A 118,210-nucleotide genomic window follows, 5' to 3' on the forward strand; every position below is an offset into this window, starting at 1 on the left:
TAGAGATCGCTTAAATAAATAACCGTAAAAGATTTTTAAGAGTAGGGGCACCTGTGGCTCAGTGATTGAGCATCTGCCTTTGGTTCAGGTCGTGATTCCGGGGTCCTGGTATTGAGTCCTGCAACAGGCTCCCTGCAGGGAGCCTGCTTCTCCCTCTGCCTATGTCTCTGTCACTGTCTCTGTCTCTCTCTATCTCTCTCGCTCATGAATAAATAAATAAAATCTTTAAAAATTTTTAAGAGTGCTATAACTCCTGGGCAGTCCCTGTGGCCCAGCAGTTTGGTGCCGCCTTCAGCCCGGGGTGTGATCCTGGAGTCCCGGGATCAAGTCCTGCGTTGGGCTCCCTGCATGGAGCCTGCTTCTCTCCCTCTACCTCTCTCTCTCTGTGTCCTGAATAAATAAATAAAATCTTAAAAAAAGAGTAATATAACTCCCCCCACTTATGATTGCCTCAGGAATGAGCATATATTAGGTTTTGCTTAACTAATCACTCCAAACTCAATGGCCTAAGACAACAAACATTTATTAGTTTTTCATAATTCTGCCGGTCTACTAGGTAGTTTTCCAGTCTATAGCTTTCTTGGTCTCTGCTTAGAGATGAAACCACTACTCAGAAGAGGGCAGAGCAAGGAATTCAAAGTGAAACAGAGCCCAGCTGCTTGCCTGACCTAACTTTGAATATCACCCCACTTTTGGTTATTCCATAACCTGAGCCAAAACATTTCCTTATTGATTAAGTCATTTGGAGTTGGACTTTCCATTTCTCAAAACTGAAAATATTCTTGAAACTATCCATTTGCAATAGCATTTGCCTAGGAGATATTAATGTAACACTGTGTTTCCCTGTGGCTGAAGCCAATAAACAACCATGACCTTTGATCATTCTCATAGTCAAAGCTGTGAATGTCTAGGAACTTTGAATGACTGCGGTACACCAACCCAGATATTCACCCACCTCAGTGAAGATCTTTCCTGACTAATGAATAATGGGAATTGGTTTTTAACTAATCATGTACAGATTTGTGGACTCACCCAGTCCTATCTAGGTGCAAGCTTAATTAGCATAACCAGCACAAATCCCTACCATTCCTAACACAGAAAACCCACATTCATAGAACAGTTCCCTCTCCAGCTCACTTGGCTGGAGGCATTCAAGAGAACAAGATGTTCTCTTGCTGTGTCTCTACTTTTGGGGGCTCAGAGACTTTTCTTTCACTGTAGACATTGGCTCAGCCCTGATCCCTGAAGCTGCTGGACATTTGTCAGGAGGTATCCTAAGGTAACTCAGGAAAGCCTAGGATGGCCCAGTGCAGGCCAGGCCACAACAGGTTCCTGAAATGATGGGAGAGTCTGATTTGAGCTCTAGACCCTGATCTTGTTGGTGGTTCATGCTGATGTGGTTGGCTAAATGTCCCTCCTTGTCCATCCAGTATAAAAAGGAATCAATCCCTGGTACCAGTCTTCCAGGATAGAAACACCTCCTACATCATCACTTTCCTGTGCACATACCAAGCTTTCACCACCCCAACAGGTCCCAGACTAGCAGTTCAATAGGTGAGTGCCTACCCCTTGCACAGCACCATGGTGAGTCTCCCTCCTACTGATTGTATATCTCGGGAATATCACTGAACCTCTCTGAGGTTCACTTTGCTCTTCTGAAAAAGGGGGTGCTAGGACCATAAACCCCATAGATTGTTGTTGTAGGAAATCATGGGATACGCCATGGCAGGTGCTTACCTGGTACCTGGCTCTGTAGAAAGAGCTCCTAGGGGATCCCTGGGTAGCTAAGGGGTTTAGCACCTGCCTTTGGCTGAGGGCGTGATCCTGGAGTCCTGGGATCGAGTCCCACATCAGGCTCCGTGCATGGAGCCTGCTTGTGCCTCTGCCTCTCTCTCTCTCTCTCTCTCTCTCTCTGTGTGTGTGTGTGTGTGTCTCATGAATAAATTTTAAAAATCTTAGAAAGAAAGAAAGAAAGAAAGAAAGAAAGAAAGAAAGAAAGAAAGAAAGAGCTCCTAGACATGTTGTGTGTCTTCATGCTTAGTATTCCTCTCTCCCCAATGTAGAAGCTCTTTAACTTATCCTTCACTGGCTGTGGACTTTCTGAGTTTTGAAAAGCATGTGGAAATCAAACTGCTTTCCCTTTTGCAAAGTACTTTTGAGATTCCAGATAGCTGGTGTTTGTCCTTGGTATGCCAGATTAGGGATCTCTGGGGTCAGGCAGGGGAGCCCAAGGCCCACTCAGATACCTGGTTGGGGTACATTCATTTAACAATATATATTAAGCACCTAATAAATGAAGACACTTTTTCTAGATACTAAGATAATTCAATGGATGAAGCAGACACAATCCTTGGGACTCAGTTCCAGTCTGAGTCAGACAATTTTTCTAAACATTATAAGTAGTCATATCCACAATACATTAGATGTGACACCCTTGAGGCCTCCTTAGATATAGGTAAATCCTCTCATATTCTGACCATGATGATAGACCACAGGACCAACTAAAACAGGAGGAGACCTCCTGCCTCCACAGAGCAGGGTGGTAGAGTATAGGGCCTATAGCTGGGGAGGGACTAGCAGAGCCCTGGATCTCATGGGTCTTTTGACTTCCATGGGACGGCTGAGGTCTGAGGCCTTTCCCTGCATAAGGAAATGAATAAAAGAGGGACATCTCGGTAGCTCAGCAGTTGAGCACCTGCCTTTAGCCCAGGATGTGATCCTGGAGTCCCAGGATTGAGTCCCACATCGGGCTCCCTGCATGAAGCCTGCTTCTCCCTCTGCCTGTGTCTCTGCCTCTCTCTCAGTGTCTCTCATGAACAAATAAATAAAATATTTTTAAAAAGGAAATGAATAAAAGAGAGCTATGAATGTGGTTCCACCCCACCTCCACCACCCAGGAGGCAGAGTGCAGGCTGGGCTGAGTCAGTTCCTGAAAGACCCATCTCTTCTATAGTCCCATCTTGCGCTGACTGCCCCTCTTCATATCCACATCTCCTAACCTCCACAACTGGGGCCCAGAACAGAAAATGTGAGCTGTCTGCTCACAAATCTACCTCAAACCTCAGTCTTGATGTCTATGTGCATGGAGGTTGGGGTAGGTTCTCCCATGACCATGGGGAGAAGAATGTCACTGGGAAGACCAGATGTCCACAGGTTCTCTGTCAGGCCTGTTGAATGACCAAACCTTCCACTGCAAGGACAGCCTTGGAGGAGTTGGAAGTGGGCTGACTCTATCCTCTGGGACCCACACTGATAAAAGGGTGCTGTGGGAGCCTAGTGGGGAGTGACAGGCCAGGCCTCTAACTCTGCCCCACACATGACTCTCCTCAGTGCCCTCCCTCTCATCTTGGGTACCTGGCCTGACCAGAATTTGCAGGATACCTAGCAGTCCCTGCACCATCCATGTTTCAAGCTAAAGTTGACCCCTGTGCATGTCAATTTGCAGAACTAAGACCTGAAGAACCATGCACCACTTATCGAACCTCTAGAGCCCACTGAGACAGAAATCGCAGGGCAAAGGGGTTTGTGATCTGGAGAGACTACATGGGGTGGGGGTTCATGGGCTGGGTATTCCTTTCAAGGCAGTAGGATCATTCCTGTTTGGGGAAGGGCACATGGAAAGTCAGTTAGGTAGGTAAACCTTTCTCTTCATTCTGTTCCAGCACCAGCTCCAGGGCTCCTTCTAGATGTAGAACCAGAAAAGGGGCCTACTGTGGAGCTAGAGGCAGCTTGAGATCTGTTTCTACCACAACTCTCAAATGTCAGAGCCGGTGTCACCTAAATCAGCAAGTGCTAACATCTTCTTCAGCATATGTGTAAGGTCCTGAGATGGAGTCAGTTCAAATATCAGCTATAATGGGAATTTTATCTCTAGCTCCAAAAATAGAGACAGAGTCAGCTGCAGTCCCAGAGCTTTCCTACCCTTGGCATGTGATCAGAAAGAACCAGCTAAAGGGGAAGCCTGACCTCACGGACTTCCCTCCCAAGCTGATGACAGAGCAGCTGACTCTGATGGATGCAGTGAGCAGCTGGGCTCTCAGGGAGGGGCTGAAACAAGATTTCCTTCTGCCATAAGCTGCCCCAGACCTGGCTTTCCTTGATTTAGACTCTTATGTCTTGGGTCCAAATCTCAGCTCCATCACTTACCAACCTTGTGACCTGGGCATTATTCTTAACTCCGAAGCCTTTACTGTCCACCTGCAGACAGGAGAGATGGACATTAATAGGACATACTGTACAGAGTGGCTGTGAAGATTAAATGAGACAGAACAGATAGAAAGCTGTGGGGGGTAGGGAAATTCACTGTGTGCAGCCAGGTCCATAGGTCACCCACTCATCTGCCCACCCAGCAGTGTCAGCACTTATTAGGTATCTGAGGTGTACCTAACTATAAGGAAGACAAACAAACGAACCCATGATTGTAGCTGCCACAGTGGAATATGCATCTGAATGGCGGGTAGGACCAAAGAGGTGATCAGGATTGGTGGAGGATGCCCTTTTGGGAGGAACTGACTTGAGCCACCTTCTGGAGCTTGGAGTTTGTGGGGAAGGTCAGGTAACAAATGACTTTCTCCCTTCCGTGCCAATAATGGGTCCTGGATCATCCTGTAGTGGGTGCCTTCAGGGACTACAACAAGGCTCAGGCTACATCCTCAGCTTCCTGAGCTCCAGCTCTGACTTGTGACCCCTGCCTGGGACACTACACTGGGGTATCGCAGAGCTGAGTGACAGTCCTTCCCCCCCGTGCCCAGGATCTGCTTGAGATGGTACCACATCAGTGCCTGGTCTCAAAAGAATAAGCCTAGTGATGAACACCTGGAACCCATAGTCCATGTCACCATAACTCGGGTCATCAGTGTGGCTAACTTCCTGGGCAACCTAAGCATGATGCCCCAAGACAGAGCTGTGGTTATAGAGCACTGATAAAGGTGGCCAGGCTATGCTATGGGAGACCTCGCTGAATTGCTTACCCTTTGGGTCCTGAATAGGACCTTTTGGGGCTCTCTGGGCATCCAGGAGAGATCATTTAAACTGAGGAGGACTAAAGCTAAGGCAAATAAGACTCCAGCTCCCCACCATACAACTCATTCTCTTCCCACACCCAGGAGTGCCAAATCCTCAAGAACTTCTCCCTCATTCTCCCTGGTTCTTCTACAGAGAGAGGCCTACTCACCTGGGAGCTTTTTCCCTGTCTTCTTTGGACAGTGAATTAAGGCACTGTGTAGAGCAGAGCGTGGCCTGAGGGCTTCTCCAGGGAGGTGAAGCCTTTGACATGGCCTCAGTTCCAGCCTGGGGGCCAGAGACTCCAGTGGGGATGGAGTAGGCAAGTGCCACTCAACCAGGCCACCAAGACACCCCATCTCACTCCATCCACAACTTGGCCCAGGGCATACATAAAGAACTCAATGGACAGGAATCTTATCAGTCATAGGGCTGGAGGTAAGGTGAAGCACCTAGGGTGTGGACTCTGGCAGGGAAGGGCAAGTTTCTCTCCACCGTGGGCCCCTGAAGACCGCCCCTCTTTGAGCCTCTGTCTCCTTATCTAGAAAATAGAGGAATAATGCCTATGAAGCAGACCTCACAGAGTGGAGATAAGGCTGAAGGCAGAGGGATCCCTGGGTGGCGCAGCGGTTTAGCACCTGCCTTTGGCCCAGGGCACGATCCTGGCGACCTGGGATCGAATCCCACATCGGGCTCCCGATGCATGGAGCCTGCTTCTCCCTCTGCCTGTGTCTCTGCCTCTCTCTCTCTCGCTGTGACTATCATAAATAAATAAATTAATTAATTAAAAAAAAAGGCTGAAGGCAGAAAAGAAATGTGTTGAGTTTTTGGCTCTGCTCTACCTGGACAGGTGAGGGCAATAACAATGATGATAGTAGTATGACACTGGGTCCTCAGAGACTTTGAAAGATTAGTGGAGCTTTCACATTTTCCAGATGAAGAAACAGGCTGACAGAGGCCAGGCTTCAAGCCCAAGGTCACACACAGATGAGTATGGGCTGGGGATCCCTGGGTGGCTCAGCAGTTTGGCGCCTGCCTTCGGCCCAGGGTGTGATCCTCGAGTCCCAGGATTGAGTCCCACATCAGGGTCCTTGCATTGGGCCTGCTTCTCCCTCTGCCAGTGTCCCTGCCTCTCACTCTGTCTCTCATGAAAAAATGAATGAAATCTTAAAAAAAAAAAAAAAAGAATGAGTATGGGATTTGTGATTATCCTAGAATCAGAAAATTCTGGAGTACAGAGAAGCATTCGTAACTGTGGAGCTCTTATCTCTTGGTTCAGCTATTATTTCTAGGCCCTGACCCCCAAGTATTTATCTCCAGCCCTGATTTCTTCTGCCCTCACACCTGGGCTCTGTAGCATGGTCACATGAATGATTATCATGGATAAAACCACATTTCTCTCCCTCTCCTCCTCCACTAGCTACTTCACACTCCGCTGTGGATGCCCTCTCCTGAGTACCAAGGTCAATGGTTCAGAATCATCCATGATCCATTTTTCTAGATTCAAGGAGTTATCTGGCCATGTTGACTCTAGCCCCAAATGGGTTGAGGAATGACAGGCAGAGGGAAATGTAGAGATAGCAAGCATAGACCCAGTGAGTCTGTGATGGGCATGAGAACAAAGCCAGTAGCTGAGAAGAAGGGAAGATTATGGAGGATTTCTGAGGGTAGAGGAGATTGGCCATTGTTTCTAAACACAGATGGGTGAAAGATCTGATAGAGGAGATGTTGATGTTTAAGAGAAAAAGGATTGTTGCTAAAAGCCTTAGAAGGATTCAGCAACACACTATTGTACTGGTATCATCAAACGCTCTTTGGTTAGAAAGTTAGAAATACTTCAAGTTAGAAATCTTTTAGAACAGGAGATCCCGGGACGCCTGGGTGGCTCAGCGGTTGAGCGTCTGCCTTCAGCTCGGGGCGTGATCCTGGAGTCCCAGGATCGAGTCCCACATCAGGCTCCTTGCAGGGAGCCTGCTTCTCCCTCTGCCTCTGTCTCTGCCTCTCTCTGTGTTTCTCATGAATAAATAAATAAAATCTTTATTTTTTATTTTTATTTTATTTTATTTTATTTTATTTTAAAATCTTAAAAAAAAAAAAAAAAGAACAGGGGATCCCTGGGTGGCTCAGCAGTCTAGCACCTGCCTTTGGCCCAGGGTGTGATCCTGGAGTCCTGGGATCGAGTCCTGCATTGGGCTCCCTACATGGAGCCTGCTTCTCCCTCTGCCTGTGTCTCTGCCTCTCTCTCTCTCTCTCTCTCTGTGTGTGTGACTATCATAAATAAATAAAAATTTTAAAAAATGAAATATTCTGCAGAACTCTAATATTTAAAACCTACCATGATTTTTCTATAGAATATTGCTATTTTCTTAAGTGATACTTAGGTGCACAAAAATGATGTTCGGGGGGAGAGTGCCTGGGTGGCTCAGCGGTTGAGCGTCTGCCTTCGGCTCAGGGAGTGATCCCAGGATCCAGGATCCAGTCCCACATCGGCCTCTCTGCGGGGAGCCTGCTTTGCCCCCTGCCTGTGTCTCTCCCTCTCTCTCTCTGGGTCTCTCAGGAATAAATAAATAAATCTTAAAAAAAAAAAAGAAGGAAAATTCTCTTTTGGAAAAAAAGATCTGGGGGAACAGAACAAGAAAAGCAAGCAGTTTGTTTTTAATAAGTATATTTGAGCTCTGCTTTTTTCCTAATGTACAAGTATTTGGCAATAGGATTTTTTCATCAACAAAGATATTTTTGCCATTTAAGATAAAAATGTGGGCAGCCTGGGTAGCTCAACAGTTTGGCACCGCCATCAGCCCAGGGCCTGACCCTGGAGACCCAGGATTGAGTCCCACGTCGGGCTCCCTACATGGAGCCTGCTTCTCCCTCTGCCTGTCTCTCTCTTTCATGAATAATAATTTTTTTAAAAAGATAAAAATGTTACATCTTAAGCCCAAACAAGGAAAAAATGGGAGCCCTGCAATTTGAACCATTAGCATTGCCCCTAAAATATCACATTAGAGGGGATCCCTGGGTGGCGCAGCAGTTTAGTGCCTGCCTTTGGCCCAGGGCACGATCCTGGAGACCCGGGATCGAATCCCACGTCGGGCTCCCGGTGCATGAAGCCTGCTTCTCCCTCTGCCTGTGTCTCTGCCTCTCTCTCTCTCTCTCTCTCTCTCTCTCTCTATCTATCTTTATCTCTATCTCTCTGACTATCATAAGTACATAAAAATTAAAAAAGTAAAATAAAATATCACATTAGAACAGACAAACAAGATATAAAAGGCAAGAGGTCTCACCAGCTGTTCCAATAGGAAATATGTCTTCTCTGTATGAAGTATGAAGCCAGTGATTATACACAAATTGTTTTTTTTTCCACCACTGTCCTTAGTTGAGAACAACCATGGGTTCATATGAAATTATTAGGCTCATTATGTCTGTCACACACAGGCACGCTTAAACAAAGGAAAGAAAATACACTTATACTATCACATGATCACTTTCAAACTATTAAACTATTATTAAAAACAAGAACCTGGGGCAGCCCCAGTGGCTTAGCGGTTTAGTGCTGCCTTCAGCCCAGGGTGTGATCCTGGAGACCTGGGATGGAGTCCCGCGTTGGGATCCGTGTGTGGAGCCTGCTTCTCCTTCTGCCTGTGTCTCTGCCTCTGTGTGTGTGTGTGTGTGTGTGTGTGTCTCATGAATGAGTAAATAAAATCTTAAGAAAACAATACAAGAAGCCATCCAGAGCCCTACAAGATCCAGGTGCTCACATATACACAGGCCAGTTTTACGAAGACAGTGCCCAGCCAGTGGAGGAGCTGCCAGCACTGCAGGGCACCTCTCACCTTCCCAGAGCTCACTGCTCAGCAGCACCAGGCACTGTAGATCTCTCCACCTGCTCAGTAGTAAGTTAGCTGGTATTTCTGTACTTGATAATTGGCAAAGTTTAACATCATCATCATTTATTTTCAATATCATCATCGATTCTTCACTTAAAACACCATGAAAGCCATGCAAATGTTGTTTAAAAAAAGAAAAGTTTTGTGAATCCCTGAAACTACCCAATGCATTTTTGAGAGTTACATGAATCTGGGTGGTTGAAGTAAGATAGAAAGAAGTTGTACAAAGGTATATTCAAATTAAAATCATTTGCTTTCAGCACCTTGTGCCAAAATTCTGTAAACACTCATCTTCTTTCACAGAGTGTATACACCTGAGAGACAGAGTTCCACGTTAAGATTGAAAATGTGCCAAGAGATCGTGTGAAGTTTAGGAAGCTACTCAACCCTTCTTAGCCTCAGTTTCCTCACCTGTAAAATGGGGACCACAGGCCTCCTTCACAGAGATGTTAGATATGTAAAAATGCCAGCCAGTGTCCATGTTATCAGCAGAATATATTTCAAAATAGATGAAAAAAATAATATCAGGGGATCCCTGGGTGGCGCAGAGGTTTGGCACCTGCCTTTGGCCCAGGGCGCGATCCTGGAGACCCGGGATCGAGTCCCACGTCGGGCTCCCGGTGCATGGAGCCTGCTTCTCCCTCTGCCTGTGTCTCTGCCTCTCTCTCTCTCTCTCTCTCTGTGACTATCATAAATAAATAAAAATTTTTAAAAAAATAAATTAATAGGAAAAAAAAAGAAAAAAATAATATCAATGAGACCAAAGAAGAGATGCTCAGCTTTGTAAGTGACTGCATGAGAATGAGGAGCTACAAGTAACTAGGATTCTTCACAGCTCCATTGGAGAGGACAAACGTGAGAGATACAAGTAGGTAGCTATTCTATTTATTGCACATATTGATTTATGTAATGAGGGTGGAATCCCTAAAAACACTGCAAGATACAGAAACAACCAAATGGCTCCTAGGAAACAACAACAAAGCAATCAGTGCAGCAGATAGGAATGGGAATGGGATAGGCAAAGTGTCAGAGCCACAAAATCTAAACAGAAGATGCTGAACCACGGTGAGCACCCAGCGCCCAGCACATCCTTGGAGTTGTAGTCCTGCCGCCCTGTAAGCCCCAGGCTGGGAACGACTAAGAGACTACAGTTCCCAGCATGCCCGGGAGATAGTCCCCGCCCCTAACCCCGCCCCCGAGCTCCCGGGGCGGAGCGCCGACGTCCTCCGAGCCCCGCTCCCAGAAACACGGCCCGGCCCGCCCCTGACATCCTGGCTGGCGCTGTAATCGTAAGAGTGCATCTTCACGAATTGCCCATGGCGCGACTTGTGGCCAAAGCCGGGTTTCTAGTCGAGCAAGTGCCGCAGCGCACATCTGACAGCCTGCGGCGAGCGGGCCTTGTGGATACAGCCGGGCCTCGGGGCTCAGCACGCCCCGCCCTTCCCACCGCCTCGCTCCCCGCCTCTTCTCGCCAAGGCCTCCGAGCCACGCCCCCTCGGACATGCGCAGTGCCGCCGGGCCGCGCAGGTTGAGGCCACCTGGCTTGGGGGTGGAACTAGCGGCCCGCGCGGACCTGGCGGTTGGTGTGGCCGCTTGGAATCCGCGCGGAAGCTCCTAAGCCGTTATTTGAAACGTAAACTCACCGGCTGCAATGGAAATACTGGTACCTGGGAACCTGGAGCTTGCCTTTTCAAAGCCACCTTTCCCGCCGTCACTTCTGTCCTTGGGGGCTGCCCAAATCATCCCCATGGGCTGTTGGCGGTGTGGCCGCAGAGCAACTCTTGCACCCCTGGGCTGGCTGAACAGTCCACACTTCATCAGGCCTCTTAGAGGGACTGCACAGTGCGGTGTTGTGCAAAGGAGAAACATGACAGTGGAGAGGCCCCAAGCTGCATGGTACAGATGGGAAACTCAGGCGGGCAGGTCAGTGACCTCCTAATCCCCTTGGGGGACCACACCCAAGCTATGACTCTAACTCCCCCCCGCAGGGGCTGGTTGACAGGGCTCCTTATAGTGGCCCTCTTGGCCTCGCTCACACAGGCCGGCAGGACTACAAGTTCCCTTTGGTCCTTCCCAAAACGTCAGGGAAGTTTATGGAGGAAGATAGCATAACATTTTCTACCCTACAGTCTGGCTCCTTTGGAACCCCTTTACATATCCCTTTTTAAATATTCCTTCAGAACCACAGAATAATTAAACAATTTGTTGCCTTCGGGGGTGATAGTGATATTTTTCCTAAGTCATTTTGTCCATTTATTTTTTCTGATTAGATAGCTCTCAGTTACTAAGTCCCTACACACAGTCTTGAACTCACTTATGCACAGTTCCAATTCTGTGCAGGGAGGATGCAAAAGAGCAAAATATCCATGGTCCTACTTTCTGGAGCAGCAATTCTACAAGAATTGGAAGAAATGAAGTTAAGTAATTTCCAAGGTAGGTAATCAAAAACTTAAAACTAAGACAAAGCTGGAAAGTTATATGCCACTGGTGATTGTTAGATTGATAGTATATGCCTGAAATGTCAAGACTTTCTCTTAGAAGAAACTCTAAGGAGACCTTAGTTCCCACTATTTATTTATTTTATTTTATTTTTTTAAGATTTCATTTATTCATGAGAGACACAGAGAGAGAGAGGCAGAGACACAGGCAGGAGAAGCAGGCTCCATGCACGGAGCCTAATGCAGGACTCCATCCACGTACACCAGGATCACGGCCTGAGCCAGAAGGCAAACGCTCAACCGCTGAGCCACCCAGGCATCCCTATTTATTGATTTTTAATTTATTTTATTTGAGAGAGGGAGAGCACAAAGGGAGAGTCAGAGGGAGAAACAGACTCCCCGCTAAGTCAGACATGGGACTTGATCCCAGGACCCCAGATCACATGACCCAAGCTGAAGGCAGACGCTTAACCAACTGAGCCACCCAGGTGCCCTCCTATTATTTTAAATAGAAAAAAAAATTGTAAGGTATAGCAAGTCCATCAAAAAATCCTAACAATTTTTCAGTGTCTGCTGGCTCAGTCACTATAGCTTGCAATTCTTGAGGGTCGTGAGTTCAAGCCCCATGTTGGGAATAGAATTTACTTGATGTGAAAATGTTGGGGTTCAGAGTGAACGGTCAAGAAAGAATTCTTGAGGCATCTTTGATTCAAAAAGAGTGGCTTTATTGGGATCCCTGGGTGGCTCAGTGGTTAAGCGTCTGCCTTTGGCTCAGGATGTGATCCTGGAGTACTGGGATCGCGTCCCACATCGGGCTCCTTGCATGGAACCTGCTTCTCCCTCTGCCTATATCTCTGCCTCTCTCTCTCTCTCTCTCTCTCTCTCTCTCTCTCTCTCTCTGTCTCTCATGAATAAATAAATGAAATCTTTTTTTAAAAAAAGGGGGTGACTTTATTAAAGCACAGGGGACAGAGCCCTTGAGCAGAACTGCACTGGGATGGTGAGGAGTGGCCGATTATATACTTGTAAGTTGGGAGGGGGTTATGGGGTAGCTTGAGTCTCTAAGGTATTTGGAAGTCAGGTTTCCAGGACCTTGAGGGGTTAGCTGTTATTAGGAAAAGGGCATTTACTACTGTCTAGTAAACTTTTGTCATGAGACTCATCAGATATATATCAGTGGGCCATATGCTTGGAGGATGATTGCTGACATATATCTTGGTGGGAGTGAGGGCAAAGATGAAGTTTCCAAAGGAATTTTTTTAAAAGATTTTATTTATTCATGAGAGACACAGAGAGAGAGAGAGGTGAGACACAGGCAGAAGGAGCAGGCTCCATGCAGGGAGTCCGACATAGGACTCAATCCTGGGTCTCCAGGATCAGGCCCCAGGCTGAAGGCAGCACTAAACCGCTGAGCCACGTGGGCTGTCTCCAAAGGAATTTTTATGTGTTAAGAAGACTTAGAAGATCCTGGAGATTGGGCTAATGTTAAGCTAAGATTATGTATTGCTTCTAGCCAAGTATTGAACTGAGTTCTTAGAGGAAGGTCACTCTGGCTATCTCAAAGGCTTGTCAATGGGCTGCAAGTTGTGAGGAGATTTAATTTTTTTCTAGATTTCTTTTGCCTTTGTTCTCCACATCATACTTTAAAAATTAAATTAAAAAATAATGGAGCCATTAGCATATAATTGCTTTTTGTGCAGTGGCAGTGGCCTCTTGTAGACCAGCAGCATCAGATATTATACATCTTGCCAACACATTTGCAGAGTGACTAGTGTGATTGATGGTCTGCTGATTGTATTTGAAAGCAACAAGAAACTTTTCCTCGTTTCTTTAAAATTATCTATTTATTCATGAGAGACACAGAGAGAGGCAGAGACATAGGCAGAGGGAGAAGCAGGCTCCCCATAGGGAGCCCAATGCAGGGACTCTGTCCCAATTCCCCGGGATCATGTCCTGAGCTGAAGGCAGACGCTCAACCACTGAGCCACCCAGGCATCCCTTTTCCTCGTTTAAAATGTATTTTTTGAAGACTCAAACTCCCTCTCTCTCTCTCTCTCTCTCTCTCTCTCTCTCTCTCTATATATATATATATATATATATATATATATATATATATAATCAGCTAAAAATGTTGAGAGAGAAATAACTGCTATGCAATTTGGGTATTTTTTTAAGATTTATTTGAGACAACACAGGGAGGAGGGGCAGAGGGAGAGGTAGAAGCAGACTCCTTGCTGAGCAGGGAGCCCAATCCCAGGACCCTTGGATCATGACCTGAGCCGAAGGCAGATGCTCAACCGACTGAGCCACCCAGGCGCTCCAATCTGGGTATTAAAAATTAAATCCTGGCAGCCCCTGTGGCCCAGTGGTTTAGCGCTGCCTTCAGTCCAGGGCCTGATCCTGGAGACCCAGGATCGAGTCCCACGTCACGCTCCCTGCATGGAGCCTGCTTCTCCTTCTGCCTGTGTCTCTGCCTCCCTCTCTCTCTCTGCATGGAAGGAAAAATCTTCAGAGAGAATGAAAGGCCCCAATGATTTAAAACACACAAATATACAAAACAATGAAAATATAACTGACCTTTATGTATCTACCCAAAAGAATATATTAACAAATAACAAAGTGAATTTTTTTAGAAACCAAGACAATTTACAAAGAAATAGAAATACCTTCGGATTATACTTTGGAAACAGAAGTATATATTTAGTAAATATAAAAAGGACAAACATTTAATACATTACATTTTTGGGCCATAATGCAATAAAATTAGAAATATCAGGAATACAGGGGCTTGCAAAGCTATCATACCCAGGTATATGCAGTGATGATCAGAGAGCTCTCTGACCCAGCAGCTCCTGTCGTGACTGGGTTATGTTCATTGTCCTGGCTCTGCCCTGGAGTCCTTTTTTTTTTTTAAAAAAAAAAGATTTTATTTTTTATTCATGAGAGACACAGAGAGGCAGAGACACAGGCAGGGGGAGCAACAGGCTCCATGCAGGGAGCTCGATGTGGAACTCGATCCCAGGTCTCCAGGATTATGCCTTGGGCCAAAGGCAGGTGCTAAACCACTGAGCCACCCAGGGATCCTCAGTCTTGGAGTCTTTTTTTTTTTTTTTTCCTTGGAGTCCTTTAACATCATCTCATTACAAGTGGGAGCAACAGTGAAGGCAGTTCTAGGAACTGTAACTCTTATGGGTGCCTGACAAGCAGGACTCCCCCCTGCTGAGTCTGACCTTGACTTCCAGATCCTTTCCAGCCAGGGCTCCAGGCGACTACCACCAATGGATCTGTGTTGTGTACAAGCTGAGGCCCTCCCAACAGCAGACAGCTTGGAAACTGACACAGCAGCTGCAGTAGGGGAAAAAATGGCAGTCCTCAGAAGAATATGTGACCCATCTCACACGAGGACTCAGCGTCCCAGCAGTTCTGGTGGGCCTCAGCTCCAAATCTGCCTTGTCCGCAAAACATTCCTGACCCTCGCATCAGTTATACCTAGTTGTCTGTCTCTGTCTTCCAAAATTTCCCTGCAATTCTTTCCTTGTAACTCCCTTCCAGTAAAGAGGAAAAGCACTATTTGTGGAGCACTGGTATGTCCCAGGCACTCTGATAGTCACAAAGGCCCATGCCAGAGGATTGTACCTTGACCTAGAGGATGTGCCAAAAAAAGAATTGCCATCAAATTTTCAATCAAGGACCCTTCCAAAGCTCTTCAGTGGCCTCACCACTGTGACTCTGGAAGCAGAGTGACTCTGGAAAAGGCTCAAATCTGACCATAAATGAGAAGTCTGTTCCCTGTGCCTGAGAGGACAGAGGCCCAGAACACACTGTGGCAGATCCCCCAGGGCAGAGATGTGACCCAGCAGTTCTGGGGTGAGTGAGCAGTTCAGACAAGTTCTAATTAATTTGTACACGAATAAAAAGGATTGGGATAGGAAAAGGGGCTCTTGACTCTAGTAAGTGAATTTTAAATACACAAGAGTTTGGGGCACCTGGATGGCTCAGTTGATTAAGCATCTGCCTTCAGGTCAGGTTATGATCCCAAGGTGTTGGGATCCAGCCTGGCATTGGGCCCCTTGCTCAAAGGAGAACCTGATTCTCCTTCTCCTTCTCCTGTTCCCTTTGCCCCTCCCCTCAACTGGCTCGCACATGCATTCTCTCTCTCTCTCTCTCTCTCTCTCTCTCTCTCTCTCTCTCTTATGTAAATAAAATCTTTAAAAATAAATACATGAGAGTTCATCTGAAAGCCATCACTCTTCATCTGCTCTCTAGCTCCTAAGATTTCAACATGAGGTAGAAGAGAGTTAAGGCCACCCTGCTGGGCACCACCCTAGATCCGTTTAGATCTGGATCAGGCTCTAACATGGGGTGGGGTGGGGGGGCACTTCATTGCTAAAGGACCTATAAGGCATTGTCCCTCAAGATCTAGAAACCTTAGTGTTTCCAGCACTCTAAGCAGCTTCATCTTTCTTCCTTACATTTTTGAGGTAGAGTGTATACTCAGAACTGTGTCCTACTTATGCAAAGAAGGATTTAGGGGACTGCAGACAGGTTAATTCACCCAGAGCTCTGAAGATTACTACCCAAGTGGTTGGTTGTCTCATTTCTTATATTACTGAATTATCCATTAATTCAGAGACACAGTGTAACAACCTTGAAAGGGTGTCAAAACCAGGACTACAGAGGCCCCAGACTGGAGCCACGGGAGGCCACAGAGCTGGGGCTCAAAGCACAAGCTCCTGACACAAGCTTTGCCACTCACCTGCTCCGTGATTGTACAAAGCACTTAACCCCACTCAACATTCATTTACTAGTCTGTTAAATAGGCAGTTGTACCTAAAAGGAATTGAAATGGTCTAGAGCGTCTGTGGCCACTAGTAAATGCTACTGTTATTTGTTGATGTTAATATCACTATTATCAAACCTGCTCAAGGGAATGACAACCCTGTGTTCTGTAAGACAAACATCAATGAGAACCAGTCAAATCAATAATCACCTCCCACAATCCAGCTTTAAAAGTGACTCAGCGGAGACACCTGGGTGGCTCAGTGGTTGAGCATCTACCTTCATCTCAGGGCGTGATCACGGAGTCCTGGGATTGAATCCTGCATAGGGCTTCCTGAGGAGCCTGCTTCTCCCTCTGCGTATATCTCTGCGTCTCCTCTCTCTCTCTCTCTCTCTCTCTCTCTCTCTCTCTCTCTCTCTCTCTCATAAATAAATGAATAAATACGATCTTTGAAGAAAATTAAAAGTGACTCAGAAATTAGATGTTAAATGCTTCCTCATTAAATGTGGTTTTTTGTGTTTATTTCTGCAGCAGTATCTCCCCTCCCTGATAAACATGGAGGAAGAGAGAGAAGAGCAGGAGAGGAGAAGTACCCCAGGACAACAGTCCAGCCTCTGAAGATTCATCCAGGTTGGGACAAAGGGCCAGCCTCTCCTTTTATCTCCTTGGTGGCTCCCAGCCATCCTTTAAGCTCACCAGCATTTTGGATTCAATGCTTTTGAAAGCTGTAGAAGTGCAGGTACTCCCTTGATTTGAATCCCATGCAGAGCACCTTGGCAGTCTGCACTTGCTATCCTCCCCTGCACGCAGTCCTCATTTTAGGTGTCCCTGCACATGTGCTGTAAGCTCCTTGCACCACTCCCACCCCTGCAGCTGTCGCCTCAGCCCTGTCCTGGCTCCCACACCTGTCCCTGGGCTCTGTGGAACTCAGGATCTTCTTGCTCTTTTAGTATATGCGAGCACATTGCTCCCTCTTTTAAAAGCAGTCTTTGGTTTTAGCCTGCCTTGGCTATCAACCATGAGCTTTCATTGGCTTCACTGTGGGTTTTTTTTTAAGATTTTATTTATTAATGAGAGATAAACAGAGAGGCAGAGACATGGGCAGAGGGAGAAGCAGGCTCTGTGCAGGGAGTCCAACATGGGACTCGATCCCAGGTCTCCAGAATCACACCCTGGGCTGAAGGCAGCGCTAAACTGCTGAGCCACCCAGGCTGCCCTCAATGTGTTTTAGGGGCCCCACAAGTTCTTTCTAGGCAGCCTGAAACATGGGTGTCTGTCTGAGTAGGAAGTTGAAGAAGCTCCCAACAGCCGCCATGTCAGCCCTGGCTCTTGCCAAAAGGAAAGGCTGGGCTCCCATCACCAGGTCATCCAGCACAGAGGGAGTTTCCAGTGTAGGATAAACCCAGGGTAGGGAGCAGCTGGTTCCATATGGGCCTCTACCACTGCTACTGAGGCTTTGGGTGGCAGGGCAGCCCCAGGCCCACATGAGGGCCTGTGCTGGGGAATGGGCTGGTCCTTGTCTCCAGGCATGGTGGGAGACTGGCAGGCCCTTTGGCTGGGCTGCTGGCCTTTGACTGATTCCCAGTCCTCCCCAAGCTGCTGACTTTCTGAGTTACGAGACACAACAAGGCGAGGGGGGGGGGGGATGACAGGCTCAACAAAACTGCATTTCTTTGCATTGGCAGAGACCCTAGGCTGAAGCATATAGGATGGGGAAGGACAACAGCTGTTGGTAGGATCAGCTGAAGGCAGGAGCGTCACAGCAGTGGTTTACCCCTTCTCCTTGGGGCTCTTGCAGCCTAGGATCAGGTAGTTGGCCATCACTTCATAATTCCAGCTCATCAACAGGTTCTGGATCTTGTCCCACCCGTGGCCCATGGGTAATGTCACCTCAGTTCTGCCGGGGGTCCTTGTAGTCAGGAAGTGGCTCAATGTAAGGCTTTAGTTCCTCTTCATGGACCATGTTCATCCGTGGGTCCTTTCATGGTTCCTTCAAAGCGCTTCTCTCCCTGGGATTGAGGGTCAGGAATTTCTCTAGTAGGTTTTCACACTCCACAGACATATAAAGGGGAATGTGGTATATTCTGCTCAGTACCCACTGCTACATCTCTCTGAAGTCCTATAAAGGCCAGGGACCTGCTGCTCACTGGACAGTCATTGTATAGAGGATGGTTCCAGGCTCCACACATCCACTGCGAGACTGTTGTACGTAGGCATGAGGGGGGGCTACCACAGAAGGTGTTCAGCTTATGGCCGACAGTGAACTCATTGCTAAAGGCAAAGTCTGCAACCTTGATGTTCAGGTCAGCCTCCAAAAGCAGGTTCTCTGGCTTTAGGTCCCTGTGGACGATACCCTATGGTGATGGTACTACACAGTGGACACCATCTGACAGAATCTGCCTGGGGGCTCCTCCTTTCACACACGTGTGGTCCAGTGGGTAAGCAAGTGCCTATAGTGTACTCTGTGACCAGGTGGAGCATTTCCATGGTGTCCATCACCTCATGTAGTTTCATGACTCGAGGGTGGTGATTCAGGGCCTTCACGCTCTGGACTTCAAGGAATAGTCTATGGAGGCTGGAGGAGCTCTGCTGACTCTTGTTAATGACCTTTATGGACGCCTCTGACCCACTCAGACTGTGCCAGACCAACCTCACCTTGGCAAAGGTGCCCCTGGCTGGTAGTCTCGAGGGGCTGGTAGTTGTCAACGTGAGTCTCCTGGTTGCCGGGATGGCTGCTAGGTCCTGCAGCTCAGTGATTTACTGCTAGCAATACTAACTACAATTGCCCCCTAACAGTACTAACAAACTACATAAAGATGAGAGGAAAGAAACAAATAAGAGAACAAAGAGGGAAAAAGCTAATTGTGGTCAAAAGTCCCTCGGCTCACCAAACACCAGGTCTCTGGCATAAAAGAACCAAAAAGATGTAGGGCTTATGCAGAGAGGTGCTTAGGATTCTCTCCTGATGGCTCTTGAAGTCAGTATAAGAAATAGACCTGTTAACATTAAGGATAATTCACAATGGTTTTCTCACTTGGGTCTCAGGAACCCTTTACTCTCTCACTCTCTCTTTTTTTTTCTAAGATTATTTATTTACTCAGAGAGAGAGAGAGAGAGAGAGGCAGAGACACAAGGCAGAGGGAGAAGCAGGCTCCATGCAGGGAGCCCGACATGGGACTCGATCCCAGGTCTCCAGGATCACGCCCTGGACTGAAGGCAGTGCTAAACCACTCAGCCACCAGGGCTGCCCAGGAACCCTTTACTCTTAATAAAGGGGGCGGGGACACCCCCAAAGGCCTTTATGTTTATGTGGCTTATAGTGGTTGATATTTACCTTACTAAAAGTTAAAACCTGAAGGATGCTTTGGTGACCTTTTCATGTCTAGTTTGGAAATCTGTACTAATTTTTGGTGTTTAAAGAAAGCCAGGATGTCGAGCCTTAAAATAATTCAATTCCTTTTTCTTGAAACTGTGGATGATCAGTGTCAAAATGATATCACAATTTAACTGTCTTTACAATAGCTATTGGTAATGACTCTCCTTGATTAACTTTAGTCATTCTCTAGGCCTGGACCCTGCAGTGTGTTCTTGTCTGTCTGTACCACGCAATTGTAGCAAGAATCTTGCCAAGTCAGTTTAGAGATAACTCTTCACCCTCAATATCTGATAATATTCTTCATCTCTCCTGCTTTGGTATCTGTGAGAAAATAGAATATATGTATCGGTTGCTGCCCCCAGTTTCTGACATAGGCTCCTGAAACCCTTGTAATTTCTGAAGGGTTCAGAGCCCTAGGAGCAACTCTTGTTCTAATATTTGGTCTTTAACTTGAGCTCCTGACACAGGGCCCCTAAATCCCCTGGAATTTCCTGGGAGGTAGGAATGTCTTGTTCTTTTTTTTTTTTTTTTTTTTTTTGTTTTGTTTTTTTTGGAATGTCTTGTTCTAATGAGGGAACTCTGGATGACTCCTGGATGGAGACTGTCATCAGAAAGACCAAGCCATGATTAGAGCTTGGAATATTCAGCTACACACACACACACACACACACACACACACACCAATCCTCCAGAGAGGGGAAAGGGGCTGGAAGTGGTGTTAATGATCTGTCATGCTTACATGAGGAAGCCTCTATAAAAATCCCAATAGTATGGAGTTTTAGAGAGTTTCCACATGGATGAACACATCCACCCTGGGAGGGTGATGCACCCCAACTCCATGGGGACAAACTCCTGTGCTCAGTACCCTCCCAGACCTCACCCAGTGTATCTCTTCATCTAACTATTCAGGTATTCTTTATCACATCCTTTAATGAAGTGGTAAAAATGCAAGTGTTTCCTGAGCTCTGTGAGCCACTCTAGCAGATAAATTGAACCTAAGGAGGGGGTTGTTGGAACTTCCACTCTAGAGCTGATCAGTCAGAAGCAGAGGTGGTAACCTGGACCTAGATTGCCGTCTGAAAAGGGAGGATGGGAGGGTGCTGCTTTGTGGCACTGAGCCCTTGACCTGTGGAACCTGATGCTAGCTCTAGAAAGATAATGTTAGAATTGAATTGAATTGTAGTATCATATCCATCTGGTGTCATAGAGAATTGCTTCATGTAGGGAAAAAACCCACACATTGGGTGACCGGAATTGAAGTGTTTTGTGTGAGTAGTAAGGGAGACAGAGTCACAGGAGAAAGACTCCTGAGTGGAAAGACTGGGTTTTCCCTTGCACAGCATCTGACTACCCTGGCCTGCCTTCTGCCAAGAATCCTGTCAGGTCTGTTTAACTAGAATCTTTCTATTTCTGAGGTTTTCTCAGTAATTTTCCATCCCTTGACCATGACCCTGCTCTTTGGCTATAAATCCCCATTTTGTACTGTCCTGGGGATGGGGTCCTGTTCTCTATGGAGGCTTCTTTCTTCCCTACTGCAATAGTTTCTGAATAAAACCTATTCTAACTACTTTAACTACTACTGTCCAGATCCGGTTCTTTTTTTTTTCCTTCCAAATTGGTTTTTCTTTAACACTGTAGGGAAATATTGTGTGGCATTAGACACAATAAGGTACATTATAAACCTCCATAAAGCTGAGGGGGATATTGCTTTCATCATATTTTTACTTCTTATTTACAAATTTTGCCCAGAGTCTTTGGAGTAGATTTCTCCCTTCTATGAGTCAGAGAACTTGCTATGTCCATTGCAGTATCTTTAAATGTGGAGGTTGCAGCTGTGGGTCACGAAAGCAAGTCTTCTTTCTTTTTTTAAGCCAACAGAGCCATCATGCTCCATGTCAATATCATTCAGCATGGGCCCTGGGGATCCAGGTATGTGCTTGGCACCAAAATGTGAATTGAGAAGTCCATTTTTTCCTTATCTAATGCTCTTCCTTTCTTCATGTGTATCTTAGTTTCTTACCTATATCAATTTCCTTTCTCCTGAAAAACTTTTAACATTTCTTGACAGGCAGATATACTGGTGACATCACCCCTCAGTTTTTGTTTGTCCAGGTTTTCCTTCCTTCCTTCCTTCCTTCCTTCCTTCCTTCCTTCCTTCCTTCCTTCCTTCCTTCCAAGTATATTCTGCTGGACACAACTCTAGTTGGTAGGTTTTTGCAGAGAAGTCTCATGAAAACCTTACCTTCGTTTTAGATAAATAAGGTGTATTCCCCCACCTGGCTTCTTTCAATTCAAGATTTTCTGTGTCTTTGATTTTTCTGCAGTTTGGATATGATATGCCTAAGCGTAGATTTTCCTGGCATTTGTCTGCTTACTATTATTTGAGCTTCCTGGTTGTGGTTTGGTGTCATTTAATTTTGGAAAATTCTCAGCCATTATTACTCCATATATTCCTTCTTTCTTGTCCTTTTGTATCCCCATTACAAGTATGATTACAGTTTTACAATTGTTCTACAGTTCTTAGATACTCTGTTCTGTTTCATTCTTATTTCTCTTTGCTTTTCAGTTTGGGGGATTTCTAGTGACATATCTTCAAGCTCACAGATCAGATTCTTTTCTCAACTGTGTCCAATCTACTGATGAGCCCATCAAAGGCATTATTTATTTCTTTAATGTTTTTTATTTCTAGTCACTTTCTTGGGATACTTAGAGTTTCCATCTCTCTGTTACATTATCCATCCATTCTTGCGGGTGGGTAATGTACGAGTTGTCCACTTTTTCCATTAGAGCCGTTGGCATGGTGATCATAGTTATTTATATATTATAGTTATTATAGTTATTTTATAGTTTCCTTAACTGCAGATCATAAAAATAATTTATTAAGGTTTACTTTTTACCATTCATATTTAAATGTACATTTCTATTGCAATTTATTTTTGTGAATGGTGAATAGTTTTAAAATTTAAAACTATTTTGTGAATAGTTTCAAGATTTAACTTTTGGGGCACCTGAGTGGCTCAGTCAGTTAAATGTCTGATTCTTGATTTCAGTTCAGGTCATGATCTCATGATCATGAGATCAAGCCCATGTCAGGGTCTGCTCTAGGCATGGAGCCTGCTTAGAATTATCTCTCCCTCTGCTCCCCCTGGCCCCACTTACATTCTCTCTCTTAAAAAAAATGCCTTTTTATATGACTATCCAATTAACCTAGCAGCATTAATTTTTAATGCATTTTTATCAGTGATCTGAAATACTTTTGTCATAGCTCACATATCCCCATATGTGTTGGTTTGTTTTGGGGCTGTGATCTTTTCCATTGTTCTAATTTCTAGTCTTGTTTCAGTATCACTGCCTTAATTTTTATAGCTTTTATTAAATTTTTAATTTATAGAGTTGTCTCTCTTATTTCTTCTTTAACAATGTCTTGGCTCTTCTTGGCCCTTTATATCTCATATACATTTTATTTTATTTTATTTTATTTTATTTTATTTTATTTTATTTTATTTTATTTTATTTTTAAGATTTTATTTATTCATGAGAGACAGAGGGGGTGGGGAGAGGCAGAGATACAGGCAGAGGGAGAAGTAGGCTCCAGCAGGGAGCCTGATGTGGGACTCGATCCCAGTACTCCAGGATCAATCACATCCTGAGCTGAAGGCAGATGCTTAACCACTGAGCCACCCAGGTGTCCCTCTTTCTCTGATTTTTATTATGGTGAGGTTTTGTATATGATTATGGTAGTATTGCTAACAAATTAGGAACAATATTTCACGTAATCTTTTAAATGTTTAACATCTCTTGCAAGAAGCCACCCACCTGGATGGCTCAGTGGTTGGCTGAGTGCCTGCCTTCAGCCCAGGGCGTGATCCTGGAGTCCCGGAATCGAGTCCCACATCACACTTCCTGCATGGAGCCTGCTTCTCCCTCTGCCTGCATCTCTGTCTCTTTCTCTCTCAGTGTCTCTAATGAGTAAATAAATAAAATCTTTTAAAAAATAATAATAAAGCACATTTGTTAGTATAACCAGTCAAGATTGATTAGTCAATTTGGCATTTGTGGCATTTGATGGAAATCTCCATGTCCACAGAGGGGGACAGATGGGGTCATTGACTATTTATGCAGAAATAAACTATGGCAAATTTTAAAAAACTCCCAGGGATCTATAGATACCTTCTCATTGATCCTAGATTTATCAAAAATATTTTTAAATGCTTTATTTTGGGGGATAATCTACAAAAAAAAAAAAGAGAGAGAGAGAGAGAAGCTTACTCTGCAGTTCCCCTTGCTTATTTTTGCTTTTCTTGCCTGTGCTTTTCATGTCAGATCCAAAAAGTATATTGCCAAGACCAATGTCAGGAACTTTCTCCCTATGCCATCTTCTAGGAATTTTATAGTTTCATATCTTACACAAGTCTAATCAATCTCAAGTTAACTTTTGTATGGTGTAAGATAAGGATATCTAGTTTTTAACAGTCTACTAAAGACTATCCTTTATTGTATATTATTGGTGCCCTTGTCAAAAGTTAGTTGACCATATATGCATGGGTTATTTCTTAGATTTCCATTAGGTTCTATTCTGCATTCTCTACATGACACTTATTTTTATAACCAAGTCATGTTATTTCTTTTTTTTTAATTTTTATTTATTTATGATAGTCACAGAGAGAGAAAGAGAGAGAGGCAGAGACATAGGCAGAGGGAGAAGCAGGCTCCATGCACCGGGAGCCCGATGTGGGATTAGATCCCGGGTCTCCAGAATCGCGCCCTGGGCCAAAGGCAGGCGCCAAACCGCTGCGCCACCCAGGGATCCCAGTCATGTTATTTCTATGCCCAAAATCACAATAAGGAAATCCAGATATATAAATTTCTTTTTTTAAAGATTTTATTTATTTATTCATGAAATAAACACATATGGGGATATGTGAGCTATGACAAAAGTATTTCAGATCACACACACACACACACACACACAGAGAGAGAGAGAGAGAGAGGGAGGCAGAGACACAGGCAGAGGGAGAAGCAGGCTCCATGCAGGGAGCCCGACGTGGGACTCGATCCCGGATCTCCAGATTCACACCCTGGGCAGAAGGCAGGCGCTAAACCACTGAGCCACCCAGGGATCCCCATATATATAAATTTCTTGATGTCTCCTTATCAGCAGTCTCAGATTTATCAGAAACCAGAAACCTCAGAAATCCCCAGATATATAAATTTCTTGATGTCTCCTTATCAGCAGTCTCAGATTCACCAGAAAGCCTGATTTCACTTGGTTGATGTAAAATAACTACTGGATGATAGTTTTAAGTTGTCCAGTGTTTTATGTATCGGTAAACTATAGAGTCACCTACCAGACTTGAACAACAATTGACATTATTATGTTTAAGTAAGAAGATAGATGACCACAATAAAAGTGAATGTACCTTTAGGAAAATCTGTTCCTATCTTACAAATTTACTAGTATGACTACTTTCATTTCATTTCATTATAAGTATATTATTCTGAGACTAAATACTACAACCATTCTAACCAAACAGGTGTGAAGCAGCCCAGACACTCACTTTACCAATCAGTGTCCAAGGTTGAACTATCCATGAAGCATCTGAACAGAAGGGTAGCTTCTAGGCACATCCGAGTGCTGGTTCATTCCTAGAGGGACAGGGGGTCAGAATCATCTTTCTCACAACAAATTGCCCTGTGGCCCAATATGCTAGGGTGCTCATTTTCACTATTGGGGATTACAGTACTCTCTAAATTGAGAGTTAAGGTGGGAGTGAACTGCTGTCAGAAAGTCTTACCAGGGCTATCTGTGAATGACTTTACTTTTAGGCCCTACATAGTGTGATTAGAGCCCTTGCTGTTCTTTTCTTTCCTGTCTCTTCCTCTGTCTCCTTAACTAACCTGGAATAATTTAATTAACACATTAAGATGTCTTATACTCTAATACTCTAGAATTATACTGAACACAGTAAACACTCATTAATTCACACTGCTTGTCCCACATTTCTAATTATTCCACTTGGACTAAATTGAAGTTTATTTTGCTCAGGAAAATTTTGTTATGGATAGCTCAAAGTGAAAGGTGGGGGGCAGGGGCACCAGGCTGGCTCAGTCAGTGGAGTATGTAACTCTTGATCTCAGGGATGTAGGTTTGAGCCCCACATGGTGTGTAGAGATTACTTAAAAAATAAGTAAAATCTTTTTTAAAAAGAGATAGCAAAGGAATGATTGACATATTGATGTGAACAAGCTGTTAATTTAATGTTTGTTTAAAAGTATTTATTTAAAAATCACCCAAGGAACTTCTGTTACATTGGATGAATAAATATTGTTAATTGTTAATCTTTATGTTTTTTTTTCAACAAATATTAATTGATCACAGAAGCATGGAATCAAATATGACACGGTACTGTGTATTAACTTAAAAAATAAAGTATAACCTAAGAAATGCTTGGAGTGTTGTTTTGCCACCCACTAAAGTATATGTACATATACACAGGCCAACATCCCTGATGAATATAGATGTGAAAATCTTTTTTTTAAGATTTTATTTATGTATTCATAGAGACACACAGAGAGGCAGAGACACAGGCAGAGGGAGAAGCAGGCTCCATGCAGAGAGCCTGACGCGGGACTCGATCCATGGTCTCCAGGATCACGCCCTGGGCTGCAGGAGGCACCAAACCGCTGCACCACCGGGGTTGCCTTAGATGTGAAAATCTTAACCAAGTATTAGCAAACCAAATTGAACAGCACATTAAAAGGATCATACACATACACATCAAATGAGATTTTTTTTTCTGGAATGCACGGATAGTTCAATACACACAAATCAATAAATATCATACACCACATTAATAGGAGGAAAGACAAAAATCATGTGATTATCTCAACAGATGCAGAAAAGCATTTGACAAAATTCAACATTTTTGCATGATAGAAAACATGGAAACAACCTAAGTGTCCATCAACGAATGGATAATGTGATATATACAACTAAAACTAATATATATAAAAATTGTATTGAAATTGCAATATATATGGGACACCTGGGTGGCTCAGTGGTTGAGCATCTGCCTTTGGTTCAGGGTGTGATCCCAGGTCTGGGGATCAAGTCCTGCATCAGGCTCCCTGCGAGGAGCCTGCTCTTCCCTCTGCCTATGTCTCTGCCTCTCTCTCTGTCTCTCATGAATAAATGAATGAAATCCTTTTTAAAAATTGCTAGTATGTATGTACATATATACATAAATATACATAAATATACACATACACATATATGTATATACTAGTCATAAGAAGGAAATCCTCCCTTTTGTGGCAACATGGATGGACCTTTGAACCTTGAGGGCATTATACTAAGTGAAATAAGTCAGATAAAGACAAATACTGTATGATCTCACTTATGTGTGGAACCTAAAAACATGAACTGGAGCGAGTAGAATAGAGATTGCCAGGGGCTGAGTGGTAGAAGAAATGGAGAGATGTTGATCAGAGTACAAACTTTCAGTTACAAGATGAAGTTCTGGGTATCTAATGTATAGCGTAGTGACTATAATTAACAATATTGTATACTTGAAAAATAATATTGTATATTTGAAAGTTGCTATGAGAGTAGAGATTTAATGTTCTCACCATAAATACAACAAAACATGGTGAGGTAAAGGACTGTTAACTAACTATATTGTAGGGCAGCCCAGGTGGCTCAGTGGTTTAGCACTGCCTTCAGCCCAGGGCTGAAGGCCCTGGATTCTGGAGACCTGGGATCGAGTCCCACATCAGGCTCCCTGCGTGGAGCCTGCTTCTCCCTCTGCCTGTGTCTCTGCCTCTCTCTCTCTCTCTCTGTCTCTCATGAATAAATACAAAATATTAAAAAAAACTATATTGTGGTAAACAAGTTGCAATATATACATATATCAAATAATCACATTGTACATCTTAAATTTACACAATGATACACAGCAATTATTTCTCAATAAACATGAAAATTGGAAATCACCATGTAGTCATTAATAAACAACCTGTACAGAGATGTTTATAGCAGCTTTATTTATAACTCAAAACTTGGAAGAACCAAGATGTACATGGATGGGTAAACTGATGTAATCCTGATAATGGAATATTATGCAGCATTAAAAAACGAGATACAGAGCCATAAAAGGAAATGTAGGAACTATAAATTCATATTACTAAGTTATGCCAATCTGAAGAGGGTACATATAATATGATTCTATGATATTCTGGAAAAGGCAAAACTATGGAGACTCTAAAAAGATGAGTGGTTCCCAGGAGTTGGGAGGAGGGATGAATAGGCAGATCACAGTGGACTTGCAAGGCAGTAAAACTACTCTGTAGGATAGTATAATGATGTATACATTCATTCTGTATTTGTCCAAATTCATAAAATGTACAATACCAAGAGTGAACCCTAATGTGAACTATAGGCATTGGGTTTATTGGGAACAATATACCACTCTGGTGAGAGATGTTGATAATCAGGGTGCTATATACTATGGTGGCAGGGGATGTATAGGAAATCACTATACCCTTCTCTCAATTTTACTTGAACCTAAAACTAATAAAGGTGTGTGTGTGGGGGGGGTTTTAATTGGCCTGCCACAAAATCAGTTTCAAAGAGTGACAAAAGTCTCCTAATTTGGAAATGCACTGAAGATTAGAATGGAGAAAACAATTATAGTAAAGCAGAAATTTACATGCTGTTTCTCCAAAGTACTTTAATGATTTTTGAAGAGGCCATGGGAGCCCAAACAGGGACGAAGCAACTGCCCCTAAACATTCATAAAGGGGAGAAAAATGACTCATTTTTAAAATTTAGAATTCAAAACATCATCAGAAATGGGCAGTCAGGGCACCTGGGTAGCTCAGTGGTTGAGCATTGGCCTTCGGCTCAGGTCATGACCCTGGCGTCCTGGGATCCAGTGCCCACACTGGGCTCCCAGTAGGGAGCCTGTCTCTCCCTCTGCCTATCTATGTCTCTGCCTCTCTCTCTTTATTCTTTCAGGAATAAATAACATCTTAAAAAGGGGGGGGGGCAGTCAAATTAGACAAGATATTCTCAGTTTCTTTCCAAGTGAACTATTTCCAATCTAGCTTTGATTTCATAATTTCAAATTATCTATGTGCTTAAAAATAATTGTCCTTGAGAAAGGGAGGTTTGACTTATGATGACATCCAATGTGCTCTAGAGTGTTCAAAAATAATGTTTTGGACATAGCATATAATGAGTTTACATACACAAAGACCTGATTGACAAATAAGCTGGTCTACCAAAAAGCAAACAAACAAAAATAAACCCTGCTGTTTTGGAGAGCTAGAAACTCATCCATACAAGTCAAAAATCCTAATAAGCAAAATCCATGCTGAAAGGCTTTAGTTGAGACCATATTTAGCTTGATGTTATCACATTGGAATGACACCAAGAATCAGAGTAATTGTGGGCTTGATAGCAGGGAAACAAATCAGTGATATCACCTTGGACTGAGTTTTATCACTATATAATCTTTAATGCTAAAGATTGCAGTCCACTCAAGTATTATTGGAAAAGAAAACTTAGAGTAAAAATATCCCGCGTACTGGGACAGAAAGAGGTTATCGTTACTTTTATTAAATATAGAATATTTGAAAAATAAATATAGAATATTAACCAAGTCTTATTGGATTTATTATGTTCTTTTTTTAACTTTTTAAAAAATATTTATTTATGATAGTCACACAGAGAGAGAGAGAGAGAGGCAGAGATACAGGCTGAGGGAGAAGCAGGCTCCATGCACCAGGAGCCGGATATGGGATTCGATCCTGGGTCTCCAGGATCGCGCCCTGGGCGAAAGGCAGGCGCTAAACCGCTGCGCCATCCAGGGATTCCTATTATGTTCTTTTTTAAAAAACACATTTTATTTATTCATGAGAGAGAGAGGCAGAGACACACAGGCAGAGGGAGAAGCAGGCTCCATGTAGGGAGCCCGACGCGGGACTCGATCCTGGGTCTCCAGGATCACGCCCTGGCACGAAGGCAAGCGCTGAACCGCTGAGCCCCCCGGGCTGCCATATTCTAGTCTTTTACAAAGTCTTACAGTTATGTATTAAGAATATGCAACAATTAACCTACAAAATATAAACATCCAATAGGGTTTATTTTTTTTATTTATGATAGTCACACACAACACACAGAGAGGCAGAGACACAGGCTGGGGGAGAAGCAGGCTCCATGCACCAGGAGCCGGATGTGGGATTCGATCCTGAGTCTCCAGGATCACGCCCTGGACCAAAGGCAGGCGCCAAACCGCTGCGCCACCCAGGGATCCCCCAATTGGGTTTAAAAAGTAGTTCAAATTGCTCTATCAGAGGACAAAGAAACAAAGTGTTATACATTTTCTCAATATTTTCTACTAGTACTACTGAACACTATTGCCACTGTTAACGATTCCTATTGTGGTTTTGTTCAAACAATAGCATTTATGTAACAGGAAAGTAAATGTTACAGAATGGATGTAATTTCAAATAAACACCCACTTTTCATATTTTTATGTTGAAATAGTAACCCTGTGTGTGTATAATCCTAACGTGCGGGGATCCCTGGGTGGCGCAGCGGTTTGGCGCCAGCCTTTGGCTCAGGGCGCGATCCTGGAGACCCGGGATCGAGTCCCACGTCGTGCTCCCGGTGCATGGAGCCTGCTTCTCCCTCTGCCTGTGTCTCTGCCTCTCTCTCTCTCTCTCTGACTATCATAAATAAATAAAAATTTAAAAAAAAATCCTAACGTGCGCGCTGCGTCCTGTGACGGCTCTGGAAGCCTGTCCGCGCCAGCCCTGCCCAGGACCCCAGACAGGGAGACAAGGGCCCCTCCCGCGGGGAAACCAACCCAGCACCCTGCCCCTAGCAAGTCCCGCCTTCATGACAAACCCCGCCCCTCGGGCCTGTGTAGGCCTCGCCCCCAGAACCCCGGCGTTTCTGTAATTGGCCCGCCTCCGCAGTGTCCAGGCTCCGCCCCTGACGATCCAAACTGGCCACTGCCTGGGTAGTTCTGGACAAGAGCTCCCCTCTTCCGGTTCAGGCGTCAAGGTGGCGCCCAACCCGCCTAGCTTAGTCTTTTCCGGTCTCTGTCCGGCGTGGCAGGGCGGGCAGGCAGCCTTAGCCCTTTCAAGACTCTGTCATGGCCGCGCCCTGCCTCTCCTTCCGGCTTCAGCTGTCATGGCGGCGCCCTGAGTAACCACTTCCGAACCCAACTCCTCCATTGTCCGGCTCTTTCTACCCTCCGGCTACTATGGCGGCGCCCAGGGATCAACGGAAGTTAAACATCGGAAGTGAGGCGGTGCCTCTGCCCGGAAGCGAGCGCGGCGCTGGGAAAGATGGCGGCGGCGGCGGCGGCGGCTGCTGCGGTGGGCAACGCGGTTCCCTGCGGGGCCCGGCCTTGCGGAGCCCGGCCCGGCGGGCAGCCCAAGCCCAGGCCGCAGCCGCGCACCCTCCTCGCTGCCGGCCCGGCGCTCATAGCGAGCGGCGATGAGCTGGTCGCAGCCGTATGGCCGTACCGGCGACTGGCGCTGCTGCGGCGCCTCACGGTGCTGCCGTTCGCGGGACTGTTCTACCCGGCCTGGGTGGGCGCCGCGGCCGCCGGCTGCTGGGGCTGGGGCAGCAGCTGGGTGCAGATACCTGAAGCCGCGCTGCTTGTGCTGGCCACCATCTGCCTCGCGCACGCGCTCACCGTCCTCTCGGGGCATTGGTCCGTGCACGCGCACTGCGCGCTCACCTGCACCCCGGTAAGTGCGCGGGCACGAGCCCGACCCTCGGCTCGGTCGTGCCTTGCGGCGGGTTACAGTCACGACGTTCGTGTCGATCCCCACCCCATCCCGGGCCTCCTGTTTCCAGGGCCTGAGTCCCCAGCGGTGTCCTCTGGGTGGCCCAATCCTGGCCCCGCTACTGACTTGTACGACCCTGGCGCAGGTTACTTCCCTTACTTGGAATCCTTCCCTGGTGTGGTCATTTAGATTCGATAGGGTAATGCCTATAAAAAGCTCTGTGTAGGCTCCAGCATATGTCGCTCTTTGATTTGGCTTGTTAATGCTAGCTACCATAGTAGCGAGTACTAGGTACTTTCTCCTGGAAACGGTCATGTTCTCCTTCTATCTCCTATCTTGGTTTTCAAAATGTGAGGCTAGGCCTTCGAGGTGTGTTCCTGTATCTGTGAAGCTTGTTTTGAGAACTCAGTTGTCCAGTGCTTAAAGGTCCTTGCATACTAGGACCAAAATTAGGTTGAAATGTTCTTTGATCGTAGCATTTAAGAGGAGCAGGAGCAATTTGTGGGCAAGTGACTTAACTGTTTGGGAGTCTCTTTAGACCTGTGTCCAAGATGAGGGTGGCGACATTGAGGGCTTCTGTTGGAATATAGCAGCACGGTAGCACTTCTGACCCTTAACCCCCAGGATCTGGATAGGGAGAGCAGCTGGATCAGCAGTTACTGCTGGTGACTGCACTGCTGTTCTCTGGGCCTGCCTCAGATGACAGTGGCATGTTTGGAGCCATGGGCACTGAGGTCCAGCCAGCCTCCCCTTTGATCCCAGGCATGTGTTTCTGGAAGAAGAGGGAAATGGAAGAGCATGAATGGCTGCAGAAAAAGACAGAAGCTCCCTCTATTTAAATCCAAATGTGGACTGAGTCCTCTCTTTCTTCTGAGGGAATGAAGTCTCGGTTGTCCCAATAAGCGTTATCCCAGGGGAGGGGCTCAAACTTACGGGCTTGGTGACTTCAGGTCAATACAATGAAAGACTCCAGTGAGGGACAAAGAAATACAGGGAAGTTGGAGGGAGTGTGAACACCCGCCCCATCCTCAACTTCCAGCTGCCTTTTGGCCTGCAGCTAGAAAGCACTCGTGTTAACTTTCCAGCGGTGGAAGAAAAAGGAGCTAAGCGACCATGGGGTGAGGACAAGCAGATCTGGGTTTCCATCAGAGATCTCGGGTTCTTTTCTCTGGGTTTCACTTGCCCTTTGTGTAAAATGAGAACCGTAACACCCACCGCATGCCATTAGGAGAAGAAACTGAAAAACTGCAAAGTGCCTGGCCTGGCAGTGGCCTGGCAGTAGCCCCGAGTAGCTCTTCACACTTTTTTCCCACGGTGTTTTTGTAGTTAAGTCTTTGTTATTTTTTGCCTGCTCCAAGGCTGGTGATCTCCCCAAGGGGCAGGCAGGGCCTTTCTTCTGAGGGTCATCCTTTGGCACCTGCCCTCACACACACACACACACACACACACACACACACATACACACCATAGGGGCTGATGAGCCAGCACCGCAGCAGTGAGATGGGTACAGCTCAGGCTTCAGGCCTCACAGATTCATCCATTGCCTCTGCATTTTAAGCACTGAGGAAACGGCAGTGAACAAAACAGACAGAAGCTCTTGCCTTCATAGTATTGGCGGGAGAGGTAGAGCTTGTGCTCAGCCACCAGTGCTACAGAGAGGAAAACCCTGGCCAAGGAGAGGAACATTGTAAGGACCCCTTATGTGGAGCCTCCTCTGGGGGAGGTCTTTTGAGAAGGGGACATTTGTACAAAGCCTTGAAGCTGATTGTGGGACCACATGTTCGAGGCAGAGAAATCAGCTTGTGCCGAGCCCCTTGGCTGAAGCAAGGACAGGCCTCCTTGTCCCCCGTCACTTCAGGACACGAAATAGTTAAGAGACGGGACACAGAGCAGCAGCTGGCCAGTGGGCTGTGACAAGACTTGGCCCACGTGGTTTATGGGTGCAGGTCATGCAGGGGACATTCTTCCTGTTTGAGTTCAGCAGAAGCCCAAGCATTGGGTGCTGTCTGTGACTCCAATTTTTATGATACGAGACCAGAGGTGTGGTGAGGTGGTATCTTTGTCTCAGTGACAGACTGGAGAGTGGACAGGCCAGTGCTCTGAGCCTAGAGCCGCTGTGCTTGCAACCTCACCAGGAGGGCTTTGGAGCTGGGGGTTGAGAAGGCCTTGGCAACGCCGCTTTGCCCCTCGCAGGAGTACGACCCCAGGAAAGCAACCTTCGTGAAGGTGGTGCCGACCCCCAACAATGGTTCCACTGAGCTCGTGGCCCTGCACCGGGATGAGGTAGGGACGGACCAGCTGTTGGGCTGCTCAGCCCAGGACTTGGGTGGGACTCCCAGGCCTGACAGACACCCCCAGGTGTGGGCCTTCTGCCATAGACACGCCTGCTCCTACAGGGTGAAGATGGACAGGAGGTGCTGTCCTTCGAATTCCAGAAGATCAAGTATTCCTACGACACCCTGGAGAAGAAGCGCTTCCTCCCTGTGGCCTTTCCCGTGAGAAATGCCTTCTCATACTACCAGAGCAACAGAGGGTTCCAGGAGGATTCAGAGATCCGCGCAGCCGAGAAGAAATTTGGGAGCAATAAGTGAGTCCTGATGTGCCCATGTGTTGTGACAGGGCTGGGGCTCTGCCTGTGGTCACAGCATGGACATTTGGCTGAGCCACTGGCTCCTTTTCCTGTTACTGCCCTGTCAAGTCCTGGTGCCTAGGAAATGGGAGAGGAGCCCGCCCCTTCAACGGTACATCCAAGGTGAAGAAGGCAGTCACCTTTTGAGAAATGTGTTCTAGTCTTACCTCCCCTGGACTCACCAGCTGACAGGGACTCTGGGGGTGCTCTCCAACAGGAGCCCGTGCAACTCTTCGTGGCAGCCTGGGCCAACGCCCCAGAGAGTTGACTGCTGATGCTTGTTTTGTAATTATTGTAGGATTTCTCTTTGTTTTTAAGCTTTTAAGTGTGTGTTATCACCATGCTTCTCATACTCATCTCAGCACTTTAGGAAGAGTGATAAAGGAGTTGCCAGTGATCACAATAGTTCTCCTTTCTACTGGGCATGATGGCAGACACCTTGTACATACTTCCTCCCTTTAATCCGCAAAACCACCAGTGCTGACATGGAACTAGGTGGGGGCAGAGCAGGGCTTTAGAGCTCATTGTTCATTTTCAGAGCCCCTGGTCCTGCCTCCATGATAATTGTCCTCAATCTGAAAACCCTCAGAACCTTTAGAGAATTCTTTTCTTATTCAGTTGCTTTTAAAAAACTACTGAGGTTTAAAAAAAACAAAAAACAAAACTGAGGTACTGTCACAAGTAGCAATCTAATAAGATTCACAAGAAATTTTTACCTTTACCTTCTGCTTGGGGTCAGCCTTGGTGGTGGCCTGGGATGTCCCTTCTCACATCTCCTGGCTCATGCAAAGTTACCTGATATAATACAGAATGGGGTCTGGTTGTTGTTGTTATCACAGTGGTTTCTTTTTCTTATACCCCATATCTAGGACACATCTCCAAGGGCAGGGTAAGGGTGGCCCTACTTGACCTGGCTGGTCCCCTGGCCAGACTGGGCCACCACACAGTGGCACAGAACACACCCTTAGGCCTTACTCTTCAATTTATGGGGCTTATTTAAAGGAGGTTTTAGAAAATTTCAGCTCCAGACCTCCCCTCTCCAATTCGGAGTGGAGCTCAGGCCCCAGAAGATTCCACAGTGCCCAGCTGCCAGGCCTTTTCTGCGCAGCAGCAGGGCTCCCATCCCACAGTCAGGGAGCTCCTTCTCTGCCCGCCTTCTTACTCAACCTGATGATAAGTTCTGTCTCCCACTAGCCCTGCTTGGGTGGGTGGCTGCCTGCCTGAACAGCCTGTCGCTGGTTCAGAAGCTTTACCTGGGTTCTGCGGAGGAGACGGCTGGCAGCAGTTAGCTCGCCTGCCCCAGTGCCTTGGGGACAAGGAGAGCCGTAGTAGAGTGGAGTGTCCTTTCTGGCTCATTTCCTGGGGAGGCCTGCAATGCCCTGAGTGAAGGTGTCAGGGTGGGGCCTCTGAGGTCTCATACTATGAACAGGATGTGGGGTCTGGTCTCTTGCAGGGCTGAGATGGTGGTGCCTGACTTCTCGGAGTTGTTCAAGGAGAGAGCCACAGCACCTTTCTTTGTGTTCCAGGTAGAGCAGCAGCTTGAGCCCTTCCCCCCATCCCACCTTCCCTCATCCCTTGGGGCTTTCCACAGCAATCTCCATTTCCAGACCTGAAATCCTCTTTGTGTCCTCATGGATCTGAGCCCATGGGCAGAATGACCTTTGGTGTCCCTTCCCAGCCTCCACAGGGGTCTTCGTGTGCCCCCATGGATGGCCGGGCAGGGGTGTGGACACACAGGCTGTGTCCTACAGGTGTTTTGCGTGGGGCTCTGGTGTCTGGATGAGTACTGGTACTACAGCGTCTTCACACTCTCCATGCTGGTGGCCTTCGAGGCCTCCTTGGTGCAGCAGCAGATGCGGAACATGTCTGAGATCCGGAAGATGGGCAACAAGCCCCACATGATCCAGGTGTGGCCAACAGGGAGATTGGCCGGGGCAGGGTGGGGGGCTGCCAGTCCCAGTGTTTGTGTGCAGTGGGAACAGGGTGAGATCAGCTCCAGGGATGCGCCTGCATCGTGCGCGCTGTAGGATCCAGAGCTGACTGCACCTTGCCTCTACCCAGGTCTACCGTAGCCGAAAGTGGAGGCCTATTGCCAGTGATGAGATTGTTCCTGGAGACATCGTCTCCATCGGTGAGGCACATTTCTGATCTGTCCTGGTGGGAGCCCTTTCTCTTGGCTCCTCTCTAACCCTCCTGCCCCTTCCTGTAGGCCGCTCCCCGCAGGAAAACCTAGTGCCATGTGATGTGCTGCTGCTGCGAGGCCGCTGCATTGTGGACGAGGCCATGCTCACAGGGGAGTCGGTGCCACAGATGAAGGTGCTGGGTGGGGAGCGGGGGTCGTACTCAGGTGTGTCACTGTCCCATTCGTGGAGGAGGGAGAGGGTTGGTAGCTGGGCCATCATCCTGCCCGGCATGGATGGAGGAGGAATGGAACCCTGGCCTAAGAGACTAGAAGAGGCAGAGTAGGTGCAGTGCCTAGTTGGAGCTTCCAGATTTCCTGGTCTTGCCCTCGGACAAAGGGGAGCTGGGTAATAATGAGAGGGAAGGAAATCAGAGAGGCCAAGATCGTCAGGAGTTGTCCAGGCCAGGGACCAGGGACGTCGGACTGAGGTGGGCTGAGGGGAAACCAAGAGAGCACAAAGCCTCAAGCCAATCGTGAGATCACGAGGAGTCAACGTGGAGTTGACGTGAGTCAATGTGAGTGCACCTGCAGGTGGAGAGGAGGCAGGGCAGGCTGCTGTTCCCGGTCAGCTGCACTGTGTTAGGCTAGGAGCCCTGCAGGGGTCAGAGTGGCTCATCCCAGCCCCAGGAGCCTACTCTCGCCAGACTGGGGACAGAGGAGGAGGCTGAGATGAGACCGCCCTCACCATGCTTTCCTTCCTGCTCAGGAGCCCATTGAAGACCTTAACCCTGACCGGGTGCTGGACCTCCAGACTGACTCTCGGCTCCATGTCATCTTTGGGGGCACCAAGGTGGTGCAGCACATCCCCCCGCAGAAGGCCACCACGGGCCTGAAGCGTAGGTGCCTTGGGGGGTCTGAAGTGTCCTGGCCCCACCATCCCCACCCCCTCCACATCTGCTTGACTGTGAGGGAGTTGGGATGAACAGACACAAATGATGCTGGTCCTGTTTGTCTCTGCAGCGGTTGACAACGGGTGTGTGGCCTATGTTCTTAGGACTGGATTCAATACATCGCAGGTATGGCCCCTTGTCTGGCTCTGGGGAGGGTAGGCCTTAGGGCGGGTGGCAGACAGTCGACAGTGGCTCTTTCAGACCCAGAACATCCTCGCCAAAGACTTATTCAGACAGCAGGTATCAGCTTGTGGCCAGGGCACAGACGTGAGCCCTACACCAGGCCTGCTGTCTTCAGCTGAGGTTCTGGTGGGGAGCACAGAAAGGAAACTGGCCAAACACACTGGGGTCACGAACAGAATCACACCCGTAAACTTGACTAAAGTGAGCGCTGCCTTGTAGAGGTAATTGGCAGCACCTCCTTCTGAAAGACTCAGTCCCCCCATCTCAGCCACTTCTTTCCCTGACCCCCAGTTTTTGACCACTGGTCTTTATAGCCCTTAGCCAAGTTGCAGCCCCCTACATAGTTGTGTGGACCCCGTGTCATGGGTGCAAGAGTCACGGGTGGGCTCAGGGCAGGCACTCCCCATCCACAGACAGAGAATGTGGCCTGGTGCTCTCGGGTGTGGGAGGCCACCTCCCTGGCAGAGAAGGCCTCTAAGCTTCTGACCTTCTAGGGCAAGCTGCTGCGCACCATCCTCTTTGGAGTCAAGAGGGTAACTGCAAACAACCTGGAGACCTTCATTTTCATCCTCTTCCTCCTGGTGTTTGCCATCGCAGCAGCTGCCTATGTGTGGATTGAAGGTATATGCGGGGGCCCCTCCCCTGCCTGCTGGCCCCCTCCCTCCCTCCGGCCCCTAGGCTGGCAGGCCCTGTCTCTGCAGGCACCAAGGACCCTAGCCGGAACCGTTACAAGCTCTTTCTGGAATGCACACTGATCCTCACATCAGTCGTGCCCCCGGAACTGCCTATTGAGTTGTCTCTGGCTGTCAATACCTCCCTCATCGCCCTGGCCAAGCTGTGTGAGTGCCTGGGTCAGGGCTGGTGCGCTGAGTGGGCCAGGGCCTGACAGAACCCCTGACCCTGACTCCCCACTTGCCAGACATGTACTGCACGGAGCCCTTCCGGATCCCATTCGCCGGCAAGGTGGAGGTGTGCTGCTTTGACAAGACAGGGACCTTGACTAGCGACAGCCTGGTCGTTCGTGGCGTGGCTGGGCTCAGGTGAGCACGAGCGGCCTGGGCTCTTGCCCAGCAGATGGCTTTGCAGGAACTCAAAGGACAGATAGCACCCACCCCTAGGTCCCATGGTGTACCCCAAAAGTCTGATCGGGAGCGGGGAGGCTCCTTTTGTTCCTCAATGTGGCAGCGATGGGGGCCCGGCTCCACCCCAAGCAGCCATTTGACCTTTAGGGACATCCACAAGATGGGCACAGATGTCCCGAGGACCAAGACAGTGCATTCCTCTGGGCCCCTGCAATGCGAGCCCAGAGTGGGAGCCCATCCCTCATCCTGGCTAGTGACTCCCAGGGGTTCTTCCACTCTATCAGCAGCTGTTTCCTATCTTTGCAGAGATGGGAAGGAGGTCACTCCTGTGTCCAACATCCCTGTAGAAACGCACCGTGCCCTGGCCTCATGCCACTCCCTCATGCAGCTGGATGATGGCACCCTTGTGGGTGACCCACTTGAGAAGGCTATGCTGACAGCTGTGGACTGGACACTGACCAAAGGTGAGGGGCTGGAGCTTTGGGCCCAGCTGGGCTGAACTGTCAGCTCTTGCACCCCTGGGCGGGTGGGCTACATCCCTCAGAGACAGTGTGTCCAGTTCAGGGGCAGGCAAGCCCACAGCTCTGGTGGTCCCCTAGGTGGGTGGGCACAGGCTTACCTCTGACCTGAGATAGTCCACCCCTTGGAAGTAGAACCTGCCCCACCCTGCTAGAAGCCACGGGCAGCGTCCTCTGAGTACAGATCTCCCAATCTGATCCCTCCTAGAGCGAGGAGCCCCTCTTCCCCCTTCCCTACCCTGCAGGGTCTGGGTCTGAGGGTGGGGGGAACAGAGGGGTGGAAAGGGGAGGCGGGGGCTTGGCTGCCTCTTTGGAGCGAAGGCCCTCAGGATTCGTACTTATTTGTTTCCAGATGAGAAAGTATTCCCCCGAAGTATTAAAACTCAGGGGCTGAAAATTCACCAGCGCTTTCATTTTGCCAGTGCCCTAAAGCGAATGTCCGTGCTCGCCTCCTATGAGAAGCTAGGCTCCACTGATCTCTGCTACATCGCGGCGGTGAAGGGGGCCCCTGAAACCCTGCACTCCATGGTGAGCCAGCCCCGGCCCCGGGGGAAGTGGGGCGCGGGGCGGTTGGTGACATCCCCTGCGTTCCCTGCAGTTCGCCCAGTGCCCACCTGACTACCACCACATCCATACGGAGATTTCCCGGGAAGGAGCCCGAGTCCTGGCGCTGGGGTACAAGGAACTGGGGCACCTCACCCACCAGCAGGTAAGGGTTCAGGCCCCCCATCTGCTGGCCCTGTATCCATACCACCGTCTGTTCCCTGCAGCATCACCATGAGCAGGCACAGTTTCCTTCTCTTCCCTGGCGTCTACCTTGGGAGGCCTTGAGTGGCCCTCAGTCCTTGGTCCCTTCTCTACTGTGTACCTGCTCCTTATGGAACCCCATCCCACCCTGGCTTCTGAGGCCACTTCCTGCAGAGTAACCAAGGCTCCATGCAGCCTCTTATCCCACACCCTTGAGTCCTCACACCCCCCAGGGATCACCAGGAGACACTTTGGATTCCTGTCTCCAGCCCAGTTCTACCCCTACCCTGCTTGACCACCCAATCACCACGTGGTGTTGGGGCACCCCCAGTTCTCTGTCATACTGTTTATCCTGCCAATTATCAGCTCCTCCCGTTTCCACCATCAGTACTGCTCTTTTATCTGGTTCCCCCTTGGTTCTCATCCAGTCCACTTACACCTAATGGCTGAGAAATCCTTCTAGAACCTATATACCAGGTTGTGTCCCTGTGTTCAGACCCCAGGTCACAGCTTACTCTCCTGCCCCCAGGACCACCCTGCTTGGTGCCTCTCCCTGAGCCTATCTGCCCCATTCCCCTGCATTCGTCTTTTATGGCAGTTAGTCTTCTGATTTCTGTGACTTTCTTTATTACACATCTCTTCCAGTAGAAGGCAAGCTCTGTGAGGGCGAGAGTTTGCGGTTTCTGGTATGAGGTATAGGGTGAACATGCACTTAATGGATAACAAAGGAGTATCTGACTTTGCCATCTTGGAAGTGGAGTCACAGAGGCTTATGCCCTGCTGTTGCTCACACCAGGGAGTAAAGCCCCGTGGTGGGGAAACCGGGTCCTGTGGGTCCAGGGTACTTGCTGCCCTCCCTACTTCTTACCTGAGCCTCAAGTGTTCCTCCTGTAAGGATGGGCCCTTCCCTGACCCCCACTCCACTGCTTGAAAATGGAGGAGGGATGGGTCATGACGGTAACCCTGTATCCCTTTACAGGCCCGGGAGGTCAAACGGGAGGCCCTGGAGTGCAACCTCAAGTTCGTTGGCTTCATCGTGGTCTCCTGCCCACTCAAAGCTGACTCTAAGTCCGTAATCCGGGAGATCCAGAATGCATCCCACCGGGTACAGCTGCTGGACCCCTCCCCACTGGGCCCCAAGGGTGGGTGGGTCTTGGTTCCTTCTTCCAGAGAGAGCAATGTGACAACGGAGGGCAGTTCTCCCCTCAGTGGGGCAGGTGTGGGTGGGTATCCACGTCTCAGTCTCAAGGATGTCTTTCTTGGATTTTGGCCAAGCTCCATCACAGCTCTGGTGCTCATGCTGTCCCAAGCCTGAGGATGCTTTGGGACCTGATCTGTGCACACCCTTCTCAAGTTACTTCTTTTGCCCCCGGCATCCCTGGGAGGCGAGGGCAATTTCCCCACTCTACCCCATCATAGAGACGAGGAGTTGGACTGCAGATGTGGAGGCAACTCCTAGACAAACTACATCTATCTGTCCTGTGGTTTCTATTTTTTAGTTTGGGACTCGGGATGTAGTTTAGGATGTGGGAGGATAGTGAGCAGTCTCAGAGTTGGTGACGTGAATACCCCACCTGGCCCTCAGCGGTCAAACCCCTCTTCCCATCACCAGGCTCTGAGAAGACTGGAGCATCTGCTCCCTCTACCTAGGGCAGCTACCAAGTCAAGAGGGTTCACACCAATGGTTGGTTCTTAGTCTGTATTACAAATAAAGGCTGTGAGTGTTCTTAGACACACATACATGTATCGTTGGCATAAAACACCACCAGGTTGGGATGGATTGTGGTCCTTGGAAGCCCATTCTGCATCAGGGGGCCAAGACTACCTTCTGTGGCCTTGTTTAGAGGGGCCTCAGCCACCAGATCTGGAGTTCTGACCTGCGGGGCCCTGCCCCACTGCCTCTATGTTCTCCTCAGGTCGTCATGATCACAGGTGACAACCCGCTCACTGCCTGCCACGTGGCTCAGGAACTGCACTTCATTGAAAAGGCACAAACACTGATCCTGCAGCCTCCCACGGAGAAAGGTGAGGTATCATGGGTCCGAGGCTGGGGGAACCCTGAGTCCAAGAACAGCTCTGATCTGGTGGCCCACCTGCATTTCAGGCCTGAGAGAACACCCTCAATGTCATCCAGTATCTGTGACCCAGACCTGTGGAACATAGCCATGTCTTATCAGCATGCTCGGGCCCTCTGGCCAAGGAGCCCCACACCTATGTGTCCAGCAGTAGGCAGGCAATAACTGGTCTGGGGTCAGTGACGACTTAGAACCAGAGTGGTTGATTGTCGTCACACCAGGCCATGTTTCCTATCCTCACACCTGTCTTGGGCCTGGCAGGCTGCTTGTACACAGTGAGGGCTCCTCTCCTCTAAGCACACGGATGCTAGTGCTCATCCTCAGCATGGCCAGACCCTAGGCAGAAGGTCTGGTTTGTGTTACCATGTTGGCCCCTCTGCCCTACATGGGAGGCCTCATCATCCCACACCCTATAGGAGGAAAGTGAACAGGTATGCTGTTGACACTCCCACCTTAGAGATAAGGAAACAGAAGTAAACTCACCCACCTTAGTGACACTGTGACTAAGGATTTGAACCCAGATGTTCTGACTCCAGAGTTCATGGCCTCTGGTCACTCCTGAGTAATCAAATTGGCTGCAAGTGGTGCCCCAGAGTAGAACCAGTTGAGGGGCAGTCCAGCCCCAGCACCTCCAACTGGTAGAATATGGGTTCTGTCAGATGCCAGGGGATGGTGCCTGCCTGGGGAGCTACATGCACGGGGTTGGTTGCCAGGCTGCAGGTCAGAGAAGGGTACTGGCTTCTGGAACTCTGCTGGATTCTAGAATTTCGCAGTCCTTCTAGTCTGCACCATTGGTCCCACATGTCTGTCATCTCTGTCCCGGCCCCAGGGATTAGAGGCAGGTGGCCCAGAGATGGTAATCAGGACTATTGATTGGCAAGTAAAGTTGCTCTAGCAAAAAAGCCATCGTAAAAGTCAGATGGAGGTTGTTTTCCCTTCCAGCCCAGACAACCCAGGATGAGCCATGCAGAGCCATGCAGTGAAGGCCTCCTTCAACCATCCTTGTTTCTCAGTGTCCATGCCCGGGCCAGCCATCTAGAAAGATGAAGTGGTTGGCAAGCAGTATCTGGCCCAAGAAAGTGACTCGGTGGCCTGGCCCTGGAAGAGCAGAGTTTCAGACAGGTCCCAGGGTCAGTGGTGTCTTGCTCCTGAGGTCAGGCTGTCTAGATTTAAATCTGTGGTCTCAGGCCAGTGGCCTAGGCTCTGGGTTCTTGAATCCTTTATATGAGAGGGTTCTGTGAACAACATCTGTGGGGTTGCTGAGGTCTAGGGTGCAGGTGTAGATGGGGGTTGGTAGAGATAAAGAGAGGTGGGGGCCAAGAAGTTGCTTCAGAGAGATGAGACTGGGACAGCATATGTGGGCTCCACCTGAGGGGGAGTTGCTGAGTGGCTGGACCCCCTCCCTGACCCTGGGCTCTGGCCCTGCAGGTCGACCCTGTGAGTGGCGCTCCATCGATGGCAGTGTCACGCTGCCCCTGGCCAGGGGCTCCCCGAAGGCACTGGCCCTGGAGCATGCGCTGTGCCTCACGGGCGATGGCCTGGCCCACTTACAGGCTGAGGACCCCCAGCAGCTGCTTCACCTCATCCCCCATGTGCAGGTGTTTGCCCGTGTGGCCCCCAAACAGAAGGTGTGTACAGAGGAGGTTGGGGGGCAGGCAGAGCCCTGGGGGCAGCACACAGCCTTCACTCAGTCCATCTCTGCACCCATAGGAGTTTGTCATCACCAGCCTGAAGGAGCTGGGCTACGTGACCCTCATGTGTGGCGACGGCACCAATGATGTGGGTGCCCTGAAGCATGCTGACGTGGGTGAGTCCTGCAACTGAGGGACTATTCCTTCCGTTACTGTCCTGCAGCGCAGGACATATCTCTGATGAGATATGTCACTGAGTGAGTTCTCTGAGGAGGCAGGGAATGGAGCAGGTGCCAGTGGGATTGGGGATCTGAGGAGTGCAGGTCTTTGGAAGGGACATAGGTGTCAGAGGAACAAGGTGGGGCAGGCAGACACCGGGGCCTCTGGGAGTATAGGAAGACAGGTGGACTCCAGGTGGCAGACACAGCTTGGTTTGTTCAGGCCTCCTGGTACTGTGAGGACCATGTGGGCAGTGAGTGCTGAGGCTGGAGGCAGGGGAAGATGGGATAAGTAGGGATGCACAAACTGAAGCTGAGGCGTTTGCCAGCTGTTCACAGCCTTGGATTTATGTCAACAGAATGCAGTTGTCAGGTTAAGGTTTCAAGACCAATCTGATGGGGCACTTGGGTGGCTCAGTTAAGCATCCAACTCTTGATTTTGGCTAAGGTTATGATTTCAGGATTTGTGAGAGCAAGCCCCATGTTGGCTCTGGACTTGAGTGTAGCCTGCTTGAGATTCTCTCTCTCTCTCTCTCTCTCTCTCTCTCTCTCTCTCTCTCTTTTTCTCTTTCTCTCTCCTTCCTCCTCCCCAGCCCCCCACCCCTGTTTAAATGCACTTTTTTTTTTATACAATTTTATTTATTCATTCATGAGAGGGAGCCAGAGACGTAGGCAGAGGGAGAAGCAGGGTTCCCACAGGGAGCCTGATGCAGGACTCGATCCCAGGACCCCAGTATCACGATCTGAGCCAAAGGCGGAAGCTCAGTCACTGAGCCACTCGGGTGCCCCCACATGTGCACTCTCTCTAAAAATAAAGGAAAAGGGATCCCTGGGTGGCGCAGCAGTTTGGCACCTGCCTTTGGCCCAGGCGCGATCCTGGGGACCTGGGATTGAATCCCATGTCGGGCTCCCAGTGTATGGAGCCTGCTTCTCCCTCTGCCTATGTCTCTGCCTCTCTTTCTCACTGTGTGCCTATCATAAATAAAAAATAAATAAAAATAAATTTAAAAATTTTAAAAATAAATAAAAATAAAAAAATAAAAAATAAAAATAAAGGAAAAAACCAACCTGATGTACCTAAAGTACTTTTCAGATTCTTAACTACTTTATTGTTATTCCCTAGAATTGTGATCCTTGGCAGTATATTTTGGAAATTAGTTGTTTTTGTTTTTTTTTTTAAGATTTTTATAAATTATTTGAGAGAGCAGAAGTAGCAGGAGAAGGACATAGGGAAAAGGAGAAGCAGACTTCCTGCTGAACAGGGCACAGACTTGGGGCTTGATCCCAGGACCCTGAAATCATGATCTGACCCAAAGGCAGACACTTAACCCACTGAGCCACCTAGGTATTGCCGGAAATCAGTTTTGACTCCTCAGGTTTTCTGTGTATTTGGGTTTTGCTTTCCAAATGTAGAAAGTAGTATAGATGCTCTTTGAGGCACTCCTTGGGGAGATGGGGAGATCGGAGATGGGGAGGTTTGGCTCTTGTGAATAGACACGGCACTCCGTTCTGCATGGGGCCTCACTTGGCACAGGGCCAGCACGCTGGGGTGACTGGATCCCTCTCGCTCCAGACACACACATATCTCCCCGCAGGTGTGGCACTCCTGGCCAATGCCCCCGAGCGAGTTGTGGAACGGCGCCGACGGCCGCGAGACAGCCCTGTTCTGAGCAGCAGTGGAGTCCGGGCCACCTCCAGGGCAGCCAAGCAGAAGTCAGGGCTCCCACCCCCCGAGGAACAACTGGTCTCCCAGCGGGTGAGTCACAGGATGTGGGGGGCAGTGGCACCCTTTGGTGGCCAAGTCTCACCCCTGCTGCCTGCCCCACAGGACCGCCTGAGCCAGGTGCTGCGGGAACTAGAGGATGAGAGCATGCCCATTGTGAAGCTGGGGGATGCCAGCATCGCTGCCCCCTTCACCTCCAAACTCTCCTCCATCCAGTGCAGTGAGTCCCACCCCAGTCCTTCTCCCTGTGCCCATCCCCAGGCCCATCCTGATTGGCCCCATGCCCACATCTTCCTCTCCTCCCCTGCCCCCCCTACAGTCTGCCACGTGATCAAGCAGGGCCGCTGTACACTGGTGACCACGCTGCAGATGTTCAAGATCCTGGCACTCAATGCCCTCATCCTGGCCTATAGTCAGAGTGTTCTCTACTTGGAGGGCGTCAAGTTCAGTGACTTCCAGGCCACACTGCAGGGGTTGCTGCTGGCCGGCTGCTTCCTCTTCATCTCCCGTTCCAAGGTGGGCTGAGACACACAGGCAAAAGCAGGGGCTCCCTCCCATCTCAGGAATACCCTTTACCTCTTTGGGCCAGCTAGGGTGGACTGTTAAAGTCACCACTACTACATGTCATCCATTTGTCTTCACAGCAGCCCTCAGGGTGGGAACTGTCATCCCCATGTTATAGATGGGGACCCCTTGGGCAGGGCAGGTGCATGCTGAGGCTCCTCAGAGGGGCACAACTTGGGCCCCAGCACTGTCTACCAGCTGGGGTCTCAGGTGGCCTACACAGAACCTACAGGCAAGGAGAGGACAATGGGGAAATGATTATCAAGACCACTCAGAAAGCATGCAGTATCATGAAAAATACAGAGGGGGTCATAAGCTACAGGGGACAGCCTTAGGTTGTTCAGGGGAGCCTGTGTGATGCATAAAGAACAAGGGAACCTTCCAGGAAGTAGGAAGAAAGGCCATAGATGGGCATCTGCTAATGCCAGGAGCACCTGGTAGCCAGAGGAGGGGGTCGGTGAGTTGTGTCAATCATGCACATCTGGTGGGTCCCAGGGAGGGCTTTGGTTTGTTCCAGAACAAGGGGAGGGGGGTGGGTTTGGCTGCTCTGTGGAGCATAGGCCTTGAGTGAGGGTGTGGTGGCATCTGCACTAAGGCCTGGGTAATGAGGAGGGCTCTGGGGACTGGTGCTGACTCATAACCTCCAGGATTTGGTGACTGCTCTCTGCACGAATCCTGCCAGGAGGCAGGGTGGACTGGTGCAGGGGGGCCTGGACCCTGACATGTCCCTCCACCCTGCTACTACAGCCCCTCAAGACTCTCTCCCGAGAGCGGCCCCTGCCCAACATCTTCAACCTGTACACCGTCCTTACGGTCGTGCTCCAATTCTGTGTCCACTTCCTGAGTCTCGTCTACCTATACAGTGAGGCCCAGGCCCGGAGCCCCAAGAAGTGAGTGCTGCCCCAGCATGGGAGTTGGGGAGGGGCAGGGCACTCATAGGCAGTGGGCAGTGTCCCTGAAGCGGAGGCTACAGGAGGATGTGCAGCCAGGCATTACTCCTGTGGGGTAACCAGGGTCTAGCCAGTGGGGTCAGCCAGGCAGAGAGCCCTGGCTCTGTGCAGGGATGATGGGGGTCAGAGACGGCCCTGTCCCCTGTGTGTTGCTGCAGGCAGGAGCAGTTCGTGGACCTGTACAAGGAGTTTGAGCCAAGCCTGGTCAACAGCACCGTGTACATCATGGCAATGGCCATGCAGATGGCCACCTTTGCCATCAACTACAAAGTGAGGCCCAGGCCTTTCCTGAGTTCACCCTGCTCACTTTCCTGGCCTCCACAGCACATGACTCTTCATCTTTCTGTTCCCACAGGGCCCACCATTCATGGAAAGCTTGCCAGAGAACAAACCCCTCGTGTGGAGCCTGGCTGTGTCACTCCTGGCCATCGTGGGCCTGCTCCTTGGCTCCTCGCCTGACTTCAACAGTCAGTTTGGCCTCGTGGACATCCCTGTGGAGGTGAGTGGCCCTGTGGATGTGGCCCCAGGACTTAGCCTGGGCCCATCCACAGGCACCCGGCTCACCAGTGTTCCTTGCCCCACAGTTCAAGCTGGTCATCGCCCAGGTCCTGCTCCTGGACTTCTGCCTGGCGCTCCTGGCCGACCGTGTCCTGCAGTTCTTCCTGGGGACCCCGAAGCTGAAAGTGCCTTCCTGAGATGGCAGTGCCGGCACTTGCTGCCCATGTTGGTGCCACCGGGCGGGAGCCCCAAGAGGGAACACTGCCCCCGTGGTGAGGCAGGTCCGGCCTTGCCACCAGGACTGAACTGAGCTGGGACCACCCCGCAGCCACTTGAGGGCCTGGCTGGCAGAACCAGCCTAGGGCCAGCACCTTTGGTAAATAAAGCCGCATCCATGATTTTAAGAAGCCTTGCCTCCACATTTGTCTGTACCACTGGAGGGGTCATGGTGGGGCTGTGCAGTCACCGAGCAGGGAGGGTCCTGGCACCTCCCCAGGAGCCATGAAGTTGTTAAAAAGCCTGTGGATCCAGCTATTCAGTGCCAGGCTCCAATCTCAGAGAGTTGTACATATTTCCTAATTTGATAAGCACTTCTCTATTTCTTTGGTCTCAGCTTCATATTCTGTTCTCTTAGGCACTGGTCAGTGAAGAGTTAGGGATAATGGCATTTTCTCCTCTTTAGGGATATGTGAAGTATTGCATTCCTTCCTCTCACAGTGTGATTTGATTCCAAATCATTGCAGATACTAACTCGGGTCACACCCGCAGGGGCCCTGTGCTATGTGGGGTGTCATTTATCATCTGTCAGAGGGTGCGCACTCCTTACAACTCCGGAATTGTGGAGTAGGTAGCATGAGAGCAGAGTCATGGCCGTGGGAGATTTCCTGCCTTCTCAACAGCTAAGAACTTCAGAAAGCAAAGTTATAAACCTGTTTTTCTTTCTCTTATTTTTAAGATAAGTAGGGGGTGGGGGTGGAGGGGTAGCAGAAGGAGATACAGCCTCCATGCTCAGCATGGGATTGTGACCCGAGCCAAAGGCAAATGCTTGACTGACTGATTTCACCCAGGTGCCTCATAAGTATAACTTTGACAAGCTGGATGTGAGAATCCCAGGCCCAGGCTTCAAGACAAACTCTCTCCCTGCTGATTATCTGTGAGGGGCTCACCACCCCTTGATCATTCTCAGCAGTCTGTCCCTTGTCCAGCTTGCTATCAGGAGGAGTGTGGTCCACAGTCCAAGGAAAGCCTTGGGATCCAAAACGGAATGGTCAGGGACCATCTGTGAATGCCTGTGAGCCTCACACGGGCCCTTGGCACAGACCAAAGTGTATGTAGGTTTAGGGGTGCCAGAACCCACTGGACAGATGGGCTGTTATGATCACTTGGAATCCCTGAAACAATTTGAGGCAACTCAGAGAAGAGAGCTCTAGATTTGGAATTTGTTTGCTGGGAATGATTCTTGAGGTGCTCAGGTGGGGATCTGTGACCTCTGGGACCTGAGAGGTGCTAGGGGCACTTCTAGCCGTGCTCTAATCAGGGCTTCAAGAGTCATTCAGCTTCCAAGGTCACTAGAGGTGCCCCAGAGCAGGGGTCTGCAGCCCTAGAGCATTGGGGGATTTAAGATCCCGCTGGAATAAAGCCTGACATCAGGCCTTTCCACTGGGCAGCTCCATGGACCCAGTGGAGCCTGGATGGGTTCAGGGGTCCAAGAGGCACCTGGGCAGAGAAATCAATGGGTGGTGGAGTGTGGAAGATTCAGGGAACAGGCGCTCCGGACCAGGGAGTGTGCTGGGGCTTTGGGGCCCACGCAGAGAGATCTGGCAAGGAGAACCCTGGCAGGCATGGAGCCAGGGGGTGGTCGCACTAGAAGCCCTGGCCCCACAGCATCTCCCGCGTGTTTGGGCTCTTTGGGCTCTTTGGGCTCGGGGAGCGGTACCGGCTTCCGGGCCTCAGGGGCGTGGCCGACCCGCCGAGGTGAAGCCGGGGGCGGGGCTTCTGCGGAGCAGGGGCGTGTTCGATGGCGGGGCGTAGCCTCTGCCGGGCGGGGCTACGCGGAACCCGGGCGGCGGCGGAGGCGGCAGCGGCCGCGGCAGGAAATAGGGGCTGGGCCCCGCCGGCGCGAGATCCCATCCCAGCCCCGGTCCCCGCCGAGCGATCCTCGGGCCGGGCGATGGACGCAGCAGAGCCGGGTAGGCGGTCCGGGATACGGGATCCGAGAGGGACCTCCCCCAGCTGTACCCCACTTCCTAAATTGAGTGGTCTCGGCTATCCCTTTCTGTCCAGAGAGTGGTGAAGGAGTCCCAAACGGGAGGGACACGGGCATCCTCCACCTGAGTACCCCCAAACCGAGGGGGCCCAGGACATCATTCTCTGACCCCCTCCCCCTTTGGAGTCTTCACCCCGGATGCCTGGGGGAGGGGGCCCAGGAAGGGGAAGTGGCTGCTTCTGCTTCTGATATTTGTGATGGGGGCAGGGTGTCGCGACTGCTGATGGAGAGGGCGACGCGGCAGGATCCCCACTCGGCTCCTCCATAGTCCAGGGAGTGGGCACTGCTGATCTGGGCTCCCTAGAAGGGGGGCTGTGGCAGAAATGTGGCCAGGTCTGACTTGTATTTCTGGCTGTCTTTGTGTCTCTGCTGTGCATGTTGAGTGTCATTTGGTCTTTATGTTCTTCTGGTTTTGGTCTGTTTGTGCCACAGGCTCTGTGCCGGTCTCTCCCACGTGTATTTCCATCTGTCTGGCCTGAGGTCCATGTGGTTCCATTGTCAAGCTGGCTCTCTCCCCAGGGACAGTGTGGCTGCATCTGGGGCATCTGTTTTGTTGCTTTGCTTCTGGGCCCATGTGTGTGTGGGTGTCTCCGTTCCTCTGAGCAGCTGTCTCTGTGTTGGGTTGTGCCTGAGTCCATCTGCCTGCCCTGAGTTGGCTTCACCCCAGGCCACACTGCCTCAATCCTGACTCTGACACCCACCCCACACTCTCTACAGGTCCAGAACACTGACTCTCTCTCCCTCCCCTCCAAACAACTGGCTAAGGGCCTAGGTGCTGCTGTGGGTGGAGGGAAGCTTCAATTGGTCCATGTATGACACTCCCCTCCCCCAGGGCTACCCCTGGCTCCCGAGAGCAGGAAGAGGTACAGTGACATCTTCCGGAGCCTGGACAACCTTGAGATCTCACTGGGGAACGTGTGAGTCTAAACCTGGGCCACCCCAAATCCCTAACCATTTAGGTACCTCATTAGGAACCTATAACATCTGGATCCACTTACCAAATAACCTGAGAAGTCCAAGATAGGTCCCTCCAAAACATGAAAAATCCCAAAATTCAGCCCTCTACCCCAACCTACTGGAAATCCCCCAAATGGTCCTAGGACCCCCATATATTCTTCTTGTGATCCCTTAAAACATTTCAGATCCTTATAATTCTACTCTATGAACTCCAGATTCACCTGGGACCTTTTAACTCCCTCAAGTCCCATTAAAAAAACTCATCTGGTTCCCCGCAAAACCACTCAGGCCTCCCAGATACAAGAGATGTCACAGAGGTGATATGTCCAGGACTACCACTCAGATTGCCCTGGGGACTCCCAACACCCCTAACCAAGACAGACTGGGTGGAGGGTGGTATCCTGACACCCTTACCTCCCAGGACCCTTGAGATGCCGCCTGGAGACCCCGTGCTTTCAGGAGACCCAGAATCTGACAAGACCCCTACAGCCACTGAGGTGAAGGGTGGAACCAAGGAGGCAGGGAGGAGGGGGTCCTCCAGGAGGAGGGGCTCTAGGGGTTGAGGCCTCTGCTCTGCTTGCTCCTGAATGCTGCCTCCTTCCCCTTCAGACCAATGAAACCAGCCTTTGGAGTGGCCCTTCCCTGGAGGGTTCTGCACCCCTAACAGGTAGGGGACTTTGGGGCCGAGGGAATGAGGGCAGAGAGGAGTCCCTCCTTCAACTAGTCATCACCCACTGCCTGTTCTGTATGCCAGGGACACAGCAGTAAACAGGACAGAGCTGAGCTCCTCCCCTTAGGGAGCCCCCGTCTGAGTGGAGAATCAGTATAAAATTGCAACCTGGACAAGATCATAAACGGGTGTTTGGGGCAGCCATAGGGTCTCTGGTTTGGCCGATCTTGGGGTTCAGGGAAAGCTAACACAGAAGGTCAGAGTTCAGAGGTCTGAGGTTCACTTTTCTGCCCCAGGGGAGGAACTGGACTTGCGGCTCATACGGACCAAGGGGGGCGTGGATGCAGCTCTGGACTATGCCAAGACCTGGAGCCGCTACGCCAAGGAGCTACTGGCCTGGACCGAGAAGAGAGCCAGCCTTGGTGAGGGCCCCTCTGCCTTGCCCCATGCTCCAGGGCCCAGGCAGTGCCTACACCGTGCTCAACTCAGACCCCTGCTGTCTTCCCCCAGAGCTAGAGTTTGCCAAAAGCATCATGAAAATCGCCGAGGCTGGCAAGGTGTCAATCCACCAGCAGGTAGCCATGAGCAGACCCCCCCTCCCCCCAGGGCCCAAGCCCTCCAGAACCGCAGCCCTGACCCCCTAGATCCTCAGCATCTTCTAACACCAGCCTTCCCACCCCAGAGCCACATGCCACTGCAGTACATCTACACCCTGTTTCTGGAACATGACCTAAGCCTGGGAGCCCTGGCCATGGAAACAGTGGCCCAGCAGAAAAGAGATTATTACCAGGTGAGGGGGCCCTGCTGCATGCATTATTCATTCCAGTCCCCTCTCCCTAGGAGGAAGGCACTACCATCAGTGCCATTTTGCTCATGAGGAAGCTGAGGCCCAGGGATGCTGAGGAACTTGCCCAAGGTTACCCAGCAGAGATTCAAACCAAGCTTCCTGTGCAATTGCAAAACTGTGCTTTTGTTTGTTTGCAGGGCTTGGCATGGGGTTAGGGGTTGCTGAGTGATCCCAGGCAGAGAGCTTTGGCACATGTGGGTCCAGGCTTTAGAAAGGATCAGGTGAAGGGCCAGTGGGTGGGGGAGAGAGTGCAGACCCAAAAGAGGACACGTGGTAGCAAGGAGCAGAAAGACTGGGGCGGCCCTGAAGCAGCCCCCCATCTGTCCTCCTTGCCAGCCCCTAGCAGCCAAACGAACTGAAATCGAGAAATGGCGGAAGGAGTTTAAGGAGCAGTGGCTGAAAGAGCAGAAGCGGATGGTGAGAAGCCTGGCTGGGTGAGTGCGTTGGCTGGAGGTGGAGGAGAGGAAGAGGCTCTGATCTGTCCCCTTCTGTCCCTACCACCCCCCCCCCACGGTCCCAGAATGAGGCAGTGCAGGCACTGCGGAGGGCCCAGCTCCAGTATGTGCAGCGCAGCGAGGACCTGTGGGTTCGCTCCCAGGCATCCCCTGAGGACCCGGCACCTCAGGCCTCACCTGGGCCCAGCAAACAGCAGGAGCGGCGGCGGCGATCTCGAGAGGAGGCCCAGGCCAAGGTGGGGACCTGGTGCCATGCTCCCCAGCACTTTGGTGCACCCAGCCCCATACTTTGTCCCACATGTGTCCTGGCCCTGGTTTCCCTAGGTTCAGGAGGCCGTGGCGCTATATCAGGCCTCTGTCCGTGAAGCCAACGCACGGCAACAAGACCTGGAGGCTGCCAAGCAGCGGATCGTGTCGCATGTGCGCAAGCTGGTGCTGCAGGGAGACGAAGTGCTGAGGCGGGTGAGACCCCTTCCCACTGCTGCCTCACACTCTCCTTTGGCCCCAGCCGGCTGCCTGCCCCTAACCCATCCCCAGGGCCTAGGACTCCTTCTCCCCAGACAGCCAGTTTCTGCCCTCAGTCCCTGCCCACACCTCAGCTTTGGTGCCACCGACTTGGGGTCCTGTCTCTACCCCCCATTCGGGCCAGGATATGATCATGCCCTGCCCCAGCTGCCTCTCATTGCTTGCCCTGCCCCTAGACCCTGACCACATTGGGTGTCTCTAAAGGTCACGCTCTGTCCCTCTCTCACTGAAGTCTGACCTAGTCCCCACCCCTGCAGGTGACCCTGGGACTGTTCGGGCTGCGAGGGGCACAGGCGGAACGTGGCCCCCGCGCTTTCGCTGCCCTGGCCGAATGCTGTGAGCCCTTTGAGGCTGGCCAGCGCTACCAGGAGTTCGTGAGAGCGCTGCAGCCTGAGGCCCCACCACCCCCTCCACCTGCCTTCTCCTTCCAGGAATTCATGCCCACTGCACACAGGTGGGGACCCACCCAGGAGCAGGGTCAGGAATGGGCCCCATAGACAGTGGCAGGCTGTTGGCACCACCAAGTTGAATACTCGGGATCAGAAAACTCAAAGCCTCGGTTCTTGGTTTAGTACCCAAGGCTTTTATCTGTGGGGGTGGGTATCCCTGTTCTGGGAGAGTCCAAACTTTAGGGTTACTGTACTGGGTGCTCACGGGTGTCGAGGCTTGCAGACGCAAGTGCTTGGAGTTGGGTGCTAGATGTAGTGCATAGGTGATGTCATCCCAAAGCAGTTTCCTGGTTATCAGACTCCTCAAACTCCTTTCAGCTCCCCTCTGGACATAAGAAAGAAGCCCTCTGGACCCCCACCCCCACGGCTGGATGAAAGTGCAGCTGAGGCTGGCCCTTGGGAGGACACAGGCATAAGTTGGCAGGGTAAGCATAGCAGGGAGGAGGCAGGAGTGGTGCTGGGGCAGGGGTCCATCCTAACTGACCTGTTTCCCCCTAGGGACTCCAGGCCCAACTCCAGGCAGCGATGTGGACAGTGTGGGCGGTGGCAGCGAATCTCGGTCCCTGGACTCTCCCACTTCCAGCCCAGGTGAGGCCAGGATCTGGTCCTAACCCGTTCCCTACCTCTAACCAGCCTCTAGACGCTGCCCAGGCTCTGACCCTCAATCTCTAACCTGTCATTTGACCTCTGACCTACCTGTACCCCTGACCTATTTCCTCATCCTATGATCCATTCTCTTGAGCCAATTTCTGAATGACCCCACAGACCGCTGACCCATTCTCCAACCCCTAATATCAGACCTGACTTCCCTCCTGACTTGTAACCCTTTCCCCAAGGGCATCTGTGGGTAGTTGTGGAAAACCCAAAAACCAGGAATATCTCCTTAGCCCTGCAGCTTCCCCATGACCCCTGTGACCCCTGACTTCTATGATCCTTGACCCTCTGACTCCAGGCTCTGGCACAAGGCGGTTGATGAAGGTTTCATCCATAGGCACTGAGTCCTCAGATGACTTTGAGGAGCGAGATCCCGGTAAGGCTGGAAGCAGATGGGGCATGGCGGGGGGTGGACCAGGCACCCCTGACCCTGTGTCCCTGCAGACCTGGTAGATGGGCTGGAGAACGGCCCAGGAACCCCCTTCAGGAAGTGGACGCTCTCCAGTGCGGCCCAAACCCACCGGTTACGACGGCTAAGGGGCCCAGCCAAGTGCCGTGAATGTGAAGCCTTCATGGTCAGCGGGACTGAGTGTGAGGAGGTGTGGCCTGAGCCCATCAACCAATGACCTCTTCTGACCCGAATGACCTCCCTGACCCTAAGCACTTCCCTGACCTGAAATCCCTATGACCTTTCTGCCCTTGGGACATACCCTGATCTAACAGTGTCCTATGAGTCCCCTGCCCCTGAGGATTTCTATGACCTCTCTTCCCCCCACTGACCCCTGATGACCTCCCTGACTCTATGACCTTCCTCTCAGTGCTTTCTGACCTGCCACAAGCGCTGCCTGGAGACTCTACTGATCCTCTGTGGACATAAGCGCCTCCCAGCCCGGACCCCCCTCTTTGGAGTCGACTTCCTGCAGCTGCCCAGGGACTTCCCGGAGGAGGTGCCCTTTGTGATCACCAGGTGCACGGCTGAGATAGAACAGCGTGCCCTGGGTGTGCAGGTGCTGCCCTGACTCTTGACCACCCCTAGTAGTGACCCAGCCCTCTTGATAGCCAGACCGGAAGTCAAGTATCTATTTCCTGCCCCTGCCCTGCAGGGCATTTATCGGGTCAGCGGGTCCCGGGTCCGTGTGGAGCGGCTGTGCCAGGCTTTTGAGAATGGTCGAGCACTGGTGGACATGTCAGGGAACTCGCCTCATGATGTCTCGAGTGTTCTCAAGCGGTTCCTCCAGGAGGTGGGTACTCAATGCTTGGGGGCAGGGGCTGGGCGGGCTCAGGCTGAGGGCCCTCTGCAGCCCACCTATACCCATGTCCCTCCCCCCATTCCACCCCCAGCTCACTGACCCCGTGGTCCCCTTCCACCTCTACGACGCCTTCATCTCTCTGGCTAAGACCCTGCATGCAGACCCTGGGCACGACCCTGGGACCCCCAGCCCCAGCCCTGAGGTTATCCGCTCGCTGAAGACCCTCTTGGTGCAGCTGCCTGACTCTAACTACAACACCCTGCGGCACCTGGTGGCCCATCTGTTCAGGTGTGCACTGTCCCTGACCTTGAAATGTGACTTCTGACCTCAGCCACAGATTTGTGACTGTGTCTGTGGACATGTCACATGACTACTGACATGACTACTGACTTCTGGGACTGACCCCTGACACTGACTTCTGATCTTTGCATGTGTTTTCTGAGCTCTGAATCTTAATACATGACTCCAGACTTTGGGGGCTCACCCCTGATCTCCACTGCTGGGCGTGTAGCTGCTGGTCTCAATGACTGGGACCACTTACCCATGACTTGGGCAAGTTGTCACTAGCCTAGCCTACTAGCCTCGCCTTCCTGATGGCCAGTGACCATCCATTCCATGCCCTGATCTTTTTCCTCATACCATCCCCAGGGTGGCTGCACAGTTTGAGGAAAACAAGATGTCTGCCAACAACCTGGGCATTGTGTTTGGACCAACACTGCTGCGGCCACCGGACGGTCCAGGGGCAGCCGGTGCTGGCTCCGTCACCTGTCTACTAGACTCGGGGCACCAGGCCCAGCTCGTTGAGTTCCTCATTGTATACTATGAGCAAATCTTTGGGATGGACGACCTCCCTGTGGCCACTGAGCCTCCGCCCCAAGACCCCAGTCCGGCTCCTGGGCCTCTCACAAACAACCCTCAACCACCACCCTCCAACCTTGCCCCAGATCCCCTGCCCCTAGTCCTAGCCTCGGACCCCGACCCAGACTCTGAGCTCCATGGTACCTTGGAGAAGCATCCTGAGGCCACGCCTCCTGAGGTAGGAACCCACTGGGCCCGCAGACAGGAGGAGGGCCTTCTCTCCATTTAATCCTCTCACTTTCCTGTCTTCCTTCCTTTCTTTGCCTTTAAAATGTTCTCTTTCATTCCCTCTCTCCTTACACATGAGGAATGAAATGGTGAGTAATAATAATGAAGGTAATAATGGAGGAACAACAGGGTACAGCTCTGCAGAGTTACTAACATAGGTGATTATTTATTCTTTCAACAGAATGTTTATTGAGCATTTACTATGTACCAAGTATTGTTGTAGTAGGCATTACCAATACATCAGTGAGTAAATTATTCAGAGACCCCATCCTTATGGTAACTGCAGTCCAGCGGGAAAGAAACCAACAACAAATAAGAAATATGGTATAAAGTCAGTTTATAGGGCATTACAAGGTGACAAGTACTATGGAGAATAAAAGAAAGGGTAGCATACGGTAAGAGACATTGGGGGTACCAAGGAGAGGCAGAGGGAAGTTTGTAGCAGTAAATAGGATGCTGTGAGCAGATCTCATGGAGAAGGTGGATTTGAGCAAAGACTGGAAAGATGTGAGGGAGGAATGAGCCAGGTGGAGATCCGGGGAAGGGTGTTCTAATGGGAACAGCCAATGCAAAGGCCCTGAGGTGAGAGCATGCCTGGTGTGTGTAGGATGTAGCCTTGAGTTGTAATGAATTAGTGAAGAGAAGGTGGTAGAAAGTGAGGCCAAAGAGGGGTCTGTGGAATGCCACACATAGTGCACTTACTGTGCATGGGCATTTTATAGGCTTCCTATCATCTCTACTGCAGCCCTGAGAGGTAGATACTGTTAGTGAAAACCATTTACAGATGAGACTCCTACTAATGGCTTCCCTGCCCCTCAGATCCTGCTACACACACCATTCCTGAGAGCATGTGCCTCCCCTCACAGCAGCCCAGAGCTGGCAAAGGGCCTGTCAGTGAGCACTGGGTCTCTGAGAAATGGAATGGCTCAGAAAGTGCTTGGAACATGTAGAAAGAACTCCAGCTGCTATTAGCATTTAGCTAAAGAATAAACTGAAGGATGTACAGATAAATTAAAAAGTGGAAAAAAAAAAGTGGGTGTGAGGTTATAGAGCAGAGCAGAATGGAGACAGATAGTTCACCTGGTCCTAATGCGGACATGGCTAAGTCACTCCCTGGCCTGGCTCTCTGCTGAGCAAGGGCGTTCCTGCCCTCATGGAGTCCACAGTTGAGATGAATAATATTGTTCTGCACAAGGAGACAAGCTGTACTGTTAAAGGCATCACCTCCCTCAGATACCAAAACTGGCAAAAGACCTTTTACATGTCCAGAAAAAAACCCTCAGCTCTCAGAGAACCTCAAAGAACTGGGATTTTATTATTGGGGTTTTGGTCTTGGGTTTGTTCCTACAGATTCCAACTCCACAGAGTGACCACAGAGAAGTGGCTGAGGACACAAAAAAGGAAGAAGAGGAAGGTGAGTATGTTGGGGGGTAGCCCAGGAATCAGAGGGGTGTCCTTGCCTGGGATAGCTTGGCTGAGGTTTGACTCCCAGGTTATATCCAGAGGACTCAGGGGTGCTCAGCATTGACCATCCCAACCCACAGTGTCCAGCCAAGGTCCAGAGGACTCACTCCTGGGGACTCAATCCCGTGGCCACTTCAGCCGCCAGCCAGTGAAATATCCCCGGGGTGGAGCGCGGCCTATCACCCACCAGCTGTCCAGCTTTGCCCTGGTAGCTTCCAAATTGTGTGAGGAGACCCCTATCACATCAGTGACGCGAGGGAGTTTGCGGAGGCGAGGACCTGGCCCTGTCACCTCCTCGCCTGAGGGCAGCCCTCTGCGCCGCACCCCGCTGCCCAAGCATTTTGAGATCACCCAGGAGACAGCCCGGCTACTCTCCAAGCTACCCAGCGAAGCTGTGCCCAAGGCCACCTGCTGCCCAGACCCCCAACCTGAGGAAGCTGAGGACCATCTTTGACCATCCCAGCCTTCTGACCAAGGGGGAAAGGACTGAGAAGGTGTTCAGTGTTGGGGGAACTGGAGAGTTCCTGCAAGGAAAGACTACATGGCCTGGGAGACTAAAACCCCTTTTGAAGCAATATACCAGTATTCCCCCACTAGACATAGGTCACTGCCAAGCATCAGGGCCACTCAGGTTCAGAGGTTAGTCAGGGTCAACACTCAGGGTCATTACAAGTCATGGGATCCTTGGCATCCACTCTAGTCTCTAACCCCTGGGACAGGGGTACCTTTTGCTACTTTGGTTGTAGCCACTCCCCCACCTCTGCCTGCCTCCTTAGCTGCCTCAGGTGAGCAGCTCTTGGAGGGAGTGGGCAGCCCAGACTCAACATCCTTGTGGCACCTGGGGCCTGACGCCTGGGAATAAACGGTGTCCTTTATACCCTTGAGTGTCTTTTTTTTTTTTTTTTTTTTTGCCAGGAAAGGGTGATGAGAGAGAGAGAGGGGAGGGCAGCATCCTTTGGCCCCACTTTACCCACTGGCGGAACTAAGGCCCCCTCTCATCCCCAAACATCCTTGAGCACCTACAAGAAGTACGGGCTGGGCCCGGGCACCCGGCTGAGTCACAACGGCCCGTCCCTCCCGGAGCTCCACGTCCCCGATCCGGTCCTGCATAATCAAACAAATATAACAAAGTGCAGATAACCGGGACAATGGGGCTGTGTGCTCTGGGCCGTGGGAGCCTAGGGCCGCCATAAGCCGGGCCGGGCAGGGGGCAGCGCGGCCGCGGGCGGAGGGCGTGGGGGTGGGATTTCCAGAAACGAGCGCGGCCCGAGGGTCAGCTGGAGGGTCAGCCGGGGCCGGAGAGGTCCGTGGGGCCCCGGGGGCCGCGCGCGCGGTACCTCGGGGCCGGGGAAGCGGAGGCGGGGCGGGGGTCCCGGCGGTGGGAGCCCGGTCGGATCAGGGCGTGGCTTGGAGCTCGGCGACGGATTGGACGGCGGGGAGCGGGTGGGGTGGGGCCGGGCGGGGGCGCGGACCCTGAGACCACCCGGAGCTGCGCCCAGGCGGCGCGAGGTCACGGCGGGGACCTGGTGCGGTGAGTGACTCAGCCCCCGGGGGGCTAAAACTGTGCGTGTGAGGCGGGCGAGGACGGGGGCGGGGGTCCCGCGCCGGAAGTGGAGGGGCGACCGCGAGGCCGGGAGGAAACGGTGGGGGGCTGCGGTTCCGGGAGACCCCGCCCCGACCGCGCCGGCGGAGGCGAGATGCCCCCAGGTGGCGGGGGCGGGGCGGGGCTCCCCAGGTGGCGGGGGCGGGGCGCCGCGCCCAGGCAGGGGCGGGACCCCGCCCTCCGGCTCTCGGCGCCCGCGCCCAGCGCACCCGGACGCTCGTCGGCTCCCGCGGTGGTCCCCGGGCTATGGGTCTGGGGCCTGCCCCGTCCCCCCGGGAGGCCGCCCGTCTGCGACGTGACGGGCCGCCCAGAGGAGGCCGGTACTGACGGTGGCGGGTGGGCGCGGGTCCCCGGGAGGGCGCGGCACGTGCCTGCGGGGCCCGGGCACCGCCCCCTCCTCCCCTTCGCCCCAGCTCCTCCTGCAGCCTGGGGGCGCCTGGAGGCCCAGCGGCCGCCGCCTCCCTGGCCGCCCCCTTTGTCTGGGAGACCGCCAGGGTCCTCCGTCCCACCCGTGACTGCCCGATACCCCGCCCGCCTCGGGAACGCTCGCGCCCGGAACCCGCCGCCCAACCTCTGGGGCCGCGTCGCTGCCGGCTCTGGTGGACCCGGTCACTTCCACGCTCCAGCACGGACCGCCTGCAGGGTCCCAGCAGCGACTCCACCCTGCTCACACACGCCCCTTGGGCTCTACTTTCTGCACTGATCCCAGCACCGAGCGTTCCGTCCCTCACCCACTTGCACAGCTCCTAGCGCTTTGTCCCTCCTTCCCCGCCACCCACCCCCCCAGTACAGATTGGGCGCGCTCGGGTAGTAGATGATTTTTTGTTGTTTTCGTTTGTTTGATTTTGCTCAAGTCAAAACAAACAGCCAGTCATTTGATTTGCGGGGATAATCTTTGTAAGGGTCTTATTAGTAAATGAGCAACAGCTGCCCATCCCCCACACTTCCACCAGGGAGCTTGCTTTCCGGGTTACCCTGGGCTCCACCACTGCCACTTTACCCCGAGTCTGAGACCCTTGCCCTTCCTGTCCTGACCCCCACCCTCACTGGCTGCTGCTCATTCCTGTGTCCTTCGAACAAATGCCGCCTATACTGACCTCTCCCTCTGTGCCCCCAGATGGTCACCATGGGCCAGTGCTACTACAACGAGACCATCGGCTTCTTCTACAACAACAGTGGCAAGGAACTCAGCTCCCACTGGCGGCCCAAAGATGTGGTTGTGGTGGCCCTGGGGCTGACAGTCAGCGTGCTGGTGTTGCTGACCAACTTGCTGGTCATCGCAGCCATTGCTTCCAACCGACGCTTCCACCAGCCCATTTACTACCTGCTTGGCAACCTGGCCGCAGCTGACCTCTTTGCTGGTGTGGCCTACCTCTTCCTCATGTTTCACACGGGCCCTCGCACGGCCCGGCTCTCACTGGAGGGCTGGTTTGTGCGACAGGGCCTGCTGGACACGAGCCTGACGGCATCGGTGGCCACACTGCTAGCCATCGCTGTGGAGCGGCACCGCAGCGTGATGGCTGTGCAGCTGCACAGCCGCCTGCCCAGAGGCCGAGTCGTCATGCTCATCGTGGGGGTGTGGGTGGCTGCACTGGGCCTGGGGCTGCTGCCGGCCCACTCCTGGCACTGCCTCTGTGCCCTGGACCGCTGCTCACGCATGGCCCCCCTGCTCAGCCGCTCCTATCTGGCTGTCTGGGCCCTGTCCAGCCTGCTTGTCTTCCTGCTCATGGTGGCTGTCTACACCCGCATTTTCTTCTATGTGAGGCGGAGGGTGCAGCGCATGGCAGAGCACGTCAGCTGCCACCCACGCTACCGAGAGACCACACTCAGCCTGGTCAAGACCGTTGTCATTATCCTGGGTGAGTGAGTGCCCTCAGCTGGCCCAGGGTTGCGGGAACCCTGCTCCCCCCAACTCCCACAAGGCATGGGAGGGCATGATTTGGGTGGGGAATGTTCTCCAAGGAGGTGACATCTGAGCAGAGACCTGAATGCTGGGAAGGGAAGAGTTCCAGGCAGAGGGAACAGAAGGTGAGAGCCCCGCAGGACTGGGCTGTGCCTCCAAAGAGGAGAGGAGGCCCGTGTGGCTGGAGAGAAGCAGGAGAAAAGGTCAGCACCGCCTCGAAGGGCACAGGCAAGAGTCAGATTTTGTTCTGAGTTCTGTGGGAAGCCCTCAAGAGTTCTTAGTAGGGAGTAATGAAGTCAGTCTGGCTGTAGAGTGGTCTGAGTGGGGGAGGTAGCCAGGTTATCCTGCAAGGATACACTTCCCTACCCCTAAGAACAAGGAGTGACTCTTCCCTATGACCCCCTTTCCCCACACCAAGTAACACCTCTCCCACAATGACCTCCTTCGCCCCAATAGAACAAATTTTCATGTAGAAATGTCCAGCACCCTGTCTACCGTGTACCAGGTTAGGAAAGGCATCCCTTCTGGCAGATAAATCAGAGAAAGGTGTCAGGCGGTTCTTGCCCTGCAAACTACACGGCTGTTGTCTGAGCTCTGGAGATCCTTCCAGGCCTGAGCTCTGACCTGTGGGTTTTGGGCCCCAATAGCTAGCCCTGCTCACCTCAGGCTCCATCCTACAGGGGCGTTCGTGGTCTGCTGGACTCCAGGCCAGGTGGTGCTGCTCCTGGATGGTCTGGGCTGCAAGTCCTGCAACGTCCTGGCGGTGGAGAAGTATTTCCTACTCCTGGCCGAGGCCAACTCACTGGTCAACGCCGTGGTGTACTCGTGCCGAGATGCTGAGATGCGCCGCACCTTCCGCCGCCTCCTCTGCTGTCTGTGCCTACGCCGGTCTACCCACGAGTCTGCCCGCTATGCACCCTCCACCCGAACAGGTGCCAGCACTCGCATCATGCTTCCTGAGAATGGCCACTCCTTGATGGACTCCACCCTTTAGCCAACCTGGCACTTCAGTGGGGTGCTGCAAATGCCAGATTATGGCCTCCGACCACTGGTGAATGCACCTGGCTCTACCTAAGCTGCAGGACAGACCTTCAGTCTGCCATGGCACAACTCCACTGCCAGCCTGCCCCAGGGCCTGGGGGAGTGGGGTCATCTCTCAATGCCCAGGAGAGAGTCAGAAGGGATTCAGGAATCTGCCCTTCAATCATCTCAGGTTGTGGGGGTTTTTAACCGACATTTTCTATTTTTACCGCTCATCCCTGGTAAACCCTGTGGACTATTTCCCTGTCTGTGGTGGTGTGGGTGTTTAAGATGGGAGAGATGAGAGCTCTCTCAGGCCACTCTGCTCAGTGCGACAGGGTGACAAGGATGGACCATGGATGCACTATCTGCCTGAATCTGATTCTTCAGGGGTGCAGACTGAGGGGTGCTGAGCATGAGCTGGGAAAAGGTTTGTGGACCCTTGCAGCCTCTGGGGTCCTGCCTGTCCCTATTAGAATTGAGGAGTTTGTGGGGAGAACGTGCTATAAGGAGTAAACCTTTCTCTCTGCTGAGGTCTTCAGAGCATTTTGTCATCAACTCAGATGGTCCATCTGTCCCTGTGTCCAAGAATTGTGCACCTAGGCTTGGGCTAGGCTGGGATCTCCTCAGCCCTAGTTCTCTTTTTCTCTTTGATCTCTGTACAGCTGTTACTCCCTCTCTCTCTTTTTAAAGTAAACTCTCTACCCAACATGGGACTCGACCTCACAACCGTGAGATCAAGAGTGGCATGCTCTACTAACCGAGCCAGCCAGATGCCCTATTCAATCTCTCTTGTTGGAGGTCTTGCCTCCGTTTTGCCTACTCCCCTGCCTCTGACTCACCCTCATCTGTCTCTGTCCTCTAGAGCCCACAGTGGTCTCTGACCTGTGTGAGCCCTCTTTCTCCTGCTTGCCCTTTTGTCTGAGTCCAGACTATTAACAGTCATGTGTGTCGATCCCACAGTGGGAGTGGGGCCCACAGAGTAGGGTGCAGGATTTGAGAGTTGCTGTTTCTCCAGCTCCTCTGATGTGCCTGGCACGCTGACAAGCACTGTAGGTGCATTATTTAATCATTACTTGCATCTTGTGGTGCAGATGCACACTTATTTTCACATGAAGACAGTGAAGTTGCAGTATGGCCTGTGGCTGGTTACACAGCTTCAAAAGGCTATGGAGGTGAACCGAGAGACTTGAGAGGCCCTGGAGAAAGAGCTTTGGATCCCTACAATGTCCAGAGTTGGTCACAAACTCAGCCTGGTTTTCTTCACCTCACCTCACAGCCCTCCAAGGCTTTAGACATGCCATGATGAGCCCCACCCTCAGATGCTCATAGAGGCATCCTGCCAGGTACAATATAGACCAGAATCTGGATTCTCTGCTTCCACTTCAGCAGGGAGGAGACAGGGTCATAGCTCTACTTAAGGTTCACATGCTAAATAGCCAGAATTTGGACTCAGGCCTTGCATTAGAAGCCAAATTCTTAAGCCAGTAAAGCATATATTACTGAAGAACCAAAAACATCTAGTCCTTCTTGTTAAATGGGGCTGGCTTTCCCTTTGGGAAAACTCCCTTTGTCCTAAGACAGCTCTGTGAGGAGGCAAGAATGAACTGGGTCGCTGGGAACTTTAGGGTCCAAGGTGGGCAGCACATCTTCTAGGGCCTGAGGCCAGAATCTCCAGAGATGGTGAGCCAACCAAATGCCTTCCACCATGGATCTGGGCACAGGACCATAAAAGATGCATTCCTTGCCTCCATGGAGCTCTAGGACTATTAGACAAACATGTCCCTTTGGGTGTCAACACCAATTCCTATAGGGTGGAGAGCCCAAAGGTAGCTGTGTTTCACTTGCTCTTGCATCAGCATCCCCCAGTTCTAACCCACACTCCTCTGGTCTCCTTTGGCATCTTGTCCCATTGGTTTTTCTCTCTCTTGTAGGTCTCTCTTCCCTTCAACCTTTGGTCCCTAAAGCTTTCAACCCCCTGCTTCCACCACTGTTCTCTGAAAGACACCAAAATTACCCATAACTTTTAGGCTTCCTGTGTAGGGCTGCACTAGCTGCTGAACTTTTGTGCAGGGCAACAACCCTCCATGGTCCCCACAAATTCTAGTACTTTCTCTTATTGGGACCCAGTGTTGAGTTTCCTTAATCAGAGAGCGTTTTTTTTTTTTTTAAGATTTTATTCATTCATGAGAGATGCAGAGAGAGAGGCAGAGACATAGGCAGAGGGAGAAGTAAGCTCCCTGTGGGGAGCCTGATGTGGGACTCGATCCCAGGGCCTACTCCCCATCATGACCTGAGCCTAAAGTAGATGCTCAACCACTGAGCCACCCAGGAACCCCACCAGAGAGCTTTTGAAGTGGTTCCTAATACCAGCCTCTATCACTCATTTCCATTCCCTGCTGTCTTTTTTGGAGTCCTCCAATCCAATCACATCAGATAGTGTTTGAGTTTCCTCTCCAGCAGCATTGGGAAGAAGATGGGCCCTGCCCCAAAGGGTTCACAGAGAGGCTGAGGACCTTTATGAGACTGCATCTGGAATCTGTTCTCAGAGCAAAGGCTCCACCAGGTCCCAGTGACTTTGGAGAAGTGATTCGTGTCCAGTCGGTTCCTTTTCTCTCACTCGACGATCCTTCTCTGATGCAGTGAGCACTAATGGCTAGAAACCAAGACTTGTGGAGGTTCACTGTTACTTGGGGTACACCTCAGAGGAGACCGTCAGGAAGCATCCTTCGATAGTTCAGTAAGTCTGCTTGGGTGTTCTAGGGTCAGATTGCAGTTGATGGAGAGAATGGATAAACCAGAGGTCATTTATAAGCTGGACCTTGAAAAGAGAATTGATTTGTGTAGCAGAGAAAAATCACTCCGTGCAAATCTTCCAGCCACCATCACCACACACAACTGCACCCGTCGTCAAAAGCTCCGGGGAGAGGGGGGTAGAGCCAGGAGGTCGGGAGCCCTAGGGACCACCTGATGGGGCAGAGACTGAGGGGACCATTAGGGTACTGAGGGGGGGCCTGGGTCTCAGGGCTTCTGAAGATGGTGGGTTTTGGTGGGGATCTGAGAAATCTCAGGATTTCTGAGAAGGAAGGGGTGGTTTGAAGGAGGAGTGGGGTTCTCTGAAAAGTGGGGACTGGGAAGAGATGTGGGCTCCTGAGGAAGTGGGGGCATCTGAGTGGAGACCTGTGAGGAGTGAGGACTCTAAGGAGGAGTGGGAGCTCTGCAGGGGAGTGAAGGGCTCTGCGGCGGTGTCGGCGGGGCGGTGGACTCAGACTTGAGGGTCTCTGAGAAAATGCGGGACCTCTCTGAGGGGGGACAGGGGCTCTGAGGAGACGTGAGGGCCCCAGGAAGGATTAAGGTCCCTAAGCGGGAGTCCTTGCTCTGAGCAGGTGAGGAAGGCGGAGATCTGAGGGGTGGAAGGAGGGTGTGGGTGCGAAGAGCCGTTGCCTCGGCGACTCCCAGCCCAGTCCTGGGCCGTTGAGGGGAGCTGTTAGGGGCGCGTCTGTGGGCGGGGCGCGGCGGCCCGGGCGGCGGCAGTTGGCTGGCGGAGCCGGCGGGGCGTGTCGTGGGCGGGGCGCGGCGGCCTGGCTGGCGGCGGTTGGCTGGAGGCAGCGGCGAGGGGTGGGGTCTGGGCGCGCGCGCGCACAGCGCGCGGGGGGCGGTGGTTGGCTGCCGCGCCCCTGTGAGCGCTCCAGGCCCGGCGGCACCGAGTCAGCGCTTGCCCGGCCCCGCCGCCCATGGAGTCCCCTCCGCGCCCGCAGCGCCCCGCGCCGCCTCCCCCGGCCCCGCGCCGCCCGCCGCCCGGGCCCCCGCCGGGCCCCGACACAGGCGAGGTCCTGCAGCAGATCATGGCCATCACCGACCAGAGCCTGGAGGAGGCGCAGGCCAGGTGCTGCGCGGGCTCGACGGGGGCGGGGGCCGGGGCCACCCAAAGTGGCGGCAGAGAAGGGGGCGGGCCCAGGGGTCAAGGCCAAGTTGACTGGAGGCTGAGGGGTGAGGAGGGTGCAGGGTGAGAGCGTGAGAGGGGAGATGTGGGGGCTCGGGGAGGGCTGAGGGGGTCCGGGTTCTGAGGCCGAAGGGATTTATGAGGTTAAAATGCGACAGATTGAAAGGCTTATGGGGCCGAGCAGCGGGTGATGGGTTTTAGGGGCCCATCCTGGGGTGAGAGGGATGGGTTTAAGGGGAGTTTGTGGATGGGGAGGTATATGGTGAAAGGCAGTTTTGGGGCTTGTAAAATGTAAGGGTTAAGAGGAAAGAAGGAAGGTGTAAGGGCTGAGAGATGGGATTTGTGAAGGATGGACAGCTAAATGGATGCATTAGTGAGACTTCTGAGGTGGGAAGTTTTGAGAGAGATGATGGAGAGTGAGTTGTGGGCAGTGGGACTTACGTATGAGGAGATGGGGGTGCCTTGGTGTGGGAACCATCAGGAAAAAGGGTTAGTGGAGGAGCTGCTGGGTGGGGGATGGAGGGCCGCCTTTTTATTAACTCAGCAAATATGTATTAGACACTGTGTGGGACACCCAGCTGGGTTGCTGGCACAGCCCCTTCTCTCAGACTCCTAGTAGTGAGGGAGAGAAAGTAGCAAAAACTAAGTATACATTGTGAGAAAAGCTCTGAGAAAGGGGATGGCATGCTATGGGAAGTCAGGTGTTGAGGCGCTTTGGGCCCCCCGGGAGTGGGAAAGAGCTGGAAGAGAAAGCAGAGCCAGAGACTTAAAATCCCAAGTTCAGTTTGGGGAGGGGTTGACACAAGACCACACGGGACCCACAAGTCTTAGGAAGGAGTTTGGATTTTACTTCAATTGCGCTGGGAAAAACCGTAGCAGTTTTAAGACAACCTGTCCTACTTGCTTCCACCCACCACTTGTCAGCCAGCCAGGAACAGTAGAATCGGCTTCACAAGGCAACCCATTGTGTTTGGGGCCTGCTCAAATTATTGGAAAATAGGAAAGGACCAGAGTCCTTTTGGAGGATGGGGCCTATTTGGGTGTAAAGGATGGTCCCTGGGGCTGGGACTAGGGTCTGGTGCAGTTGCTAGAGCCCTCTAGTGAGGAGGGGTTATGCCAAAGCCAAGTGAACAGCAGCCACAGGAAGGAGGAGGCAAAGAAAAGATGGATTCAGCATGCGTTTGTTCTTCTCACTTTCCTTTGCTTCTTGTGGATTGTCCACTTTCTGCAGTTTCATAGCCTCTTTCTGGAAAGTTAAGAGTATTATTTTCCTCCTCCCTTACTATGTTCATTCTACTTTTTGGAGCACTGTGCTAGGTGCTAGAGAAACCAAGTTGGCTAAGATGTTCTCTGCCCTCTCAGACATCATTGAAAAGTGGGGTGTGTGGGAGACTAATTTATAAGTAGTTGTCATAACAAGTGTGTGCTGACTAGAGGTGATTCCTGGCACCAGGGGAAAAAAGAGATGGGCCTAGAGAGGGGGTGCCCTGTGTGATACCCTGTCTGCTAGACTTGTCTGAGAGCAGGGGCTTTGTCTTATTTTCCTTTGTATTCCCAGGACTGTGCACAATGCCTGGCACCTATCATGTAGTAAAGTTTGTGGCACTTCAGATTCTGGAAGGATTAGGAGGAGCTGGGGAGAGGGAAATGGGCTCTTCACACCCAGGAATCACAGAGACAGTGCTTTGGGTGTTTGTGGAGCTCCCTGAGTTCTTTCTGTTCTAGGTAGGGAGCTGCTTAAGGAGTTAGCTCTGCTCAGGTGTGGCCTTCCTCAAGCATCTGTCACCCCATTACAACCCCAAGGTGCACTCTTCTTCTTACAGCAATCCAGTACTCCCCTAGATAGACTTTAGAATGGTGTGCAGTCAGTGACCTCTTCCTTGCTATTCTTGAAGACAGCTTTTTCTTTTTCTTTTAAGGCTAGGACATTGAATAGTGGGGCATTATACATGCATGACAACATGGTTGTTAGGTAGCTGGTTCCTGATTTCTTTTTGAGGTAGAAAGGCCCCTGGGGCTTTTATTTTGAGACTTAGAAGCTTCAGATCTGCCCCCCTTCTTTGGATATAGCTCTAAAAGCCACCCAAGTTCAGACAACAGTCTTCAGTCCTCAGGTGGATCACTTACTCCACTCCAGGCAGATAGCTTGGGTGGGTCTTTTCCTCATAATAAAACTTTGCAGCCTGGTAGATTATCAACCTGGAAGGGGGAGCAGATTGTGTCTGTCCTGATCAACCGACTGGGTGAGGCTTTTGCAAGTCTTTCTGCCCCTGCCCTTTCTTGGTGCACCCTGACCCCTTCATAGCCGTGGAGTCAGTTTAGCTTAACTGTCTAGCAAGAAAGAATTTTTCATCTCACATTCAAGGCCCTTTCAAACTATTTTGTCACTGTAAGTGTGCTTAAAGAGGGAAAGCACACCTATTCTCCTTAAACCAGAATTCTTACTTACGCCTTTCTGCATTATTTGGAAGGCATCTCCAAGTGCTTGTGCATGATTCATTTTGTCATGATAGTCTTGGAATAGTGAACTGTATATTGTTCTTCCTTTGGGCTACACAGTGGACTGTAAGGGACTTTGGAATATTTCACTTTAGTTTAGATTCAGCCCAAGTCAACTGAAGACTTCCTATGTGAGGGATAAACAGTCTTCTTGAATGATCTTCTGACCTTCAGCTATACCCTAAGCTCTTCCTGGAGAAGGTACAGTTCTGCATTTTCTGATTTGGAACCATTCCCTGATGATGAGCTCATCCATTTCTTGTAGGAGGCAAGTCAGGCAGGAAATTTTATCTCATTTGCCAAGGATTGTCTGAGTATTTTGCTCTATCATGCATAGCCTTGTTTTTTTATAATAATAAATTTTACAACATTTTACAGTTTCTGCATAGTTCATTTCATCTGCTTTGGCTACCTTTATGAGAGGTTTAGGAGGGTTATTAGACTAGGGTTGAGGACTCCCTGTCAAAACTGTCAGGCTCAAAGTTCTTCCCTCCTCCCAGGGTTCTTAATGAGTGTATGAGTCATAAAAATCTGTTGTAAGCTCTGGGCCCTCTCTCACTGCCCACCCCCTTGGAGATCCTCAGCTTCAAGTGCCCCACAGCCTGAAAGCTGCCTCTCATCAAAGGCTGGTAGACTCATTTTTTGTCCAGTAGTAATATTTCTAAGAAATTAGTATGAGAAAAAAAAAAGAAATTAGTATGAGAACTCTAGAACTGAGGGGTAGATTTTGGAAACCTGGTAGAGAAAGGAAGTAGAATGGTAACAGTGTTATCTGGAGATCCATACTCCACACCTGAAGTTCTGGGAGAGCAGCTGAAAAAGACTTGTCTTTCTTCAAGTTGTTCTGCATGTTGGAATGACAGGTGAGTTGTGCTGTGTGTTGCTGGATTGGCAGATTTCACTGTAGTGGTCACCCTTTGCTTACAGGTACACACTGATTCACTACAGAGTTGTACAGTTCAATTTGGTAACCACTCACTGTATGTCTTTTCTTTAAAAAAAATTTTTTTTTATTTATTTGAGAATGACAGAGAGTGAGGGAGAGCATGAAGGAGAGGAGAAACAGAGGGAGAGGGAGAGGCAGATTCCCTGCTGAGCAGGGATTCCGATGTGGGGCTTGATCCCAGGACTCTGGGATCATGACCTGAGCTGAAGGCAGATTCTTAACCATCTGAGCCACCCAGGTGCTCCACTATATGTCTTTTTAAGTTAAAATGAATTAAAATTAAATACTCAGTTCCTCAGTTGCACTAGCTACATGTCAAGTGCTCAGTAGCCACATGTGACTAGTGGCTACCATATTAGCACAGATAGAGAACATTTCCATAATTGTAGAAAATACTGGACAGTGGTGCTTTAGAGCAGTTCTCTGGCTGGATATGCAGCAAATTTCTGTGGGAATCTTATTGCAATGCAAGTTCTGATGTAGCAGGTCCCGGTGGGGCCTAATGGGGCCCAAGAATCCACATTTCTAACAGGCTCCCAAAGGTGCCAATGCTGATGATCCCAAACTACACTTGGAGACATCAGACTCTCAAAAGTGGAGATAATAGCATCCCTTTTATTTAAATTTTCATGAGTCAGTTCACCTAGTAGTTGGTTAATCTGACAAAGGAAACTTATCTTCTTGAAGCCTGAGTTGTGTTTGCAGTCATAATAGGTTTTAAGTTAATCACAAGGGTCACTTATTAGCATTGTTTTGCTTACTTAATTTAGGAAGAAAATTATAAATGAAAAAATAAAATTCAAAAAATCGTTGATTTTTTTTCTCTTAATGAAAATCTTGGCTTAAGGCCACAAGACCCTGTTGTTTCAGGGTCTGTTTACATTTTTATTTTTTATTTTTTTATTTTATTTATTTATTTATTCATGATAGACAGAGAGAGAGAGAGAGAGAGAGAGAGAGAGGCAGAGAGGCAGAGACACAAGCAGGCTCCATGCAGGGAACCCGACATGGGACTTGATCCTGGGTCTCCAGGATCACGCCCTGGGCCAAAGGCAGGTGCTAAACCGCTGAGCCACCCAGGGATCCCCTGTTTACATTTTTAATCTAAAAAAATCAGATTGTGGAAGTTTCAAGGTTGTTTCTATATTTCCTTTATAGTGTCTATGAAACCACAGCCTAACATTGTGTTTATATAACTTGAATGCAATAGAAAATGACTGCTGGGGAATGGGAATAGGTTTTAAGGAAAAAACCCTTTATATATAGTGAATAAAGGGATGATGGATAATGATTACTGTCATAACTGTTTAGGAGCAAGCAGTGTGGTATATGGGGTGGTATACTTGAAACTAAAAAGATTATATTTAGAAGTTCACTTTTAGGGGGAGCCCCGGTGGCCCAATGGTTTAACGCTGCCTTCAGCCCAGGGCCTGATCCTGGGGACCCGGGATCGAGTCCCATGTCGGGCTCCCTGCATGGAGCCTGCTTCTCCCTCTGCCTGCGTCTCTGCCCTCCCCCGCCCCCCCGCCCCACGCCTCATGGAGCCTGCTTCTCCCTCTGCCTGTGTCTCTGCCTCTCTCTCTCTCTCTGTCATGAATAAATAAATAGAATCTTAAAAAAAATGGAAGTTCACTTTTAGGCAGCATAATAGGTATGACAAGGGCGGTCATAGCTTTTCTTAGGAAGAAAAAATTTCTCTGAATTTCTTTTTTAACTTGATTTTTACATGTGAAACATGTTAGATACTTTCTAGGAGTAGAAATTTACATGACTGACTTAATTCCTCCAGTATTTCTGCAGATTAACATTGCCTGTAATACAGACTAAATTCTAATTATTAAAGGGAGATGATCTGGCTTTGACTATTCTTAGCACTTACTCAAGTAGCAAGGCATAAACTGTCAACTGAATGGTGTGCCCCTTTTCTAAAATCTGTGTCCCCATATTTAGGACTTCAGTTCTGGAATGCATGTCAGTGAGCATTCAGCTTTCAGCATGCCTATTCAAAGTATGTGGGGAGTCAGAGGAGGAATTTATGGTTTGGAATTTCCCCAAAGCTAGATAGTAATAGCAAGATAAGGTCTACTAGTCCAAACCTAGGAAGTAGAATTAAAGTTAAATTTTTTCTTTTCATCATCCTTAGAAAGGTTTGTTAGATCCCAGTCAGCTTAGTGCCACCACTCTGTTCTTAGCCTGCTTATAGGTTTTAGCTTTGCTCTTAGGGTTAACATGCTTAGCTTAGCTTGGCTTGGTCTAGTGCCAATGGGAAAGTCTTGTGGTCTTTGGAATGTTTTTCCTAAGAGTTGGATTTTGTTGGTTTTAATACAGTTTCCTAAAGCTATCTAAAATCTAGCTAGGGTCACAGCAAAATCCCTTTTGAAGTAGTTTTATTAAGTAAAGCAACATGCAGTGTTTTAGAAAAGTTTCACAAATAAGTAAGTACCCCTCTTTCATTTTAGTGACAGTTACTGAGTGCCTCTGTCGACACAGTGGTTGATGATAATGAAAACAATGGGGACACAGGGAGTTGGTTAAGTGTCTGCTTTTGGCTCAGGTCATGATCTCAGGATCCTGGGATCAAGCCCCACATTAGGCTCCCTGCTCAGCAGGGGAGTCTGCTTCTCCCTCTCCCTCTGCTATACTCCTTGCTTGGCTCACTTGCTCTCTCTCTCTCTGTCAAGTAAATAAATAACTTCTTAAAAATAATGAAAACAATAATGCTGGGATCCCTGGGTGGCTCAGCGGTTTGGCGCCTGCCTTTGGCCCAGGGCGCGATCCTGGAGACCCGGGATCGAATCCCACGTCGGGCTCCCGGTGCATGGAGCCTGCTTCTCCCTCTGCCTGTGTCTCTGCCTCTCTCTCTCTATCTGTGTGTGACTATCATAAATAAACAAAAATTAAAAAAAAAGAAAACAATAATGCTTTCCTTCATTTAAACTTCCCAATAACCCTAGAAAGTGGGTGGTTCTTCACATAGTTTCTAGATGAAGAGCTGGACCTGAGTAAGAACTTGCCTGAAGTCAGACAACTAGGAAGTGGTTGGACAGAGATTTGACTCTGTTCTCTGAAACGCTGGTGCTGACCTGCCACCTTCCCTGATTTTCCCAGAGATTGCCACCACCCCCACACCTGGTTTACTAGACTATGACATCACTTCGTGCTCATAGGAGCTAGAAGGTGATCATAGGCGCTATGAGAAACTGGACAGTTGGGATAAAGCTAAAGATGTTTTTAAAATTTCATTCTTACAGATTTAATCTCATTTACTCAGTAAAATTTCATTTTGTGCCAGGCCCGGGGATGCAGCAATGATTTCCGAAAGCTCACAGTTTCAGGAACAGCAGACATAGGAGAGTGCTATGGTAGTGGGGGGGGGGGGTTAGGGGGGTGGGCAGAGAAAGTGTGACAAGGAATTAGCCAAACAAGGAATTAGTCAAGATTAAGGGAGGCCACCTAGCAGCAAAATGAGTGTGGATGCTAAGACCCTAGAATCTAGCTAAATGAGGCGGGGGGACACAAGCATGCCCCAAAGAGATGACCATGCATCTGGACGCAAAGCTTTGCCCAGGTAGAAAAAGAAGGCACCACGGTCTTGGCTGGGGCAAGCATGTGTGCATGGAAGGCAGGGGGCATGAAGACATGCAATGTGGCTCCATCAGGCACAGTGGAGGGCACAGCTTTCAAAGGGGAACTCAGATGGGGTGACTGCTTGCCTTAGCTGCTGTCTAATGGAGCATGGCCTTGAATTCCTTGCCAAGCAAGGAGTGAGCATAAAGTTTATTCTGTTCCTTGTATAAGTACTTCTCAAAGTATTCAAACCTTTCTAAGGTATTGGTCCTGGTCCAAAGAAAGCTCAATAGTCATTACCTCCTGTCTACCATCTATTCTTCAGAAATGTCTTGAGACACTCATTTATAACCTGTCTTTCAGATTGAGCCCTCCAGGGGTTTGAGGGCTCCTGTTCTTTCCAACTAAAGCAGTTTTCCCTTTTTTTCCATAACCCCCTCCTGCCCAATTCCAGTGTCCTTTGGCCATTATCCTTTTTGATCTTATTTCTCTCTTCTCATGCAGCACTATTAAACCCCTTAACACTTTTCCTCATTCCTAGAGTGGATGAGTGCCCACTGTGTCCTCGGCTTTAGAAAGAGACCAAGACGAGGGGCTCCCAACAGACCTCTGTGGTTCTCTTGGCTTCTGCTACCTTCTTTGATGGTGCAACCCAGCGGTTCTCACCCCAATTTTTGACTTCTCTATTTGTCCAAGTTTAAGTCTGGAGACATCAGAACTCTGCCTTCAAACTTTTTGTTTCTATTCTCTGCCATTTTGACATCTCTACCTTCTACCTCTTCTTCAGTTCAACGAGTCTTTGCTCAGCTAGTGTGCGAAGTATGGTATGGGCCTAGAGTTTCTGAAACCAGTAAGTTGAGGCCTTCCTCATGCCCAGACCAGTCATAGTAAATGCTTTAAAGGGAACAGGGGAAGGAGTAAGGACTCAAAAAAAAAAAAAAAAAAAAAAGGAGTAAGGACTCCAGAATGGGGCAAGCCACCCATCAGAGTCTTACACTTGCCTAGGTGGCTTAGTTGGTTAAGCGTCTGACTCTTGATCTCAGCTCAGGTCTTGATCTCAGGGTTGTGAGTTCAACCCCCATATTGGGCTACATGCTGGGCCTGGAGTCTACTTAAGGAAAGGAAAGGGAGGAAGGGAGGAAGAGGGGAAGACTTTGCTGTACATAACATGACTGTGAGGCAGGAAAGAAGGTCCATAATGCTCCAGCTGTCTAGCAGAAATTAAGTAATAATTCTTATGAACATAAGAGCAGCATGGTAAATAAATAAAAAACATGATTAAACATCTTTTATTGGGGGATCCCTGGGTGGCTCAGTGGTTTAGCGCCTGCCTTTGGCCCAGGGCGTCATCCTGGGGTCCTGGGATTGAGTCTCATGTTGGGCTCCTGGCATGCGCCTGCTTCTCCCTCTGCCTGTGTCTCTGCCCTTCTCTCTCTCTCTCTCTCTCTCTCTCTCTCTCTCTCTCTGTGTGTGTGTGTGTGTGTGTCTATTATGAATAAGTAAATAAGATCTTTAAAAAATAAAAAAATAAACACCTTTTATTTTAGCACCTCCTGCATTTCTTTACTCTCCTTTATGATCAAAGAGTTTGTGGTTGGCTGCTTCCACTTACCCTCCTCCACTCATTCTATCCCACCCTTCTCCTCCCTCTCCTGAGTCACTAGTGACCTCCATGTTGCTAATTCCATGGTCTCTTCTGGGTTCTTCTCTTGCTTAGCCTCTAAGAAGCATTTCTCACAGATTGCTCTTCTCTCCTTGAAACTCTTTTCTTGGTTTCTCCTCAATGGCAGTTCAGTCCCAGTCTCTTCTGTAGGCTTTTCTTGACTTCTATAAGTCCATGGGCCTGGGGCCTGGACCTCTCTCTATGTACACTCTCTTGTGGTGATTTCCTCAAGTCTTGTGACCTAAAGTGCCATCTCTATGCCCAAGACTCCCCATCTTTTTATTGCTTATCTCCAACCTTGAGTCCATGTCCCATGTGCTTGGCTACCTACCTCATACCTCCTTTTGGATAGCTCATAGGTATCTCAAGTTAACCTGATCAAAGCACAGCTCTGTTTTCCAGACCCTTCTTCCCTAAACCTGCTGCCCTCCAGTCATAGTAGTTAATGATATCTCCTTTCATTGGGTTGCTCAGGCCTAAAACTAGTAGTTATTCTTGAATCTCCTCTGTCCCCAAAATCTCACACCACATTATCAGGAGGTCCTGTTGATTCCATCACAGAAGTCAAAGATCTATCTACCTTTTTTTCCTTTTTTTATTAAGTAGGCATCACGCCCAATATGGGACTCAAATTTAGGATGTCAAGGTCAAGTCGCATACTCTACCGACTGAGCCAGCCAGGTGCCCCAAGATGTATCTACTTTTTGTCTACTTCCATAACTCTAAACTAAGCCAGCAGCATTTCTGGACCATTCCAGCTATTATAGCCTCCAGACTGTGTTCCTGGTTCCACCCCTTGCCTTCCATTTTGGTCTCAGAGCAGCCACAGTGATCTTTTAAAAATGCAACTAAAAAAAAAAAAAAAGGCAATTCAAGGGGCTCCTGGGTGGGTCAGTGGTTTAGCGTCTGCCTTTGGCTCAGGGCATGATCCCAGGATCCTGGGATGGAGTCTTGCATCGGGTTCCCTGCAGGGAGCCTGCTTCCCCCTCTGCCTATGTCTCTGCCTCTCTGTGTCTCTCATGAATAAATAAATAAATAAGGATACCTGGGTGTCTCAGTGGTTGAGCATCTGCCTTTGGCTCAGGGCATGATCCTTGGATCCTGGATCAAGTCCCACATCGGGCTCCCTGTGAGAAGACTGCTTCTCCCTCTGCCTGTGTCTCTGCCTCTCTCTCTCTCTCTGTGTGTGTGTGTGTGTGTGTGTGTGTGTCTCATGAATATGTGAATAAATCTTTATTTTTTTTGAATAAATCTTTAAAATAAATAAAATGCAATTCACTTAAAGATAAGTAAATAGATCAATGGAATAGAGTTGAAAATGCAGAAATGAACTCACATATATATGACCAATTGATTTTCTACAAGGGTGCCAAAACCATTCAGTGTGGAAGGAATAGTCCCTTCAACAAATGGTCTGGAAAAACTGGATCTGCACATGCAAAAGGATGACTTTGAACCCTTAACTAACATCATATACAAAAGTAACTCAAATGGATCAAATACCTAAGTGTAAGATCTAATCCTTTAATACTCTTAGAAGGAAACACAGGCATAAATCTTCGTAACCTTGAATTAAGCAATGGGTTTTTAGATATGATGCCTAAAGCACAAGCACCAAAACAAAGAATAGATAAATTGGATTTCATTAAAATGAAAAACTTGGGCAGCCCAGGTGGCTCAGTGGTTTAGTGCCGCCTTCAGCCCAGGGCGTGATCCCAGAGACCCGGGATCGAGTCCCACGTCAGGCTCCCTGCATGGAGCCTGCTTCTCCCTGTACCTGTGTCTCTGCCTCTCTCTCTCTGTCTCTCTCTCTCTCTCTGTCTTTCATAAATAAATAAACTCTTTAAAAAAAAAGAAAAACTTCAATGCTTCAAAGGACACTATCAAGAAAGTAAAAACAATTCACATAATGGGAGAAGAGATTTGCAAGTCATGTATTTGATAAGAGTCTAGCTAGTATCCAGAATATATAAAGAACTCTTAGAATTCAACAATAAAAAGACAACCCCATTGAAGAATGAACAAAATATTTAAGTATTTGAATAGACATTTCCCCAGAAAAGAAGAATGACTGATAAACACATGAAAAAATGTTCAGTATCATTAGTCTTTAGAGAAATGAAAACCAAAACCACAATGAGCTACTATCTCAACACCCACTGTTGTGGCTATAATGAAAAAGACAATAGCAAGTGTTGGTGAGGATATGGAGCAATTGGAACCCTCATAGCCACTGAATTGTATGTGTGCTTTTAAGAGTGAATTTTATGGTATATGAATTACATCTCAAAAAATCAACACTAATAAAAAAATCTAATTTATGTCATGTGATAACTACTCTGTAAAATCTCCATTGCTCCCTGTAATGGTTTTCTGTTGCCACTGTAACAAATAATAGCAGCTTTAAAAAGCACACATTTATTTATTGTCTTCTATTGTAGGTTATAAGTACAACATGAGTCTCTCTGGGCTAACATCAAGGTTTTCAAAGGGCTGCCTTTCTCCTGTAGGCAATAGAGGAAGAGTCCATTTCCAGCTTGTTGATGCCAACTGCATTCCTTGGCTTGTCCTTTCTTCCTCCATCTTCAGGGCCAAAAGCATAGTGTCTCCATGTCACCATCTCTCTCTGACCATAGCTAGAAGAAGTTGTCCACTTTTAAGGACTTGTGTGATTAGATTGGGCCCATCTAAGTAATCCAGGATGATCTCCCCAACTCAGGGTCCTTAACCTTAGTCACACCCAGAGTTCCTTTTTCCCTTGGAACTTGCTCTGAGGATCAGCACATGGACATCTTGGGGAGTCATTCTTCTGCAGACCACTGTTGTCATCACAGGCAAACAAAAGCCAGAGTAATTCCCCTGACTGCCAAGTCTCTTCTAGGTGGCCCCTTGTCTAACTTTACCTCATGGCTCTCTCCCTCACCCTTTACAGCATCCTGGGCTCTTAAAAAGCCAAGTGTGTTGCCTGGGTGGCTCAGTGGTTGAGCATCTGCCTTCGGCTCAGGTCATGATCCCGGGGTCCTGGATCAAGTTCCGCATCCGGCTCTGTGCCAGGAGCCTGCTTCTCCCTCTGCCTGTGTCTCTGCCTTTCTCTCTGTGCCTCTCATGAATGAATAAATAAAATCTTAAAAAAAAAAAAAGCCAAGTATATTCTCACTTAGCCTTTGCACTGGCTATTTCCTCTACCTAAATTATTACTGGCTCTTTCCTCTACCTAAATTATTACTCTCTTCAGCTTGTCTTTTCCTGCCTGACTTTACCTTGTCATTCCAGTCTCAGGTTTGATGACATCAGACACATGCAAACTCTAATAAACCTAGCCATCACTCTGGTTTGTTGCCACAAAGCACCTGCCATGGCTCATGGTTGTCTTGTTTGTGTTTGTGTTTGTGTTTGGTGTCTCTCACTCCCTCTGTCTTAACTACCACACGGGTAGGCACCTTATCTGTCTGTACCTGTGACACTAGAATGATATATGGCACATGGTGGCTGTTCAGTAAACAGCTATTAAATAAATGTGTCATGACACTGGGGTAGGATGGCTGGGGTTTCTGCTTATGCATCAAAGTGCTGCTACAGGGCAATAGTGTGAACACAGACCTTGAAAGTTTATAGCTCTTGATGACTTACGTGCATTATTTAAATTTGCATTGTTTAAAATTCTACACGTAGGGACGCCTGGGTGGCTCAGTGGTTGAGCATCTGCTTTCTGCTCAGGACATGATCCCGGATCCCGGGATTGAGTCTCACATTGGGCTTCCTGCAGGGGAATCAGCTTCTCCCTCTACCTATGTCTCTGACTCTCTTTCTATGTCTCTCATGAATAAATAAATAAATCTTTAAAAATAAAAATAAAACTCTACATATAAAGGCAAATGTTTTGAGTATTTGTATATTGCTCCTTGAATTTTGCAAAATGGAATTTGTATGAAATGCTTCTGTATTGTAACTTCAGAAGAGTGACTTTTTGTTTTAAAGATTTTATTTATTTATTCATGAGAGACAGAGAGAGAGAGAGAGAGAGAGGCAGAGACACAAGTAGGCTCCATGCAGGGGCTTGATGCGGCACCCGATCCTGGGAACCCAGGATCACGCCCTGGATGCTAAAACGCTGAGCCACCCAGGGATCCCTAAGAAGAGCGACTTTCAACAGAACTGGCAGAGGCAGGGTGCCTGGGTAGCTCAGTCTGTTAAGCATCTGCCTTTAGCTTGGGTCATGATCCCAGGGTCCTGGGTTGGGGCCCCACATTGGGCTCCCTGCTTGGTGGAGAGTCTGCTTTTCCCTCTCCCCACTACTCATGGTTTCTCTCAAATAAATAAAATCTTAAAAAAAAAAAAAAAGAACTGGCAGAGGTAATATGAAGGGTCTTTACTCTTGTGGAATAGGATAACTTCTCTTTTTCAACAGCCTCTTCTATTGCTTCTCTTTCAGAAAGCATGCTCTGAATTGCCATCGGATGAAGCCGGCTCTCTTCAGTGTGCTCTGTGAGATCAAGGAAAAGACAGGTAGGCTGTTGAGAGACATTTTTTTTTAATTTTTATTTATTTATGATAGCCACAGAGAGAGAGAGAGGCAGAGACACAGGCAGAGGGAGAAGCAGGCTCCATGCACCGGAAGCCCGATGTGGGATTCGATCCCGGGTCTCCAGGATCGCGCCCTGGGCCAAAGGCAGGCGCCAAACCGCTGCGCCACCCAGGGATCCCGAGAGACATTTTTTTATGGCTCCAGTACCATGACAATGATGCATCTCTGGTCATGACTCAGATATGTGTCATGAGCCATCTTGCCTGTCACATTTCTCTCTGGCAGCGGATGGTTCAGATTCTTCCTTTCTGTCTGTCAGTGCCATTTTCTGATGTATCACATCCATTTATTTTGCAGTTTGTAACTGGAGAAATACTGTTGCCAGTGAGTAACAAGCAGCTGCATTGTTCTTAAGCAAGACCTAAGAGGCACTGTGGTATTCAGTTGTTTTGGAAAAGGAAAAGATGATAGAATTAGAAAAGTAGAATGATGACGATTTTGTTTTATTTGTTTTAAGTATCCAGAGTAATCCCCATGGAAGGTTCTGCCACTGCAAATCCTTTTGTTAAAAAAAAAAAAAAACTATTTTGAATCAATTTTAGATATGCAGAAAATTCGAAAAATAGTACAGCTTGTTCTCCTGCACCCTTCTCCCAGCTTCCTCTCATGTCAACACCTTCAGAACCACAGAGCAATGATCAAAACCAGGACACTGACCTTAGTACAGTGTTCTTTAGCTGAACAACAGGCTTTATTCAGATTTCCCCAGTCTCTGCCCTAATGCCCTTTTTCTGGTCCAGCCTCCCACAGTGCATTTAGTCATCCCTGTTTCCTTAGTCTCCTCTGATCTGTGACGGTTCCTCAGTCTTTCTTCATCATCTGTGACTTTCACACTTTGGTTGGGATCCGCTCTGTCATTTGGTGGGACCGAGATTTGTGGGGACCCATGTAACTTCAAAGAAACACTTCATGATGGATCTCCATGGTGTTGTTTCCAATCCAGGTAGCAGCCAACATTGTATCTGTTGCCTTTACCATCACTTTCCTTTTTCATAAAAGCCAGCCTGGGTTGTATTTCATTCCTGGTTCTTTTACCTGTGAGTACACTTTGTAACCAAGAAGCTTTTATTCTACTTGGCTTACCAAGTCATTATAGTTTGAGTGGTCTACATTTGTTCTCATAGGTTGCTTGTTTAACTTTTTATTTTTTTATTTTTTATTATTTTTTATTTTTTAAGATTTTTATTTATTTATTCATGAGAGACACACACAGAGAGAGAGGCAGAGACATAGGCAGAAGGAGAAGCAGGCTCCATGCAGGGAGCCCGATGGGGGACTTAATCCCGGGACTCCAGGATCACACCCTGGGCTGCAGGCAGGGGCTAAACTGCTGAGTCACCCAGGGATCCATAAAAACAATTTTTAAGGGGCATTTGGGTAGCTCAGTTGGTTAAGCATCCTACTCTTGATTTTGGCTCAGGTCATGGTCTCCCTGTAGTGAGATCTAGCCCCACGTTGGGCACTGCACTGGGTATGGAGCCTGCTTAAGACTGTTTTTCCCTCTCCCTCTGCCCCTCCCTCTCTGTCTCTCTCTCTAATAATAATAATTTTTTAAAAAGAGTAATATAAGCAACCATTGTCTCAGAAAGCTATAGTCCCTCTTTTTTTTTTTTAAGATTTATTTATTTATGATGGACATAGAGAGAGAGAGAGGCAGAGACACAGGAGGAGGGAGAAGCAGGCTCCATGCCGGAAGCCGGACGTGGGACTCAATCCTGGGACTCCAGGATTGCGCCCTGGGCCAAAGGCAGGCGCTAAACTGCTGAGCCACCCAGGGATCCCGAAAGCTATAGTTCTTGATGACCTTTTTCCTAGAGCTTTTCTTGAGAGCTATGGGTGTGCAGTCGGGGCACATCTTTTTTGCTCCATCTGATTCTGTATATGTAAAAATGAGTACAACTGTCCATCACCTTCAAACTCATCAGTTTGAGGAGAATAAGAAAGGACTGATACTTACTGCCACCAGGACAAGCTACGGTATCCATTTAAACCCATGCTGTCATCTGTCCCATCCCTCCAGGCTGCAAAGGCCATGCTTGGGGCTTCTGAGTTGCCCCAGGCTAAATCCCAAGGAAGTCATGGGGCTCAGAGCAAAAGGCACACACATCAGATCTGGGCATTCTTTAGAAAATCAGATTTCCTTTCTACCAACTGGCTCAAATGTTGGACTGCATAATGCGTTTTGGGGCGTGGTAGCACAGGAATGGGGCAGCATTGCTCAGCCTTGAAAAGTGTAGGCCATCTGCAGTTGTCATAAGCTGGGCTCCACATGGGCTGGCTGAGTTGTCAAGTTCATTGTGGCCAAGTGTCTTTTCTCATCAATAGGAAGTACAGCTGTGGGAGCGCTGTGGATCCAACATGTAAGTGGCAGGAAAGTAAACAAGATCTCAGTTCTGCTTCAGCTTCTCCCAATCTTGTGATGGGAATGATCCAGTATTAGCCCAAAGAAAACTATTCAGGGTCCTGATCCAATGGGTCACCACCTTATTGATGATCCTGAGAGACTGACTCTGCGGGGACTCCTCATGCAGGAACAAACCATATCTGCTTCTTGATTTAACCCACATTCCTCACATTCCCCTCTGGCTAAAGTCTGCAAGAGGCCTTTAGGGTAAAGACCAAAACCTGTGTAGAACATTTAAAGTCCAGTGGGCATTGTTGGAGCAGGGGTTGCAGTCAGGCAGCTCAGAGCTTCCTGGCATTATTGCCCCACCCTTCTAGCAGCCTCTTACTTTACTCTTGTTTTATAGATAAGCAGATTGAACCTCTGGAGAGAGCAGGAGCACCCCAGTAGCCCACAGCCAAGCTGTGTGCTGCCTTCCACACCCTGTCCTGGCTCAGAAAGGGAACCCTCCCTGCCTCACAGCCTACATCCACCAGCCCAAGTGCTGTTTCTGTATCCAGTGCCCTCACTGCATTCATGATGGCTCTGGGCCTTTACCTGTCCCCTCCAGTGAGCTCAGAGTCCAGGATGTGCTGTGTTCTAGGACTGTCCTGGTACCTGGCACACAGTGCCATGCACCTTAGGTTTTTGTTAATGAAGAACTGTTCCTGGTGACTGATACCTATTAATTGAAATCTTTTTCATCCTGTTCATTTTATGAGGTTCAGAAAGATTGTCTGGGGCCTGACTTAGAACACAAGGCTATTGTTCATATCATCCTGAAAAAAAAGCCATCTTGTGTGTAAACCCTGTGTTGGCAGACATACCTGGAAGCACTGTCTCACTACCTCACTGCCTTCTACTGTCTCCTCTGGCCTATGGGAGGGATGCTGGCATATCTTCCAGGTCAGGGGTGTCTTGGGCATCCCTGCCTGCAGAGGTCTCTGAAGGCCAAGGACCCCCTAGGAGTGAACCCTTCCCCTTGAATCCTTCCCTTGAAACAGCTGTTCTTGGTGTCTAGAAGAGCTGTCCTAAGAAAACAAAAATAACCATTTTTGGAGAGTTTTTAATTTGGCTGGGAGGACAAAATACTGGCCCAATCCCTTTCTTGAAACCCTTGGGGCTAGATGCATTACAGAATTGAGAATTGTTTGGATTTTAGGCATGTCGTGTTGATGACTTCAGAGACAGAGCCTGCATTCCAAAGGTGACATTTAGCACCAGAACAGGAACATTCTTACACACTGGTTGGGTCAGGGTTTGCCTCCAAATGAACTGAGTGCCAGCTTCTGTAAAAACATTGGATCTTGGATTGTGGATGAGCAGGCAGCTTAGACCTGGTGTACATAGGAAGTGCCTGAAAAGCCACCCGGTGCTTGGGCAGTTGACTCAGAAGGACCTGCTTTGTCTTCTCTGCACTGTCACTGTCCCCTGTGCTGGTCTCAAGCTCACATCTATACCTGGTTTGATCAATCCTATGCTTTCTGTCTCTTGAGGAATCAGAAGTCCTAGAGACCTGGCTTGGCTAGCCTTGTTCTTGGGCCAGCACAGATGGCTGCCTTTCAGAGGAGTAAATGTAAATAATGGATAACATAAGGGAACACCTTGTTATTTTCTGACCACACTGCTCATTGGCCTGGCTAGGAGCTGTCAGGCTTGAGTAATCCAGCGGCTTTTTTACCTTTGTTTTCCTTCCTCGTCAGCTAGTTGGGTCTGTTGCAATTGCAAATTCATGATCGGTAGGTCCAGCCTTATGGTTGGGCTTATCCCAACAATTAATTAGCCTTTAGGCCATTATCAATTGTGATTGATCGATTGATTGATTTATATTTTAAGTGGGCTCCCTACCCAACCTGGGGCCTGAACTTATAGCCCCGAGATCAAGAGTCACATGCTCCACCGACTGAGCTAGCCCAGCACCCCAAGGCTCGGAGTCTCATCAGCCTGTCTCTCCTGTGCAACTGTAGACTAGAGCTGTGGTCCTTCCCATATGCCACCTCTTACCATTTACTTTTATATTTAAGTTAATTATAATTAAAGAAGGCATCCTTTAGCCACACTAGTCACATTTCAAGTGCTTAGTAGCCACTTGTGGCTGGTGGCTTTCATTAGCATAAGTCTAGAACAGTGGAAAAGTTTTATTGGATAGATAGATAATTAGTATATACAAATATATAAATTAGGTATTATGAAAGAAACCCAATGTCCATGATGACTGAAGAAACCAAAATGTGGTCCACCAGTACAGTGGAGTATTACTCAGCCATGAAAAGGAATAACACACTGACACACACTATAACGGGGATGGACCTTGGAAACTTTATGGAGGAAAAAAAAGAAACTTTATGGAGTGAGAGAAGCCAAACACAAAAGACCACATATTCTATGACTCTATTTATATGAAGTGTCCAGAATAGACAGATAAAGATTAGTGGCTGCCAGAGGCTGAGGGGCAAGGGAACAGGGAGTGACAGCTAACGAGGACAGAGTTTCTTTTGGGGGTGGTGAAAATGTTAGGTAGTGGTGGTGGCTGTACAACCTTATGAATGTACTGTAAAGCACTGAATTATTCACTTTACGTGGGTGGGTTGTATGTCACATGAATTATATCTCAGTAAAGAAATAGCTCAGGGCACCTAGCTGGCTTAGTCAGTGGAACATTCCACTTTTGATCTCAGGGCTGTAGGTTTGAGCCCCACATAGGGTGTAGAGATTCCTTAAAACTAATAAAAATCTGGGATGCCTGGGTGGCTCAGCGGTTGAGTGTCTGCCTTTGGTTCAGGTCGTGGTCCTGGAGTCCTGGGATCGAGTCCCACCTCAGGCTCCCTGCAGGGAGCCTGCTTCTCCCTCTGCCTATGTCTCTGCCTCTCTCTGTGTCTTTCATAAATAAATAAATAAAATATTAAAAATAATAATAATAATAAAACCTTTTAAAAAGCTCAAGAACTGAGGGCTTTTGGTTGTAAGTATATACCTCCAATAAAGAGTGAGCTAGGAACTTTAAGGCCTTAGTATGTACACAGATTCTTGTAAAGTAGCACTTTCTTGCAGAATCTATTACCCCGTTCAGGTTTTTTCCTACAGTTTGGCCATTGACTAAAATGATCCTGTACTTTTTTTTTCTGGTTTGTTTTTTTTTTTTTAAATTTTTATTTATTTATGATAGCCACAGAGAGAGAGAGAGAGGCAGAGACACAGGCAGAGGGAGAAGCAGGCTCCATGCACCGGGAGCCCGACGTGGGACCCGATCCGGGTCCCCAGGATCGCGCCCTGGGCCAAAGGCAGGCACCAAACCGCTGCGCCACCCAGGGATCCCTCTGGTTTGTTTTCTGATTCCCAACCTGGAATGCCAGCCGCCCAAAGCACAGTCCACAGTGTGGCCCAATCCTGTCAGGGGCTTGGCTCACGGTATATATCAGTGAACTTGGTCATGGCATGAGAGTGACCTTTTTTTTTTTTTTTTTTTTTGACAGAAAAATGTTCCTTTGTCTTGTCACTTAGAACTTAACATCAGTTCCTGGAATAATACCTTTTAGGGTGATTAGGACATTGGCTGATCTAAAAGACTGATTCCCAGCCTGGAAAATTGGGTAGGACATGGTTGATGTATATATGTAAAAGACTGATTCCCAGCCTGGAAAATTGTGTAGGACATGGTTGATGTATATAAGGCTAGTCACCTGTGTGGGATTTGGCAAAATAAAGGTCACACTTTGGACAATGGCACCCAGCTCTGGAAGCTTCTAGGTCTTTCCCCATGGCTCACATGTGGTATGTGTTCAGTTGAAATTAGAGAATTTCTTTGGATGAGAAATGAAATTGTCTAACGTAGACAGAAATCACCTATTAGTGTTTTTTTAGCTATTGCTATTAACTGTTTTCAGAGCCTTATAGGAGAGCATGGACTAATTTTCTAGATCTTTTACCTAGCTGTGTTTTTCATTACAATGTTTTGCTGTCTTTTCCGTTTGCCTTGTTGTCACATGCAAGGAAAATAAACCTAAATAAACTGCGTATCATTTTTACTTCATAAAGTAGTTTATTACCAAACTGTGTGTAAGTATACTGAAATGAAAAATAATTTGCATATTTGGTTGAGCACTTTCAGCACGTAGGCTAATTAAGGATTAATTAGAAATTATGGGAATTTGCATAATGTTATTCTCCCTCAGTTTGATGAATATCTAGTGTGCGTAGTAGCCATGATTTCAGATGAGTGTTTGTTAGGAATGGTCTCAATAAGGCTCTATAGGACTGAAAAAGTTCTGTTTCTTACAATGAGGATTTATCTAGAGTGCTGCTTAAATGGACTGACCTAGGGGACCTTGCCTCACAGGTAAATGCAGGCAGTTCTCAAGACCAACAGGCTGTATTCAAAAGTGTCCTCACTTAGAGTTAAAAACTCAGAACTCTTATTTCCAGGGAAACAAGAATATAAAAGGACCCTTGGGGGCATCTGGGTGGCTCAGTCAGTTAGGCTTCTGCCTTCAGCTCAGATCATGATCTCAGCGTCCTGAGATTGAACCCTGCTCAGTGAAGAGTCTGCTTCTCCTTCTTCATCTCCCTCTGCTCCTCCCTCACTCATGTTCTTTCTCTCTCTCAAATAAATAAAATCTTCAAAAAAATAAATAAATTAAGGACACCTGGGTGGCTCAGCGGTCAAGCATCTACCTTGGACTCAGGGAGTGATCCTGGGGTCTGGGATCAAGTCCCGCATTGGCTCCTTGTGGGGAGCCTGCTTCTCCCTCTGCCTGTGCCTCTGCCTCTCTCTGTGTGTCTCTTGTGGATAAATAAATAAAATCTTAAAAAAAAAAAAAAGAAGGATTCTTTCTATCCATGGTCTACTAAGGGTTGTTTTGTTTTGTTTTGTTTTAAAGATTTTATTTTTAAGTGATCTCTTCACCCAACATGGGGCTGGAATTTACAATCCTGAGATCAAGAGTTGCAAGCTCCACTGACTGAGCCAGCCAGGCACCCCGGTTTGCTAATGATTTTGATCATTAGTAGGTATTGTTTTAATTGATTTTTTTTTCTTTTTGTAGCTTTTGAGTGATAGTTTTTCTCCTTTAGGTGGTTGAAATTATTTACACTGATAGATTTTCATTTACACTGATTATTTACACTGACAGTTTGACAGCACCTGTATGCAAAAATAAATCCTCTGGGCTATGATTCATATATTTATGCACATACATATATATACATAGATGCTGCTGGCTTCAGGTTGCTGGTCATTTAGTTAGACAGTCATGCATCTTTATATGAGTCAGGCTGGGTCGTGATTTCCTTATGAGCTCCTGTCTTGAGGTCTCTCTATGGTGAGTGTGGTTTTTTCTGGGTCTCTTCCATGAGCAGTTTGTTGAAGAAGGAAGCCCCAGTGGTCTTCCTTGAGAGGCTGGTAGCCATAAAATGGCCTGATGATCTTTGGGGAGAGGTTTCTTAGCAGAAGTTCCTATTTCTGGAACATGATTCTGTGAAGCCAGCTGTGTTCCAAGGAGCTGGGGTGATGACAGCAAACCAGTGATGGTCTTTAATGAGCAGGTCAGTTTCACACAATGATAATAGAGACAGACGTGCAGCTTCGGGGCTGTGGGTAGAAGTGGCCCTCTTCCTGCCTAATGGCACATCTTCCCTTCCTTGCTGGGAAAGAGTCTCAGAGGGAGGAATGGCTTGGTGCTCCAGGCCAGAGAGAAGCCATATTGGAGTGAGTGGGTGTGGGGAGTAAGCTGAAATGGAGGATGACAGGGAGCTTCTCAGGGCCAGATTCTGAAGGACGTGGCGCATTTGGGTTCTCTTGGGAGAGTCAGGCCACCTCCTGCTCTTGCCTCTCACCTTCTTTCAGTGTGTAGGCTTCCAGGGCGTCCTGCTGGTCATCCCACAGACCTGCTCTCCCTCACCTCCATGCCACCTCCTCACACCACCCAGTACCCTCCTGCATGAACAGGTGCCCCTGCGTCCATTAGGCCTCTCCCAACCAGGCCACTCTGGGTACCTGCCCCAGGTGCTCAGAAACCCCACTCCTGTTCCCATACTATTGCCTTGGCTTCCTGGGCCCGGGAACCTGGTCTTCCTCCTCTGTGCAGACTTGCCTGAACTCCTTCACTCCCAAAATCCAGCATGGCACCCACAGCCTGTGTTTCTGCCGCATTTACTATGTCGCTAAGCATTCTCAAAGTTAGAGGGACCTGCCTCCCCAGTAAATGGGTCTTCTTGTGGAAATGGATCGCTCTTCTTTAAAACGCTGTTCTGGTCCCCATTTAGCATCTCTCCATCCCCTTGATGGGAGCTCATAGAGTGAGCCTTTTTACTGCACACAGGACTTTTCCTCAGTTTCTTGTCTTTAGGACCCAGGAAACTTCCACAGGGTCTTTCCAGGGGACAGCACAATCTCTGCCCCAACACTGATGACAGTAATGATGCACAGAGAGGCAGGAATCCTGCAAATATAGGGTTTACTCCCCTAGAGGGTTACTTCTGGACTGTTCTTCTGGGACCCCAGAGCTTGGATCTGGGACTGGGGCATCTCAGAGCCATGCCAAAGCTTCTGGCAGTGACCCAGGCTCAGTCTGCTCTGGCCTTAAGAAGGGTTTTGGCTCACTACCACCCAGTACCAGTGTGAAATACAAGCAGGATGAAGTTCTGGGAAAAGAAAAGGGAAAGTAAAGTGGACATACAAAATAATAAGCCTAAAAGTCTCATTAGATTCAACAGACAAAATTACTCCACCACATTGCTATAAAAGTTTCTACATGTAGCCCTTTGTGTCTGTGTTGGCCTCTCCATGGACAGGTGACAAATCAGATACCACTTTTTAAAGAGCCCTGATCTAGATACAAACTGACCTAGCCAAGCTAAAATCCTCAGTAGTGCACCCACAGAAAAAGGAAGAAGAATCAAGAGGGGGCCCGGAGGAAAGGAGCATTTGAAGGCAGTAATACAGTGGTATTAGCCTACTTGGACCTGCATGCATCCAGGTTCTTCCTCAAATACATGTTAGGCTCCATGACATGCATATTCTGGAGCAGGGGTCAGTCATCAGACCAGCGTTGGTAAATAAAGTTTTATTGAAATACAGCTGCTTATTTGTTTATTCTTGTTTGGGGCTGTTTTAGTGCTAGAACAGTGACTGAGCAGTAGTGACAAGAGACCACATGGCCCACAAAGCACAAAAGAGTTACTCTTGGGTTCTTTACAGTTTACAGATCTTGATAGGAGGGACTCTGCCTCTGGAACCAGAAGCAGGAGAGTGGGTAAGGGATGGCAATTCCAGAAGGTTAGGTTTGGCAGAGCTTTTCCAAGCTGTGGGAGGGAAGAATTTTGATGGGCTGCAGGTGGGGATGCTGGGGGCGTTGCTGGGGCACCCAGCCTGTGGCTTGATGGGGTTTTCACAGCAGCAGCAGCTCCTGTACCCAGGAATTAAGGCTCAGAAACTGTCCATTACTAACAACAACTGCCACTGACCAAGACTGGATCAAACCAGTTTCCATGTCAGGGTAGGAAGATGCTGATTCTCTAATCTCTGCAACCATTTAGGGGGTGTGCGTAGTTTTCTGGCTCCCCAGGTGAGTGTGGAGTTAGTTTGGGAAACCTCTGGCCCATCAGATGAAATTACCCTGATAAGAAAAGACTCCTGGGTCCCGTGTACATGCTCCATTGGTGTCCCCCTGAGGGAAGGACGTAGGGGACACCCAAGGGATGCAACAGAATCAGAAAAAAACCATGAGCCATTGAGACTTTCCCTATAGCTGGAGTCGTTTGGGTTTTTTTTCTTGAGCCACTGGGTCCAAGTACAGAAGATCATTCATCACATGCCACCCCTTCCCATGTTCCAATATCAGAGGCATTGTGTGAGGGAAGAAACACTCTCACAAAAGATGACCATGGTTGCTGGGATTAGCACTTTGCCAGAATTGGTTGTAGAATTCCCTTATTACCTTTGCTTCTTTGACTGCAAGAGAAGTTGGAGCCGGTAGGAGCTGAACTCGAGCCTGAGAATGAGGACAGGAGCGTTAACCTCAGTGCAGGTCTCAGGGAACCCCCCCTGGGTCCACCCCAGAGGCCCTGTTCCTGCCAAGATGTAGCAGCAGGAGACCCTGGTCTCTGCTGCTCCCTGGGGGCAGCAGCAGCCACTAGTTACCCCAAAGCCCTAGCTTGTGCCCCACACTTAGACCGAGCAAAGGATCAAAAAAACATGGCGAAGTTTTTGGAAGCAGGAAGTCCCCAAGTTTTTCTTCCTAATGATTATTGTCACCCATGACTGCAAAGACACTAATGCTGTCACTTCTAGACTGGTGCTGCGGGTATGGGGATGTGGGGACTGGTGTGACCAGATGAGTGGTGACTGTGGGTGCTCAGCATGTTCTCAAGACTCTGGGGCTCACAACCCTAACCCTGAGGTCCCAACACCAGGCTTGGACTTTCTGTTGTCAAAAAGCTCTTCAGAAAGCCGTTCAGTTGTCACTTCTCACTTGGCCTCAGTGCATCTTTCTATGTTGGGTTCTCTCAGCTTCATCCATCCAGGCAGTGGGTGGTGGAGACTCCACTGGGTGGGTGAGGGAGGCAGGCTTCTGAGGGGAGTAAGGAGAAAGGGAGGTCAGTGTTTGCTCAGTTCTGCACACTGGCAGGCTCCAGGTCAGGCCTGTTGTGGATTATCCCATCCCTTCGGGTACTCAGAGCAGCTCCATTCATAGCTGTGAGCTGTGGCCAGCAGGGTGTCACATTTGCAGTCAGGAGGTCAGGCCAATTAGGGGTATCTGAGGTTTCTGGGGGCTCAGCTCATGGGTTAGATTTTCTACCATGTGGGTATGGGTCCTGCAGATGGCTGTACCCAGCCTCCCACCTCGGCGGAAAGAAGCTGGGACACAGTCTTGCTGCCAAATAGGAGCACTCCTGATTGGGCACAGGGACAGGCATGCAGGATGGGGAGAGTCAGGGTGAAGGAGGCTTCCCCTCCAAGCCTGCTGTCTTCCCCAGTAGCCATGTCTTTGTTCCATCAAGGAGAGAAAAATAAAGCAACTTGGGATCATGCTCCTATCTTAATCTACTTGAGGAAGCTTCAACAATTTATTTTCTCATAGTTCTGGAGGGTAGAAGTCCGAGATCAAGGTGCCAGCCTATTGAGTTCCTGCTGAGAGCCATCTCCAGGCTTGCAAACAGCCCCCTTCTTGCCTTGCTCTCACACCCGACGCTGGGGGAATGGAAAGGCTCTCCCTCTTCTTAGAAGGCCGCTGTCCTAGGATGAAGGCCCTCACAACCTCATTCAGTCTTCATCACCCCCTCCAGATACAGTCCCACTGGAATTAGGGCTGCAGCATGTGAATTAGGGAGACTTAGTTTAGTCCATAACATTTCTGTATGATTTCTTTCTTTCTTTCTTTCTTTCTTTCTTTCTTTCTTTCTTTCTTTCTTTCTTTCTTTCAAGATTTTATTTATTCATTCATGATAGTCACAGAGAGAGAGAGAGAGAGAGAGAGGCAGAGACACAGGCAGAGGGAGAAGCAGGCTCCATGCAGGGAGCCCGACGCGGGACTCGATCCTGGGTCTCCAGGATCGTACCTCGGGCCAAAGGCAGGCGCCAAACTGCTGCGCCACCCAGGGATCCCAGTATGATTTCTTTTAAAAACAAACATAATGTATTGATATTCACAGTTTCCTTTCATTGTTTGATTTATCAGGTGCTCTGTCACCCTTAGTAAGTTGGGAACAGAAGGAAATCTGGCAGTTGGCCCCAGAGTGGGGGCTTGGGGGGCTTTATTATAGATTGTACCTCCTCTTCTAAGTGCCTTGAGCAGACAGTGTCCCTGGGCTGAGCTCCTGGTCCCTGAGGCCTCCCAGTCGCCAGCGAGGGCCCTTGAGGGTGCCCAGGAGCACGTCTGAGATGCTCTGGAACAGCCTACCAGAAATGAGCTTGTTGTAATTGATGGTAGTGAGTATCTAATGACCATAATTAGGCCAGTTTCGGTGCCCTGGGAGGACAGACGCTCGGAGCTGAGGGAGAGACAGAGCTAAACGCAGGGCAGTTGGGAGAGGGCAAGGCACATTTTGCAAGCATGTAAAGAGACATCCAAACATGTGTGCTCTCTGCACAGCCACGTCCACAGCTATAATTGGTGGTGACCTTAGCATGGGTCGCTTTTTTTTTTTAAGTTTTGCTTTTACTCCTATATTAAGGAGTAAAAGCAAATTAATTTTGCAAATTAAGGACATTTGTAAAAATGTAAAAAAAAAAAAAAAAAGACATCCAGTCTTAATAAAGCTTACAGGGTGTGGTAGCTTACCGTAGCAGCACCTCAAGACCTACGCCTGGCTAACACCACAGGGCCTAGGGTATGACGGGCATGTTGCCTCCTTATTCATGGACATTTGGGTGGTTTCAGTTTTTCAAAATTACAAACAGTGTACGGAATGTGTGTCCTATAAATAGGGCATCTGTAGGTGTCAATGTTCCTGTAGAACAAATTCTCAGACCAGGAATTTGGAGATAAAGGATACACACTTTTTCACTGTTAATCAGCATTTCAAAACTCGCCTCCAAAAATGGCTGTACCATTACATACCTGTAGAGAGATATGAGATATGAGAAAAGACTTGGGTATTCTCTGTAATTTGAGAATTTTCTCTGTAATTTCTCAAACTTTCATTTGAGTGTATTTTTGGTGGGTTGTTTTTTTTTTTAATCTCCAACACTTGGTGTGGTATCCAGCTTGTGATGGGCTCCATAGATGCTTGCTGTTGGATAAATAGCACAAGAAAGACTGTCACATGCCTGCAGCAGCCCAGATGCACATATGGGCACACACAGACACACTCACCCTCACATGTGCCCACACACCTGCCTTCACTAAAGCCTCATGTTCCAACCCTGACCACTCCTTTCCCTGATTCAACTGAAGCCATAATAGAAAATGAAGAGGTAGCCTCTCCAGCCCTGGGCATCAGGGCATGCTGGGGCCTTTCTGGGGAGGGAATGGGTCCCATGTGTCCCTCTTGGCCCTCTCCTGATCCCCCTCCCAGACCACAGGCACTCAGGGAACAGCTGCAGAATAAACCTTAATGCAGGAGTAGAGTATCTGCTGTGCCATCAAAGGGCCACATGCAGGGCCCAGCAGAGGGAAGGTTCACAAAGACATATGTGAGTTTGGAAGGGTGTCAGGCAACACCCTGAGTGCCAGGTGTCAGATTCTAGGTCTCACCTGTGGGAGTCAGGGAGTCGTTGACGTCTTTGAAAAAAAGATTGGCATGATGAACAAGTGTTTGAAGGTAGTACGTTTGCAGGTGTACATGATGGATGGAGAGAGGGATTTCCTCTGCAGATCATGGAGGGCATGGGAGGGGTCAACACAGCAGGACCCAGGAATAGTGTTAAGGGAGAGGATGGATGGTCAGTTAATTGAAGAGGTAGATTTGATAGAATTAGAAAACAGTGGAACTTGAACAGGAGGGCGTCCATTATCTACTCTGGGTGAGGAGAGATTAGGGGGACAGGGGCCTGAACCAAGACCAGGCAGTGCAGGTTAACTCTAGAGCAGACTTAGGATCCATCCAGGAGCCCCCAACCCCTGTAACTGCAGCTTGCGTCTGCAAGGATCAAATGGGGGATGTGTTTAGCCTTGCAAGTCCCTGTCCTGGTGTTCTGGTAGAGCACCGGAACTAGGTTTCACATCCGCTGCCTCTTGGAGATCAAGGCAGGTTGTGAGAGAATTGGCTCTCCACAGTGGAAGGCCGCGGGGAGCTGATGGAGAGACAGCTCTCTCCCTCAGCTCTTCCAGAAGGTGCCTGCCTGCGACCCAGGGGGATGGAGTAGGAGGAAGGGGCCCCACACACGAGGGAGATTCCTACAAGGATAGTTTTTTAGCTTCTTCAGTTATCACAAGTAAATTTGTGACAGAAAAGGTCCATCATTTATATAAGGAAGAGGTGAAGGACAAGCCATACGTAAATATCTCTGAGAGGGCTCCACTCCTTTTTTATTTGAATGCTGGAGTCAGTTAGTAGCTGATAGTATTAAAGGAGGCTGTTCCCAAGAAAACACTATTTTTTTAAAAAAAATAAAGATTTTTGTTTATTTATTCCTGAGAAAGAGAGAAAGAGAGAGAGAGAGAGAGAGAGAGAGAGAGGCAGAGACACAGGCAGAGGGAGAAGCAGGCTCCCTGTGGGGAGCACTTAGGCTTTCTTGGGGCAGCCTGGGTGGATCAGCGGTTTAGCCCCTCCTTCAGCCCAGGGTGTGATCCTGGAGATCCGGATCGAGTCTCAGTCGGGCTCCCTGCATGGAGCCTGCTTCTCCCTCTGCCTGTGTCTCTGCCTCTCTCTCTCTCTCTCTCTCTCTCTCTCTGTCTCTCATGAATAAATAAAATCTTAAAAAACAAAACAAAACAAAACTTAGACTTTCTGGAAAGTCAGATCTAGATGGACACCATCACCTCCTTCCTCATCCCACCCCCCACAATGATCATCCACCCAGTTCTTTCTTTGTAGCTACAGACACTTCTTCAGTCACTGAAGAAGCAAACAAACTTCAGGTCCCACAAGACTGCCTCCCTCGGATCTGAGCCTCATTTTCCTTCTCTGCACTGCCTGGCTCCCACGGTCTCCTGGAGCTTTCTAGTCAGATTCTACTTCGCCAGATCCTGCAGCTGCTTTTGCAGAGATTAATGGTGGTCTCCTAATGACTAAGCCCACATCTCACCCCATGACTACTTCTGGTTTTTCCTTGACCTGATCATTCTTTTCCATCTCCTCATCTGCCTGTCCCTTGTGTTGGTTTTCTAGCATTCGAGGGGCATGGCCTACTTCTCATAAATATAACTATGGGGATAGGTGGGTATATACAGATGTCCCAAGTACCACATGCAGATGACACTCAAATACCTGTCTCCCACCCAAACTGGCCAATTCATCCCCAATTCCCAGTAAGCAGCCACCTCACATCTGTGCTTGGCTGCGTCAGGGACTCAGGCTGGGTCAGCCTTTTCACTTGCCACTCTGCACACTGTGCTTGGGAGAATGTGCCATCTATGGCACCGTCCACATGAACTTGGGAATTGCCTGTCTCTCACACCCATATCTGGTGGTCAGGGATCCTGAGGACTCTCCCTCCAGAGGCCCTGCAGCTGCCCTGTATCCACCTGAATATCGGCAGCTCTCCCCAAGGCCTCCCTTGCCTGTCTAGCCCTGCCCCTCAGCAGATCACCCTCTCAGCCCAGCTGGAATGGCTTTTCCAGGTTTTAGGATCAAATGTCTTGTCTCTCTGCTTAAAATGTCTAAGTGGATTAGTTCATCTTTTCTGGTACCCTCTGGATCAAGCTTTTCCTCTCTGACTTTATAGCACCAATTCCCCTCCCCAACACACATAGTCACAACAGATGCACACCACCACAGTATCGCACTGACAGCAGGCTGCCAGTCACATTCATGTCCATGCCTGTGCTGGTATGGGCATCTGGAAATGTGCACTCCCCACCCTCTGGAGGCATGGTTCAGGGCTTCGGGCTTCTCCAGTCCTAGGTGCCACCCCAAACTCGCCCTATCAAGGCCTCCTATATGTGCCCACATGGCTACACTGAATGGTAGCCTGTCTTCACCCCCTGGATTATGCTCCTATGTGGCACCTGGACCACTTTCAAAGTGGGGAACTCAGTGTTTCTTACAGATAAAAGGAAGCCTTCATTTCCCCTCAAGTGTTCAGATATGACACCAGTGCTAATAATCTGTTGTGATTGTTTTGCTCAGACAGCCCCCACTGATTCGGTCCCATCTCTCCTGTCTAGTGTTAAGCATCCATGGCATTCAAGAAGAAGGTCCCTCCAATGCTCAGCTCATGAGGTTGGATAACATGCTGCTGGCTGAGGGTGTATCCAGGCCGGAGAGGCGAGGAAGAGGAGGATCGGCGGCAGCGGCCAACACAGCAACACCAGGTGGCTGTCCAAATGACAATAGCCTTGAGCACTCTGACTACAGGGCCAAGCTGTCCCAGATCCGACAGATTTACCACTCTGAGCTAGAGAAATATGAACAGGTGATCTTTCTGCATGGAAGAGTTTTTATCATGTGAATGCGCATTTGTCAAAGCAAAACATGGAACGCTAACCACCTTTCTTTTGTGGCACAGACCAGAGTACATGCACTTGGTCTCACAGCAGAGGTGGCCAATTTTGCTGGAAACCCTTTGCATTCACTTCTTAATAGCCAGCCTATGTGGGAGCTGCAGGGGGCGGCAGGTGGCTGGTCCCACATGGAGTCCCGAGCCCACCGGCTGGGTGGTCACAGACTGGCATGTATGTTCCCACCCCAGGCTTGCCGTGAGTTTACCACACATGTCACCAACCTTCTCCGGGAGCAGAGCAGGATGAGGCCCGTCTCACCCAAGGAGATTGAGCACATGGTCGGTGTCATCCACGGCAAGTTCAATGCCATCCAGATGCAGCTGAAGCAGAGCACCTGCGAGGCTGTGATGACCCTGCGTTCACGGTTCCTCGATGCCAGGTCAGGCCCTATGTGCTTCCCGTGACCCTAGGGTTGGCTCTTAAGAAGAACCGAATTGCTGCTGGCTTGGGTTTAAGTTCTGGGGGCTTCCCAGCCTGTCCTGGGGCTCCAGCTGTGACCAGGGGTGCATCCCTCACACAGCTTCTTGAGAGGCAATCAGAAGTGCTGACTTTGGCACGCCTGGGTGGCTCAGTCAGTTAAGCATCTGCCTTCGGCTCTGGTAATTATATCAGGGTCCTGGGATCAAGCGCAACATCAGGCTCCTTGCTCAGTGGGTGATCTGCTTTCCCTTTCCCTCTGCTCCTCCCCACTGGCCGTGCACGCGCTCTCTCTCTCTCTCTCTCTAATAAGTAAAATCTTTTTTTAAAAATTTTTATTTACTTATGATAGTCACAGAGAGAGAGAGGCAGAGACACAGGCAGAGGGAGAAGCAGGCTCCATGCACCGGGAGCCCGATGTGGGATTCGATCCCGGGTCTCCAGGATTGCACCCTGGGCTAAAGGCAGGCACCAAACCGCTGCGCCACCCAGGGATCCCTAATAAATAAAATCTTAATAAAAAAATGAAAGTGCTGACCTCTAGGAAATCACAGATGGGGACACAGGGACGTTATGAGAGGCCGGTGCACATACTGCCTGAGGCTGTCCGTCTTTGCAGGCGCAAGCGGCGGAACTTCAGCAAGCAGGCCACGGAAGTGCTGAATGAGTATTTTTACTCCCATCTGAGCAACCCTTATCCCAGTGAAGAAGCCAAAGAAGAGCTGGCCAGGAAGGGCGGCATCACAGTCTCCCAGGTGATGGGCCTCCCTGAATGTAGGAGGGAGAGAAGCTTGTGTCCAATGAGGAGGACACCCAGGGAAGTTCATTAACTGTATGGACTCGGACAGAGTGTGAAGTCCCTGAGGCAAGCACCAGTGGCACGTGGAGTGTGGCCCTCGTCACACTTGTATCACAGGGATGTTCTGTGTTGCATAAGGAAGGTTAGCATATTAGCATAAGAGAAGAAAGAGAACTTGGAACAAAATTAGGGCTTGAAATGATAGACCACCTCTTGTGCCAAAGAACTGGTTCAGCTATCCTGGGAGAGGCCTGGATGTACACACGCTTGATTGTTTCTCCAGTGGCCCAGAGTGTGTGACCAGGGTTATACAATGTCAGGCAACATCTGACTCCACACGAGGAGCAGTGGCACAGATTGCAGATGGGACCCGAACAGACTTGGGAGAGCCTGGTAGCCTGGTCCTCCAGTGTCCACAGTGGAGCTGGGGGCGAGAGAGGTGGAGCTGAGGGGACAACCCAAGAGACATCTTAGACGGTTTCAAGGTGGGAATGGTGAGGACGGGCAGCTCAGGAGCTCCAGTCAGGGTCAGGCTGCACCCCCCAGCCCCTGGCAGCAGAGCTGACTGGCGCTAATGCTAGCTCGCTGGATCTCGCCACTAGCTCCGAGGAAGCCCCCTCCTCCAGCTGTGCAGTCGGAGGGGCTGAGATTCCAGCCCAATCTGGCTGCCTCCAGAGCCCATGCCCTTAGCCAGAGCTCTCTACCCTGGCCCAGGCCAAGTTCAGGCTGCAACTTCATGATAAAGGGCACGCAGGAACCTGTAGGGTCCCACAGGCAGAAGAACCTGCAGGTGTCCTGGTCACATCTGACTTCACTCACCCTGGAACTGCTCTGGCATCCCCAGCACCAAGGCCAGAGCTGAAGGAAGGTGCACACCTCACGAGCTTCAGGGCCACACAGAAGCATGAGGTGTGGTGCTTGCTGGTCACCTTGTGCTGTCTTCTGAAGAACAGCCAGATTCAGTTCAAGGCCCGGAGCCTATGGAAAGCAGATGGGTCTTGGGTCTAGATTTCATCGAGCAGAGGGTCAGTTGCAAACAAAAGTTTGAAAAGCACTAGCCACATCCCAGTGACTCCCCTTCTGTGGTCGTGCCCTAAGATGCCCCCACACACACACCAACCAGCAGCAGAATTCTGTGCTGGGAGCCCCTCCCCAAAGTGGTGCATCCACCAGGTCTCAGGACAGCCTGAAGTGGCTAACAGTGGAGGGGAGATTCTGAATTTAAGGTACAGATGTGCAAGCTGTGAGGTTCACCTAAGGAGAAGGTAATGGGGGCACCCTTAGGGCAAGGGGTGTCACAAATAAGGCCACAGACGTTTTCAAGCTAGAATCAGCTGCAGCTGCAGGCTGAGGAGGCCCGAGGGAGAAAGGGGCAGGTTGCTGAGCCACAGATGAGGTGACAGGCAGAACCTGGGCAGCAGCCGCAGCAGGCTCAGCTGGAAGGGCCAGAGGGACTGGGTGGGGGTGGCCAGTGGCTCCAGGCCACACTGGCCGAGAGAATATCTGAGAGCCTGCTTGAGGTGCCCATGTTGAGGTGCTCCCCATGGAGAGGGTGGACACTGCTCTTCCCCAGCCCCTGGGTCCCCCATCTGTCCAGAACAGGGCCAGCCTCCCACACACAGAAAAGCTCGCTCTCTGCCCTCCTAAAATGCCAGTTAATATGGAAAACTGCTTGCTGCCATTCCTCTGCAAACTCAGTTCCACAAAGACATTCTAGCACATTCCTTGTAGGTGGGAGCCAAGTGCTGCTCTGGCTGCCCTCACACCCCGGGGGCAGGCACAAGGAGACCCAGTGTGAGGGGCAGGGAGCGCACATAAGGGCTTTTTCTTTTCGTGGTTAACATGGAGAGGATAATGTGGAGCACTTGGGTAGGGACATTAAAGAAATACATTTTCAAGAGAGAAAAGGTCATCAAAACCCTGCCACCGTCACTCAACTGTTTTTTCTTTTCTGTTCATTGACCCACACATATTTCACTGCAGGGCCCCAGGCCTTACTCTGGGGTATTGAAGTGTTTCCAGTCATGGCTGTCTCCACAGGAAGGTGCTGGTCAGGGGCTGACAGATTCTTCCCCCAGGGGAAATTTTCACTGTCATAACCCTTGGGTGGGGCGCTACTGGCATCTGGTCAGGGGAGATGCTGCTCAGCACCCCACAGCGTCCAGGACAGCCCTGAGGTAGAAAACGACCCCGGGGAGAAGCCCTGGTCAGTCCTGGTGCAGATTTGGAGTCAGCTGGGCTTGGCCCGCTCAGCCCTGGGCTTCTCCACCTGCCGAGCCTGCTTGCTTGTAGATTGGCTGTGACAGCAGCTGCCCCAGCTGCTCCGAGCACTGGACAGGTGCTTAGCTCAGTGTTCAGCTCCTCTCCACTGCCTGCCAGTTCGTCCACCTGTGTCATCCTTTGATAAGTTGTGGATCAATGTGATCTTTCCTTAGACTGAATTCCCAGGAGTGGAATTACCGGGTCCCCAGGGAGGCGTGTCTCCCTGGGTCTCACTTTCCCTAAAGAACAATCTGGAATCTAATCTGTCCCTGCCCCTGCAGGAAGAGGAACAGTGCTCCTCTTTCCACATGTCAGACATCCTGTTTCCTTCCAGCTCCTTCCCATCCCTGTTCCAGCAGCACGTGGTAGGACAGGCCGGCTCTGGGGTGACCTCCACCCACTGTGGCCATTTCCCTGTGTCCATGGTTCAGTCAGTGCCAGCTTCTCTGTCCCAGCCTCTCACCCGGCCCCAGGGCTGCTTGTTGCCACTCAGGGATGTCCCTCCTGGGCAGTGGGAGCATAGGCATCTCAGAGAGAGCCCACCCTATGTTCATGTTACCTCATTACTGGGTTAGCTTTTCCAGCGACTTCTTTCTCTGTGGTGTCCACAGGTCTCCAACTGGTTCGGCAACAAAAGAATTCGGTATAAAAAGAACATGGGGAAGTTTCAAGAAGAGGCTACCATTTATACTACTAAAATGGCAGTCGACACCACCAAAGTTGGGGGCCTGAGGAGCCAGGCTAGCTGCCCATCAACACCCAGCTCTGGTGAGTGAGGCTGCCCAGCCCAGGGCCTGTCCTCCACACATAGGCATGCCGCTGAGCTGCGCAGGAAGGGATAAGAGGGGCCGGGGCTGCCAGAGACCTCTGTGGAGCAGATGCAGGCAGGAGCTGCATTCCTGGCTGAGGGGCTAGTAGATCCCACCTGAGGAGCCTCTGTAACTTTTGGAGCTGGAACACTAGTCCTGATACCTCACACCCCTTCTAGGTTCCTCTGATCCCTTCCCACTGACCAGTGCCGGGGATGCACTTATCACCCTACAGACACTGGCCTCTCTCCGCCGTACTCCTGCAGGAGGCAGCTTGCGGTCCCAGGTGAGTCTCAAGGCACAATCCAATGATGCCCTGGGGTCCCTGCTTCAGTGTTGGGGCAGAGACTCAGAGACAAAGTGGGTAGGGGGTCCTGGGAATGGGCCATCTTGCCAGCTACCTCTCAGCCTCCCCAAGGCTCTCTCAGGAATCCCAGCAATGAGGAAGGGCCCACTGGATACTCAGTCCATTGCCTTGATGACTGCAGGTTGGCTAAGCTGCCTCCGGGACACGACTCTGTGGGGCCCACTTTGCAAAGACATGTTCCCTTCACTTCCAGCTCCAGGACTCAGGAAGTCACTGTAGCCTCTGAGCTGTTGGGAAGGAGCCCTCCTTCCCAGCGGGCATCTGTACCCGGAGGGGGTGGGAGGGGACAGACAGACAAGGCCCTAACCCTTGGGACTTGGAGCCCTACTAGGCTCAGACCTCCACCACATCAGTGCCTTGGCCTTGCCAGCCCAGCTGTCACCTCACCTAGGGCCCAGCTGGGTCAGAGTGAACATCCATTTTGGGGCTGGGAAAATGAGCCAGGGATCATAAGCATCTCAGACATGCCCTCTGGAACTTTCTCAGGGTGTTGGGCTAGCCAGGATTAGGGGGCCCCATCCCTCTCTTGGCCCCCGGTGCCTCCCCAGCACCCTGCTGTCACAAGGGCCTGGCCCACACACAGGGCCATCCTGAAGAGGCTGTGAGCACAGTTGTGAGGTGTCTTATAGGTTCAAGGCTTTGTAGCATCCGGCAAGGCCTTAGCACACCTTTTCCTTCACACAAGTGTAGCCTACAGTGCCAGGTGACCCCCACTGATTTACCCCCTAATTGGTGCAGGGACTGGATGCCTCCTGGTGCCATTTGGCAGGACCTGGCACAGGGTCCTGCATGTCCTGTCACCACAGTAACCCCACAGCCCCATAATGAGCACCTGGGCAGAGCCGGGAGCTCTGTGGCTGGCTCAGTGCCTCAGGTGTAGCGGGTGTGAGTATGAGAGTGGGGAGCTGATAGACGAGGTCCGTCCTTACCCCTAGAACCAGCCCAGGAGATCTGGAGTCTCGTGGCTTCCCTGGACCAGGAGGCAGGTCCTATCCACCCAGCAGAGGAAGTGGGAATGTCATTGGTCTGGTGTGGACACCCCACCTGTGCTGGGGTGGGTGGGGCACAGATGCTTTTTTAAGAAGGCAGACCCCGAGGGCGGAGGCCACCTGGCCAGAAGCCATGGCCTCCACTCTGTGCACCTAAGGAACATCTGGGCTGCCCTCTGGCTGCCAGTCCGCACCTGGATACTAGCCTGTCACCTGTCAGTCCTGTGAATGGACCCCCCTCCCTTCACCACTCATGGCCTCCTTCCTGGAACACAGGCCTGTGTGTGTCCGAGGGCACAGTGACCCCCTGAGGCTGGTGCTCATCCCAGCTGCTGTCAGACTGATGGGCAGGGTGCCCTGTCAGGAAGCCAGTGGTCCACTGATCCAGTCACCTGACACTGGCCTCTGAAGCGCAGGCACTGGGGCAGCACCAGGGGACACGTGGCGAGGAAGGAGCTACGGTGGGGAGGGGCAGGGGGCAGGGTCTACGGCCTGGTGAGGTCAGATGAGGTAGAGGATGCAGGCAGGAGACCTCAGCCTGTCAGGGAAAGTGCTAGAGAGAGGAAGGTGAGGAGGAACTTGTGTGATCTGCCAGCTAACTCAGCAGGGACCCAGCAAGCCCTCAGGGTCACGTGGAGGGTATGACATCTGGGACCACTGGGCTTGGAAGCCGCCCTCCGGGCACATGTCAGGAAGCCCTGCTCTCGTGGGCTGCAAACAGGACTCACCACAGAGCAGACCACTCGCAAAGAGCCGCTTCCAGTGGTGTTTTCCACTACAGTGGGTGGGGAGATCCCATGGGCAAACATCCCAAGGCTGCGTGTAGCTGCTACTATCCTTGCACGGCAGACAGAGTCCCCGTGCCTGGGGGCCATGGCTGCTACCCTTCTGGCTGCGCAGCCAGACCAGCGTCCAGCCAGGTCCCGAAGCCCCTTCCGGCTCTGTTGTCAGCTCCAGGCCAGACCAGGCTGCCTCCCGCTCGGAGTGTGGAGAAGCCTCGGCTGCACCACGATGCCACATCTGTCCTTGACCAGAGCCTCGTCGGGTGGCCAGTGGAGGCCATTCCGGCCGGGGAAGCTCGCCCATGTCAGGGGTCAGGCAGTGAGGCCAGCTGTGACCCAGGAGGGCCCCACAGTCCCTCTGCTGGCTCCTGGCTCCTCTCCTTGTTTCTCAGTTCATCTCAGTTCACGGCCTTCTGACCCCCAGTCTCTGTCTTTACAGGCCAAGGGTGGCTGGCAGGGAGCCGCGCCCCCGGCGTCCACCACTTCGCCCGCTGGAGACCCCGGCAGCGTCCACTCAGACGCATCTAATTAAGGTTTGGAGTCGACCAGAAAAGCGGGCCGGGTGGCCTGCGGTGGTTTGCAGGCACCCGAGTCTTTGCTGCGTGTGCAGCTGATTACCTCAAAGACCCAGAACCGCAGCAGGTGGCAGGCGCCATCCGTTGCTTACCAGCTGGGATCTGAAATGGGCTGAGATGCTGCTCATTTTCTCAATTCAGTTCATTTTTTTAATAGTAATTTTATGATAAGACTGTGAATTGTTTCTTCTAGGACTTGTCACAAATTCTCCCATTAAAATTTTGGACTTATTTTCATGTCGATGTTGGTCATATCAGGTTTGTTTCAGCGACCGCTGGCCGAGCGGGGTGGGTCGGAGTGTGGATCTGGCCACTCCTGGTCCTTCGTGGGTCTGCTCCCCTGGGCGCTGCCTTCCCCGCTCTCTTCTGTTGTTTCCTTTTGTATGTTGTGAGCTCCGGATGGGGATGGGTTTGTTTTGTCTTTTTTTTCTGTTAACATAAGTTCTACCATCCTCCAATGACCTGTCAATACACTCCCCAAGCGAGAGCAAGCGAGCGCTGTGCCGGTGCAGCGCTGAGAGCCTCGGCATTAACCCCCCTCATTCCTGGGTGACCTCCGGCTGCCCCAGTTCCTCCTCTGCTGGCGTCTTCAGGTGGGCCCTGCCGCCTTCTCCCACCCTGTCTGGGCCCTGGCCCCTCCTCCCTTCTCCAGAGGCCACCAGTGCCTGCCAGTTCCCAGGCCATCCCACCCAGATGCTCTGTGACAGGCTGTGATGTGTCCCAGCTACATGTCCCTACTTTGAACGCCCTGCTGTTCTCCGCATGGTGCAGCTTGGGGGGGTACCACCTCCATGGCTGCCAGGATTTTCCTCCAGCCAATGAAGCACCATGGCAGGAGCCCCTCGGCCTCAGCGCTTGGTGTCTGTCCCTGGCTGCGGCTGCTCAGGTGCCAGCTGGGGACCAATCCGGCACTGCCTGCTGCGGGTATTTCTCCTCACAAGGCTCCATGTGGGTTTTCTGTCCTTTGCATCCATACAGTGGCAGCTGACTCCCTCCCCCTGCCTGAGATGCCTGTCCTCAGGTCTGGCCTGTCCTCAGTTCCTGCAGCCTGCCTCCTGGCTCCCCGCAGCTCAGATTCACTGGCAGACCAGGGCCCTGCTCTAGTGAGATTACATTCCAGAGAAAAAAAGAATAAACATGAGCAGAAGTCTGGGGGTGGGCTCAGGGCCCACCTCCTGGAGAAGGTGCCTTTTTCCCCTTTGAGAAAGAGAGAGAGGCAGTGCTCAAGAGCACGAGTGATGGGGGAGGGGCAGAGAAAGGGAGAAGCAGGCTCCCTGCTGAGCAGGAAGCCCAACGCCAGGCTCATCCCAGGACCCCAGGATCATGGCCTGAACTGAAGGCAGACACTGAGCCACCCAAGTGCCCCTCCTCTTTCTTTTTAAAATCATGGCAAGATAGGACGCCTGGATAGCTCCGCTGTTAAGCTCTGCTCAGGGCGTGATCCTGGAGTTCAGGGATCGAGTCTCACCTATATCGGGCTCCCTGAGGGAGCCTGCTTCTCCCTCTACCTATGTCTCTGCCTCTCTCTCTCTCTCTCTCTCTGTGTCTCTCATGAATAAATATATTTTTTAAAAATTGTAGTAAAATATATATATAACATAAAATTTTTCATTTTAACCATTTAAAGACTCCAGTGGCACAGATTACATTCACAATGTGTTGTGAAATCACCACCTGTCTCTAGTCCCAGAACGTTTCCTCCCCCCCCCAACAAAGGACACCCGGTCCCCACCAGTAGTCACTCCTCACCCCTTCCCCCCCCACCCCTGGCAACCACCACCCTGCTTTCCGTGTCCATGGATTTGTCTGTTCCCAACATTTCACATACATGGGATCATACACTCTGCGGCCTTTTGTGACTGGCTTTGCTCACTGAACATGATGTTTTCCAGGTTCGTCGTGTATCAGGGCTTCATTCCATTTTATGATAATATCTCACCCAGGAAGGTAGGTTTGAGACGAGACCTTAGGGAGGTGAGCCAGGGAGCATGCAGTGTGGGGCGGATGGGCTAGGCACTGCCCCAGGTGCCCACACAGGTGGAAGGGATGAGAGGTGCCCGCCAGAGGGGGGAGCCGGGCTGGTGTGCGCAGTGGGGGCCGCGGGGGCTCAGGTCTTCACAGACACCCCCCCAGCTGCTGAGCCCAGAGTGGACTGAAGGGGGTGGCGGCCAGAGGGTCCTGTGATCACCGGGAGGAGGGTGGGCAAATGCAGGCAGGGTAGGCAGGGTGGGGGGCACATATCTGACTTGCTGTTGAGTGGGAGTGGGGTGGCCTGAGCCACAGGGAGAGTAGGTAGGATGCCACGGAGGGAAAGTAGCTGGGCTCTGGACCGTCAGGGCTGGGGTGTCTATCACACAGCTGGAGGTATTAGTTGTGTTCAGGGGAGAGAAATTTGGGAAGTCCGGAGAGGCCGGAATATGGGACAAAAACCAAGAGAGCATGTCATGGAAGACAGAAGGCTAGATCTCAGGAGCAGGAGCTGTATTAGCATCTTTTTTTTATTTTTATTTTTATTTATTTATGATAGTCACACACAGAGAGAGAGAGAGAGAGGCAGAGACACAGGCAGAGGGAGAAGCAGGCTCCATGCACCGGGAGCCCGACGTGGGATTCGATCCCGGGTCTCCAGGATCGCGCCCTGGGCCAAAGGCAGGTGCCAAACCGCTGTGCCACCCAGGGATCCCCTGCATTAGCATCTAGAAGTGACCGCCCGGGGATCCCTGGGTGGCGCAGTGGTTTGGCACCTGCCTTTGGCCCAGGGCGCAATCCTGGAGACCCGGGATCGAATCCCACGTCGGGCTCCCGGTGCATGGAGCCTGGTTCTCCCTCTGCCTGTGTCTCTGTCTCTCTCTCTCTCTCTCTCTCTGTGTGACTATCATAAATTTAAAAAAAAAAAATTTAGAAGTGACCGCCCGGCGCAGCCGTGTTGGTTGGGGCGCCGACCACCGACCACCGACCACCGACGGCTTCAAGACAGAATCAGCGACTGGAGCACAGTCGGGCTGGAGGAGATTCCCAGCGGAGAGATGGCCAGGCACCCCGCGACGTGGGAGGCCAACCGGCAGCAAGCACCGGGCAGGTTTGGGGTGGGAGAGGGTGGGCTGCGCCGGGACAGGTCGTCTGGGCAACAGGGAGGTGTGACGGGGAGGTGGAGGGTGCGGGCGGGGAAGGCGGGCCCAGGCCCGAGGCCGGCGTTCCCGGGGACGCAGACAAAGCAGCGACTCCCGGGCCGGCGGGCGCAGGAGTCCTCCCCCCACCGCCTGGCCTCCCGCCCACGGGCGCCCTCTGGTGGCCACGGTGTGAATTAGGACCGTGGTTCTCTGGAGCTGGGTCTTTGGGTGGGGGTGGGGGTGTAATTTGAAAGAATATCTTGGCTCAAATTCTTTTTTTAAAAAGATTTCATTTAAAAAAAAAAGATTTCATTTATTCATGAGAGACAAAGAGAGAGAGAGAGAGAGGAAGAGTCACAGGCAGAGGGAGAAGCAGGCCCATGCAGGGAGCCCAACGTGGGACTCGATCCCAGGACTCCAGGATCACGCCCTGGGCCAAAGGCAGACGCTCAACCTCTGAGCCACCCGGGCGTCCCCTTTGCTCAAATTCTGCACATAAAGTCGCACTTTATTAACATTTTATATTGTGCTATTCAAAAACTCCTAGGGACGCCTTAGTGGCACAGTCTGTTGAGCCTCGACTCTTGGTCTTGGCCTAGGTCTCGATCTTAAATTTTTTATTTTTTTTGTAATTTTTATTTATTTATGATAGTCACAGAGAGAGAGAGAGAGGCAGAGACACAGGCAGAGGGAGAAGCAGGCTCCATGCATCGGGAGCCCGACGTGGGATTCGATCCCGGGTCTCCAGGATCACGCCCTGGGCCAAAGGTAGGCGCCAAACCGCTGCGCCACCCAGGGATCCCCTAGGTCTCGATCTTAGGACCCTGAGATAGAGCTTCGCATCAGGCTCCTGGCTCAGCGAGGAGTCCGCTTCAGTTTCTCTCTCCCCCTCTCTCTGACCCCCCACTTGTGCTCTTTCTCTAAAATAAATAACTCTTTTTTAAAAAAACAACACCTGAAATGTGGCCTCGCAAGAATAATTGAGCCAGTAATATTACAAGAATGCAGAGGAGTCATTCGGCACCCCAAGAGGGCCCTGCAAGCAGAATGGGTGCTGATGGGGTCTCCGTGAGACAGGTAGGGACGCTGAGGCTCAGAGGCTTCCCAACCTGGTCCCCAGGGCCCCATTTAGATACTGGCAGAGCCACGGCTATGATTCTGAAGGCCTCACTACTGGGACTGCTCATCCATTCAGCTGCTCAGGAGGGCAATTTTCTAGAATCTGTGAGTATTAAAAGTGCACACACCTTTTTCCTCATCAATTTCCCATCTAAGAATTTTCTACAGATAAACGTACACAAGTATACAAATATATGTATGCGAGAAAGGCAAAATGAAAGCATTTCTTGCCACATTTTTTTTTAACTACAAAATATTGAAAACAAATATCAGTTGGGGACTGTTTAAATCAGTTGTCTTCCTTCTGCTTCTCTGCTGGCCTGGAGAGAGATTGGGGAATCCCACAAGACTGGATGTGAAGATGTGGAAGCTGTAGAGAGACTTCCTAGCGGATGCCGTGTCAGTAGATGGTTCTATCATCCCTGCTGATTTCACCTGGTGGCTGTGTGTATCCACTCCCCACTCACATGTGTGCAGGGATGTGTTCACATGTGACACTAAACCAGCTGAGATGACTCCTGTTCTCTAAATGGCATTGTATTCAGGAAGCATCCTCAAGTTGCCAGCGAGGTAACTCGACTACTTTTGTTTGGGAATCAGACTTTAGAAGCTCCCCTAAGTTGTAGGTCCAGGTTCTGTGACTGCTAGTCACTGTACCAGAACTCCTCAGGTACACATTCTAAAGAGCACTGATCTGTCTGTATACTGACCCGTCACTAACTTGTTTCCTAGGACCCAGCGTTTGTAGCACGTGTATTGTGATTTCCCTGGCTTACTTGTGTTTTGCACTGTTGAATTTTGACAGGGTAATTGCCACTTTATTTGTGCAACACTGCTGTACCTAACTGCAGATTTTTTATTTTTTATTTTTTTTAAGATTTATTTATTTATTTATGATAGACAGAGAGAGAGAGAGAGAGAAAGAGAGAGAGAAGGAGGCAGAGACACAGGACGAGGGAGAAGCAGGCTCCATGCAGGAGCCTGAGGTGGAACTCGATCCCAGGTCTCCAGGATCAGGCCCTGGGCTGCAGGCGGGGCTAAACCACTGCGCCACCGGGGCTGCCCTAACTGCAGATTTTTTAAAGAAACTTAATCTTTTATGTTCTTAATGAAGTTTATATAAATAAAACTTACAACTAAAAAAATAAAAAGGAGGGGCGCCTGGGTGGCTCAGTGGCTTAAGCATCTGCCTTCGGCTTAAGGTAATGATCACAGGTCCTGGGATCGAGGCCCGCATCCGGCTCCCTGCAGAGCCTGCTTCTCTCTCTCTCTCTCTCTCTCTCTCTCTCTCTCTCTCTCTCTCTTCCCCTGCTTGCTTGCTCACTCTCTCTGTCAAATAAATAAATAACATCTTTATTTTAAAAAAAGGAATGGGGGATCCCTGGGTGGCTCAGCGGTTTGGCACCTGCCTTCGGCCCGGAGCATGGTCCTGGGGTCCCGGGATCGGGTGCCCTGTCGGGCTCTGTGTGTGGAGCATGCTTACCCCTCTGCCTGTGTCTCTGCCTCTCTCTCTTTATCTCTCGTGAGTGAATGGATGGAATCCTTAAAAAAAAAAAAAAAGAAGAAGAAGAAAAAAGAAAAAGAAAGGAAAGAAAGAAAGAGAAAGAAGAAAGAAAAGAGAAAGAAAGAAAGAAGAAAGAAGAAAGAAAGAAGAAAGAAGAAAAAAGAAAGAAGAAGAAAGAAGAAAAGAAAGAAAAGAAAGAAAGAAATGGGGTGGAGAGGGGGATCTTATATCCAAATATCTCTGGAAGGAGACACCGGTCACAGCCATGACCTCTAGGGAGGAAGCCAGGGGTCTAGGGGTTGGCAGGGAAGGCCACCTCTTGTTCCTCCTGGTACCCTTGGGCAGCCTGCATTTTAACAACTCCAAAGAGGGACAGGAGTTGGAGCCCTTGAAACTCTGACCACACTTCTCAGCCAGCCCTGCTCATGATCGTCCCACCAGCCTGGGGCTTAGGAGGCGCATGATGAAGGGTTTCACCCGAGAGGGGAACCCATCAGGCGAGGGAAGTGGAGGCCACAGCACAGAGAGGACAGGAGGGTGAGGGGCCAGCCGTCCGGCCGCTGTGTCCCGCCACCCACCACCAGGGGTCGCCGTGGCCCGCAGACCCTGCAGCGAGCGCCGAGCTGGGGGCCTGGAGCCCGGGCCTCTCCCAGGGTCGTAACGCGCCCCCCCGACCCCCGCAGTGTGGCTGTGCTGTCCCAGGGCCGATCCACCCAAAGGGCCGGGCTCCGGGCAAGAACCGGGACCTCGTTCGCCGCTGTTACTGTTATTATTACTCAGCTTGTCTCTTCTCGAAGGGCGTCTCTGTGAGGCGGGAATAGAAAGTAGGACACTGAGGACAGTGTCCGCGTCGGGGGCGCTCTCAGGTCCGGGCTGTCTTGTCCCCATTCCCCGAGGGGGACACTGAGGAAGACAGGAGGCCGCTCGTCGGACCGCGTCGGCGTCGCTGGGCCAGGATAAACGAGCAGAGGGTGGACTCCCTCCCTCGGCCCGTTCTCCTTGCGGCCGCCAGAGGGCGATCCTACAGCGTGACTCGGATCCCGCCGATTGCCTTACCCAGCCGGCTTTCCCGTCCTTCTCAGCGTTCAATCCCCCCTCCATCTCCGCCCCCAGGGCCCCACAAGGTCTGTCTTCGACGTTCTCTCTCCCTGCGCCAGCCTCCTCACTACCCCTCCCAGAACGCCTTCCCACCCCAGGGCCTTTGCACTGAACGCCTGGCTAACGGCTGCACTGCTGCTGAGGCTCTCCTCAGCTCCCAGCCCCCTCCCAGGCGCTGCCCTCTGAGTCCCTGCTCCCTACTGACCCCCAGGCGAGCCAGCATCCTGGGACTTCAGCTGCGATGCTGGGGGCATTGTCCCGCCTGGCACCTCCTTCTCGTCTGGGGTAGAGATGGGGCGATTCCAGCAGTTGCCGGGGGTGGGGGCAATTGCCCTGAAATCATGGGGAGGAGAGTGGCTGTGTGTCCCTAGAGACAAGGCTGCCCCTCTCTGGCCTCACCCTTAGGCCAGCCTGGTGGATGGGGCAGTCCTGGGGAGGGCTGAGAGGTGAGGAGAACGGGGTGTGTGTGGGGGGGAGGTCTCTGACCTCAGTCACCTCACGTTGGTCCTAGGTCGAAGTTTCCCGCAGCTTCTGGTTTAATTTCTTGATCTCTCCTGGGCTGGGGCAGAGTTAGGGGACCCACAGGTGCTTGGTCTCTGTCCACCTAGACCCCGCCCCTCACTGACACCCCACACACACTCAGGGACCTGGGCTCTGCTGGCTCTGTCTCCCGCATTCCCGACCCTGAGTCTAGCCGCTCTGCGCAGGCGTCCCTCCGTGGCTGCAGCTGGGGTTCATCTTCTACCTGGGGTGTCGGGCCGCCCCCCCATCCTGGCCCCGCCCCTTCTCTCCCTGAAGCTCCTCCCCTGGCGCGTGCTGCTCCAGGCCCCAGGCCTTCTCCATCTCCAGGGAAGCCTAGAAAGTCACCTGGGACAGAGGGGAGGGTCAGAGATTGGGGTTCTGGCCACTGCTGCCCTGCGACCCGAGAGGGGGTCAGAAGGGCCGGGGCCAAACCCCTTTCAGGTTTCCCTTCCTCCCTCCCTGCACCCCAGTCTCCCACCTCCGAGGATGGCCACAACCCCCCAGGGCCACTAAGGGTGTGATCCTTGAAATAGGGAGCTTGACGGCTCCCCAGCTGGGATTTCGGAGGCTCCCCATGTGCAAGCCCTAGGTGAAACTTCCAGATCCCCTAAGCCAGTCCATAGGAAAGATTTAGAGGGCTCCCCCAGTCCAGGTAGCAGAGGCATGTCCTGCCCAAGTCAGGTGCGCTCCTGCTGTGGCAATTTCAAGGCCCCCACATGCAGTTCCAGCGCCTGAGAGGGCCCAAACCCAAACCCTAGTAAAGATTTCTGTTCCAGCACACCTGGGTGGCTTAGTGGTTGAGCATCTGCTTCGGCTCAGGGTCCTGGGATCGAGTCCCGATCCCTCTGCCTATGTCTCTGCCTCTCTCTCTCTGTCTCTGTGTCTCTCATAAATAAACTTAAAAAAAAAAAAAAAAGATTTCTGTTCCCCTGAGACTCCAGGCGGTATTTCGAGACCCTCACCCCGGAGCCCTGGTGGAAGCCTGGAGGCCCTCAGATGCCGGTGGGGAAATTGAGGACCTGATTTAGGTGCTTTGGGGAGTTTTAACTTCCCCACTCGACATCACTGCAGAGCTCTGGAGGTGGCAGTAGCTAAGGGAGGGGGGCTGGGGCTGCCTGGGACGCCCCGGCTCAAATCCCTGCCTCTCTTCACACGTTACTGAGGGTGATCGTTGCAGTTAGTGAGCACCTACTGCATGCCAGCTTGCACTCACTAAGACCCGAAGAAGCAGAGGCCAGCTGTTCACCTGAGGGAAACTGAGTCTGTGAGGTTGACTGGGGACAGGGCCTAGGTTTGACCCAAGAGGCCAGGTTTTGTGTTCAGAGGTCTCTGTGGTAACCCAGCAAGGGTTCACCCAGAGCCCCCACCTCACTGAGCGGGACTGTGGGAGTCACCTGCCCACAGTCCCGCTGCCACTGTGGCTTCCAGGGGATGCCCCAGCCCAGACGACCAGGTTGCCCGGGCCCCTATCTTGGTGCCAGTAGGACACAGGCTTCTGCTTCCAATGTCTGCTCCCGTGACCCCAGGATACCAAGTTAACTGTCTGAGCCTCAGCTTCCCCATCTGTAAATGGGCCAGTAACAGGAACAGCCTCACTGGGAGGAGTCAGTGAAGAGATGTAAGTAAAGTGCGGTAGCATCCAGTAGGTGCTCAATGGGTGTGTGGGGCCTTCTGGCCGGCCCTTGTGGCTCAGGACAGGTGGACAAGCAGACAGCACTAAACATGGCCACAGGGTGAGGAACACATTTTGGGGAGAGAAACTCGGACCCCCTTGGGACACACTGAACCCAAAGGGCCTGGGGTCATCCAGAGACCCAGAAGGGGTTGGACCCACTGAGGGGTGTAGGTGTGGGGTGCTCAGGCTGCCTTACCTCCCCTCTATGTGGTCAAGGAAGCCAGAACTTCCTGTGAGAAATCTGCCCAATTACAGGCTCTTGGCTGCAGGGCATAATAGCCGTAAAGGGGTGAACTCCCCATCGTCAGGGTCACGCAAGCAGGCAAGGAGTCTCCAACAGCAGCGGGACCAGGAGGCCAACCCAAGCACCCTGATTCTTCAGGGACCCCCTCGGACGCAGGTCCCACCCAGCCTGGTGACATGAGACGGACAGTGGCATCACCCAGCGGCTGGATTGCTCAGAGGACAGGTTCCAAAGAGCTAGAAAATGAACATTCCTCGGCTCTGGGCGCCGGGCAGGCCACTCCTGCTCGGTGAAACGTCAGCCGGGCCTGGCCCCGTGGACTGCGTGTTTTTCCAGTGGCTTCTTCAGCCACAGCCTGACCACAACCTAGATTCCGTTGGGTCGGCCATTTCCAAGTGTTTGTGTTCAGCTGGGCCAGACGGCAGGCGGGGGCCAAGCCCAGGGGCCCAGGCCTCCCAGAAGGGAGGAGGAGCACGCTCGGGCCTCTAGGTGGACGCGCTCTGCCTGAAAGCCCCTTGTAAAGCCGCTCAGCAGCCAAACGACAAGGTGTGGGGGACAGTCTTCCTGAAGAGGCCCAGGGGGAGCTTGTGCGTGAAGCTCCCTGGCCAGGTGCAAACGCATGACCCCTGGCATTTGAGCCTCACTGTTCTGTCCTCCAAACTTTAGGGTCAGCTTGGGACCAGATCAGCATCCAGTGTCGGGTGGGAGGCCGGGGTTGTGTAGTAGGACCGGGGGCAAAGTACTCTCAGCCTTGGCTTCCTGGGCTTTAAGACGGGGCAAGTAACAGAAACCTTGAAGGGTTGTTAACGGGCTCCAAGCCTGTGCAGAGCAAGGGCTTCACAAACCTCAGGTCTCTTCTATTTTTTTTTTTTTTTAATTTATGATAGTCACACACAGAGAGAGAGAGAGAGGCAGAGACACAGGCAGAGGGAGAAGCAGGCTCCATGCAGGGAGCCCGACGTGGGACTCGATCCCGTGTCTCCAGGATCACACCCTGGGCCAAAGGCAGGCGGCAAACCGCTGCGCCACCCAGGGATTTCCCCCCTCAGGTCTCTTCTACCCCGCCTGGTTGGATCTGCTCTGCTTCCCCCACCTGAATAAAGGGCTCCCCAAGGTCATGGGCTGGGTCCTTGAGAAAAGGTAGTGGCTTGGGGTTTGTCTGACTGTGTCATTCCCCTGCTTAAAATCTTCATGGACAAAAAAAAAAAAAATTTCATGGACAAAAAGTAAACTAAAACCAGCAGTCAAGGGACGCCTGAGTGGCTCAGTGGTTGAGCATCTGTTCCGGCTCATAGTGTGATCCCCAGGTCCTGGGATGGAGTCCCACATCGGGCTCCTCACAGGGAGCCTGCTTCTCCCTCTGCCTATGTCTCTGCTCTTCTCTGTGTGTCTCTCATGAATAAATAAAAATCTCAACCAAAAAAAAAAAAAGCTCTCAAAAAAAAATAAAAAATAAAACCAGCATTCAAGACCTTAGGATGTGCGATTTTGGTGTGGCAAACTCCTATTCACCCTCCAAAGCCCATAGCAACTGCTCTCTCTCCCAGAAACCCTTCCCCGGGCCCTCCTGTTGGTTTTCCCAGCCCCCGGCCCTCCTGCTGGCCCAGACCGGACCCCACAGCCTGGGGTACGTGCACCTGGCTTCATCTCGCTCTTTAGGATGGGGCTCTGTGAGGGCCAGTCCAGCGGCTGAGTCTATGCATAACCGAGCATATTTGCATCCACGGGTCTACATGTAGACATCACATGGGAGCCCGTGTGCACAGCCGTGTGTGCGTGTGCACATGCGTGTGTTCCCCGTCCCTGTGCTGCCCCAGGATAAGCAGCCAGGCCCGCTGCCCCCAGACTGCCTGGGACATCAGCGTCTACACAGGCAGGGAGAGTGGGCTGAGCAGGGCCCCTGCTCCCTTTACAAGGGAGCCTGGCTTGGCTGGAAACTCCTTGCTCCGCCGACGTTCAATCAGAAAGCAGCCAGCCTCAGCCTCCACCGAGCTGGCACCCCGCCTGGAGCCCCACCGTCAAAGTTCAAGCGTCATCTGGGGCGAGAGGGGAGGCTGGGGCCGGGGAAGCGCGAGTCCTGAGTGGGAGCCCCCTCCCACGCCTTGACGGAGGCCCCACCGGGCAGCCTGCGAGGACATACCTGAGGTTTGGCAGCACCGGCGCCGGCCCCTGGGCTGAGTCAGCAGGAAGGGATTCAGGGCTTCCCAGGAAAAGCAGCTGGGACTTTGCACCCCCCCACACACCCAGCCCCCCGCCCACGCCCTCCCCGGGGCTCGGGAAGGGTCGAAGGTGCCTTATGTGCCGGGCTGTGGCCCAGTGTGCTCGGAGGGGCTGAACTGCGCCAGCCCCTGAGGGGTTATCTGGCCCGACTTGGGCAGCCGCTGCTGGGGGTCAGAGCACCCCCAAGTGCAGGGGGGCAGGGAGATGCAACACGGTGCACAGGTGTGCTTGGCGCACGCACCGTCACATGACCCTGCGGCATGGGCCAGCCTGTCACGGTGCATTCTGACCCCTGGGACAGCGTCCTGCGTGTCTGGGGGATCCAGCACATCGGGCAAGTTTAGCCACGTGCACTTTGGGGGGGTTGGTGACTGCACGAAGGGCTATAATCGCGAGTGACAGCGTCACCCAAATGGGTGACAAGAAGGCGTCCCTGGTGATGTGGGAGGGTGTGTCTGGAGAGGACAGGGACAGAGTGTGGCAAGGACCCTGTGATCTTGGGACTGAGCGGAGGGGGGCCAGCCCCGAGGCGCCGCTTGGTGGCGGTGACCCTGGGGCGGGCAGCCTATGTTGCAGGGCACACACACCAAAATGTTGGGGCCTGTTGCTCCCCTTATGCCTGGGGCCTCCTCCTTCCTGCCCACGTAGACCCCCACCCCAGGCCCTGATGGGGGTCAGGCAGCAGGACACCGGCTTCACCTGGACTGCTCTTTCCCACTGGCGCGCTGCCTCTGTTTCCACCTTCCCCCCAGCCGACCGAAGCCAGGTCTCCCCGCCAGGCTGGCTCCCGTCTTTGGGGTCTGAGCCTGGGACGGACCCAACTCCAAGGGCTGATGAGAGAGACAGACGGGGCCGGGGAAGTGGTGGGTGGCCGCGCCAGGTCCACGAGGCCTCGACGGAGGAGCCAGCAATGTTCAGCCAGGACAGGAGGCAGCCGGAGGGGAGGGGGCGCCGGCCTTCAGGGCTTGGACCCCACAAGGGCTGCCACGTGGGAAGAGCCAGACCACGCTGCCATGAAAGAAACACTTTCCAACAGGCTGAATCCTGCACCAGCTCCCGAGGAGTCTTTGTTATGAGAAACTGTGTAACCTTCCTCTGCTCCGGCACCTTCTGTGGCTCCCCATCACCTGCTAGAGAGAGCTCAGCTTCTCACTCGGCATTCAAGGCTCCGGTCATCTCCCTGCGTGCCTCCCTTTAGCTTCTGCTCTCCGTGTCCTCCTCCTTCACAGACACATTTCTGGCAGCCAGGAACACCCTTCCTGCCTTGCCTGGGGGCAAACTCCTACACATCCCTCAAAAACCAGCACCTATGTCCCCTTCTCTGGGAAACATTGCCCTCTCCCCCCAACCCCAGCCCACAAGAGTGTCCCTGTGAAATGACTGGGGTCAGCTGTGAAATGACTGGGGTTGTATATGTGTGAAAATTACCCTCCCTACAATCTATTTTAAACCCCAAGACAATAAAAGTACATTAAGTGCCCTTGAAGTGAGTCAGGCCTTGGGGGAGCAGCGAGGGCTCGCATCCAGTCAGTGCTTAATGTGTGCTCATGATTATCTTCCTCCTCTTGGATTCTGCGGTTTTAAGCCTCTCTTGTTTTAAGCATTGTTCCAAGATTTTTCTCCCACTCACGGTGTTAGGAATTTTAAGAACCCCTGGTTCTAAAATTATAAAAGTCTAAAATGCTGTGGGCGGGATCGAGGGCCTCCTTGTGCCCTGAGCTGACCCCAGAGGTGGCCGGAGCCAGGGTCTCTGGGGGGGCTCATGCCCCCACTTTCCCCAGGCTGAGGGGGTGCGGTCTGGCAGCCCCTGTTTGGGGGCAGAGCAATGGATTTACCAGGAGGCAGATGGCCAGCGTTCCAGGAGGGGGGGGCTGGACGCCTGGCTCTGCTAGAATGGGGTCACAAGGCAGTGGCAACAGGCACAGGGCTGTCTGCTCAGGCCAATGGCTTCTTTGTCTCAGAGACTCAGTTTCCTCATCTGGAACTTGGAGTTAAGTGGTGCCCTCTTAAAAAGTGTCCGCAGGGACGGGGAGGAGCTGCGGCTGCAGTCCCTGCCCTGTGCCAAGCATGTGCTTTGGCTGTGCCCTCCACCTGGAGGCCTGCCCTGATCCACTTGCCTCCGGGAGCCCCTTCTTACGCCTGGCCCCAGCCGCCGCGTCTGGGGAGGGGGCTTCGAGATGACGCCCATCCACCCCTGCCCCGGCCCAGGGAAGGGAGGCCAGCTGCCTGCCCCAAACCCGGCTGCCCCAGGCCTGGCAGCAGCCGCAGCCCCAACACCCTCTCAGTGAAAGGTATTTGGCCACGGAGCTTGACACCTCATCACTCTCAGCCTGGAAGCCAGCATTACCCGCCCGCTGCAGGGGGAGGCCCCTGGTTCCCCCTGTTCCCCAAGACCCCACTGAGCGGCCCTACGCAGGGCTTTGGGGCAGGTAAGCCGGGAGCCCAGGTTACCTTGTGCAAGGACCTGCCCCTCCAAGTTAGGCACCCCTCCGTCAGCCAGGAGTGTAGACACAGTAAGTTCTGGGTAAATCCACATGCCCCCTGGCTCCCGAGGGGCCTCCAAGCTTCTCTCCATTCCTGTCCGTGTTAGCCTATCCAGGGAGAGGCCGGGGTGCGCAGTGAGGGACTGCCAAACCTCCACTCCAGCAGAGTGCTGAGGCCCATCCTCAGAGACTGGGGCGGAGGCCCTTGGGTTCGTCAGATTCTCCCCAACTCTCTGGGCCCCCAAATCCACCCCCTGGGCAGGGAAGTCTGTTCCCACATAGGAAATGGCCTGAGCAAAGGCATAAGGACTGGAGACGTTGACGGTTGTTAGATTGAGGGTTCTCTAGACAGACAAGAGCCAGAGAACCGTGTGGGCTGAGTCCTGACCCTATAGGCGCATTGGGGTCTGTGTGTGAGCCTAGATCCCTACCAAGGCTGGGCCTTCTCTAGGCCCTCGATGTTGGCACAGATCAGACACCTCCAAATGCTGGACAGGTAGATGGGGGTAGATGGGAGGGGTGGGGGCAGCAAGTGAATGAGCAGCCAGGCAGGTGGTAGAAAGGGAAGACGGTGGGTGGGTGTGAGAGGGCCTGGGCATGCCCTGGGTTAAGAGCAGACCCTGCACCCCCACTCCCCGCTGTCACCCCATCCCCGGAGCAATGAATGAGGCACAATGCCTGCCATGTCAGGTCCCCAGCAATGCCACTTGGATGCCTTCCTGGGGCCAAGGGTATCTCATGCATGTGCTGGAGGGGGCTGCTGAGCCATCCAGGCAGCCCTACTCCTGCCGGGATTCACTCCAGAGCCCAGCAGCCCTTTGCCACCCCTTTTGGGGGCTCAGTTTCTTTGGAAAGTGGGGGTGTGGTCAGAGCAGTGCCTGCACCATGGGGTGCCAGGAGGACTCGCAGACACAGAGCCACGCACATGGAGCGCCAGCAGGCAATGTTCTGCTGCCTCCAGACCGAGTCCTGGTGAAGTAGAGGGCCCAGGACCGTGGCCTTGGGCAGCCTGGTCACCATGTGGCCAAGGTGTGGCCAGGCCTCAACCGGGTGGGGCCTAGGGCGCGGCAGCGTGGCCCTGGCTGAGGAAGTCCGGAGCAGCTTCCATTCCTGCCGCCTGGGCATGTGCCCCTGCCAGGGCCCCTCCCCGCCCGCTACAGCCCTCGGGCCCACGGCCAGCCGGGAGCTGCTGGTCACAGCCAGGCTCAGAGGAGACGGCCAGGG

The 118,210-nt window shown here is 50.8% G+C and overlaps 4 protein-coding genes and 1 long non-coding RNA gene across 9 annotated transcripts; all 5 read left to right on the forward strand.

Moving 5' to 3' along the window:
• The first annotated feature begins 10,468 nt into the window (after positions 1-10,468).
• Positions 10,469-17,452, forward strand: LOC129522014 (uncharacterized). The gene is made up of 3 exons (XR_008666882.1): positions 10,469-10,808; positions 11,226-11,318; positions 16,635-17,452. It is a non-coding gene; the product is annotated as an uncharacterized LOC129522014 (long non-coding RNA).
• A 13,384-nt stretch (positions 17,453-30,836) lies between these two features.
• ATP13A1 (ATPase 13A1) lies at positions 30,837-47,581 on the forward strand. Its single transcript, XM_055344034.1, has 26 exons — positions 30,837-31,245; positions 33,478-33,567; positions 33,681-33,871; positions 35,367-35,439; positions 35,665-35,820; positions 35,975-36,044; positions 36,123-36,229; positions 36,802-36,931; positions 37,056-37,111; positions 37,663-37,789; positions 37,870-38,007; positions 38,088-38,208; positions 38,557-38,714; positions 39,121-39,296; positions 39,367-39,477; positions 40,495-40,620; positions 41,432-41,540; positions 43,019-43,218; positions 43,301-43,397; positions 45,035-45,195; positions 45,268-45,382; positions 45,482-45,678; positions 46,474-46,616; positions 46,835-46,946; positions 47,032-47,175; positions 47,261-47,581. Exons 1-26 carry the CDS (start codon positions 30,838-30,840, stop codon positions 47,369-47,371), a joined length of 3,627 nt encoding a protein of 1,208 aa, XP_055200009.1. The 5' UTR covers position 30,837; the 3' UTR covers positions 47,372-47,581.
• Positions 47,582-49,230: 1,649 nt separating this feature from the next.
• GMIP (GEM interacting protein) lies at positions 49,231-58,674 on the forward strand. Of its 2 annotated transcripts, XM_055344793.1 has the most exons (21): positions 49,231-49,363; positions 50,273-50,357; positions 50,819-50,894; positions 51,007-51,064; positions 51,364-51,489; positions 51,578-51,642; positions 51,750-51,857; positions 52,251-52,331; positions 52,435-52,605; positions 52,694-52,831; positions 53,152-53,348; positions 53,662-53,768; positions 53,842-53,931; positions 54,296-54,373; positions 54,442-54,596; positions 54,816-55,004; positions 55,101-55,238; positions 55,339-55,535; positions 55,896-56,283; positions 57,684-57,747; positions 57,878-58,674. In XM_055344793.1, exons 1-21 carry the CDS (start codon positions 49,345-49,347, stop codon positions 58,249-58,251), a joined length of 2,904 nt encoding a protein of 967 aa, XP_055200768.1. In that variant the 5' UTR covers positions 49,231-49,344; the 3' UTR covers positions 58,252-58,674. The 2 variants fall into 2 exon arrangements, with proteins under 2 accessions (XP_055200768.1, XP_055200769.1); XM_055344794.1 differs by lacking the exon at positions 49,231-49,363 and having other exon boundaries at positions 50,286-50,355.
• An 890-nt stretch (positions 58,675-59,564) lies between these two features.
• Positions 59,565-62,866, forward strand: LPAR2 (lysophosphatidic acid receptor 2). Of its 2 annotated transcripts, none has more exons than XM_055342633.1 (3): positions 59,565-59,720; positions 60,518-61,259; positions 61,984-62,866. In XM_055342633.1, exons 2-3 carry the CDS (start codon positions 60,518-60,520, stop codon positions 62,295-62,297), a joined length of 1,056 nt encoding a protein of 351 aa, XP_055198608.1. In that variant the 5' UTR covers positions 59,565-59,720; the 3' UTR covers positions 62,298-62,866. The 2 variants fall into 2 exon arrangements, with proteins under 2 accessions (XP_055198608.1, XP_055198609.1); XM_055342634.1 differs by having other exon boundaries at positions 59,565-59,716.
• Positions 62,867-66,024: 3,158 nt separating this feature from the next.
• Positions 66,025-103,252, forward strand: PBX4 (PBX homeobox 4). 3 transcript variants are annotated; one of them, XM_055343935.1, is made up of 8 exons: positions 66,025-66,209; positions 79,374-79,447; positions 95,676-95,923; positions 96,200-96,390; positions 97,048-97,183; positions 100,101-100,257; positions 100,478-100,584; positions 102,876-103,252. In XM_055343935.1, the coding sequence occupies exons 1-8, from the start codon at positions 66,058-66,060 to the stop codon at positions 102,966-102,968; spliced, it is 1,158 nt and encodes a 385-aa protein (XP_055199910.1). In that variant the 5' UTR covers positions 66,025-66,057; the 3' UTR covers positions 102,969-103,252. The 3 variants fall into 3 exon arrangements, with proteins under 3 accessions (XP_055199910.1, XP_055199912.1, XP_055199911.1); XM_055343937.1 differs by lacking the exon at positions 66,025-66,209 and adding an exon at positions 66,261-66,313; XM_055343936.1 differs by lacking the exon at positions 66,025-66,209 and adding an exon at positions 66,416-69,628.
• The last annotated feature ends 14,958 nt before the right edge of the window (positions 103,253-118,210 follow it).

The sequence above is a fragment of the Nyctereutes procyonoides genome, unplaced genomic scaffold, assembly GCF_905146905.1.
Source record: "Nyctereutes procyonoides isolate TBG_1078 unplaced genomic scaffold, NYPRO_anot_genome, whole genome shotgun sequence".
NCBI classification, from domain to species: Eukaryota; Metazoa; Chordata; class Mammalia; order Carnivora; family Canidae; genus Nyctereutes; species Nyctereutes procyonoides.

Bases quoted from the DNA above. Each gene is read 5' to 3' on its own strand.
- ATP13A1 (XM_055344034.1), top strand. From the start codon at position 30,838: ATGGCGGCGGCGGCGGCGGCGGCTGCTGCGGTGGGCAACGCGGTTCCC. The intron at 35,821-35,974 runs GTGTGGCCAACA...GCCTCTACCCAG, and splicing joins ACAAGCCCCACATGATCCAG to GTCTACCGTAGCCGAAAGTG. The intron at 38,008-38,087 runs GTGAGTGCCTGG...CCCACTTGCCAG, and splicing joins CATCGCCCTGGCCAAGCTGT to ACATGTACTGCACGGAGCCC.
- GMIP (XM_055344793.1), top strand. The intron at 53,932-54,295 runs GTGAGGCCAGGA...CTCTGACTCCAG, and splicing joins CTCTCCCACTTCCAGCCCAG to GCTCTGGCACAAGGCGGTTG. The intron at 57,748-57,877 runs GTGAGTATGTTG...CCCAACCCACAG, and splicing joins AAAAAAGGAAGAAGAGGAAG to TGTCCAGCCAAGGTCCAGAG.
- LPAR2 (XM_055342633.1), top strand. From the start codon at position 60,518: ATGGTCACCATGGGCCAGTGCTACTACAACGAGACCATCGGCTTCTTC. The intron at 61,260-61,983 runs GTGAGTGAGTGC...TCCATCCTACAG, and splicing joins GACCGTTGTCATTATCCTGG to GGGCGTTCGTGGTCTGCTGG.
- PBX4 (XM_055343935.1), top strand. From the start codon at position 66,058: ATGGAGTCCCCTCCGCGCCCGCAGCGCCCCGCGCCGCCTCCCCCGGCC. The intron at 79,448-95,675 runs GTAGGCTGTTGA...TCTCCTGTCTAG, and splicing joins TGAGATCAAGGAAAAGACAG to TGTTAAGCATCCATGGCATT. The intron at 100,258-100,477 runs GTGAGTGAGGCT...CACCCCTTCTAG, and splicing joins CCCATCAACACCCAGCTCTG to GTTCCTCTGATCCCTTCCCA.